This window comes from Metopolophium dirhodum, chromosome 8 (genome assembly GCF_019925205.1).
Source record: "Metopolophium dirhodum isolate CAU chromosome 8, ASM1992520v1, whole genome shotgun sequence".
In the NCBI taxonomy this organism is placed as follows: Eukaryota; Metazoa; Arthropoda; class Insecta; order Hemiptera; family Aphididae; genus Metopolophium; species Metopolophium dirhodum.
The window spans coordinates 29674506-29817719 of NC_083567.1; the positions used below are offsets into that span (position 1 = coordinate 29674506).

General features: G+C 28.3%; 6 protein-coding genes, 1 non-coding gene and 1 pseudogene across 11 annotated transcripts; 3 read left to right on the forward strand and 5 right to left on the reverse strand.

The window, feature by feature from the left end:
* Positions 1-6606: 6606 nt before the first annotated feature.
* On the forward strand, positions 6607-6679 carry Trnar-acg (transfer RNA arginine (anticodon ACG)). Its single transcript has one exon. It is a non-coding gene; the product is annotated as a tRNA-Arg (tRNA).
* A 3202-nt stretch (positions 6680-9881) lies between these two features.
* LOC132950319 (formin-binding protein 1-like) lies at positions 9882-41654 on the reverse strand. Of its 3 annotated transcripts, XM_061021723.1 has the most exons (13): positions 41231-41654; positions 29880-29995; positions 23455-23505; positions 16463-16610; positions 15356-15613; positions 14623-14808; positions 13458-13697; positions 12448-12474; positions 11474-11598; positions 11161-11406; positions 10988-11101; positions 10789-10922; positions 9882-10710 (listed from the first exon to the last, which is right to left on the reverse strand). In XM_061021723.1, exons 1-13 carry the CDS (start codon positions 41252-41254, stop codon positions 10556-10558), a joined length of 1824 nt encoding a protein of 607 aa, XP_060877706.1. In that variant the 5' UTR covers positions 41255-41654; the 3' UTR covers positions 9882-10555. The 3 variants fall into 3 exon arrangements, with proteins under 3 accessions (XP_060877706.1, XP_060877708.1, XP_060877707.1); XM_061021725.1 differs by lacking the exon at positions 12448-12474 and having other exon boundaries at positions 11474-11571; XM_061021724.1 differs by lacking the exon at positions 12448-12474.
* Positions 41655-46136: 4482 nt separating this feature from the next.
* On the reverse strand, positions 46137-52014 carry LOC132950410 (uncharacterized). Of its 2 annotated transcripts, none has more exons than XM_061021847.1 (8): positions 51087-52014; positions 50158-50267; positions 49900-50094; positions 49209-49385; positions 48317-48993; positions 48087-48252; positions 47905-47982; positions 46137-47842 (listed from the first exon to the last, which is right to left on the reverse strand). In XM_061021847.1, exons 1-8 carry the CDS (start codon positions 51640-51642, stop codon positions 47552-47554), a joined length of 2250 nt encoding a protein of 749 aa, XP_060877830.1. In that variant the 5' UTR covers positions 51643-52014; the 3' UTR covers positions 46137-47551. The 2 variants fall into 2 exon arrangements, with proteins under 2 accessions (XP_060877830.1, XP_060877829.1); XM_061021846.1 differs by having other exon boundaries at positions 48087-48255.
* A 130-nt stretch (positions 52015-52144) lies between these two features.
* LOC132950412 (uncharacterized) lies at positions 52145-57254 on the reverse strand (annotated as a pseudogene).
* A 291-nt stretch (positions 57255-57545) lies between these two features.
* Positions 57546-59994, forward strand: LOC132950411 (probable endolytic peptidoglycan transglycosylase RlpA). Of its 2 annotated transcripts, none has more exons than XM_061021849.1 (3): positions 57546-57687; positions 58578-58808; positions 58956-59994. In XM_061021849.1, exons 2-3 carry the CDS (start codon positions 58631-58633, stop codon positions 59339-59341), a joined length of 564 nt encoding a protein of 187 aa, XP_060877832.1. In that variant the 5' UTR covers positions 57546-57687; positions 58578-58630; the 3' UTR covers positions 59342-59994. The 2 variants fall into 2 exon arrangements, with proteins under 2 accessions (XP_060877832.1, XP_060877831.1); XM_061021848.1 differs by lacking the exon at positions 57546-57687 and adding an exon at positions 57810-58024.
* A 3978-nt stretch (positions 59995-63972) lies between these two features.
* On the reverse strand, positions 63973-68098 carry LOC132950613 (uncharacterized). Its single transcript, XM_061022134.1, has 3 exons — positions 67931-68098; positions 64708-64875; positions 63973-64587 (listed from the first exon to the last, which is right to left on the reverse strand). Exons 1-3 carry the CDS (start codon positions 67983-67985, stop codon positions 64223-64225), a joined length of 588 nt encoding a protein of 195 aa, XP_060878117.1. The 5' UTR covers positions 67986-68098; the 3' UTR covers positions 63973-64222.
* A 1698-nt stretch (positions 68099-69796) lies between these two features.
* LOC132951401 (beta-galactosidase-like) lies at positions 69797-73223 on the forward strand. Its single transcript, XM_061023212.1, has 7 exons — positions 69797-69823; positions 71203-71392; positions 71553-71890; positions 71956-72231; positions 72289-72426; positions 72722-72937; positions 73020-73223. The coding sequence occupies exons 1-7, from the start codon at positions 69797-69799 to the stop codon at positions 73221-73223; spliced, it is 1389 nt and encodes a 462-aa protein (XP_060879195.1).
* Positions 73224-82039: 8816 nt separating this feature from the next.
* On the reverse strand, positions 82040-84736 carry LOC132950830 (52 kDa repressor of the inhibitor of the protein kinase-like). The gene is made up of 8 exons (XM_061022419.1): positions 84599-84736; positions 84392-84513; positions 83830-84186; positions 83252-83745; positions 83025-83183; positions 82733-82925; positions 82246-82574; positions 82040-82170 (listed from the first exon to the last, which is right to left on the reverse strand). The coding sequence occupies exons 4-8, from the start codon at positions 83306-83308 to the stop codon at positions 82057-82059; spliced, it is 852 nt and encodes a 283-aa protein (XP_060878402.1). The 5' UTR covers positions 83309-83745; positions 83830-84186; positions 84392-84513; positions 84599-84736; the 3' UTR covers positions 82040-82056.
* Positions 84737-143214: the final 58478 nt, after the last annotated feature.

A 143214-nucleotide genomic window follows, 5' to 3' on the forward strand; every position in this document is an offset into this window, starting at 1 on the left:
GTTGTTCGTTATTCTACACTTGCGGATTTACGGCCGAGATATAAACTAAAATAATATTACATTATTCAAGAATCGCAATCTTTTCAGAGCGCCGCGGGATACATTTTTATACCGATAGAATATTATAACTAAACTGCACGTTTAACAATTTCGTTAAGTACTATTAAATATTAACATTACAGGTGTATGTGAAACGGAAAACCGCGAGCGCACAAAAACCTATCGCTTTGTAATTGGTATTTCCAAAAAAAACCATTTTTCCAATAATTGTCGCAGTCAATTACTCATATTATATTATACACGTAAAATTAAAGATTGGAAATTCGAGCTGATCGTTGCAAGTCGCCTAACAAACTCACATTCTGGACGATTTTCTGCAGCTTGTCATCGGCATTTTTTTGTCGCATAATGAAATAAAAACGACTTTGCAGTGCGTCACAAATGTTTAGACGGACTATATTATTATGCGTATATCTACACGATAATTACTGAACGCATATTCCATGAAATTTATGGAACGACGTCATAGCGTGCATGGTCGTTGATAAGTATATACAATGAGTAAATACAAGAACGTAATTTCATAATTTTGTGTGAAATGCAGTTTACCTCTCAGGTTTAAAAAAACCGTCAAGTAGATAACCGCTATGATGTATTGTAGGTAGGTGTCTAGTGTGTACCTATCGTAACTTATCATCGAGTAGATAAAGGTACTGTAATGCGGATGTGTTAAATTTGAATACGCAATGATAAATCATTTTATACGATGAAAAACGATTCTGAGCCTTGACGCCTTGATGCCGTGGTGACGTATTTTCAAATTGTTTGTGGGGAAAGGGGGGGGGGGGGTCTAAAAAATAAGTAAATGGATAATATTATGAAATACATATGAGTAAAGTTTGGAACTATAATTGTTGCACAAAAATGTACACTATTAAATATATGTAGCAACATTTTTATGTTACTTTCGAAAAATGCATAGTATAAACATATTACAATTTTGGAAATAAAAACTCGTACATATACGCGTATATAACCATACGCGCAAATAGCCCCGATTTGGCAGCCAAGCCTTCACCGTCAATTTTAAGAGCCCTCTGAAATGTTTAAAAAAATTTTTAAGTTTATTGAATATTATATTAGTAGGGCTTCAGCCTCTCCAAATGTTAAATACTTTTTGTGCCTATGTTACCTACTCAATAATAATCTATTTTAAGAAATAAATTTTATGTTATCCAAATATGATATTTCCCGACAATTTTACGAACAAAAATTGCTCAAATATGCACTGTTCCTAAAATATGATGAAATATGCAAAACAATGCAAATTCAAACTTTGTATTTAATTTCGCATTTTTTCTATTAGAAAAAGGGTCTTCAAACACAAGAAAAAACACTTATCTTTTTAGAATGAGATTTTAATAGTTAATAATCAATTATTTTCTTTAATACAAAATATGAAAACAGGTCTGTGTGTAATGTACATAAATAATGCAAACATATTATTAATTTTTGTTTTTATGTAATTTAGTAAAGAGAATTTAAATTTTAAAAATGATAACTATTAAAAAGGTCTTATATAAATCATCAAAATGCACGTTATCAAAAAGTGGTTATATAAAATTCCACAGCAAATCTGTAAAATATATAGAGCTTTCGAGGGATGCAATATGCAAATTTCAAATGCATTATATGTACATATATTCATTTATATCTTTACGGTTTTGTACCCCGCAAATGACGTTATTGTGACTAAACGAGTGACTTTATATGTTACTGTAGTATATATTATGGACAACAGCAACAAGTCGATGTATAAAATATACTATAGTACCTATAGTAGTATACCACGGTTATAAATCGCTCGATCTGATATCAATCCCGCGTTTTGCTTTATTTCTCCCAGGATTATAATATGTAATAATAATAGTAATAAATCGTACAATACATTATTGTGGTTTATAAATTATGTAGTATAGGTACCGCTTATATCGCTTGAGAAAAAAAATACTCAGCAGGTCGCTCTTTTAGATGTACCATGTATACGCACTATACATATAGCTGATATGGAGAAAATATGTTTTTCGATAAAAAGGTCGTATACATAAAAAAAAAATAAGCACGTAGATGCAATGCGATTATCGTATCGAGACGGAGATTTGGAAAAAAGTAAAACGTCCGCTGGGCGCACCAAAACGAGTTATGTATAAATAATTTTCACCGCAATAGAAAAACGAGAACCAATCCGACGCCGACCCGCTGCAACATAATATAATATAATATACCAAGACAAATATTCGTGTTCAACAGTTAATATTACCTTATTTTCAGGTATATTATAATGTCTAAAACAGCTATATTAACATAATATAATAATCCGAGATTCAATCTACGGTGTAAAATATGCGTGATCTGAGTATCTGACATAATATAATATTACCTTTATGTATAGTATGTACCAAGACGCCATACATCGCCGTTTCAAAGGTCTAGCCAGACCCCGAGTTGGAATATAAAATAATATTATATAATATTAGTATATTGTATATTATACTAAGCAGGACTCCCAACCAAGGGTGTCTTTTTAAAATTTTCTGCGGAATGAAAAAAAAAAATTACCAATGTGCAACTATACATATATTATTACTAACTAATAAGATGAAATTGAAAAATAAAAAAAAATGGACGCATGTAAAATCCCGGAAAATAATTGAACGGTCCGTACAATTCCGGAATGATTGTTAAACATAACATAATGTTAGTAATTTATTGTTTCTTCTTTAATACAACTGAAAGAAAATAGGGACACACATAATGCAAAGCGACAATATACTATAATAGGTATAAGTAGTTAATATTAAAATTTTAAGTACTTAAAGGTATGTTTTAATGTTTTATAAATATAACATTATGTATTTATCTAGCCAAAGAGGATTTAAACTAAAAATTTATCACGTTTATCATTAAAAATATCTAAAATTATCAAAATGATATTATTTGTGTTAAAAAAGGTCAATCATTTTCAATGAAAAATCTGTAAAATATAAATAGCAATATGGCCATATGGGATACATATACGAGTATGACTGCAGTATTTTTATAACACACCTTTGCATCCCGAAAATTACGCTACTGGCTACTGCCCCAGGTGTTGGTGACTATCAACTGTATAGTCTTTTGATCAGGCGGGCTAAAGTTTTTAAATATTCCATATTACAATAATTTTCAATATTATTATTACAACCAGCCAACTGCAGGGTACGAAGTAATATAAGTACGTCTTTCGATATGTACTGCATGAGTATACATCATGTTTGTATATACAGTCGAGAACCGATAACTCGAATTTTTTTTTTGTCCCTGGGAAATTATTATACACTCAATGCAATATTTTTAACTAGAAAAATATATAAGTCGAATTAATGTGTATCTCCCTTGACATTCGAGTTATCGAGACTCGACTGTATATACTATATAGTACAATCGGGTAATTATTATCATTGATTATATAATAAATAAATAAATCAATGCTATTATTCTGTAAGACCGGCTACGGGCAACTAGAAAAGTACAATCATACATATTTGTTTAATTCCAATAGCCCCATTATGATAATATAATATCATAGAGATGATGGAATATTTATTGATTTTAAAAATCACCTAAATAGTCTGTACAGATACTATATCTTCACCTTCGCACACATAAGTACATAACAGCCGAATGTATCAAACATCTAAGTCCTGTATAGTTAGACTAATAGGGGTGAGTTACCAAAAAAATAAAGCAAATTTAAAATAAGTCACCCAAAGTGGCAAAAGCCACACACCAGGAGAGTGTTGATGAGTTGATCTAAATGTCTGTCAATAAAAAGAGTGGCTTATAAATCATAATAAATTAATATCGTAGGTAGGTTCGTGGTAATTGATTGGCTCATATTGGTTATGGACATTTTTACATTTTTAGATGGATTACATGAAAAATGGTGCAGCATAATATTAATTGTCTATAGTCCATACTATTACACGACAAAAGACGGACAATTTGTTTCAAGAAAAATGTAGGTAAGCACCTTCCAACGTTTGCAAATCTATATGATATACCTATTCGAAAACGTTCTAGGTGTCTAGGTATAAGTGCCCGGGGTTCAATGATACTAGACCCCCCCCCCCCCTTCCACAAAAAATGTAAGTTCTATTTAAAAGTGACTAAATGTTGCGGTGAACTCTAGTGGATATTTTATTGTAAAAATATTATATATTATGTACTATTTTCACGATCACGGCCGGCTGTGGCAGCTACCGTTAGTGGTGGTCGTCGGATTTTTTATGTTTTTATATCCACACCGCAGGCCGGTAGGAGATAACGAGTTTCGTAATGGTATGTATAATGTACGGAATCGACTTCTTCTTCTTCTCTTCTCCTCCTCCTCGTCATCATTCTTCTTCTCCTTCTCCTCCAGCTCCACGACCTATACGTTGTTATTAACGTCGTTGTTTAATAATATACGTACGGTGGCAGCAGCAGCAGCTGTGTAGTACGGTTCACGAGACGGCTAGGAAATCCAGCGGTGGTTATTACCACTACTACCGAGTTACACCGTTCGGTGGGCGGGGTGTTGAGGTCTTTCTCCGCAGTCGGTTCTCTCCCCGTCCCGCCGCATCCGTTCCGTGGCAGAGAATGCAACCTGAGCGCGAGCTCCGACGGACCGTTCTCGAACGAACGAGTGTGCATACGTCATGTCGCCAACACTCGCACGTCTGCAACGCTGTATACAGGGTGATTATTTTGACACTTATTGAAAGTAAACGCTAATAATCTCGAAAAGTATTTATGTTTTTGAAAATATTTTACAATATTTGAATTCGTTATAAATTACAACATTCTTGATAAAAAGTTATATTTTATCACCATATAATATTCTATTGAGCGTTCACTCTTTTTACCGATAGTACACATTTCTTGGTATCATATTCCAAAGTAAAATATTTTTCTGAGAATTTCGTTGAATAAAAATCGGATTTCGAACGATTATAGTAAGTTGGTAATAACTTATTACCTACTAATATAAGTATTTTAAGTTTAGATAGGCGGAATAGTATACATAATTGTTAAGATTCTTCGGGTTAATCAATTTTTATACATATAAATTTTTATAAAAATATTCTGCTTAGGAGTATTAAATTACTAATGTATTATGTCATTCAAAAAAGTAAAAGACCTAAAAAACAATAAAAAATAGAATTCTTTGTTTTGTTTTATCAAGTAAAAAAAAATATTTTTAAAACCGTATTTTCGATATAATATGTTTACTATTAAAGCATCACTTTTATTTTGTTTATTATTGTATATAATCATAAATCATCAGATTTTACAACAAACTACTTAATTACAGCAAAGGTAACGTGGTTTGACTTTAACACATTTATGGGAAATTAGGACATATAAATGACCGATAGGGTAGGTATTACCAATAATTATTTTATTGCCGCACAACATTGATTAGGTAGGTACCGTTTTTATAACTTATTTCCATTAAACGTTAATAATTATTATCATCGTATTTTATTTATTTAGCGTACCAACTATTTGTGTAGACATAATATAAATATATATTATTAATTATTATATAATGTTATATTATATCTATATAATTTTAGTCTTTAGGACTTAGGTCTTTGGCGTATCTGCAGTGGAGATTAAAACATAATTTTAATACAATTTGAAAAACATTGGGGTTTAAATTATATTATATTCATTTTCAATATACTTTATTCTGACTAACTCTTAATATATTTTGCACGGCCCAATTTTGATTAAAATATAAGAGATTTATAATTTAGTTATTCATATTTTATAAATTATAGAATAGATGGATAACGCCTCGAGGAATAACAGTAGGTACTGTTGCTGTGTGTTACGCTGAGTAACATATTTTATACATTAGAAAATACTAAAATGTAGGAAAATTATTATTTATAAACTATAATCACTACATTAAATAATAGATTGACATTAATTTTAAAATTAGACAAAAACACTAGGTATTTAATACATAATATATTATAAATATAATTTAAAATAAAACAATAAACGTTTCTACGTCGTTCCTTAGCCTATTGAATATTGTATAATTTGTTTTGGTATTTTACCTGTTACATTGTTTACTTAACATAATTAATAGTATTAACTGTAATATTTTTTATATATTATGCATGATACAACCATCAGTTTATTAAACTGTAATATTATTACAAGCCATAAGATATTATGTAATACTGTAATACAGTAAATATTAATACTATAATAGTTGAATGTGAAATATTTTCGAGATCTTGTAAATTATTTCAGGATTCAAAGCACTCAAAGCTCCTTCACATAATATATTTAACAACAAACAAGTGTTAGAATGCTTAATAAAATATGTAATTTAATATGTAATCTAATTATATTTCGTAAGATTCGAAAACACGCGGTTAAATACTTGAACGGACAATCACTGTTATCATGATGCATGCTCTACAATTTGATAACAGCGGAAACTAGGATACCGAAGATACCTGAAACGCGTTTATATGCTCACGTTTTGCCACGTCAACACACCGAGGCCTTGTGGCGCAACGGATAACGCGTCTGACTACGGATCAGAAGATTCCAGGTTCGAATCCTGGCAAGGTCGGGAAAATTTTTGCACTTTTTTCACGCAGTTTTAATAATGAAATTGTATCTTTCCGCAGACTAGTTTTTATAGCACTTTTTTCCCAAACAATGTACACGAACGATTTTTATCGCAATAATAATGTATATTATTTCATTATGTCATTATGATCATGTTTAGTGTTAACCACCAATAATGATTAATGATGTTATTATGTTTAGTTGCCCAATTATTGTTTGTTTGTCATCCGATGAGACCAGTGCTTGAATTGGAAAAAATTAGAGGGGAGTTGCAAATGTGTAGAAGAAATGTGAGTATACAAAAATATTTGGACATTTTGCTGAACAATTGAAAATTTAAAAAAAAAATATCTAATACAAATAACAATAAAAAAATTTGTTTTTTCTAAATTACTAAACACCCGTATTAACCAATATTAATGATTATTAACACCCAAACGTTTGCTTAAATTGTTTATTCTATTGTTTCGACAACCGAATACAGACAGCACCCAAAAACCCAAATAAATTATTCGTGTTTCCTGCTTTCCTGGATAAATTGATATTATAAAAAATTTCAAATGCATTCTCATGCCTGAAATATTTTCCTAAGGTTCTTTCAAAAATACTTGTTTACACCCTTTTGCAAGCTTTTGTGTGGTAAGTAAATCTTAAATAGTTTAATGAAATATGTAAACAATAGTTATTACAAACTTTGAATCCCAATAATGCAGCTGGAAGTTATAATTACATAAAAAAAAAATAATAATTTCAGTACCTATAATATAATAATATAATATAGCATTACAATAATATTATATTTATATTAAATATTTATTATAATTTATTATATTCATACAATATTTATAATTTACATACAAAATAAATGTATACAAATTAAATATACAGAAGTAAATTGTTGAATTGTACAGCTTAATTGTTTATATTAGTAATCCTTTAAAAAAATTGATGAGTTGGTCACATATTCAATATATTTTTCTCAGTCAATTACGATATATTTTTCTACAGCCATCATCATTAACCGACCCAAATGTTCTTTCTTTATGATTGATTGAAGTTTTGTTTTGAAACAACTCTCTTACATGACATTTGTGCGAAAAGCAAAATTAATATAAATTACAAAACAAATTTGATTGAAAATATAACCTTTAAATTATAAAAAAAGCACAATAAATACAATTTCTGAATTTATTACAATCTGGGGTTTTTGGTAATTCATCTTCACTCTCACTATCATCACTTGCATAAACCATTATTTTATTTTTATTTATTTAAACTTTAAACAAGTTTAATTAAGAGCCTCATATAAAAAAATACTGGTCAGCCGCCACTGTCTAATAAAAAATAAAATTTGTGCAAATGGTGAAGCTTCAAAAGTTAGCGCTATCAAAATAACAAACTACTTGATTATAATTTTAAATGACATTTTGTCCTGTTTTCTTTGTTCCACTAACTACTGCTAATAAGGTTAGTACCTACTTTCTATAAGATTCTAGAATCAAGAAATTATTTTTTAAATCAATATTTTCACGAAAGTCTTAAGACATCAAAATATTGAAAGCGCAGCACACTCAGTGGCCAGTCTTCGCAGCGACAAATACACAGTATTACCATTAATTTACAATATTATACTAATAAATACAACATAGTTTATGTGTAGATACTAGGTACCTATATACTGTATAGTACTATTACTATTGTAATATATAAATAAAACTAAAATTATACTGTAACAATTTTATAATATTATCTGAGCATAAGTTATCCACTATTTTAGCTGTCCCTAAATTTTAGTTTTTATCACATAGATGGTATTGGGTCTTGGATAATAATTGTTTCATGCTATATCTATCCAGCAATGTAGTATAGATTAAGAGCTTTGCACTTTTCCCCTAATTGACTGCTCTTCTTGTGGCCTTGTCTAAGCACTCATTAATTAAGTGTCGACTACATAGGCACAATTTGGAGGTCTCCCTCATTTTTAAAACCATAATCAGTACGGCAGTACCAAATAAAAAAATTATCAAATTGAACAAAAAATTAAACTATTGGATTTCTTGGCCAACCCGATAGTCAGTGTACAAGCATGTTGTCTAATAAGTAATAATTAATATTGATTTACAGAATATATAATCAATTGTTGTTATTGTTTGTGATCTGTATTGATTTTATAAATTTAGCCCCCCAAAACAGTTGTCCAAATCGCGCCATGGTCGACTATAGTATTATTAATAATAAAAGACGTTTCACTAGCACACGAAATCGTTATTTAATATTAAATTTTCATGTAGCAGTGCCATTGTGCAATGTTTGTAATAGCCATTCAAAATATAAAAATATTTTGTAAAAAACAAGACCAGCAGTAATTTATGAAAGAATAATATGATCGCATTGTGATCAATTGATCTGTAGTGTTAACACATTTTCACGTAACATTAAGTCAGCTCTTTTTGTCTAAGACACCCAATTATTAGAGTTAAGTGTAATGGAAAAGTAAGTGAACAAATCCTTTTCACTAGCTAATTGGTTGATTGTGTCAATCTTTTGATATACACTAATTATGATGGTTGATATTCATAAAACAACACAATTTAAATATTTTTTTTTATATATTTAGTGTCTAATTTTCTGGATAAAATGATAAAGATTCAATCCTAAGATTGGCTTAAATAGACCAAACACTTTAAAAAAAATAAGGAAACGTATCCATTTTAATTTTTAAACAGTTTAATAAATAACAAATAATAATCTTAGAAATTATTTTCTTTTTACATAATATGGTTAGTAGCGTAAAGTCTAATAATCAATGTATTGAAACAATAAATAGTGATATGTTTTTAAGGCGTTTTAATATATATATATTGTACAAATCAGTTATAGACTATACTGATACACTATAAGCATAGATTTGGGATTAAATGAAAAACGCTGGTTATAAGTATTAGGATTATATAAATATTAATATAATAACAAAAAAAATAAATACAACCGCTCAAAAAATTGTTGTCTGTTTGTTAATTTTGTTCGCATATGTTTTGTAAATATTACTATTTTACTTTATTTCATTCAATAATAACTTAATGGTTTTATTATTATTAATATTATTATTTTTTTAGTACAACTTATATTAAAAAAATATACATAATTAATCTTTAACCATTTTACGATATATAGGTATATATATAATTAACACTCGTCTGGTATTTATAATAAGTTTGAACAAACACAACCTATTTTTTTCAAGTTAAAATATTAGACATCTGTTTTAGAAAAATACACAAATGGATCATTAATTGACAAAATTGTTACTTATGTTATTTAAATATTCAGGTTGAAAGGCAGAAAATCGAGTAAAAAAAAAAAAACAATAAATAAACAGTGTAAAAAAAAAAAAGAATATTTGAAACTAAAGAACTTATGATTAATAAAACAAAATAAAGGTGGACGGAAACTCTTTATAAGTTGAAAACTTATTACATTCTCGTTTTGGCTTTCAACAGGTTAAACGACGGGAAACAATAAGACACAGTGGCGGAAGTAGAAAAATAAAAAGTCAAGCGAGATGAATAATTTGCCACTGGTCCATTTCAATTGCACATTGGTTAAAGAAATTTGATTATCTGAAAGCAATAATAATAGTAATGATAATAATTAAAAACAAAATTCCTAACTTAAAAAAAATCCTACATGACAACTTGAGCTCGGACCGATTAAAATATCATTTTCATTAAAAAATTGGCACTTTTCACAACCTTATACATTAAAAAAAAAAAATTAAGTCTAAAATTATTTATGGATAGGGTGTTTTAGTTTAGTATATACACAATTGATTTTTATGTCATAGGGTGTCGTAAACATTTAAAACAAATGCTTCTGTTCAGCTTGAGTGTATGGAGATGTATGACGTAGGTACAAAACCTTCCTCGACATTGGGAGGTTGTCTTCTAACACGTGTCCAACCGTCTCCTTGATCTTGTTCGATGATTAACAGTTGCTCTCCGTCAAACATTGGTATTGACCCTTCGCTTGTAGCTGTAACATTCAATATTAGTGTAAACATTGTGCTGTAACATAAATTAAATGAATAAATAATCGATAAAATATATTTACCTTCAAATGCATAGAGAGCGGTACAAGTTCCCAGTGGTGGCAAATCGTGAATATCATAATAAGGTGGAGGATCTTCATCATTTGCCAATGAATTGCGCGATGCGCCCAGACTTACAGTCTCACCAGAGTATCGACTATAAATAGAATTGTTGATATTATATTATTATTAGTGAACAAATTTACACATTTAAACCCTTACTTGTTTAATCCAACAGCAGGTATAGAAACACTGGAATCAGATGCCGAACGGCTTAAAGATTCATCTTCTCCAAGAGGAGCTCGTCCATCCGTTAAAGACGTATTTATCCTATTACTAAAAGATACAATACATAATATACATTTCAAATTCACGTGAAATAATTAAAATATTACTTGTGATTGGATAGGTTGTTAGTGCTACCATTTCCGATACCATTATGTTCTGTCAACTCATGTTTGCGTGTACCTGCAGGACTAACATTACATTCGACTTCTTGTAAAAGTCCCTGGTACTTGGCTATATCAGAGTTGAGTTTATCGATACGCTGTGAACATTCATTCAGTTGACCTTCTGTGGACATTGGGTCACCCAGGGCTGGGTTAGATTCGTATACTCCTTTCATTTTCATTAAACCGTCTCTAAATAAATAAAACACACATCACATATAACTCGAAATTTACATACTAAAATGTAAAAAATATCTACTTGGCTGCTACTTCTTGATGTAATTTTGCTTGCATTTCATCTAGTTTTTGAAGGATCTTTTTTCGACGTTGATTTGGCGGTAATTCACTGTAGTCATCCTTGTCACCCGAAGACGAAAGGTTATTCTATAATAAGTAAGTAACTTAAATTAATAAAATAGTAAACCACATTATTTCAAAATAATGTATCATGCTATTATTAAAACTGTTATAAAAACAAACAAAGAAATGATTAACATAAACAAAATAAACATTTAATTATTTTATCCAAGCTTTTCTTTTATTCCACAAGCAAAATAATTGTATAATACATGGGGTTGTTTAAAATTGTCAATAGGAGCATACTCAATTTTTTTTTATATTGAACTATTAAGCCCGGCAACTATGGCCATTAGCTGTTTTAGTTGTTTTTGTAGAGGGAGACGGACAGTTAGAATGGTTGATTGAAACACGTTTTTAGGTTTGTCAGAGTCAATTTGTCAAGTTGGGCACCTGTAGGTTTCTGCCATGAGTCATGACTGGTCAGGGGATGGCGGCCTCACTCTCTATACAGTTGCCTGCCCGTGGTTGAGGTTCAAACCGGCGATGGTGAGCGTTGGAACCAATGCTGTGGTCTACTCAGCCACTCCGACCCCCAATTTGATATTATGTATTATTAGTTGAAATTAGTTTTTGTTAGTAATGTTATAACATAGGAAGTTATAATAGTAGTGATTTAATATTAAATAAAAAAACTTAAGTTAATGTTTATGACGTTTATGTAAATGTTAAATATATATTATCATTAGTGAATATTTAAAAGCCTAATTTGGTTATCTTAATCCCATTATTCTTTGTTATACAAATACCAATAAATGTAACTTATTTGTTATATTTTATTATGTTTCTAATAATCATCCCTTTTCTGATTTTTAGAGGTTAACAGTCAAATACAATATTATTTAATCACACACTTAAAAAAAAATTTTTTAATACCTTTACAGAACTGCATACGTCCATTAGCTTCCAAGTGCATGTAAAACATATAAAGCGAGCGTGATTAGCCATGCAGTTAGTAAATTATAATAAAAATAATAATATATACATTTAAAAATATTATATTATAAAAACATAATGTACATTTTACAATGAACCCTAAAATTATGGGATTAAGTTGATTATTTTAAAATTATAATAATTTCGGTATTTCGGAACTGGATCGTTAATAGAAATTAGTGAAATTACGATTTGATTAATTTCTATGAGTAAACGATGTTTTAATGATTCATGTTGAAAACTTAGAAACCGTGTTAGATTAAAGAAAACAGGATATTATATGTAATTCGTGGTTAAAATATACTATGGCCATTGGCCACAATTCAGAGTAGTAGCGTTTGAATAAAAATATATTAATAATTATTGTGATCGCTATTATAGCTCAAAAACATGAATGCGGTGAAAAACAAATAAGGCGCGTCGGTCACTAAGCTCAGTCTCATCGTTATTATTCGTGTTCCAGAAATACTGACCCGCTCAACGTTTGTATTTTATGAATGAATCGTACTCGAATGACCCGAGATTATACAATAATAACGGTTTCGTAAATTTTGTATGAAATATATTTATAGACATATTATTTGTTAATCTTAATTCGTATTACGGTCAAAATATTATCGCGGTCAGGTGAGTATTTCTGGGGAGTTAGAAAACGGTGACGTTTGACCAATATTACGACGCTAAAATCGTTTTTTTTCCCACGGATATAATGTACTTACAGAAAGAAGAATTGGGGTAGTATTGAAAATTTTTCAAGAAGAGCATATTTTATATTTCATTGCGAAACATTGATCACATTTTCATGCGAAAAAAAAATAAAAATAAAAAATCGTTAAAATACCGACCATTATATATAATCAAATGGAAGGTACATAATAATTTATATTAAATGTTATTATTATTGTCGTCATAAATGTTTGTAAATAATTTCGATGCATAATAATATATACCTTGTTGGAGCTAAATATGGCAAACAGGCCCACACGCTTTTTCAGCTTGCCGGCCGACATGGTGCCCTTGACGGTCATTGATTCGGACCTGTGGGCGCCAACGCCCGATGACACGTAAGTGTTGCCGCTACCGGGCAATATGAGCGGCGTGGATTCACCGCCACGGCTTAAATCGTCGAATGGGAAGTCTCCGGGTGGTTCGAAACCAGACTTGTACCGTTCTATCACTAAAATCGTGTCCTGAAAGTCAAACGAAGAGTAAAACAAATGCATGATGAAACGTGAAAAAATAACAGTAGCCGAAGGTTTATCGCGCAGAACGAAGCGAACCAACCACCGTAATTTATGGTTTCGGTCTACGATTTTTTAAACATATTTTTACAATGACTTTTGAATATGATTTTTATTTTTTGGTATCTGAGGGAAATCGGTTACTAAATACAGGCGGCGGGCGCTAGAAATTAACACAGAATCTCGACTGTAAAATCACAAATAGTTTTATCGAAAACCGCGATCGAGAGAACTTATGGCACTTAAGTCTACTTACGGGAGCGGGAGAGTAAAATTGTTTGGAAAGCGCGTGTTGAGTTTGACATAACAAAATACGCTGCAAACCGTCGCTGTTTAAATTTTATTGGTAAATAAATGTATTTCATTAGCCGCATTTTATATATAACATTTAGTATGCTATATTATTTATGTAAATACATTTTACAGAGTGCCACCAGGTATGCATGCCGCATAAATTATTCCTTTAATAATCAATTTATTAAAATTCTGAATTTTCTTACTTAGATGTTTTTGTGGCAACTTCTTTTATTCAAATGAGTACCTGGTAATTTTTTTTTGTTAAATGTGAAGCAGAAAATTGTAAAAAAAAATATGGTTATTACGACACAGGACACTCCTTAAATGCTAATCTAAATATCTGAGAATAGAATATTATGGTCTTACTAAATAGTAAATAAGCTAACTGCAAACAATTCCAAAAGTCAGAATTTGAATAAGTGCATTATTAAAGGAAAAATGTACGTGGCATGCATGCATGCCTGGTGGCACTTCTGTTTATTGGGGTGAGCATACTAGGCGAATCACTCTGTAAACTGCATAGTACAAACATTTAATATATTATTATCGCGTTGCGCATTTATCGACTTCGACTCACTTGTTTCTCGTTCACTTGATTGGCAGCGTTTATGATGCCGTCCAGACACTTGTTTATGATCGGGAAAACGTTGCGTTCCACGTCCGCCGAATGGGCCATGAAATGCCTGACGTTTCGAATGCGTTTCTCGTCGAGTTCCTGCAGCTGCCTGAACACCTCCGGCATCAGCGCTTTGTAATGTTGGCTCTGAACGGACACATAGCAATTCAGTAAACAGCAAATAAAGTGCATATAAACCACGCACAAACACGCACGCGACTTAACGACGTGCTAGAGTCCCGCAGTGGCTCCATTTAGGAGTTGAACGCGTCCAAGTATATTATTATTGTTGGGCGAGTAGTATAAATATAGTACATATACACCGAGATCACGGAGTCGTATACAGGGCGATCCTTCTAACAGCGAGAACGCCAGTTCGAAAAGTAGGTGAATACCTACACATATTATCTCTTTTGGAAATATGTATATACGAGGAGTGAAGTGACAAATATTATTCTGGTAATATAATATATAGTTAAAAATGTATAAACTATTATAAGTTTCCGCTGGGAAATCAAAAGCTATAACAGTTTGTTTTTATCGTTGGAGCGTAGAGTGAAGAAGAAATGAAAGTATAGTATACAAAGTAATATACTAAAATTACACTACCTATCCAAACATTTCCAAAAAATCTAAAGCTTTTTGAAATAAAGAGTTTAAAGTGATTTCGTATTTTTAATCGGTTTTGGAGTACCTGAAGCTCATTGGTTTTTTGCAGTTGGTTGGCATACTCGTTTTTCGACTCCTCGCAGTGTTGGTTTTTGATGGCCATGTTCATCCTCTGCTTCTCTACTTCGGCTCGGGACAAATTGAGGTCGGCGTCGGCCCGCTGAAAGTTGTCCAAAGCCCTTTCTGCCTCTTTGAACGCCTTCTCGTAATTTTTCCGCGACCTCTCAAGGGAAGCCACCTGGTTGTTGATCATCGCCACATATTTCGCGCTGTCCTGGAGCAACTGTGGCAGAAATGGAAACACACTTTAATAAATATATTGATTATACGGTATCATCATCACGGGAGTTGCCACAACAGCAAGAAATGTGTAGCACACATGCACAATAAGGTGGTGGGGGTCATGATATTTTAACCTAGGGGGAGGGTTCATTGATAGATAACATAACATGTATAATTTTTCCAGTATCCACTCCCGGAAACAGTAAAAATAAATATCCGAAGTTATACATAAAATATAACTCTTATTGTAATAAGGACCCCGAAAAATATTATCGTGTTACAGCTATACTATGCATATATCCATATAGGTACTTATTGATTATTTTATCCAACAATTAAATATTCAATTTTTGTGCCATAAAAATATATTCAAAACTTAATCTAAATTTTTCTTTTTTCTAAACTATCTATTAAACTATAAATAATATTTAAAATTGGGCCAGGTGTGGCTCGGTGGTTGGCCTCAGTTACTAACGTGTTTTGAGATCAAGCATCGGCTGGCGTCATTAGTTCCCGGATAGGTGACCACCCGAGTTTTTACTGAGGAATCTTCGTCCTATATAGTATATACGGGTCATCCGTAACACACCAACAAAATGCAAATTGCCATAGTTGCTTAAGAATTAAGACCAATAAAAAAACCTAACCTAATTTTAATTTTGTTATCAATATTTTATTTGAGCATAATATCTATAAAAAAAATATGTCCCTCTATCACGGAAAGTTCCTGAGCACGCGTTTGGATACGTGAGTGAATAATTATATGAAAAATGTTTTGCAGGTTGTATAATATTTTTTTATTCTTATTTTTAATCCATATACGAGTACAGTAAGAGTATAATAGATGTACCTTCTTTCTCTCTTCTTTGATGTCCTTCACCAGATAATTGATTTCCCTGATAACGTCGGATTGGAGATTTTCAGCGATCACCTCGTGTTGACCTGCCAAATCGTTTACTTCGCACAACATCGCCTTGAACGCTTTACACGTGCTGTACCTAGCATACATATACAAAATGTAATAAAAAAATATTTGAGACGAATAACAATAAATAATCATAATAATAATAAAGCAATCGATTACTAAAGATTATTAACAATAAAACAACAACAATAGGTAATGAATACGAGACTATTTCGTAAAAAGAAAATGTCCTTACTATATATTACATACATATATATGTATGTTTATAGACTCGCTTTTCGTAATATATAGGTCACGTGTGTTGTACTCTAGTATTGGAGAGGCGTTGTTATAATTTTCTATACAGTCATTTTGAGAAAAAAGACATGCTCGAAATTGATAAACAATTGGTAAATTTATGTATAATGGTATACTGCACGGATGTCTAGAAAGTTTGGATACGTTTAATTTGCATTGAAGTAGAAACACTGTACACGACTAATGACTATAGGTTCAAAAAATACATTAAGTCATAACTACATTTATAGCTAATTGTTTTGTAAAATATTTAACGAAAACTTTGAGACAAATTTTAAATATTAGAAAATACCATAAATAGTACATTAATATGTAATACAACTCTTATAATAAACTTTTGTAACAGGTTAGCTTTTATTTTTAACATTTTGTGTTATGTTAGTATAATTTTTATTTAATCGTTCAATTTCAGCAGATACTAAATAAAAAACTATTACATCGTTTAGCGACATTATAGGGACCAAATATGTGAATAATGAAATTGAGGGCCTCAAAGTTTCAGGTAACATTTATTTTCAGGTAACTATCGGTGAAATTAATCAAATGCCCGCATTAACGCCGCTACCACCCTTCTCACTGACAAGACTAAAAAAGTGAAATAATATACCTAAATAATAAGCATCTAAACTAATCTAAATATTTTTTAAGTGTTCGTTACATAATGTCAGAATAAATGATACCATTTAATAAAGCTTGTGAGAACATTTGAAAGAAAATAATTAGATACAACGGGCAAGTTTTATTTTTAACGAATCTGATTGAATAAGGTTTTCTCAGACTTTCGAGACTTAGGTAGTTAGGTATAAGAAAACGTGAGAATATAATATATACAGTGGGTACGACAGTTTGCACTAATTCGCTTGTATAACAAAATAAATTGTGTAAGTATTGCTTTTTGCCATGTAATACAACATTGCACCCATTATATTTTAATACCTACTAACATTACAATCACGTTTTTAAACGAATTTCGGCCAAAAGCCGTCGAATGATTTTTGCATTTTCTTGTTACGAATCATTAGGTGAGTACGAAATCGTTCGTATGAATAATAATAAAAATAATATACAATACGACGCGCCTATCCATGGATATTATTTATCATATAGGTATTCGTAAACGACAACCAAGGACAAACGGATGACCGAATTACGAATAAAAGAACATGGTAATCCGTTTTCATTTTCAATAATCGGCATGCACCACCCTCGTTATCGTACCAGTCGAATTATTATATTAAATAACACCGGGTCGCTTTGACCCTGAAGGATATGAGTACATATATTATAGTAGTAGATATAGGATAATTTTAATTGACCGAACACGGGCAAGGAAGAGTATAGAAGGTCCCCCTTCGGTATCGATCCCCGCGAGTAGTTACGTCATCGTTATAGCCATCGTGACTCACGCGAGCTTTGGTCGTGAAAAAAAAATAAAGATTCCCCCACACGAACAAAACACTACATCGAACGGGAAAAAGATACAAAACTATCAAATCCACTACAAACAGTACAAACCCTTCAAAGCTCCAAAACGAATCCCATCTTGTAGAACCGAGGCAAATAGAAAACATGGGAAATTTGTACTTTTTAACAATAATTTGGAAATTTTTTTCTCGTTTTCATAAATAAAAGATGAAACAAAATATTTAAAATTTGTATATTATAGTTAATTTATAATAATAATTAATACATTAAAAAAGATATAGGTACAGACTGGATAACTTGAACAAAGGGGTGTTTATTGACACTATTTCAAAAACACAACTATCGGAATTTTTTTTATGACCGTGTTCGCCATAATAAGAATACTAGAAGTGTTGACTAAAATAAAAATAATAATATGCACAAAGCGAAAACAATTTTGAAATATAATAGACTTAGTATAATATAGGTACAACTACCAGTACACAGCAGGACGTGAATTCCCTAACAAAAATATACACATTTAACTAATCATAGTTTAAAGTAATAATACATAAGCTGGTTATTTGCGCATAGGTGCCTAACCTACTAGGTATATGATAATGAATTCAAATATTGTCTTCGGGTAACAGTTTATTTCAAGTTTGAATTGTTGAAATAGGTCAACAGGTGTGACCATAAATTTTACACACAATAATGTGATGGGCTTATCATAGCCCTAGACGTGGTGGACATTAGAGTAGATCTGTAGATTTATTATTTATAACTATTTTACCTAATCGCATTTTGCTGTACCGGTTGCACTAAAATGTTTGTTTATAAATGCATAAACGCAATCCGCGATATGATAATAAATGAATAATCAATGATAATATTATAAATATTATGTCTTAAAATTATTTAGAAACTATTAATTTCATGTATTAAATGTTTATTTTATCTGAACAAAATTGTATTCAAACAACACAATTATCATGTAGATAAAAAATGACGACATTTCAGAATTTTTCGAAGTAAAAATCAAAAACATGATTCATCATATCGGCGGAATGCAGGTGTGACGAAAATGTCCGAGGTACAACATTTAATTAAAATACAGTCGTAATTTGAGTCATAGTATCGTGTCGTGACGCCGACGACCGCGATGGTGAATTTTTTATTATTTATTTAGCAATCTGATTATGGTCTCGATGAACTTGCTACGACTAAATACCAGTGAAAATGTGATGGAATCGGTTTAACACCCAGTTGTATATTTGACATGACTTCGGAGGATACAGGTCATAATATATGATATTCTTACCATTTAATTTGATAATAATAATTCACTACCTATTTAAATTTAATATTAAAAATAACAAAGTCAAATGGATTATCTTATCAATTGTTATATGTTATATTGTACGTTTGTAAGACAGAGAAAAAACATTCGGATGTGGCGTCCGTCAACTTAAGCGTTTAATTTTTAGTTTTGATTTAATAATCTCTAAACGATTGGATACCAATATATTATGATATCATTTCTGAGTACCGTATGTCTGCACTCCGTATGCTATATAAAAGTAAGAAGTTATTTAAATGGAGAGATCATATGTTAGTGGTTGGCATTTAGTAGAGTATATTGAACTTTACCAACTATAGTGCTATACACTAAATGCTATCGGCGACGATGGCCAAATTAAATACTGTATTTTTATGATCTAGTCTCAGAACACAAGAAGGCGACATTAAACCTGTATTTTTTTTCATTTTAAACTGATTTATATTTTGTATGAGATGATGATGACCTGTACATAGCTGCGTAACGTTTGTATTAAAAAATTTTAAACAATAAACGGAACTACAAAATCAAGACATTTTGTTTTGGACGATATGATATAAACAATATCGCGACAAGTTGGTTTCACATTATTCATCAGTAGTATTATTCATCACATTTATAAATTGTATAATTAATTGATATTCTAAATTGACGACATGTCAATAATATTATTCACTATTTATAATGATGGTAGGAATAAAAGTCTCGGGGTAAAAGAGTCTGTTTTATAAAGATAATAGCTAATAACGATGTAATTGAATTGTAGTCAATAATATTATTAAAAAATAGTAATAGTACAAATATCACTAACTTAGATGACCTCGCCAAGAATTTTTATGCAGAATAGAAAAAAAAACATTACTTAAATTTGTAATAATTACCTATTATCTATATAAATTATTATTTTGGACTATAGCTATTTTATCTAACCTAACCTAACCTGATATGAAGACATATTTCAATATTTGCTTGTTCTTTCATGTTGAATTCAATTTTTCAGCGAACACCAAATTTTCATTAGGCAATCACAACGGTTGCGAATTAATTTTGACTATAAAAATTAAATCCAAACTGGTAGTAAAATTAGCAAATCATTTAAATGACTATGCTTTAGAACACTTCCATTGAACATGATTCTCGCAGGTTTTTTTTCAAGTGTAAAAAACCTTTATATGCAATTTTAATGTTGCCTTTATTGGATTTTAAAATTTCTACTTTTTGAAAAATGTAAACTGTTTAAAACCTATAACTAGGTATTTAAAATCACTGTCTATCTACGTCTGTCATACCTACTGCACTATATTGTAATATTGTATACTAAACCTTTTGTCTAGCCCTGTACAATACGCTATAGATACGATTGAAAAATATAGCTGGTATATAATAGTTCCTTTATCATAATTTTATTTACGGTATTCCACACAAAACTAACTTATATTAGCTGATATAATATGTGAATAGTAGATTTTATCTTTATATCAACGTATTTTTCACACAAAACTAACTAATTATACAGAGTGATTACCTATAAGTTTTATTTAAAATGTTCTAAATTGTATATTTCATAAGTTTTATGAACCTTTTTTGCCCTGAGACTTGTTTTGCGTTTCCTATTTATAATATACTTAAAAATAATTTTAATATTTTAATAGTATCATTAACCGTAGTTTATTGACGCATAAAATATCAAAAAATCTATTGTTCATAAGGTAGTCCCATGAATTTTCCTAAAATTGGATGAACCAGGAATAAAAATCAAATATTAATCTGATATTTTTTTTTCATGAAATTTAATTGACAATTTGTAGTCTTATGATCAGATTATAGTTATTACATTTTTGTCAATTGGATTTTTGGACCAATGATCGTTATACTTTTCTTGTAAATATTGAAGTTCGTCATGATTATATTGACAAAACATGCTTGTGTCGATGGTAAAATATTAGAAGATTGTTAATATTAAAGTTACGCAAGTTATTATAATGCACAAAAAAATCTATGAAAAATGCAAATTTTCCGCTTTCAAGTTATTTAACATTTAAAAATTAAGATAAATTATTTTTATTAAACAAAATAAAAAAAATGTTCTTAGTAAATCTCTGTAAATATTACATTGGTTGTTAATCATTAGGCCCAGTTTTATTATTTATAACTTTGTTTTTGTACTGACGACGCCGGAGGAACTAGTTTCTTATTGCTTCTCCAACGGTTATTTATAAATTATAACCTATACTTTTTTACGTATAAACTTTTGAAGGCAACAATCAAAACTATTACCCACGTAATTTTATAGAATTTTTTATTCATCTATCGACAAGCACTATAATAATAATAATTATTATCATAAATGACAAAAACACTCTAAAAATAACTCGTCTTTGAAAATAAAAGTAAAAATCTTATCGCCCAGGGCTATTTTTATTTATACACAAACGCGGATATTAATAATAATTTTACTTTTGTTCCCCGAGCAAATTATTTTTAGATTGTCGTTGTCGGTAAAATTATTAGTGATTGTAGATGAATAACAATTCCGATTAACCTTACCTAAGAGGGCGCATATTCACGCATACACCCGCATGCATTCTTTCTGTCGTACAAACGCATAACATAGCAAAATGCTCAGCAGCTCACTTTTAGCTCTGTTAGTTTAAAAACTAGATCGAATTGACTTCTTATACAATTTAAAGGTTATTATCTAGTAAATCTCATAGGTTTTTTTTTTAGATTTTAACTTTAAAGCAAGTTAAAAGTATTTTAAAATGCACAAACAATTTACAATTTTAAAATACATATAACCTTGCTGTACAATTAACAGATAAAATAACCCTTATGAGGTTCACTAGATAATATTCTTACTTCTAAATTTTATAAGAGGTTATAAGAGGTAAATTCACTCTAATTTTTAAATGAACAGTGCTAAACTTGATCTGCTGAGCGTACAATTTGTCATGTTATGCATTTATAAGACAGATAGAACGCAGAGTATACTCTAGATTTGATCATAAATAAAATGTATATAATATTATACAGAAGTACTCACTACAAAGTACAAACTCCATACTATTTAATTTAAGTGATAATGTGATTATAAATACTAATGTAACTACAAACTAATGAGTAAAAATACATGAGTACGGATTAAAATAAGCAATTATCAATATTAATAACCAAGCAATAATTTTTGAAATAACAATATTATAGATTTATTTATACCATAGATTTTTAATGAGAATTTAGAAGTGACTTAGAATTTTCTATTTAGGCGAAGAAGGGTTTATTTTTACTAGAATCAGTAGAATCTAATTGCATATATTTTATTATAAAGCTGGTGTTAAGCCTTGTTTATGATCACAATAATAACTCGGACGAAAAAAAAATATTCACAAGATATGTGATTAAAACGTAGACGCTTTTTTGTTTAATCAACCAGCATTTTATTATACTTAGTTCTAAGTTTTTGAAACGTTTGTTATTGTTACATTTAGTAAAACACAAAAGATCCTATTTTTCAATGAGCCACGTACAAGAATAACGTCCTCCTTTCAATGGCTTCTCAGACGTTGGAAATGCGAAGAGGGCATATTTTTGTAAACAATATCAGATACATCCGATAGCGTAAGTATATAATATTATGGTCTATATCAGGGGTGGCCAAAAAACGCGGCTCGCGTCGTTCACTTTTTTACTAATATAATATAGGTATTATTTTTCATTATAAATGAATCGCAACTCTCATCTTGCTAGCTATCCCTATTCTCTGGTCTTTAAATAGAAAGGTCCCGTTCATTCGGAAACCAATAATCTTTACGAATTACATCCAATATCAATTGTTCGTTTATTTAGTCTGAACTAGACGATAAAGGCGACAACTTACTGATATTCTTCTTCTTCCTTTTTTTTGGGTTGATAATTTTTAACCAATCGCCTGAAAAAAAAACGAGATTACATTAAAAAATTATGGTCATTTAAATTTTATGAAATATAAACATTAATATGTAAAATAATAACTCGTTTTATTTGGTTATTATCGAGTAAACAGATTGGGATGATATAAACCAGGGGTATCCCGGATCCTTAAACCTTTAGGGTCACATTCTGTGAATAGAAGTTTTTTTGTGGCGTATTTTCTATACAATTTGCATAAGTGGAAAAGCCAAAAATGCTCCTTTTATAATATAAGTTTTATTAATTACAAGGAGAAAAATACTGCAATAAAACAAAAAAAAGGTGGGTAAGTGGATGTCGCTCTGCTGTACAGTAGGTTACAAGAGGGTCACTGTAATGGATGGTGTTAAATTTGAATTCAATCATATAATATTATTGTATAAGAAAAACGATTCTGAGCGAAAACGGTCAGTCAGCCTATGATATTACCAAGTGCCTACAATATTATGGTGAATAAAGTAATTTATATATAACCTATTTACGTGAAGCCTTGTTTTAAATTTTCAATCCTTAGCTATAAAAGTTGAACATTTTATAAATTTTTACCTACAAAATAATTATTAAATTATAAATTTGATAAATTTTGTCAAAATTTGAACTTTAATGCTTATAAAAAAAATTGTGCCTATGTTTTTTTAATATTTTTCAACTGCTATTAGAACGATATATCAGGAGCATTATATTAAATATTCACGCTTTTTTACCCAACAAATAAAATTTTATTGATATTTATAGAAAAAAAAAACTAAAAAAATTAAAAACTGACAATAATACAAACATTCAGTGAAATTTTCAAGTATCTACAGTCATTCGTTTTTTAATTACAATAAAATAAGAAAATTGTTACATGAGAAATCGAGTAAATATCAAATGTTGTAAAAATATAAATTTCAGACGCTCATAAAAATTTAATTTAAGTTTCTTCTAGACATTTTTTTTTTTGATAAAGGTAGACAAACTTATGAGTAATCTTATATTACATTTTCAAATCTTAGATTTAAAAAGAAAAATTTTTATGAATTCTCATCAAAATAATTTGCTATTTTTCGTGATTTTTCCGTATTTTGTCAAAATTTGAATTTTAAATGCTTATAATTAAAAACTGTGACTAAGGATTTTTAATTTTTTTCATCTGCCTTTGAAACAATAACCTAGGAGCCTTCTATTAAATTTTCAAGCTTTTTTACTCAACAGATAAAATTTTATTGATATTTATAGAAAAAAAAAACTAAAAAAATTGAAAACTGACAATGGCCGTAAACAGCTCAAAAAGAGTCAAAATATTTTGTAAATTTTATGTTGTATAGAAAATGCTAATATAAACATTCAGTCAAAATTTCATGTCCCTACGGTCATTTGTTTTAGAGTTACACCAAAAACCAAAATCGATTTTCTCGAAAACAGATTTTGCGTAAAAATTCCCGTTTTTCCTTAATTTTTCTTTTGTTTTTCACGTCGCTTGTGAAAACTACTGGGAAATTTTTACTTTTGACCCCCCAAAGTACCAACTAGATTCACTTTCCTATCAGAAAAGTTACTATTGAAGAAAATCCAAGCACTAAAACTGTCCTAAAAGGTGATGACAGACACAAAAAAAAACAAAAAAAAAAAACACACATCATTATAAAATCAATACATTCATTGCTTCGCTCAGAATCTAAAATAATGAATCAAAATGATAAAGTCTTATAATTAACGTTGGAGCCGCACTGAAATCTGCTTAGGGCCGCAAGCAGGTTGGACACCCTTGATATTATTATACATATTATACAGATTATTTGAGTATAGCACTAAGATCTGACAATTTTACACACATATCTAATATTCTCATTTGCGTATGACTGATCTTCGTGTACACTCTGTATAAAATACCCGTTTACACACGCCAATTAATTTAATTAACTAAACAAACAGCACGATTTTTAATGTTATAGTCGGGAAAAATATTACTTCGGCACACAAATAAAATACATGATTATAGACGTGTACATATTTAATACATTTAATCGTGTACCTACCTAACTTAGCTTGAGTGTGTATAAATATGATAGCCGGGGTCATTAATATTTATGCCGATAACACAGTTTGTACCTGCATAATATTACAATATCGGCTGCATACAATTGAACGCGGTATGTGCAGCAATGGCTATCCGATTTCTACAAGACGTCGACGGCGAGGTATGTATTGGTACATCGTACCTAAATGCGTTCCATAGCATAATTTCGTACACGAGGTAGCAACGAGTGTTTCAGTATTTTGTTCGGCAATAGGTTAGCTTTTAAACGTGTCCGATTCGATAGACTCGTACGATGTTGTAAACGTTCGACAGCAGTGGTCGTTTGTTAAAATTCGACAAGTGAGTGTGGTAAACCATATAACGAGTAATGACTATATGGGGAAAAAACACAGGACATTGACGATTCAGATTGACAAATTTAACAATTAGTATTGGTCAATTTTTGTGAGCTATTATGTTAAGACGACAAACATCATTAGCAATCGTTCCGAAAATATTTTAGGTTCCCTTTAGTTATAGTTTATTATTAAATAATACATTTTAACATATTTTATTATACCCAACCTAACCTAACACTAATAAACTGTCCATCACCTCATCTACATAGTGTAATATTGTGTTTGAATGGTTATTTTTCGGTTCAATGACAGCGCTGGAAACCGATAAAACGCGGCCCGTTAATACAATGTCATGCCCAATGACCGAGAAAATCCGGAATCGGACGACGGAACTATATTCTTATATACTTCTATAGTGTTTAGAAAAACATTTATTTTCACAGTGTTGGGTTTGACTCGCATTTATCAAAACAATACCTACGACCTAAGAAGATATAAACAGTAACACCGTACAAACACGAAATCGTTACACGAAAATTATTCTGTTTACAAACGACATTTAAACGCAATAATTACATTTAAATATTTAATGTATATTGAACAAAGATAGATAATGAATCGCGATTTAAAAAGCACTGTCCAAATTGTTAACTTTCGGGTTTAACCTCGGAAGAGCGAAACAATTTTTCAACATTGTTTTCAAAAGGGAATAAAACTGAAATCATTTTTAATTTTACATTGGAGAAAACATAATAATATAAAAAACGAGATGTTCTATACTTATATAATACGATTCCTATCCATTTTGGTAATCGAGAAAATCAATAAAATTTATAAATATTGATGTGCATATTTAAACTATAGAAGAAATGAAAGTAAGTTAATATACAAATAATTAATTTTATTCAGATTTAATTTTATGAAAACAAATCGTTGGATTAATGTCGCAGTAAAAAATGTAATTTCTTTATTTTTACTGCCTGAATATTATTATATAATATGTACATTTTACCGTGGGCTAAAATATCACACAATATACAAGTTCTTAGAACGTCATAAACTCATAAATCAATAGAGCACATTGCATACTACATACTTCATAAACTTATCAACTATTATAAAACAATAATTATTTATTAGGTTTATCAGGCCAAACAGAAAACATTTCTTACTCATTGTCAATATTAAGTCATTATTGTTTGTCCAAAGAATGAAATATGTATTATAATAATATTTATCACCAATTCATCGACATAAAATGAACGAACTAAGTATATACGAAGTGTGAAATTTATATGTTATAAAATATATGGTTCAATACACAAACTATAAGAACAAATTACAATAATTAAAATGTAAGTACAATAAATTAATTACGAATACATTTTCAACTATTTATACCTAAAAATATTTTAATATTGCCTAGTGTTTAGTTATTTTAATTAAAAATAAAATATTGAATCAATAAAGATATAAATGAGAATTTTATTTACCGGATATTTAGGCACTTTTTATTTTAAGGGAGTACATTGTTATTTATAGTTGTATTTATTTAGACTAGACTACTAGAGAACTAATAATTTATACAACAATAACGTGAATATTTGTTATAATATTTAAAATCTACCTCACAAATCACAATATTGAGTAAAAATTCTAAACGCCGACCATGTCCCGGACCAAACCTTGCAGGAAAAACGTAGGTACCTTTGCTGTAAATTCCAGCCTAATAATGTGACTTGTGAGTAAGATTTTGGATATTATAATAAATGTCTATGTTATTTAAACTATTTTTTATCTAATCTACAGACTTTAACACATTTTGATAAAAAAAATGCTTGGAATCAATCGAAATCTGATTGTTATTTAAAACTGAAATAGGACAATTTTAAGGAATAAGATATAATTAATAATTATATCATAATATGATCATTTAATTAATATTAATCAGTTAATAGGTCAATGACATTTAAAATAAATGTTAAGATAGGGTTTAAACTTTAAACGATTATGGGTTTTAATTACCCACATTACCTTCATTAACCTTCCATAGGTTTCAATATTCATAATTAATGAATTTATGCAAATTAACAAATCAACATTGATAGAAAAAAAATGTAAAAACTTATAGAGAACCTAAGTACTTTGAATCAAATTATAATTATTATAACCTAAAATTAATTTGGGATAACAGGGCTCAGGAGCTGTTATGCGTTAAAATATTCGGCATTCGCTCTGTATATTTTATTAATTCACATACTTGGATAGATAAATAAATTTGTATGATACTTTTTCTACTGTTATTTGTTATCAGAAGTAATAACAAATATACAAGTATAGTTTATATAAATAAAATCAAGTCAATAGTTGCCAGGATGCAAACCGCAAATTACATAAATATTTTTACGACAACATCCGATCAATTCCATGTAAATATTCTATAATATATAATATAGTATTGACTAATTGTTGTCCAAACATCTTTTTCTAATCATAATATTTTAAAAACAAATTTTGAATAATATATATTCTGACATTATATTACTCACAGATATTTAATTTATTTAAAATCGCAGTCGAATCAAAAAAATATTTAATTTGAGTAAAAAATATATGTACTAACTTATACAATACTAATACAAAGGTAAGTATACTACATACTAATAGGTATATTTAAATGTGTATGTATGATATCTAAGAATTAAACTAAAATTAGATATTTTATTTCTATAGTGATACATATTTTAATAACTATCACGTTCCACGCATGTCAAATAGTACATGCAAACATATAATTACCTAGGCAGGTATAGTATTATGATATATTAACCTAAATTGAATTAAATATTTAAACTTATCATTATAAGCACTACAATAAATCGAAAATCTCGACTCAGAATCATTTTTTAAAATGCTATGTTTTACCCTTGTATCTACTACTCAAATTTATTCTACACTACTACTATCCTTCCCTTTGCCTAAACAAAGCAAGTCGAGTATCTAGTTACCGCAGTATTCTATCCTGCTTTTTTCGTTTCTTAATTTTACTCAATATTTAATATTGAAAAAAAACCTCTCTAATTAATAGAGAAGGAAAAAAACACATGACACATGACACAAAAAAAATGTATTATCTTATATCCTAAGTGCCAAGTGGTCTCCTGTCTTTCCAAACAAACATTATTTTGTTTAATTTTATCGTAATAGCATAGACTGTGACTATAAATAATAAGATTTTCTATTTTGTTACATCAGCGTAAGCAACAGTTAAACAAAGAAATTATGATACAACTTCATAACGAAATATTACAATTTTAATTATAATCTGAAATAGTTCTATAACTACTTTTCTACATAATATTCTGAATACATAGTTGATAAGAGGAATTAATACTATCAATATTAGAACAGAAATGTAAAATACATATATAATATATTTTAAATATTGGTGTATTTGCTACGAAATTATATTTCCTTGATAACCGAATACTTGCGAATAGTTGAATAATACACTTTAATATTGTTTCTTAATATTGTCCATAAATAATAATTAATATAAACAATTGGATCCTTTGCAAATGTAAAAAATTTAAACTTAAATGTATAGATTAATCAACTTAATGTAAATAATTAGATCAAACGTAAATCATTTAATGTAAGCCAATAAGTAATAAGTAATAATTATGCAGTTGAAAGAGAATTAATATAATAACGACATGCACTATGCAAAATATACTAAAAATATTTAAAAAATAAATAATTTTAACATAAATCCTAATAAAACATTGTACCTATAAAAAAGCCTGTTAATATTGGAAAATGTAATATTTATAATAATATCACGAAGGTCAAACGCAGCAATTACCTGCGATATAAATATAAATTATAAGTGCATATTATGCATAAATCAGTGTATTCTTCCTCTTTATCCTTTTAAGTTTTATTAGCCGTTAAACGAAATTATATTTTCATAATGTTTACATAATATTTACATACCTGAGTTTGCCGGCGTATTCCATTTCAATGAGGCATCTGTCGCGGATGAAGTGCCCATATCTTTCAAGAAAATCGATGCCTTTTTGAGTGTGGAACGATAAATTATCGTACTGGTCCTAAAATATAATAAAAACATGCCGTTATATTTTGGGTTAAAATCAAGGTCAGTAGAATAGCGTAGAATGTAGATACATTAGGTACATATGATATATCATATTTATAAATATAATATAGGTATGTGTTGCGCATTTAGAATAATAAACAATAATAATAATAAACATTTTTATTTGACTGTATGCCAATACTAAAATATTAGCAAAATAAATTGAATTTAAAAACAGTTTATTCAAGCTGGTTTAATTATTTCAAACTCATCCATCGTACATACCTGAATGGCACGTGCACGCATACCGAAAGGAGAGGAATCGTTGTATACTGTACACAGTGAACGGAAAAAAATGAGGAAGTTAAAATGATTATAGATAATGGTATAGATATATACTATTTTACTACAGCAATAAATATACCAACATACATGATACATTGTTTCCGTTCTATAAACGATTTTTCCATTAATTAACTAACACAAACGTTCGAATAACGGACTCCAGAGTTCTTACAGTACCTACATATTTACGCTTTCACTGGGCATAGACTATAATAGGAGATCTGTAGTTGTTTCAAGAATGCAAAAATAAAAGGCTTAACGTAACCAAACAAACATGTCATATATTATACCAACCAATAAAATAATCAAAAGCAAAATTTGATTAAATGTTTTAGATTCATCGCTCCGGATGAATGTATAAATTTTACAATGTTTTTTACTTTTTGTGTCTGGGTACACGATAAGTAGTCGAAATAATGCTTCGATTTTCAACTTCAGTATCTTGTTCGATCGGAAAATGAACCTAGTTGATGCACGAGGGGATACAAGCTCCTCATATATTGTTACGATAGCAATTGAAAAATACGTAGGCACACATTTTTTTTATAAGCATTTAAAGTTCAAATGTTGACAAAATTAAAAAATGATTTTGTAGTTCAAAATTTATAAAATGTTCAACTTTTATAGTTAAGGATTGAGAATTTAAAACAAGGTACCACGTAAATAAGTTAATAAATTACTTTATTCATAATAATATCATCAAATATAATTATAGTAATATAATACCAGCTGAATGACATAGGCTGAATGACCGTCTTCGCTCAGAATGGTTTTTCGTATACAATGATATTATATCATTGAATTAAAATTGAACACCATCCATTACAGTGACCCACTTGTAACCTTCTGTACAGCAGATCGACACCCACTTTTTTTTAAAAAATGTGTCTTTCATTTTAAAATGTACCCAGTTAAAACATTTATAAAATCACGATAGGATATAATTAAAAATTATCTTAACTCTTATAATGTGAAAATAAAATACGTCTACACAAATAATACTTGTCATAGCCCATAGGTATTAATTCTACTAACATAAATATAAATTATCAATTTTAAAATTTTAAAATGTAAATTTGTTTTAAACTTCTAAATATGAATGAAGTTGAGATGAAATCATTTAGTATTTGAAAGAAACGCGTGAATGTATGTGGAAAATATCCAGTATTTGTGCGGTTTTTTTTGGTCATGACGATGTCAAGGTTACCAACACTACTTTTTAAACTATAAAGAAGTCGTACCGACGAACTTTCTAGTTGTTTAAGATGACTTGTTATCTTCTATATTTATATTTATGTTTGTATTATTAAATATCACTATTAAAAGATAGGGGCAATACATTTTATTTAGATATTACATTATAATGTAAACATAATATACTTTAGAGAAAGGATATTGATTATATTGATAAAAATAGAAAACAAATATACATACATAGAAGTATATTGTACATACATCAAATTGATTATCCCGGAAACGATAAATTAAAAGTTTAAAATACTTAATGGGTAATACTCATAATGCTTTAATGAATTATTAAATAATGGTTTTAATTATTATTTGATCAATTCAGGATTTCACAAAATAATTGTAGAGTTGAAAAAAAACTATGAACTATTAATGAATAAGACTAAGCTTGCACTTATTAACAAGAAGCTTTAACGTTCATTGTTCATAAAAATCTGTGTACAAATTACCAGTCTCGACAATATTATTGCCGAAGAATATAAATTATAAAGGTTTGATATTCTAAACACGGAACAAGGATGCTTCGAGTTTGAAAGAATGGTCAGATGTATAAATAGTTAAGTCTATAAACAAACTCCGGTTTATTGAGAAAAAAAATGATTTCTGATTTTGCCTGGAATAATCAGCAGGGATAGAATCACGTCGATCGTTGCAATTAATTCAGACAAGATTCGTACAAGAAAAACCTGTTGTTCTACTTTCTCCAGACAAACCACCATAGACACTAATAATAATAACTCCCGGTGTAGTTTACGGACCAAAATGCTGTTTCTAATATAGGAGATTTTCTTTAAGAATGTTTAAACAAATTGTTAACATGGCAAGGATATTTAATACATAAATATAAATAAAGTGTATTAGATAACTGATTTATAGTAAAACAAATACAAAAGTACATACTATGTACCTACTGTTAAACAACATTTATTATGTAAAAACTAAGAAAAGTACCTACCAACAATTGATGTAAACTTTATCGTTTATCAAATTTAAATCAATGACAATTTACAAATAACATAACTAACATAGTACATTTGATAACTTAATTATATATGGTATGAAACATAACATCTCATTTTTAGGTAAATATATCTTTACGCCTGCTATATTAATGGGCTTGGCAGGACCCCAGATTGCAATTCCATAAAACGAAACAGCCCTTATAATGGCCCATACACGATCCATACCATTTTCCGTTTTACTTGAACAGTCATTTTTCATATAGGTAAGTCCTGTCGTGTGTGGCTGAAAACTGGAAGACCGTTCACTTAAAACACGGAATGCAATTATCATATTTTATCAAAACGGTTTTGAATTTTTTAGTTAAATGCGGTGACTTTCATGACGGATTATCGTTAAAAATGACCGTAGCGGTCTTCATTTTTCAGTTGTTGATTAATACGTAATCGATTATCGATGACCTGAGAAATGCAACACAACTTAATTATTACGACAAGTTAGTAAGCGTGTACATACCGTTCGGTATAATATGCACATTCTTCAGTTCCATTTTACTTTTACGAGTTTAATTTCCGGTAAAACACAGAGCTAAACGGATCGTTACGAGGCTTATAATTGTATAGTAAATTAGAAGTTTGGTATGAACTATCAAGTGGTATTTTGGAACTTAGGGAGAGGATGGTGGAGATGTTACATCTTACAATTTACATGGTACTAGCTGATTTTTTTCTTTCTTAAACGACGTTAATTTAATACCGGAATACTAAATTTCAGTTCAGACAGGGACAGAAGTGTAGTTCATTATTATATGAAGACCTTCTCGAGGCAATATTTTTAAATTCGCTATGACTTCCACAGATTTGTCCGTATTAATTTTGATTCGCCATTAATCCCATTGGTCAATTTTAGTCGCGTGATCTTTGAGTATTTTTTAATACTAACCCAATTGGGATTTTGACTTGTGACGATAAAAGCGGTGTCAATGGCGAATCTCCTACAAAGAGTACGAGCACATTTTTTAAGTCGGACAAAAAGTTCTAAAATATATAGGTATATCTCGGTATTTAATAGATCTAGATAATATGATATATATATATATAGGTATTGCCGTATTGGTATACATTTAACTCATTGAAGTCGTTAATTAGGGACGTGGATTATAAATCGAATTTCATTTTTTTTAAATATTAATTATGTGAATTGAATAACTAATTTGTATTTTTGGTCTATTTGTTCAACTCGAAAAATTTGCTTAAACTTTTTGACCAATTACCGTCAATTATAATAAAAAAAATTTCTATTTAAAATTAAATTTTAACTTTAGATAACCGAATGAAAAACGAAGTTATAAGGGTTACATTGATTATTAATACGGGTTTCACTAGATAATATAATATAATTATAGTGAGGGGAATAATCAAATAAATTCGATTATTTTAAAAATCATTAGAATAATAAAATAGTTGAATGATAAAAATTAGAAGTAAAAATCACGACAAAATAAACATGTCATGGTAAAAATCACGGTCTTAGACTTAAAATAATCGAATAGATTCTCAGTTATTAGGTAAATAATAAGTAATAATAAATACGCTTCAACTGAATGTTACCTAATTATATTATTCGTATATACTATACACTATACAGTATACCAATGACTGTACTTATAAAACCAATGACTATTAAGTAGACAGTAGTGTACGGTCAATGGGATAAAAAAGCATTAAATTATTTTATCATTCTAGTAAAAAATTCATTCGACTATAAAATATATCGATTATTAAAATCATTCGATTATTCCCACCAATAATATTATACAGGAAACAGGATATGCGACCTACGTAGAATTTATTGTTATTGATAAGTGATAACTAATTACGTATAATGTGTCAACGTGATATAGGAGTATTGCACTGTGCAGACTCTAATCGCAGATGCAGCATAAAATTTGAAGCGGCCCAAATTCGTTATGGCCAGATAAATATTATTTTTGAACAATATTATTGATAATATGAGATATATAATATATCCAAGGCTTCCCTTCCCACCAAACTGAAACCTATAATTAAAATAATAATTGTATAAGTTCTAACTTCTAAGGAATCTAATAGTATTTTTTTCAAATATATTTTAATGTGTTGTAAATTTGTTATTTCCACAGTTGGTTTACACATTACCATAAACCATAAAAAATATTAAAATTTACATATAAACAATTACGTAAAAATTAGAAAATTAAAAAAGGTTATTATTGTTATATAAGTAAATTCATTAAAAGTGCTATTAATAACTTATTATTACACCACAGAAATAAGCATGTATTTATTAAAGATTAGCAGTTATTTAAAAAGTACTTACCACTAGTAAAATTAAGAAATAAAGTAAATAAGGGATCTATATAAATAAAAATACATTTTTTAAACATTTCGTTGGGTAAGTAGTACTTAAACAATTTCCTTATTTACTATGATAATTTTATAAATAAATGTATTATTAACAAAGAAGTTCTTTACTAATATCAAATGACTAATTTATTAAACGTCATAAATAATATTAAAAAATATAATTAATTTTAATCCGGTACCTAAATGCACTAATTTAAAAAATAATGAATACATAGTACCTAAGTTTCTAGGTAAAGTTGTAGTATTTAAAATTGAAGGAAAAGGTATTTATTTAAGAGATTAGTAAGTAGTAAGACACAAAAGTTTAGTAAATGTTGATGAATGATGAGACTTCAATGAAAAAGTTTTGAAAATTGGAGGCCCCTCTTAAGTATATTGCTAAGATCTAACAGTATCTTTTATTTAGAGGCACTTCACAAGAGGGTGCTACACACACATGCGTTCTCTGTCTTACAAATGCATAACATAGCAAATTGTATTCTCAGCAGCTCACGTTTAGCTCTGTTAGTTTAAAAACTAGATTGAATTGACTTCTTATAAATTCAAAGTTAAGATTATAGTAAATTCTAGTAAATTTCATAGGTTTTTTTTTAGTTTTTTACTTTAAAGCAAGTTATAATTATTTTAAAATGCACAAAAAATTTACAATTAAAAGATAAAAAAAACCCTGAGATCACTAGATAATATTCTTACCTCTAAATTGTATAAGAAGTCAATCACTCTAATTTTTGAACTAACAGAGCTAAACGTGATCTGCTATGTTATGTGTTTGTAAGACAGAGAGAATGCATACGGGTGTAGCACCCTCTTAAGAAAAGTGGCTTTAAATAGTAGATACTGTTAGATCTTAGCATTATACTTATAATATATCGAGCTCCAGTGGTTAAACTCAAAACAAAGGAATTAACTGTTTTAAGAGGTAATTATGTTAAAATAATACACAACATAAATAAAGAAATACAATAAATATTAGTGGGTAGTATGTATTAAATGTTATTACTTATTAGATAAATACTATTGTATTTGGTAGGTATTTACCATATTATTTATATGCTAAACAAGTCTATTACTGGTATTTTACTGCAACAATAAATAACAATTTTATTTTAGTATGGTATAAGAGGATTTCTTATACCACTACAGTAAAATATTTTCTAAAAAATGTAAAATGTAAATGTAAATCTAGCAAATATAAAGTAAAAATTTAAGATTTACCATGCAAACAGATAATGATAACTATGACTTATGATCAAAGTTCTCTTTTTAAGTAATAATTTAAAAATATATATACATTAAACACATAAAAGATTATCACAATACAAATATACTGCTTGTTCCAGTGGTCATACAATGTTTGTTCCTGTTAAATAAGTTCCTTTACCCAAATATAGTTCACTTTTAAAAATTCTATTAAGATTTATCATAATTCAGTAAATGTACACATTCTCAACATTTTAAACTATAAAATATCAGTGGCACAGCCGCATAGGTAGTACAAAAAGAGCAGGTTTAATTATTAATAAGTACCAATAAACATTTAAAGTAATGTAATATTATGTGTTAAGATTTTGAGAATCTTAAATAACATTTATAAATTTAAATACAATTATAAGTAGGTACATCACGTATAAACCATCACTTTCTGTTATCTGTCATCATCTAAAAAAAGACAAATGCAACATAGGTCTTACTTCTCTGTAAAATATGGAACATTGCCGCTGAATAAGCTAGAGCCTCAAAGAAACTAAAGAAGATGACGGATTATTTTGTTTAGCATGTACTTTTGTATGAAAATATGTACACATCGTAAAATATATACTTTTATGGTTAATCTTCTGTTAACCGTATATTCAGTTTACCGTCATAGTCCTGGTCTCGACAGTGATAGTTAATAGAGTTTCTACTGAACCTATTTAAAATATGATATTGTGATTCTCAACCAACAACAAAACTACACTTTAATGTCTTGTTTACTAAATAGGAAATAGTTATTGTTAATTATTGATTACAGTTTACAAACAGCACATAATCATAACAAAATTACTTACCTATTCTAATTTGTAAATAATTAAAACTAGGATTAAAACTATCAAAGTCTATAATATAAGCTTTTGACTAAATATGTCAAGATATGTAGGTATACAGTGGAACGTCTAAATACCGGACACACTCTTGATCACTGAAATTTTGTTCGCTATTCAGAGGGTTCAATTTGTAGAAAGTTTGTAGTTTGTTTTCAAAAAAACATCTACAATTTGGGGATGTCTGTTAAGGGAGGTTTTACCTTGATTTTCATTGTATAAGCAAAGTTAAGAAAGACTTAACATTTTTTGAACATATGGTAGAAGAACAGTTTTACTATTTATTCATAATTATTACAAACTACACAACAGGAATTAGGATTCCAATTTCTAACTTAATTAAAATTACATAAGAAAGTTATAAGCTGGGGAATTTTTCTTGTTTAATCTAACAAAAATACCTAACATTTAAAGTTAAACTAGAATAATTTTTACTTTAAATAAATTCATAATAAAACAATTACTGAAAATAGATTATTAGGAACCTACCTATTATGTGAATGGAAATTATGACGTATGGATTAGGTACAAATTAAATGCAATTATGAATAAATAAGTTATTCTAGGTATTCATATAATTTATTGGGTAATTTATTAATCATAAAATTTAATAAGTGTGTAACAGTGGCATGGCGAACTTCATAAACTTATGAGGCACAATAATTTATGAATACTTATTTAAGTAATTATGTATTTACGTAAATAGTAACTGAGAAAGATTGGCTTAGTATTAGTACACACTTAATAAATTATTATAATATGTGAAATGCCTCTAGTCTCCAGGACACCCACCACCCTTTAAACTGAGGCGTGTGTCTCAAATAAAGTCCTTCGTCATGCCACTGGTGTGTAATGTGTAAAATATTCAGTTGAACAAATTAATCGACACAATTTTTGATACCAAATGAACATTTAAAATTATTGTATTATGCTAGTAAAACTATAGTTAAATATTTATTAAGGTATAATTAGCACTTGTAATAGTTATATCATAGGCGTAGATAAGAGATTGTTTGGGATAGATGTTTATTAAAATATAACATTTTAGAACATTAAGATAAAATATATAAAAACCAATTTATAATAAAAACAAAAACTGAAATATCGGGGGACAGGGGTGTTGGAACATGCAAACTATCACCCATTGCTCATATGTTATATAAATAAACTACTACCTATGTTATTTTCCACGTTATTTTTAGTGTTACTTTAAAAGTAAAATTTCATTTTTTAGAATTAAAAAAAAAGATGATTTTAAGATACATGTTTTCAGCAGTCTATCCACTATCCACTATTCTGATAAATATTTTTTAAAGTAAATTCTTTGATTTTAAATAAAATTGTTATCATGAATAATTTGTAGGTATATCTTTTAAGTAAAAACTAATTAAATTAATTTTTTTTAGAACTAAAAACTTAATAAATAATTATATACAAATAATAACTTTTAAATTATTACTTAAATTAATTTTCAATTATTTATCTAGCTTACAAAAAAATAAATCATATCTGGCCTTACTTAAAATTAATATAAGTTTGTACCTAGGTAATAAGTAATAACCAATAGGTAATAAGCTAATATGTGAGGTAATATCTATTTAACGCCCACCTATACATATTAGGTAGGTAGGTTTATAAAAACAATTTAATTAATTAAGTAGGAACTCATGAACTAAAACCTCAACTAAAACTAATAAAATGTATAAGCGAGCTACTGAATTTTATCAATATTTTTACTTTTAAAATAATGTTAGGTACCTACACTTAGGTACTTTACTTTAATTGATTAATTTTCTTTGCATACATATACTTATTTGCTCGTTGAAATAGAAAAGTAAATTCTATATTGAATACCATCAGACTAAAACTTGGTATATGTAGTTTATTTCTACCATTACCATTCTATTATTAGTTACTGCATTTTAAACTCTATTTAAATGATTAGCTAGGTACTTAGATTCCATATACTAGTTAATAGACCATAGTAGCAATTTAAAAGTATTATGTAGGTACCTAACCTTTCTAGTAAGTTTAAAAAAAAAATAATTCTGAAAATAATTAAAAAACTTCAACCTTATATAATAGTCAAAGCTTGGGTTAAAAAAAAATTTTATTTTTTAAATTAAAACGCAGTATTTTATGAAATATTGAAAATACAAATTAGTATTTGTGGCTGTGCAAGTCAGTGTACAAATATTTTAAGACTATGTGGAAGTCCTAGAAGTTAAGCGGAAATCTTTGAAGGTAATTGGGAGTATTGGAAGTTTAGGAAGTCTGTAAAAAATCTTGGAAGTTAAGTTAGTATGAAGTTGGGTGTGCGTAAGGGTGGTTGTGTTTGTTTAAGATTAGACAATTCAAGAATAAATGAATAAAAAAATACTACCATAGAATACCTTATGTTTACAACAATAATTAAGGACTATCATAATCAATTATTGTTATCAACAAGTTATCAATAACTATAGTCAGTATTGAAAACAACAAGTTATACCCACAGATATATATAATAACTAGATAGCCGACTCCATAATCCATATACAACAACATTTTTGGATTATAATACCCAACACCATTTTGTCACTTGGGTAATGTTTACAAATTCTAATCGTTTTGATTGGAAACGGGCTTGTTCGATATGAAATGTTGTTGTTTATTATCATATTACCTTTCTAACAATTAGTAAGCATTGCCAGTAAGTTGTACATGGCTACCAGCGTCATTGATAAGAAGAAGTCGGCCATCTAGTTATTAAATATATCTGTAGTTATACCAAGTGTCAATTTTATTAATATGGTATTAAACATGATTTAAAATCAACAATATAAAAGAAGTATCAAGAAAAGTATAAGCTACTTACAATTTAAAAAAAACAAAAACCCCACTGCCCCTCTCAATAAAATGGTTTCAACTACCTTTTTCACCATAAGTGTATTGTCCATTTGTCCCAGTCTAAACGTCATCTGGTCAAATTTAAACTCATGGTTAAAAAAAACAATTTTTGGAAATATTAGTTTTATCCTTAATTTTATTTTGTAGGTACTAGTTAGATAGACATTTTTAAAATGATCAGTACCTATTATCTTAAATTTCTAATTGTCACATAATGTCACGTGTTCTGTTCTGATCGGGAATGACCAAAACGAAGATAGATTTGCAAAGGTCTAAAGTTTAATAGGTAGGTACATGCTGATATATTATTTTTTTTTTTAACAATGGACTTGGGTCAAAGGTGAAAAATTAACAGAAATTTTCTTAATAATTAGGATTAACTGTTAGAATTAAACCAACAAAAACCAAAGGAAAAAAAGGAATATTTACAATACATCAGTTTTTAACAAAATTGATTTTTAGTTTATACCTACCTTATCTTTGGGAATTAATAACTTAATTTGTTTGTTTTAAAACCACTTATTATACCTATATGATTAATATGTTTTTTGTTTGCATCATATATCTTGTATTTAATAACCTAAATTTCCTATTTGTTTTATTTTACATGCGATTAACATAAGTAATAATTTTTAATACATACTCTCTTTGGTAGGTACCTATCTGATTATACAAATACAATAGTACCTATGACAGTATGACACTTATTTATTAATTAATGAAGTAGTTATCTACTGTTGCATTTATTATGTTTCTCTAATTTTCTTTGTGAAGTTATAAAGTACGTAAACATTACTCTGATATTCTCAATATTAATCGACTACCTATAAGTGTTATAAAATAAAACTAATTTTTCTTAAATATTGGATTAACAATAGCAACAGTTAGTGATTTAACAGTTTCATATAGATTATGGGTAGATATTACAGGAAATGTACCTATTTTTATCATTTAAATTCATAAAATATAGGTAGGTTAACATAGGTATTAAATATTTTTACATAATATTATATATTTTATCTAGGTGGATAGAAATTATGAATAAAACAAAAGAAATTTAACAGCATCTTTACACTGTATGTCTTGGCTAGACAATGTTTTTTTTTAACGAGTTAAGCAACACCGCGACAGTGTACGGTGACAAATGACTATTGTTCAGAGAAACAAAATACTCCAAGGGGCAAGCATTTTTTCAGGGTGGAATTTTTTGTTGCGAAAACATACCACTGGACACCAGCATTGAAATTTGCAACCGCCTACGCATTACCCTGAAGATCTGATCTAGGTGTAACACTCATAACAAACAGGTGCAGTACTCACCCATAATTCCGTTCCCCAACTCATCGTTCGCTGTTTTTCCACATCAAACCACCAAACAGGTGCCACAGACTCCAATCCACGTCGTTATTAGGGACGGGTTTTTATTTATCCTTTTCACTTCGACCCGGTTTAGGAGTAAAACAAGATATCCGAACGGAGAACGGACGCACTACGAAGGTGATACCGAATCCTTCACTGCAATCGACGGCAGCGGCAGCATACGACAAGAGGAGAATACGACATATTTTAATTGAATGAATTAAATTACAATCTCGTCAGTCGTTGATGCACAAAAAAAAATAGAAAATTAACCGCATAAACCGAACGGCGAAAGAGGAAACTGGTACACTGCCGAAAATCTAAACAAACAAACAACGAAGACGAGTGCGCGAAACGGGTGCGACGAACAAACTGATAAAAGCGTAAAAAAAGAAAAAGAAAATGTTAAAAACGTACGACGACAACTTTACAGTGGCGGCGAAACGACGACGACGTCTGGCGGTGTCAGTGTTGCACCGTTTGTTTTGTTTCCATACCACAGCTACCGCCGTTATTTTTTTCTATTCCATGAACCAAATTGACTCGTCGCTTATCATCAATTCGTCGGTCGGTCGGTCGTCCATAGAATAATAATATCAGGAATTAAATTAAAATTTTTAATTCGTTGAATAATATATTACCTGGTTTAAGGTATATCTTTAACCGTGATATTACCCTATGCGATAGTCCCATGGGTCGCTATTGTAACAATATATCAGGAGCCTTGTATTAAATGTTCACAATTCTTGGCTAAACAAATACAATTTTATTGATATTTATAGAAAAAAAAACTGAAAATTTTATGGTGTATAAAAAATTAAAATATAAACATTGAGTTAAATGTTCATATATTTAGTTATTCGTTTTTGTATTACAACAAAATAAGAAAGTCGATACATGAGAAATCAAGTTAATATCCAATGTTGTAAAAATATGAACTTCAAACGCTCATAAGTCATAACAATTTAATTTGACGTTCTTGTAAACATTTTTTTTTTTGATAAAGTTAGAAAAACATATGAGGAATCTTATATTACATTTTAAAATCTTAAATTTAAAAAGAAAAAAATTTATGAATTTCTAACTCAAAATAATTTGCAAATTTTTATCGTTTTTACGTATTTTGTCAAGATTTGAACTTTAAATGCTTATAAAAAAAATTGTGACTGAATTTTTAATATTTTTCAAATATCATTATAACAATATATTAGGACTCTTGTATTAAGTTGTCAAGCTCTTTTACTCAACAAATACAATTTTATTGACATTCATAGAAATAAAAACTAAAAATTTGTAACTGAAAATGTTCGTAAACAGTTCAAACCAAATCAAATTTTTTTGAAAATTTTTTCGTATATAGAAAATCTTAATATAAGCAACCGGTGAAAATGTTATGTATCTACGGTCATTTTTTTTAGAGTTACACCAAAAACCAATATCAATTTTGCTTAAAAATTCCCGTTTTCCCTTCATTTTTCATTTTTCCCTGCGCTGTCGAAAACTAGGAATTTTTTATTTTTGACCCCCAATTCCCAACTAGATTCACTTTCCTATCAGATATATTTGAAGACAATCTTAACATTTTTACTGTCCTAAAAAGTAAAAAGTAATGACAGAGTGACAGACACTTAAAAAAAAAAAACACACACCATTGTAAAATCAATACCTATCTACATTCTTTGCTCCGCTCAGAATTCAAAATGTTTTAGATATGATGGAATACTAAATGATGGATTAAAGATTAAACTCATATTGCTTTTATTAAATATTGGTATAATACATTTTTTTTGTATTGCCTTGTTTTCTGTAGAAGTTAAGTTAATACATGTACTTAGATAATAGGTATTATTATTGCAATAATAATACCTATTATCTAAGTATATCTAACTATCTAAGCAATAACATTTCAATTTTATACCTATGTAAAAATATAATAAGTTGTAACTACATCTTAATAATTGTATAAAATCATTTTTTCTTAATCATTATTTTATTATTTAACCTTAGTTAATTATGAACAATTGGTTAGTGGACAATACTATTTGCCATTTTACTCCTGAGACCTGAGTAAAAGGGATTTTCTCTGTGGGCTCTCCAATATGTTTATATCAGCGGACTCCTTGGTTATAGATACGTCTTTTTATGTTCACATAATTCACCATACTGCAATAAATTCATATGCATGTATGATTAAAATTTAAAACTATTAATTACTGTTATTTTTACAATTATGTGATAACGCCATGACTAGTTAACAATATGCTTGTGGTCTATAATATATCAATATAAAATTACGGCGATACAAAACGCAAACTTGTCGGAAAAGATTGGGTATTTTAAATATTATAATAAAAAATACTTGTATATATTTTTACAACATGAATTATTGTTGTATTTTTGCTATCCATATTTTCAAAATTAAAATATATATAAAATCAAATTTAAGGACTACCTACTATCAGACTATCTATTTTGTCACAAGACCTTTTATAAAGTTTTATGCTCATGTTTATACTCCATTGAGAAAGAATTGATCAGAATTGACTCCGGCAGTATGATAAAATAATTAATGAAGTGGCTTTATAAAGTATATTGTTTAAAAAAATTATTATCGTATTAAACTGATTGTAATAAAACGAAAATGATTGCGAGTAGGTATGTACACCCGCATTTGTTGTCTCCGTCTAACAAGTGCGTAATAGCCCTAGGACAATTTATTCTCAACCGTTAACGTTTGACTTCATTAGTTTAAAATTAGAGTGACTCAACCATTATGAAATCATGTTATGACGTTATCTGTGTTTTTATTTCGATATTTTACGAGAATTAAATTTTTTAGCGAGTACCTATTGCGTACACAAAATAGAACAAATAAAATGATCACTACTCGCTTAAAAACTGAATTATCGTAAAATAATTATAGACATAAGAACACAGATAATGTTCGAATCATCAAGTTTCATTATAGGTTGATTCACTCTAATGTTTAAACTAACGAAGCTAAAGTGCTAAACGTTTACTGTTGAGCTTAAATTTACTGTGTTAAAATTCTGGTGTGGCGTCCTTTAAAAATTATTTGTAAGCATAGGCGCCAGGTTTTGTAAAAGTCAAAGGGGGCCGAACTTACTACTTTTTAGCCTTAACTTTTGCCCATCAAAATAATTTAAATATGTGATTAAAGAGTAGAGAGGCGCAAGAAAGGACTAATTATAACACAAAATAAATTAAAAATATTCATTTACTTTTAATTTAATTTTAATAATATCACATTAATTTAAAGAAAATGTATTCTCACTATTCTGTCTAACTTTTGATGTATTAATAAATTGGTTAGCAATAATTGAAAGATCGATGTCATCATCCTTATGAATATGGATCATAGAAATGTCATATAAACGTGATTGTCCCATGGTCGATCGTAAAAAATGGTTTTAGTCTTCGAAGTGCGGAAAAAAACATTTCAGCTGTACAACGTACAAGATACTGGGATAATTAGCGTATAATTCTTACCAGTTTTATTTAATTCTGGTAATAGGTCACAAAGTGGTTTATCATTTTTTAAAAGTTTAATAACATCTTGAGAATTATTATGAATTTTTCTAGACTGAGCTATAACCACGGTTTAAGATAACTAAGAACATATCTCTATGTGATTTTAATTTATTTTTGTCAAAATCTGTTCCATAAAAATCAATAATATTTGTATTTTGTATCTATGTTTTAACCAACTATATATTTTTCTAAGAATGAAAGATGTTCTTCAATAACATTTTTCTGAAATCGCTTATTTAATGAAAATAAAGTAACATCAATAATCTCATAAAAAGGTCCTATATAGATCTTTGTAGTTGGACAAGACGTGTATGATTAAACTCCTTCTGTGTAACATTTTGGTGTTTTTTACTCTTAGTATGTTGGGCTCTTTCAAACTCAGCTCATTTTACTTCGAAATTGATTTATTCCAGATATAATCAAAGCCAGAATTTCGCTATTCTTGTATAGACTATATAAAATTATTCATTTTGTGTTGAGCTTCTTAAAAGCTGAAAGCACAATGAAACTTTTTAAAGTTCTGCGTTAAGAATTTCTATTCTGTTAAAAATACTGATCATAATATTTAACAAAAATAAAAATCTAATTTCATTATTTGTTTAAAAATGTCGCTTAAAAATTTAATCAAAACTGCATAATTTGTTAATACAGTTTTCAATGAAACAATGCGCAAACACCAACAAGTAGGACAAAATGTATAAAAAGATCTAGAAGTTAATCCATGTTCAACTTGAAGTGAGTTAAATATGGCTTGTCTTTTAGGTGAGTAGCGCAGCCACTGCCACAATACTCATATCATTATCATTATAATTTCATTATTAACAATGTTCTTGAATTTCAGATATATTATTCCATAACCAGGTTTGGCAAACTCAATCTTTTCAATGGGGGCTGCAGCCCCTGAGCACCTATGTAGATGGCGCCTATGTTTGTAAGTACTTATGATTTCAATACATAGTTTGTAATAATGGTGTATGAGGAAATAAAGTTATTATATTAAACATGTAATGCGGTCAAAGTGATAACATTTTTTTTCAGTTTGGTGGGCCCTTAAAAATATTACCTTTCCACTACTGATTATATGCCTTACACCTATGTCAATATAACAATATCTTATACTATATTTAATCAGAAAATAAGAATATAATAATTTAGTAATTAATAATTAGTATAATAGTAATTAGTAGGTATATAGGATTTTAGAATAATTTTTATCTTAGAAGTATTCAAATCTTAAGTTTGAATTTAATCATAATATGTATAGCCTATGGGAATACCAGTTTAGACTTGTTTATTGACAGAACTTTAAGCAAAATGGTTATGAGAATATAGACATTTATTAGTTACAAAAATAATAAATTTTAAAGTACAATAAATGTATGAATATACAAATAGACAATTAAAATATATATTAATAGAAAATGAAACAAAAAAAAACACTATAATTTACATAAAAATATTTTTTTACAATTCAATGCCAACATTTTAAACACTACTAAATCATAAAATTTATTAATTTTAGTTTAGTCAGATATTAATACATGTCTAAAATGTAATTTATTTTAAACACTATTTATTTGACTTGTTACCTCATTTTTTGGTTGCCCAACTATTAAGGTTTTAGGTTACAGTAAAACTGGTTGAATGTAAAGTTGTAAATGACAAGACATTTTTATTCTAGTTTTCTTATTACCTCATTACAAAACTAACTGACATTATAGTGAAGCTGTAAGAAATAACTAATATATAATAAAATTAAAAATATAAAACCTATATAATATACTCTACTCCAAATAAGATCAGGCTTCTGCGGCCGAGTTGTGTGGCTTTGTTCCCGTGGCAGCGCCTGATCTACCGCAGTAGTGAGGACGGCATCTGACCGTCCCGGAACGAAAACAGGTTGCCGCCAAAGCCTGATCTTCTTTGGAATAGAGTAGTCATACCAAACTTGATGTTTCACCTTTAACATGTACATGAGCGTGCTCAGAATTTCTGGCAGGGTAATCATACACAAGTACATAACAAATTAACACACACACATATTACGTATATATATTCATATTCACACCTAAGTTAAAAAAATTAATTTGGATGGGGTAACCTCATTTAACTACTTTTACCATAGTAAAAAGTATTTTATGATTGACTATTAATTATTATCATAATAATAATATTGAATATTGAAAGGGGGGGGGGGGGGAGTGAGTTCGCAGAGTAATTAAGTGCCTACCATGACTACCCCGTGCGCGCGCACGCTTATGCATGTATATGTTTTTAGGACGGATAAATATTTTTTTCTAAACGATTTTGGTATCATGGTTACTTATTACTAAGACATGCATAAAATTCATAGTTTTTCCTTGTAGAGGAAATATATTGAGTAGCGTGCTATGGTTTTTTTTTTTATTTAACAATTAATAATACAGTAGTCAAAAATAAGAAAAATTGCTTTAAGAAAGATTTTACTATTAAACTAAATAATATTAATTTAATACTATTTAAAAGAAAAAGAAAACAGATATAAAAATAGACAACCCTAAACACATTGACTTCATTAGAATGTTTTATGATAAGAAGATATAAAAACATTTTAATGTGAAGAAGTAATAATTTTCAAAGAAATAAAGATTAGTTTTTAAAATAAACACACAAAAAAAAATTGTATTTAGAACACACGAAAATTATTTTAGGTCATAATTATTCAGGTATTTTTAATTATTAGGTCACTAATTACTCATTAGTATTAACTATCATATATTGATTTTTATTTAGCAATGTCCCTTGGGTTACGCAATCCAAAATCCATTTTTCATGAATATTATCATTCATTTGTGGTGTATAACCAACTACTACATTGGCCTTAGTCTCAGTGCTTGTACAATGGCCACCACATGCACGCACCAGTCGTCTTAAGAGTTTAGCTTGGGGTTCACAGGTATTTGATATGTATATCCTACCAACGTTATCAAATATATTAAATGTCATTAATGACCCAAATGTATGACGACGTAATTGAAATTCCTTTAAAATAAAAAAGACATGTTTAAAAATCAACAAAATACAAGTGAATTTAGAATTTATACTTTAACACGTTCAGATAAATCTGAAATCAAATATTGATGATGAGATAACCATCTTCCAATTTTGTGTGATTTGTGTACCTTAATAATAAAACAACATTAAGTTTTCTCAATTATATTTTATACAACAATTTAATGTCACAAAATGAATTAAGTTATTGAACTAGTTTTGTGAAATGTCTTACCCAATCTTCAGAAACAATGTAACATCCATAAGCCATCGCAAATACAATATTTAATGTTCGTTTTGGTTGTGATTTGGTAATTAAATAAGTGGTCGAAGGTTCCATCTTAGGATGAAAAATAAATGTTCCTAAGTCTTGTATACATGACTTTAAAATGTTTGTTTCACTGCTTAAACAAAAATGTTATAATAAAATATTATGTTTTATATAATTTTGTTTTACCATTTTACCTTTTCGTCATTCCACTACATGTAATTGATTGCAATATTACAGGGCTAGCTAAAGAGGCTTTTGGTGTCTGGAAAATTGAAGAAGAATTCCTGGACATTAAACTAGAAACCGTGTCTTTGGTTTGAGTTATTTTCACACTTTTTACTTTTTGAACAGTGATTTTTTTAGTTTTTTTTGGACGTAGATCTGAAGGTATTTCCCACTTTAAGGAATTCATTTTACCATTTTTTTGTTGTGGTGTTATTTTATTACTATTTAAGTTTTTGGTATTGGGTAACAATTTATTATCAACCATATTTTTCCGTTTTTTTGTACTAATTAATCTTGATGGAGCACTGATTCTCAATTTTTCAGGTGACGGAGATGGGAAATCACTGACATTGCTCATGTTATTTAAATTCTTATCGGAAGGAAATAATAGCTTACGAAATCGTTGTCTAGCTTGGGTATTTAAATTTAATCGATCTTCAATTTTAGCTAGTTCACTATCTAGTTCTGTACAAGTTGTATTCTCCTTTCCATTAGGTGTGAGATATTTTCTTAATACTTTAAGTGACATTGGTATATATATCTCATCAATTTGATCATCTGGTACTGGACTATTAATTTTGTTCAACACTTTACATAGTTTATCAGATAACATATTGACAATATCATTTGTTTCATAAGGACCATCCTATAAATACAAAAAATAATATGATGATTATTATATAGGTTTTGGTCATTTTTTAATTTAAATTTTGGATGAATCCTCTACAATATTCCAAAATATACTAAAACTCTGAAAATATAATATGGACTTGGTAGTATTTGCCACTTAGCATCTATCTAGTTGCACCAATAAATATAATATAGTTTAGGTAGATACAATGAGGTAGACTAAAGACTTACCAGTTTATTTACAGTTGTTTTTTTGGTGGTCTCAACAATCAAACAGTCTTCATTTTCATTATTCTGGTTCACATTTAAGTTGTTAAATCTTTCCATAATTTGATCACATCTGGATTTAAATATCTGGTCACGTTCAATATTACTTGGTCTTAAAAATTTTTTATATGTATGGCTTACCTGAAAATATAATATAATGTATATATTTTTATATAAATTAATATTTATTTATTTAAACTATCTTCAAGAAGACAGGTCATTTGAAGAGTTCATACTGAGCTTTTGGGGCCCATGAGTTCACAATTTTGAATACAATATTTATAATATTTAAAAAGTATGAATTAAATAAAAACTTAATACCTGAAAGTACCTACAATCAAAATTTTAAAAACTAATTCGATTATACAATGTCCAGAACTAAAAATTATCAACATTAAGTTTATTTTAAATTGTATAAATCGATTAAATATCTAATACAAAATAAAGCTAATATAACTAAAATTATCAATTAACAACTATTATTAAAACCTTGTCTGATGAATATTTGCAACAGCAAACAAAATATAATATTATAAATTAAATCCGATTAAATCCTACATAATATATAATATTATAGACATTTATAATAACAAAATTTAATTCAAACATGAGCAGTGAATATTAAAGTTTAATTTAAATATTGAAATTTACTTACTGGAATATTAATATTTTTTACTGGTGTTTTTTTTGTGTAGTTTTCCAAACCAACAGGTGGATAGTCTTCTGGTTTCAACATCTTATTAGCTAATTTACTGTACTCCATCCACCTTGCTGACACTAGTGGGATGTTACGTTTGATTGCTTTATTATATGTACTACGGTAGCCATCACAAAACATGACATGGGTAACCTAAAAACATAAATAAGACATATTAAAAAAAATTGTTAAAAGATTAATACCTGATTAAATTACTTTTTGATTGAATGTTTTTTCAACCTTGGCACCCATCTCAATGAGGCATTGAATAATGCTTGAAGGACTGCGATCGTTGTCAATTTTGTAATCAACAAATGCTACAATTCCTAAATCATAAACACATACATTTTATTGAGTATAAAAATCAAAATAAAAAAATTTGTAATAGGCATACATTAACAACAAATATAAAAAGTCACTATTTTTATGTATTCTTTCGGGGTAAAAAAATCCAAACTTAAACTAAACTGGGTTGAAAATTTAATATTTTCATGTAAGAATAACAAGAACAATTTTCAATGTTTTAAATTATTAAAAACATATAGAACTTCCAAAAATACAATTATTTTTATATTGTTATTTATAATTAATACAAATAACTAGTAAGAGTTAATAATTTATAGAATTTTTTAAGTAAAAAAAAATAAAAACAGGTGAGTTTGAAATTGGAGAATTTTTGTTGTAATTTTTCCATACACATGCAAAAACATGAGAAAAATAGAAAATCAGGTTATCTTTTGAGTACAATCTAGAAATATTTAGTTAATTGGATCACTCATTCTAAATTTCTACTCTAGAAAATTGATCACATGTAGGTATAAAGAAAAAAAAACCAATGTAAAATCAATACATCCCTCACTTTGTTCAGAATTAAATAAAATGTTTACAACTGTGATAGAAATTGAAAAAGTTTACATGATCTATATTCTAAAAGTAAATTACATGCTGAACTGGAGGGTTTAATTGAATTAACCATGTTTAAGACAAAGTCAATGTAAATATAATTTAAATATTTTACCATAATAGTAATTTATAATACACTATAGATATTTTAACATCAAAAACTAACAAGAAGTTTATTGGACAAGGATATATTTTATAAGTATAAAATAACATATTATAGGTGCATATTAATGAAAATTTACCTTCGAGAATTCGTCGAGATTCATCATCACTATCATTATTCTTTGAATTTGTTTTAGACTCATTTCTTATACTTTTTATAGGACTATCTTCTAAATTTTGTATTCCACTGACATTAAGAGCATCACTTGTTACAACTGAAATGTCACTTGAACTCTTATTTACACCCATTAAAGCATACAATTCTGTTTGCGCCTCCTTCATTAATTTCATGAATTTTGGGGTAGGAATAAACACCCTTTTTGGTCTCATTATTGGACTATCAATTTCTTCATCGGATTGTTTCTTTTTTTTTGATACTGTTGTCTTTTTATTTGATTTATTTTTAGCTTCTGCATTACTGACAAACTCATCTTGCGGTATAAGTTCACCAAACAAGTCTCTATGCCCCTTCAACGATGTTTGGGAATCTTCGATCACTTTTAACTCAGAATCTATTAACAAATCTAAATTACGATCTAATGCTATTTCATCAGAATCGTCAATAGCTAGTTTTCTTTTTTTACGGTCACTGACTCGTTGCAATACTTGACGAGGATACATAATTTGACACGACATAATCGTAACTATACACGATTCTGTATTGGCTAAATAATAATAATAATGATTGAATTAAGTCACGTTAAGTTAATGTAACTTTTATGCTTGCCGAATGAACTCCAAATTCAAAAGTACAAAAATTTGTAATTCGTACCTATGAACTCAGAGTTCGGAGATTGAATGTTTGTCGTACGTCCAACTAAATACAAAAATCAGTCAGCTTCCATTCATCCAAAAGTAATCTATTACTGCATTAATTGTAGCAGCAACAGTAAGTTTAAGTCACAGCAACTGCAAGTTGTATTGTCGTACTGTAAGTTGTCCGTTATAGAGTACAGACTTGTACTTAGTAGTCGTCACTGATTCTAAGTAATCATATCGTGAGATAAACTGATAAAGAAATGTCCGTTACAAAAACGATTGAGTTGATTGTTAATTTTATCACTGTTAATAGTTTTTATTCCATGATATCTGAACCCGGTTTGCTTTAAATTACCAACAATAGTAAACAATACTATAGTATTAATCACAGATTTATATAATATTATAGTACAGTTATTATATTATAAATTATAATATAGTGCAGTGGAGACGTGGCGTCATTTGGGGAGGGGCAACTGGGGCATTTGCCCCAGTCTAGTATTTACATAAACCTTAAATCGGCACATTTACCACCCCTCCCCACCCTCCACCTTAACCACTATCGCACTATGCTAAGAGAATCTCAGTAAAAAAAATGTTGAGTCGGAAAAGCAGTGAAAAGGTGCCCTAATCTAATAAAAACTGAAATGATGCCATTGATATAATGTAGAAAAGACAGGTATATACAAAAAAAAAAGAATTTCGTGATTGGTGGGGGGGAGAGGGGGAGGTTTGAATATGTTATATTATATAATAAAATATGAAGTTATAAAAATATTATTTAAATTATGAACATCCATTATTCAGTGGCGTAGCCAGGATTTTTTTTTCGGCGGAGGCTGATCAACTTTTACACTTTTACACATTAAATACGTACTAGGACAGATAGATAGCTGAAAAGTGTTAATACTCATGGTACATTTTTAAATATTTTAAATACAATTTAAGACTTTTTGAGCGACTATCATAGACCATTGAAATAACTTTTAAATTTTCTCAGCATTTCTGTGGGGGGGGGATGCAGCCTCCTCAGCCCCACCCCTGGCTACGCCACTGCCATTATTTTTAAATTTTGGTAACTTATTATAATGGTGTGTGAGCATATCATTACAACAGTATCTTATTTTTATAATTTACTATACTTAAGTATACAAGTTAAATACATGTATATATATTATATATATATCAAAAAAATAAAAAATATATAACGTACTATAAATTATAATTCTACTATACTATTATAGTTTAATTTTCCTTGAAATATTTGAACATCTTTTAATAACTTCTTCAGTGTCAATTTCCGTATCTCTGTGCACACTCTTAACTCTTAAGGGCTAGTCCTACTAATCTTTCTTGCCCGGTTCTATTTCTCAAAAAAGTTTTGAGGCGTTTTAAAGTTGAAAACGTCCTTTCAGGTGTGAATGTTGATACTGGCAAAGTACACATTTAATAAACTAATACTAACATTTACAAATAACCGTTACTAACTTATTGCACTGGCCTTCAACTTCCACGTGATTGTTAGAACTTGAAATTTCTAAGCTGTCAATTTTTCGTTTTTTTTGATTTTGGCTCAGTAGGAATCCAAGATGATAAATTGGATGGTGAAGACTTATTCATTTTTAATAATAATTAACGTTCTACGTGCGAAGGTATTAAAATAAAAAATGCACGAACTTTTAATGCGAAAAACAAATTAAGCAACGCCGTGTACTCGTGTAGTCGTATGTATGATTGAAAGCGCTCTGTTATTACTGCAGACAATAGGGCGTAAGCAAAATTCATTATACTGCTCTACTGGCCATCGATTACCAAAAAAATTAAGATTAGATACCGTATAGGTATTATGTGAGCTATACATTTGGTTAGGTAAAGTACATTAAGATTAGGTATCGCTTATCCAATATATAAATATAAAATATACCATTTTATTTACTTGTATCTTATAATCGCAGTGACACATGTACGATTACATTTCAAATGTAATAGACATTTAAACCCATTCAATTATATTTTAAGAAAACATTTTCGGGGAGTGGGTAAGACCCCCCCTGGTTACGGCCTTGAATACATAATAGCTAACTGAAAATGCTGACCAATTCGTCCCATTTTCTTAAGGGGGTGAAGAGGAGTAGAATTACAATAATAATTAATATGCTAGCGGCACCATTATAATTTATACTTAATACCACTTTTAATGGGGCAGTGATTATTAGGTACAGCTACAAATCATTCTTTAGAATTAGTATTATATAGTATTTACTTTGGTTTATGCTGAATGCTGATTTCTGACAATAATTTTATATATGCGAACGTATAGATTGCTAACTGTCATCTGCCAAGATAGAATTAGCAATGGAAATATTTTGAGCTAAAAAAAATATAAAAATATAACAATATAACAATATAAAAACAATAGCTTAGGAGTTCCAAAAGCATCAACTGTACCTCATAGAACTATGAATGTACCATACGTTACTGGTAGTCATAGTTTTTGATAAAGCATTAATTACACTAACCAAAAATATTTTGAAACCTTTTTCTGGAACCCATCCTCAAAAATCTAATAACTAATATTTTATTACTTCCAATTAGATATTATGGGAGACTAGTGGAAAATATTTTTAGAGTTCATTCTTCAATATTTCGTATTTTACATAAACCATTATAATTAGAGCTCGAAATAGCTGAAATCATTGTGATGGCTGTAGTTTATTTGAACTGAAGTACTTTTTAATAATAAGTGTATTACCTAAATATCAATTTAAAATTTAAATCTTAACCAGTGTCCAGTTCCTATCGCTTTTTAGGACTTTGGCCTTTTCTCTTCCATAAAACTGGTTTAATTCATACTCATATCAGACATATATGTTTCAATTCGACGGAAGCTTTATTGATCCATCCCATAATAAAAGTTGGATGTGTAAAGACTGGTAACAAAACATACCGCACGCAAAATTTAATAGATTAAAATACGTCCTAACGGAGCAGTAAAGCAATTATATCTTTGAGCAATAAAATTACAATATTTTAGCGATTTACCGTCTGCCGACAACTACAATCGGTTCGCGTTCGTCGTGCGTTGCAAACAATCGCGAGTGCTCAAAATCCCGTCCAAATGATGGGAAAAATTACAGATAATTTTAGGAAAATTGGTATGCAAATACAATGTTTTTTCAAAAATGAATTCATTCTGGTAAGACGTATATGAAATTTAAGTTTTAAATTTGGTAAATTTTATCGAAATTTGAACTTATTTAAATGCTTATAAAAAAAATTATGACTGTATTTTTTATATTTTTCAACTGATATTGTAACAATATATCAGAAGCCTTGCATTCAATTTTCACCCTTTTTTACCCAACAAAAAAAATTGTATCGATAGAAAAAAAAACTAAAAAAATTTAAAACTGACAATGTTCGTTAACAGCTCAAAAAGAGTCAAATTATTTTCAAATTGTTATAGTGTATAGAAAATGCTAATATAAACTAATATAAAAGGACTCAATGGCCTGTATAGTACTAAAAAAAATAGAGTAGGTATAAATTAAAAAAATTAATGTACGAAAATAATCGATGACTAACTTTAACAAATTTTCGTTCTGAGAGAAACCTTAAATTAAATTAATCAGAATTATGATGCAACTCAAAACTGGTAATGCATATAAAATCATTTTTAGTACAGTACTACGATGTATCACTTTTTCGATTTTACATGGCACAGATTGATCATTTTTAGTTTGTAACATCAGAGCAGGTTCATTGGATAAGTCTAAAAGTGATCCAATTGTTCTTGGAATGCGATAATTTACTGTGATGACTATCGGTCCTTCTGTCGTGTGACACTTTTATTAATGTATATGGAGGCAAACTATTGTGGGCTGCATTTACCATGTCAAATTGATTATTCAGATAATCAATTTCACTTTCATCAGTCTGTATGTGGAATTTGCAGATTCCTTTTTGATCTAGTTATAAATAAAGAAATTCAACTTTTTATACAGTTATTGTATAGTCAATTAAAATAGATCAAATGCATTAAAAATGTAAATAGGTACCTGTTGGGTTTGAATCAGAATAAAATTTCGATGTTTGTGGCTTACAAGCACCGTTAAATTATTTGAACGATTTAAAACAATATTGGGAACAACAATCTTCGTCATTATAGCATATGTCATTTACATTTTTACACAATAAAGTTTCTAAGGCATCGCAGGTTATACCTACAATTGATAACAACAAATTTAATAATATTTTATACTATAATACATTTTGACGAAATATTTAAATGATTCTCCTCTATGCACACTACACTTCACCGAAACCGTCTGCGACCTCTCGCACTTACTCTTTGACTATCCCTCATTGTAATGATATCCCCCCAAAACCTCTTCTCTATTCTCAATATAAAATCTGAAGTGATTATCAAAAAAATAAATTTTTCATATTGGAAGTTGATTTTGTTGTATAATATATTTTGTATTAATTTTGTTATTTTCATAATTGTTGTACTATTTAAAATAACCGTCGTGCTATCATTGTCAGTGACTAACAACTTTTCCAATCAAAAAATATATAATACTATAGTGTATAGTGAAAAGTAATAATGTTTGTTATCGGACCATTAGGATAGGCGATTTCCCCACATACGTATTTTCCAAAGAAATATTATGATACCAAGGTCATAAGTCATAACTCAAAGGTGATGACTGATGAGTTTGTAGCGATTTTACCGATTTACTTTTACTTTTTAGTGTGGTAAACTATATTTTCTTACTCCAATAAATTAATAAAAGTTTAATTAGTGGAAGATCAAACTAGATAACACAAAATATTACAAATAACTTTTGTTTACAATACACGATGTCAATATCACTATAGAGTATATAATAATATAATGTACAAATATAAATTAGTGGCGTAAACAACAATTTCCAATGGAGGGGGAGGCTCAATTATCTGTGTACACCACTGAAACTCATAGCACCGATGAAATCAATTTTAAATTATATTTCCATTCCTAAATCTCAATTCCTAGAGATATTTAAGTGACTTTAAGTGACTTCAATAAAACTTATATAATAGTGCTAAGGTGTCTCAACTGTGGAATTTCCTATTCACTATTCACTTATCTCAACAATGTTAGAAAAAACTTATTAATTGTACCATATTGTTATTATGTAAAGATTCTAGTTATTCAATAAAAACATTTTAATTTCAGAAACACTCATTCCTTTAACAATCACAACAACATATTTATGAGAAATTTATATTTCATAAAATATAAAACTCAAATTACGACCAACAGTCCTCGTCCCACGTCTCTCATTATACTACAAATTTTGTGGATAAAAATGTATTTACCTGAAATATTGATGATTAAAATTAACGCAAGCAAAGGTTTCTTCATTTTTTTTGCTTACGAATTTCATCTATGTGTTTTTCATTAATATTTTGTCAAATTGTCAACCTGTTTGGATGTGAATCGAACAATGAATATGCGTACGTAATAATATTATTTTCTGTTTGATGTTTTATCTGAAGTGAGATTAAATAATAAATTACTATTTCATTATACTAAGGATATATTTATAAATATAATTTAATGTTGTATTTAATGTGCAATTTGTATGATAGAAGCAACGAGTGATAATAAGGCGAGAAATATGTTAATATTCATTGAAGTCATCAGTCCGGCTCACGCACAGTTTATATAGAGTGAAGGTAAAATGTAATTCAAACTTTGATTGTTATACATACATTTTGTTTTATAAATAGCTATTTAAAATTTTAATTGCTGTGTTTTTTTTTTCAAAAACAATATATTATTGATTATTGGTTCTTTGAATTAATGTTTTGTTATTTAGGATATGCATATAAGAAATCATATAATATATTCCGAGTATTGGTAACTCAGAAACTGTGAGTATATTAAAAAGCACAACGTGTCATAAGAATTTTTTATTATTGGTTACATCAAGTCATTAAATATTATGTTATTATTCGGTCGGCGATAAGAGTGGGCTTTATCAGAGTTCAAATTTATTAATAATTGTAGTAATGTATAATTAAAACGAAGCCATTTAAAATTCTTTTCGTCCATTTTTGTTGCGTATTCATTTCACTGCATTATAGTGTTTTTAATGACATATTATACAGTTTAAATTGATAAAACTATTTGAAAGCTGAAGATTTGAAGCAAAAATGAAGGAAACTACTGTTGTTTGGGCCAAGCTATTTCTAATCGTCATAATTTCAGGTGAGTTTGCAGGCACTTTTTTTCAAAAAAAGTAGTAGATTTTTCTTAAAAAAATATATTGTAGAAGCGTTTAAACTATATAGAAGAAACTATCTGTTTAGGTATGTCCATATCAGAGTTTCTAATCTTTATAGGTATAGATAATAAAAACTAGTCGTACCTCGTAATTTATTGATTCCATATAATAATGCGGAACTTTCGAATGATAACACGGAATTAGGTTCACATTACAATAGTTTCGAGCCGGTCAAACAGAATTCGTAATTTCAGTATTGAATACTTTACCTATTTGCATTAAGTTAAGTATAATATTTGCATAAGCAAAAATTGAGTTTTTAATTTGGTGTGGGGGGGGGGGGGGGGGCAGTAATTTTTACTAAGTAAATATATTTTTTAAACTGTATTCTAAAAAAACTAATCATATTTTCAACATGTAGTTTATTAACGATTAATAACAATGTACAGTAAATAAAATTACTTTATTCCACTATATTGTTGATTAAGCTGCGGAGCTACTATACTACTATAATATTATGTTCTTTTTTTTCTACAGCTAAACCTCTCGGTCTTAAAGCCGTCAACGAATGCAAGCGCCTAGGAAATAATATGTGTCTAAGCCACAATGAATGTTGTTCCGGTTATTGTTTTATGGAACCTGGTTGGGCATTTGGGGTGTGTAAAAAATTGAAGAGTCCAAAAAAATCAGACCAACCGAATAACGGAAAAAACAGCGTAAACAACAACGAACAAAACAACGAAGTACATGACAAATTAGATGACGTTTGTAATTATCCCTAAATACTATTTTAAATTATTGTAATAATATATGCTATTTGGCTTTTATGTAATTTATAATTTTATATAATATATTACATGTGGTAAATACTAAATGTGATATTATTTATCGTCGTTTTTTCTGCAATTTATATAGTCGAAACAGGCGTTTGTGCGTATTACAAAGGAGAGCATATAACTGCAAATGGTGAAGTATTCAATGAAGACGAAATGACCGCCGCTCACCGGACGTTGCCGTTCAACACGATGGTCAAAGTGGAGACCATGGGTACCAGTGTGGTGGTCAAGATCAACGACCGCAAAACTTCGTCGGACGGAAAAGTAATGCTTTTATCTCATGCGGCGGCCAAGAGCCTTAACATCTACGAGGACACAGGCCCGGCACAGTGTCGATTAAAAATTGTGACCGATTTGGGCTGCACTACAAATTATGGAAACACGTGTGTGCAGCATCACGAATGTTGTTCCCAAAACTGTTTCAGAGAAATGTTTTCAACGGAAGGGTTTTGCACACCGCAATAATTAAACGCGGAAGTCGAGTTGCAGTCCGGCGTAGCGACGTAGATTATAATTTATAGCCGGTGGAAATGAAACAGAATTATAATTCGCGACTAATCGGTTCAATTTCCACCGTTGAATAATAAACCACGATATAGTAAAATCATAATTTAACCGTTAATTATTATTTTAGAAATAAATATTTGTTCGGAAATCATCGAGAACCTATTTTAATTTAATGTAAATATTAAAATATGTTATCATTTCGTTAAAAATAAAAACTAGGTATATTCTGCTCCAGGAGTGTTGCCAGTATCACATCTTTAACATGTTACACTTTCTTCCTTCATAATATATCATTTAAGCTTATTGTACAAAATATGTATAGATAGTTTAATTTAAAATAAAAGTGTAAAAAACAAAGTTATATTCTACGGCAATAATAAATTATTACGATTCGCGATTTATGTATAACGAATGTCGAATGTTGATAATAATAACACAATTCGTCTGAAACCAGTGGGTACGTATACATTTTTTTTTTTAATGCTTATATTAATGTTTGGTTTTTAAATCATGTAAGTAAAACGTATAGGTATCAAGTCTTGTATAACAATCCAATTATTTGTAGGACTCCAATCATTATTGGGTGCAATATATTACATTTTGTTTGCCTATCTGTAGTTTATCTATACAAATCCTTTTCATATCATATTATATTATATCATATCATATTATAATAATACCAAGGGTGGCCTCAGTGATGGCCTGAGTTTCTGGACTCGGGAAGTAATCATTGCCAAACTACCCTGCACCACCCACTAAATTTACAAGGACAACAGCTCTTTTTTTCTATTTCTACGCTTTATAGGCCAAATTGTCCATGTATCATCTATATAATATTATAATGATATTAAATTTAATTAACCACCCGTATTAAGTACACGCTTGCCCCATTTTATACTAGGAGCGGTTGGTTTTGATTATCTTACAAACAAGCTACCCCTGAGTGGCAAGTTTTAAAAATTGACACTCCATTATAGAATGAGAAATATATATACTACCTAAAAATAGGTTCTCGAACGTCGAGTGTTTGGGAAAAATACATTACACATAAATACATGATTGAACACATCGTGATTATAGATTAGAATCTAATATTTGAACCATTTTTATTATAGATATTATACCTATCAAAATATCTAATAAAATGTAAAGCAAAATAATTTCATCATGCGATGATATCAGATTGTGTTATTATAATATTAAGAAATACTATTGTTTTTATTATTATAAACAATATAATAATAAGTAGTTCATACTGTAACCAACTGTAAAAAATTATTTATGGGTGCTAGAAACTTCTTAAGTATATTATTATATACAAATAACGTTAATTCAACTTGCCAGCTACCGTATTAATAATAATAATATACAGATAATGAAATTAAAATGTGAACTAAATATAAAAAAACACTTAAAGTTCTCAAAACGTCGTAATAAGTTTAATAAATAATATCCATGTTCCATAGAATTGTTTTCAAATGCAATCGTTTATATTTCATTATTGCTCTAAAATTTAGAGTGCTTCACTATTTGAAGTTCATTCAGGGAAGACAAGCTAGTGTTATGCGTTGAACGGCGTACTTTATAGGCAATATAGGTACATAGATACTGTTTTTAATACTTTAATATTAAATTGTTGTTGTTATTATTGCAAATTGCGATATTGTTAGTATACCTATAATATTTTATTTTACACCATTTAATAATCTTTTATCGATATTAGGTAGGTAAGTATGCACTTAACCATTAAGCTGTAAACAATTATTTTAGATTCTGAGCGGACGATAATGTGTGTTTTTTTCTTAAATTTTTAAATTTTTTTTGCTGTGTCTGTCATCACCTTTTAGGGCAGTAAATGTTCTTAGGTTTTCTTCCACAGTATCTTTTCTGATATTAAGTGAATCAAGTTGGTACTTTGGGGGGGTCAAAAGTAAAAATTCCCAGTAGTTTACAAAAGTGCCGTTAAAAACAAAAGAAAAATTAAGAAAAAATGCGAATTTTTACGCCAAATCGATTTTTTTTCTGTGTAACTAAAACAAATTACTGTAGATAGATGAAATTTTGATTGAATGTTTATATAAACATTTTCTATACACCATAACATTTTAAAAATATTTTAACTTCTTTTGAGCTGTTTACGGACATTTTCAGTTTCCAATTTTTTTAGTTTTTTATTCTACAAATATAATCAATAAAATGTTATTCGTTGCGTAAAAAAGCTCAAAAATTTAATAGAAGGCTCCTAATAGATTGTTTCAAAGATAGACATCGACGAAAATTCACCATTTTTTTAAATTTCTAAAACTGGCCTATATTACGCACTTTTTTATTACCGCTTGGCAGTAATGAAATTGTTACTATTATAGCAGTAATATGTACGTACATCGAAACTGTAACATTGTAACGCTATAGCTACGACTAATATATTGTTCTGTGATTACTCAATGCATTATCATACATTACGTTTACGTACTGCAAATCAGCTTATCGGTGTTGCTAAAATAAATGACAAATGAACGAATAGACCAAACATCTTAAAGTAGAACATTTATTATTAATTGATATAGTTTTCCTTGAAATATAATATATTATCATATACAAATAAATAATAATATTAATTCAACTTACCGACTACTTATTAATAATAATAATATAAAATATGCTTGGCTGACAAACCGTCATGGCCGGGTTGGTTAGGCGAGCTACCGAGAAAATCTCGGTGGGCCGCTTAAAGTTTGGGCCGGTCGTATGAGTGATTGAGTGAAAATAAATTCATGTTTAAAATACGATTGGCCGCCTATATAATAACTAATAATAATTTTAGATGTAATTTTAAGCCAGTGAATATGTAAATGGGCCGTTTAGAAGTGAAAATCTCGATGGGCCGACACATACCAATCCGGCCCTGCAAACCGTATCCGCTCAGAATCGTTTTTCGTATTCTGCAAATTGCAATGATATTAATATACCATTGAATTCAAATTTAACGCCATCCATTACAGTGACCCACTTGTAACCTACTGCGCAGCAGAGTGACATCCACTTATTCGTTTTTTTGATTTGAAATCACTTTTATTTTACTTGAGAAAACTATTGCTGATATAGTGATATTCATGTTCCTTTAAACGAAATCGCTGTCAATGATATATCACTATTATCAGCTCCATTTCCAGCTGAATTTTTTATTAAAGATCCAGCACCAGATCCATTAAAATGTCTATAAATACATGAGTACCAAGCTTTCTCCAATAAATTAGCCTCGGTGATTTGATACAGTGCCATAATAAATAGACATACTGTAGAGATGTTATTTTTTTTACCAGTATCAAACATTATACATTTTTAATTTTTTATAAATACCTACTATTATGTGTAATTGTTGATAGATTAAAAAATTACACATAGCTAGTATTATAGTATTATACAGTGTTTAATAATCGTATAATCAAGGAAAATCTTCAAACATGGAAAAAATTTCAGGGGGTCTAACATTATAAAATTTATCTTATCATTTTCACATTCAAAATATAAAACTCATCTTTTACTTTCAAAAACTATGAGGAGCAGGACTCCTGGACTCCATACCCAGTTACAGCCTTGCGTATAACAAAAGGTATAAAATGGTATAATAAAAAATCAGTATTTTTACAGCACTACCTGTCTACCTACTTCTATAGGTATAATGTTTTGTATTTTGTGATTGTGAATTATGATGTACTAACATATTTCAAAGGGCAAGGCCGTTTTCGATCAACATTTTACCTTTTCAGCCAATTCACTTGTCATCAAACTAAAAATTTTAATATCTACTTTATGTTATAAATATCGTATTATAGTTATTAAAAATATAAGTTGTGATGTATATAGGTAATATTATATAAATTAATAATAATAATATAGAATTATCATCAATAGTTATTTGAACAATACCTTCTACAGTTATTATAATCATGTTCATAGTTTGTCCGCATGTATAGGGTAAGTACTTTATTTTATAAATAATTTGAAAATTATTAAGTTATTGCCTATAGAAAATGTATCTAATTATTATCAATCAAATAATCAATTAATAATCAACAACAACAATTATATAGGTTTTAATACATTTCTAAATGTACAAAATAGAGTATTGGCCTTTTTGGCTTGGCCGAAAAGTAAATCGGCCCAAACGGGAAGGTTGCGATTTTGGTCGAAAAGGGTCTCGCCTATTTCAAATTATGATATCAATTAGGGTACCTAGCAAATTAATGCAGCTTTACAAATATTAATAACTGTAAATTATTTTAATAGCCAGACAGCTCAGCATATTATGGGTAATTAAAATCAGTTATTATGTTAAAGATATTAAATATAATCTGAAATGAACGTTACTTAAATCAATTATTATTTATATGACATTATGACAATGAAAGTCTTTAAACAGTTTTAACATAATGTTATCTAACTTAGAACCCACCATTAGGTCAGGATCTTGGTGCTTATTTATTCGATAATCTACCTATGTATTAAGCACTAAGTATTAAAATGTATTCTTTATTATATATTTTGAAGCTGGTCCTTATTGATTTGAACAATTAAACAAATACCAATTTGATAATTTTGTTTTTATATTCATACAAACAATTACCCATGTTAATATATTTAAATTTTATAAAATATTAATTAATGATAAGGGGTTACATAAATACTTAATTCAAAATAAGGTTAAGTTTTTAGATAGAATACAATAATATGTTAACTTTTACAATGTTTGCGCTTAAAATTTAAAGTCTGCATCAATTTAATATTAATTTGTTCCAATAAAAAGTAAATTTAAATTTTTTAAATAAAATGTTTTGGTTACAATAGTAACCTAAATAAGAACGTAAATAAAGTAATGTAAGGTAAAACATATTTAAGATATTTGTAATACGGATTATTCTCCAATTGTGGTACAATAACTAATTCGCAAGGTACTTTTTCACCGTTTGCAACATTTAATGTCTTAGCTGTTTCTTTGGAAAACTCTAGAATTACGTCGTTATTTTTTGAAGGTTGATTATTTATTGTGACGACTAACTTTTTATTGTTCAACTTCACTTCGACTTTTGTGCCTGTTGGTAATACGGCGTGGCCTGCATTTAAACCGTATAATAAGTACAGTCCTTCATTAACTGCCTTATTATCCGGAGTGTTAGTATAGGAACACATTCCTGTTTGTTCTTCTACATACAGAAAATACAGAAAATACATTTATTATCGTTATTGTTTTACGTCATAAAACTATATTACACAATAACATTATACTTATACAAACATATAAATAATAAATATGTATTATATACGTTTAGTTCTGAAGTAGGATGTTATTGAATCGTAGAGGTTAGTATTATCATTACAATAACGACGAAATGTAAACAATGAGAAACTACATTTCTGATAACAACAGTCAGTGTCACTTGAACATTTCTCATTTATACTTATACATGAATCATAGTGATCACAGGTTATTCCTAAAATAAATAAACAAAAACAATTTTACTAAATGTTTAATTCCATACAAGTAATTATTAATAATTAATTCTCAAGTAGAAATGTTGAATGAATAATAAATGTGAACATTTTTTTCGTGATGGTTCCCTTGTTGTAGTCGTAAAAGTAAAAAAGGTGGACAAGTGGGTGTCGCTCTGCTGCACAATGGGTTACTAGTGGGCAGTGTTGAGAATCATCTAGATAAATGTAAAGGTTATCTGTGGTAATTTATCTAGATAAATAATTTAATAATAAGAATATTTTTAAATACTGAAATAGCCAAAAATTTACGAGAACCGAGTAGTGATTCCAAATTCCAATATTATTATAGTTAAAAAAGAAATGTTTACTGAAATATTGTCAGTTTTATTTTGTTATTTTATTTTTATTCAAGTTGTATTAAAAATTTAAATTGTATATTATTTTAGTTGAGAAATGACATTGAGGATTTATTAATTAATAAATATTATCTAATTAGTAATTACTAATAAATTACATTATTTATAATATAATTAAAACAAATTATCTGATTTTTTTATCTAGATAAATGTATGTGTATTTTTATTTTTATCTAGATAAAAAAAAATATGTTATATTTTATCTTATCTAGATAAATTTTGAAAGAATTATCTGTTATCTTATCCAGATGATTTTTGGTTATCTTTTCCCAACACTGCTAGTGGGTCACTGTAATAGATGGTGTTAAATTTAAATTCAATGATATAGTAATATCATTGTATAAGAAAAACGATTCTGAGCGAAGTCGGTCAGACAGCCTATGAAAAAGTACTTTATATAATAATATAACCCATTTACGTGGAACCTTGTTTTAAATTTTCAATTCTTAACAATAAAAGTTGAATATTTTATAAATTTTTAACTACAAAATAAATACTAAATATTAAATGTGATACATTTTGTCAATAATCGAAATTTAAATGCTCATAAAAAAATTGTGCCTATCTATGTATTTTTAATATTTTTAACCTGCTATTGTAACAATATATCAGGAGTCTTGTATACAATTTTCACGCTTTTTGGGCCAACAAATAAAATTTATTTTTATTATTTTATTGATATTTATAGATAAAAAAAAAATTAAAAAATTGAAATTTTAAATTGTCGTAAACGGAAAATGTGTATAGAAAATGATAATATAAACATTCAGTCAAATGTTCATGTATCTACAGTAATTCGTTTTTGAATTACAACAAAATAAGAAAATCGCTACTTGAGAAGTCGAGTGAATATCCAATGTTGTAAAAGTATGAACTTCAATCGCTCATAAAAATTTAAATTGACTTTCCGGTAAGGATTTTCTTTATAAAATTAGAAAAACTAGTAAGAAATTTTATATTAAATTTTCAAATCTTAGATTTAAAAAGAAACATTTTTATGAATTTTTAACTTAAAATAGTTTGCACATTTTGTGATTTTAACGTATTTTGTGAAAATTCGAAGTTTAAATGCTTATAAAAAACGCTTGCCAAGTCAGGGATCGGCATGTAAACTTTCTTGTTTTTTATTTTTTAGAAATTTATTAACTGATATTACACCCAAGCGGTATAACAATTTGAATCCAGAAAAATGTCGGTGTGAACAGCACCACAAGAAATCATTTTAATTTTCATTGAATGAGATAGATTTCCGAAACCAGACAGCGGATTTCGTTGTTTGAGGTCTTGTTAGATTCATATTGGTTAGGAGAACTGCAGTGAAGATTTTCAGAACTTTATCTTTAATAGTTAATTCATTACAGAACATTAAAAAAAAATGAAAACAAATTTTATTGGGAGTTTTTTGATGTTTTTTAGCTTTTCAGCTTTGTAGCTAATTAACGATTGGAGATAAAGTTCTGAAAATCTTCACTGCACTTCTCCTAGCTAATGCGAATCTAACAATACCCTAAACAACAAAATCCATTCTCCAGCTTCCAAATCTATCTCACTAAATGAAAATCTAGCAAAAAATAACTCTTTTTTTATCTGTAAAAAATTAAATAATTAAAAAAAAAAAAATTTAATTCCACATATTTTAGTATTTACTTGATGATCCCTTTTTAATGAATTATCAACCAACTTTCTAGCTATTGTAGTTTAGGAGAAAAGTTAATACATAGACATTTTGGGACTGTTCACGCCGACGTTTTTATGGATTCAAGTGGTTATACCGCTTGGGTGTGATATCAAATCCCTCTCATTAATATTTTATATTAAAGCTAGCTAAATTACCCTCCTACTCATCTGAGTTACATTTTTATTATTTTCCTATTTAACACAATTTTTCACAATTTTTTGAAGATTTAAAAATTCAGACTTTTTTCATTTTAATTACCATACTTACTTGATTAAAAATTAAAAAAGTAAAAATTGTTATTATAGATTCTTAATATTTTTCAAATGTCATTGCAACAATATATTAGGAGCCTTGTATAATTTTTTTAAATTTTCAAGCTTTTTACACAACAAATAAAATTTTATGACATTCATAGAAAAAAAAACTAATAGAATTGCGGAAACCGAAAATATCTGTTAACAGTACAAAATATTTTGAAAATTTCATCGTTTTTAAAAAATGCTAATGTAAACAACCAGTAAAAATGTCATGTTTCTACGGTCATTTGTTGTAGAGTTACACCAAAAACCAAAATCGATTTTGTCGAAAACTAATTTTCGATAGAAATTCCCGTTTTTTCTTAATTTTTTTTTTGTTTTCCAGGCGCTTTTGAAAATTACTGAGAATTTTAAATTTTGTCTTCCCCAAGCACCAATTATATTCACTTTCCCATCGAACAACATATTAAAGTTGAAAACCGAATCATTATTTTGACTACTTATTGTGTACACAGACACAAAAAAAAAAAAAAATAAAATGAAAAAAAAAACACACGTCGTTGTAAAATCAATACGTTTATCGCTCCGCTTAGAATCAAAATAAAAATGGAAGGACTAGCACTAAAAATAATAATCTAATTTTATTATTTTATTTAAAAAAATTAATATTTCCCTTAAGGATTTAAAGATTAAAAGTATTTACCTGAAATTGTGAATAATAAATATAATGCAATGAAAACACCTGCAGGTTTCTTCATTTTTGTTTTAACTTTAAAATTATATATGAAAAGTAATTATATATTATATTATATCTTAACGTGTTAACTGGTTTTCACACTAGCTGTGAATAAAACAATGAATATGTTGTCATCTGATTTATGTGATAGTCGAATTGCATTTAAATGAAAATTAACCACATAATTATAACTCTATAACGAGAGCAATTATTACGTGTGATAATAGCTGATATTTTGTATATAGTTTTAAATATGTTCCTAATATTATTGATTGTATGTTAATATTATCTTAGTTAATATGTTTAGTTACTGTGGCATCATAGTCCATAGATAGTATAAATCACATATAATAATTAGCTGATCCCGTGCACTTCGTTACCCGTTAAATGTACAAATTGTATATGACTCAAACTTTGTTCAATGCGTTATTTAATATTCAGTGTATGATGTTCTAGATTTATCTTAACTTTTCTGTTGCCCGGAATAAAAATTCTGATTCGCAACAGTATATTATCAGGTAGGCAATCTACCTGCGGTAGATCGCGGACCCCGTGCTGTTTGTATACATAAGTGTATTATTTAACTCTTAAGTATCAAAGTTATACCAAGTTTGTCGTTTTTACTTAATTCCACCTACGGTGGATTAATATAATCAATTAATACAAAATCCTAACCTAACCTAACCGTACTAAAATAGTAAAATCCGATGAATAAAAAAACCAAATTTAATCCTTTTTAAATTAGCCTATTTTCTTCCCAGAGGTCTAATCTACGCGCAAACATTCATTTATATATATATATATATTGACAAAAAATAATAATACAAATCAACAAACATGCTCGATTAACTAATAGCAACCAATAAATAATACACTATTATTATTTTTATTTTTATAAATTCCGTAGTCAACAATTTGGGTCTATGTGTAGTAGATTCGTGTGATCAGTTCACATGTGACGAATTAACAAAATTCAGTATTAACATTTAACAGCGATGGTGAAATCTTGCATATATTGTAATAATCGTATATAATATTACATTTTATAGGCACCACGTGTTATCAACTATACTAACAATTACCAATTAGCATTTTACTGAGTATCTATATTGTATTCATTTTTATATAAAATAAAGTACCTAGTCATATTAAATCGAAATATATATAGTACAACACTACTATATAGTAGGTACTGAAGAACTGAACTTAATCTATATAAAATAAAAGTGCCCGTTTCAATTTGTTTATTATAACATATTATTTTGTACACTTACATTACAAAAAAAAAAAATTCAAAATCAAAATAATTGCAGAGTTAGTTAGTTATTGAAGTTTTATATATAAAAAAAATTTTAAAAATGGTGGTATATTAAAAAACACTACGTATCATAACAATTAATATATAATAGGTCTCATTAAGTCATTAAGTATACATATTATTGTTCAGTTCGGCGATTAGAGTGGGTTTTATCTGAGTTCAAATGTATTAATAATTAATGTAATAATAATTATTGTAGAAATAATATATTATAAAATTAATAACAAAGCTGAAAACCGTATAAGATTGTTTTCATCTTCGTTTCACGACGTGTTAATTCCACAGTACTATACCAAGAGGCGTGCTTTAAGTGAATTTTAGTAGGTGCGCGGGGGGGGGGGTTGGTTTGACATTTTTTTTCAAACAAAATATTTTTAAATTTAAAGGTATAAATCAAGTTTAACCCACACGAATTTTTTTTTCGAAAACCTATGTATATTACTGTTACGATTATCGTCATCGACATTGTACATTACTCCCTACGTTGAGCACGGCTAATATGCTGAATGTTAGTAATGACAAATGTGCAGTGCCGCAACTTGGTACATATTGGTGGGTGTGCGACCAAATATATAGGGCCCATGTATAGAGTTTTACAGGGGAGGGGAGAGGGGGGCTATAGCCCCCACCCCCCAACTACGATTCAGACCCCTCCAAAAAAGAAGAAATTAAAGAATTAAACATTTCATTCAGTAAAATACAACAAAGTGATTTTGTCAAATAACAATATACATACTTATATACTCATATACAATGGTAATATAATGTAATTACCTAGCTACTACCATCCATGTGTAAGGAGGAACATTTAAGTAAACCGAAAAACAAAGATTTTTAAAAACACCAAGCACTGCGCATCCAATAGTCTTTATTGTGCCAGTATGACCGTTTTACAGCACACTGACAGGGGATTTGATTTTGCGTAAAAGGGAGAGGGGTACACATTTTTTTATGGAGGGTTCAAATGGGTACAAATCGGGTACAAAAAAATGAGATATGTTAGGGAGGGTTTTGACGATTTACGGGTGCCAGGACGACGCACCTTCTCCAGCACCACCCATTCAAAAATTTTACAATTTTTTTTTACAGGAAATTAGCATGTAATTAGCATGAATTTGCATGACTATCGCCAAAATTTGCATGACAAAATATACAACTCTATGACAAAAAATGATGTGCGGTGCAATTCTAGCCGAATTTTTTAAACATTTTTAGTACTGTAACTTTAGTTGAATATTTTGTATTGACTTGAAAATTGATAATTTGGTGCCCCATGAATAATCATTCTTTAATGAACTAAATATTTTGAATAGTTTTTTCTGTTTAAGTTTCGGGACATTTTAGTTTGAACTTCGTAATAATTTTCAAATTTTATAGAATTGAGGAAAATTTGAAAAACCGGTACTGGTTCCGTTAAGGTATAATTAAATTAATCTAACTGTGATATTTAAATTAATGTTAAAGATATATTTAAGGTATTAGTGTTTTAAAACAGTCAGTACTCATCACTTTAGTCACAATATGGTAAATCCTAGTTTTTGCACTTTTCGGAACGTTATTGACTTGGTGACAAAATAGTGATAAAAGTTGAAAGTAAGCAGTACTAAGCAGTTTTAATAAGCAAAGTTAATAACTTGAATCATAATATGATGTTGCAGATCAAAATTATATTTTAATACTACATTAAAAACCGAACAGGAATTTAACAAGTAATAACTAATAACGAGTAAGTAGGTATATATAATCATTTTTGTTTTTGTATTTTCACAATTCCACATTTATTTGTTCTTATACAGTGTTAGAAATTTTTTCAGAAATTATTTTTTTAATATTTTGGGAATTTTTTTCTGATTGCCTCGTAGATATCTTTGATGTTCTATTGTCAATCAAGGATGAAAAAAATATATATAAATTTCATTAGGTAGAAAATGAGTATGGAAGTTTTTATGCCTTCGATTCTGGGTATAAATTATGGATACGTGATTTATTTAGGAGTTATATAGAAAATAAGGCTGCGCTTTTTACAATTGATGGATGTGGTCAGTCATACTTTGACTGTGGCGTTATTCCAGAAGTATACGCAACTGTAGATTTTGGAATTTCATCAAACGGTTAGTATTACAAAAAGTCAAAGTAGATTATTTGGTGTGTGAAAAAATTTAAAAATATCATCAAAACACTGAAAGACGTGCCAATTTATAAAATTGAATTAATAAATATTAAATTTATTGCAGATTTGAATTATAGTATATTTTTATATGTTTGTTTTAGCTTCTCAATGTTTTGACTTCATGAGAAAGGTTCAAAAAGGAGGTCCACTAGTGAACTCAGAGTTCTATCCCGGTTGGTTAACTCATTGGCAAGAATCAGTATCTATAGTCAACCCCATCGATGTTGTAAAACAAATGAAAGTAATGTTGGCAATTAATGCTTCGTTTAAAATTTTCGGTACAAATTTTGGATTCACATCGGGAGCGAATACAAATGACACCAAAGAAAGTATTGGATACTTACCACAGTTGACCTCATACGATTATAATGCTCCATTGGATGAAGCTGTAGACCCTACAGAAAAGTATTTCAAAATTAAACAGACACTTGAAGAAGCCGTGAGTTTTAATAACAGTTAACTATCCAATATACATATACAGTTTATTAATTAATTATTTTTAAGAAATATGCTGTGACAAACGAGATATCACCAAATCCCGCACCCAAAGGTGCCTATGGAAAATTCTATTTAAGACCTTTGGTTAGCATATTTGAAAAGGTTGCTCAACGTATTAAACCAGTGATCAGTGATGTTCCTTTACCGTTTGAGGACTTAGATATTAACACTGGTTTTGTATTGTATGAAACAACATTAACAGATGATCAAAAAAATGTTGAAAATCCAGTAAACCTAACTGTGAACACGGTTAGAGATCGAGCAATCATTTACCTGGATCAAGTAGAGTTACATTGCAGTTATAGTTTTAGAAACATGAGTGTTCAATTTTTTTTTTAGGTACAAGTGGCTACTATGAATCGGTTGAAAGCTAATACTACAATAAGCTTAAACATTAACCGTACTGTTCAAAACCTAAGCATTTTAATTGAGAATCAGGGAAGGATGAATTTTGGAGACTTAATTGAAGATAGGAAGGTAATAATAGCTGACAATAAATTATTTTATTCATGGTCTGAGACTGAAATAGTATAATTTATAATAGTATACTATAGTATTATAGTATCATATAATGCTTACCAGTTACCATAGAAGTTAATATTTGATAAATTATGTACAGACTGGCGAGTGGTTACATTACCTTTTTAGAAACAAAAGTGGTAATATTTACAATCACTGAATTAGATTGTATTATATTTATTTTAACTACCAACTGAGTATAATTACTGAATTAAAATATAGTATGTAAAAAAATACTAATTATATTTTCTAGGGAATTTTTGATCAAGTGATTCTCGGAAATAAAATATTAAGCCCTTGGAAAATGACTGCATATCCTTTGAATGGTACATCATGGATTTCTTCAATCAAATCAGTTGAAAACGTCAACAGTGTTAAATTACCAGCATTTTATAAAACACAGTTTACATTAACAGTTAACTATACAAAATGTTTAGACACTTATTTGGACACTTCAGGCTGGACAAAGGTGTGTTCTTACAAGTTAATACTGTTAAGTCGACTTTTATCCACATATTTACAATTTAAAAAATAATATTCGATATTTACAGGGTGTAGTGTTTTTAAACAATGTAAACCTTGGTCGGTATTGGCCACTTGGTGGACCTCAAGTTACACTTTATGTGCCAGCTCCTTTTTTAAAACCATCACCTTATGCCAATACACTAGTGATATTAGAACTTGAAGGTACATCTCAAGATTTGTTCGTGAAATTTGTGGATAAACCTGTTCTTGATGGTACTATAATGACATAGATAAAATGTATGTTATATAATTGATTAAGAAAAATATATTAAAATTATTAAATGTTTGATTTATTTTATTTTTATCATATAATAATTATCGTGATTTTAAACTCTGTGTGTCATTCTATAAAATCATTCATTGACAAGCAATAATTCACAGTTCATAACATCAACTAGATAGGGCCCAGCTAGGATACCTACATAATTCATATATTGTGTATAGCAATGCAATCTAGGTATCTTGCGACGGAAGTGAGTGGATGCCACAGTATGGTCTTTGCGTTAGAAGCTTCAAATTGAGTACCTAGGTATTTTGTTGTTTTTTAAATTTTTATTTACATAATTTTTTCTAGTGATTCCATCACCACATACCAGATGCCGATACGTCATCTAGTAAAAAGATTGTCCGTGGCAATAAATATATAATTCAAGTTTAAAAAGTACTCTGAACTGAAATTTGAAAGTATCTATTTTATGAAAATAACCTGAACGCACTCAAATGTGCGAGTTCGTGGTATAAACTTATATTTTAATATTATATATTCCTACTGCTTAACAAACTGTCCGTCTATTGTTGGCTCATTTTATTTTTTTTGTTCACCGAAATTATCAAAGAATTGTTAATCGTTTCCGACTAATGTCGATAATTATTGGCGATTATCATAGATGATACAAAATATATTAGGTATATTATGATAAATCCATTAAACTTATATAATACTCAGTACCTTTATGGTCAATTGATAAATTGTGTGTTCTTTTACAGAAATCTTTGTGATCTGCAACGTATGAATAGATACGGTTAAGTTGAATTATTATTATTTGTTTATTGTCATATTTGTATATAATAATATATTTTAGTCGTTTCAATTACCCACGAATAATATTTTTAAAATAGGTATAGCACGAACTACAATCGTTCTTCTTTGTTTAAATATCTGATTTCGTCCAATTTGATTATAAAAATATAAAATAACTAGGTATAAGAAAAACTATTTTTTCTAAAAAAATTTTTTAGATTTTTTGGTTACAGAATAATCTATTTACGTGGAACTTTGTTTTCAAATTTCAAACCTTAGCTACAAAAGTTGAAATATCATTTTTCAATTTTAAAGTTCATAAATTGTGCCTATTTATTTTAAAAAATTTCACCTGTTATTGTAACAATATATCAGGAGCCTTTTATTAAATGTTCATGCTTTTTGACCCCACTACTAAAACTTTATTGACATTTATAGAAAATAAAACTAAAAAAAATGGAAACTGAAAATGCCCGCAAACAGCCAAAACAAGTCAAAATATTTTGGTGGTGTATAGAAAATGCTATTATAAACAATCAGGGGAAATTGCATGTACCTTAGCTATCTACGATCATTTGACTTAAAGTTACACCAAAAACTAAAATTTATTTTGTTAAAACGTGATATTATTGGTATAGGTTAAATTTCTATTTTATAATAGATCAATAGCCAATAGATTACCTATAAATCACATTTTTTTATTTAAATCCCGGTAGTCATTTGGCATGCAAACTATAACTGAAATAGATAACCAGAATAGGTACATTGCTGATCACAAAGTACTTTCTGTAAAAGTACATTCGATTTAATATTTATCAATGGACTGTATAGATACTTAGTATAATATAAAGTTCTATGGATTTATCATAGTAAATAATATATTTTATAATATCTATGGCAATCGTCAATTGTCGACATTCGTCGGCGACGATAAACAATTTTAATAATTTCAGTGAACAAATAAGTAATAAGCCATCGATATAGACCGACAGTTATGAGCCGTATACATTATAATGTAAGTTCTAACACAAACTCACACATTTCGTTATGATCAGGTATTCAGGTTATTTTCATAAAATATTTTGATACTTTTAAGTTTCAGTTCAGAGCGAGATGAAGATGGATAAAGATAGTTTCTTCGGTGACGGCGGCACTCTAGCCAGGTTTCACCGGAAGAGTCGATGCTTACGCGTAAGTTTGTTTTCATATTATTACTATTTTACATTTACTTTTTAGGCTTAAATTAAATATTTATTGCCACGGACAATCTGTTAACTGGGTTACGTAGAAGCATTTATAAGTTTAATCCCAAAAGCGCAATGTATAAAATACGCGAGACCGTCTTCGTTATAGGTTAGTTAAGTTTAATACGCAACTTTTTGCATGTTATACTATACGCCGGGTATCACTTTAGGTTTGCGCGATATATTTAAAACAATATAATATTATTAATCTTTATATTTTATATTTTTATATACATAAATACATTATACACCCCATATATTTTATTAGCATACTTACAGCTTTTTTAGTGTAGTTTATACCCTATAGATGGCTATAGATATAGGTATTAAATGTCTTGCAATTATATATTTTACTATAATTATTAATTTCATTATAATATAATATAACAATACACAAATAATTTTTTCGAAAAATATATGTAACATGTATAGTTCATACAATTATGAATTTATAGTTAATAGAAATGCGGATGTTTTACTTCATAGATATTTTTTTATTGAAATCGTGTAAATAATTTGATTAAACAATCAGGTTGGTAACCTAACCTACTCATCACTAGTATACATTTTTTATATTACGTGTAAAATCACCAACACAAGGTGCAGACTGCATTTAAAAAATTAATAACATAAAATAAAATATAAAATAATGTTGTAGTAGAAGCTGGAAACTTTAGTTTATTCTAATTTATAAGCCAATTAATGTAACCGAGAATGTAACTATTAAATTCATAATTGAATTAAGAGATCACTTTGGGATAAATGCCAAACGTATAAATGTAAATTAAATTAAAAATAATTAAAAAACATTTTGTGAAAAGAACAAGATTACTGCTAATATTTAAGTTTTAATTATTATTAACAAATAAATACAAATAATTTAAAAATTTAAAAAAAATTAAGAACACATCATTATAAAATTAATACAGTCATCGATCCGCTCAGAATCTAAAACTATATACTTAGAATTTCAGAAATCTAGTTGGTATTATGGTATTTGATGAATTTACTGTATACGTTTGGCTTTATGTTAACTCTAAAATCCAGTAATCACATTTTTATTTAATAATTCATAAAATACAATATACTCTTATAAAAAAATTATTGTGCTTCTGATATCTATTCACCACCTTAATCAATAATTAAATTGATAAACTAAAATAATAATTTAAATAATACCTATATCATATTATTATAATTCAAATTCAAAATTATAAACTATTTTGGTTTTATTGTCATATCAAATTTCAATAAACAAATTGGTCCTTAACACGGAACTCTTTGATATAAAAAGTTGCATTATATTATATCCGTGGATTCATCATATTGACGTACCTAGTATAATATCTATATCATTTATTTATTTATCTATGGCAAACCTCCAAGTCGTTGCAGAAGACACAGTCGATTAAAAATTCTAAAATTTCAATAAGCAACGAAAATTTGAGCAAAAAACTTACTGCGTTTCGTATAATTTTATTTTTCATAAATTACAATATTCTAAGTTCCGTAATCTGGAGCGTTTCCTCATGGGTGTCACAGTTCACACACGTCACGGATTCCGCCGAAAGAGTCGATAATTAAAGTAAGTTTGTTTTTATATTCTTTTGGGGCTTAAATTTACTTTTAAGACTTAAAATAAATATTTAATGTCACGAAAAATGTGCTATCCAAGTGTTGTATGCGCATATTTTAGTTAGAAATGTATAAAATACGCGAGATATAAACGTCGTCGTCGTTTTTCCAGTCCCTGTTCGTAGAATAATTATAATTAATAGGAGCTTACCTATATAAGGTACTTAATATATATATGTTTTGGTTTAATTTATAGAAATATATGTTATAGCTTATAACTGATAATAGTCATAAGATACAATTTTAATTAATAACTGATAATTTTTTTTCCAAATACAACGTTATAAGTTATAGGTAACTATTAATTTAGTGTCACATACTTAACTTCTATTGTTCACCTAATATCTATATTCTATATCATAGGGATTAGGGACGTATACATTTATTGGTATAGTATTAAATAAATTAATGAAATAGAACAAACACACCTACTATAATTATTAGTAATAATAATATATCCATGGATAAATTATTAAAATACAAAACGAACAAACGAAAAACGATTCTGAGCAAAGACATGGTTAACTAATAAATAATATTGAGATTAAAGTAATTTATTTTATTATTAGGCATTAGTACATACAATTTAGTAGGATAAAGTCATTTTTGCCTAAAAAATTACATTTGAAAGTGTCATCGTGTATATATATTATAATAATATACTCTAAAAGTTTCATAAATCCGCGAATACCTACTATTTTTAAATTACAACAAAATAACTAAAATCGTTATTCTTGGTTTTAATATGTAATTTCGTCCAAATTTTAACTTATAATATCTGTAAAAAGTAACTGTGTTTATAATAGATTATTTGGTTACAATATGAACCAGGGGTGGACTGAGCCGGCGGGATACTGGGAACTTTCCGGTGGGCCGCTATTCAAAAATGATTTGTTATTGCTATATATTTATAATTATTATTAATATAGAAGATCGGCATAAATCGGTAGAAAATCGGTATAAATATGAATTATAAATATTTTTTATTTTCATACCATGACGCGTGTGTGAAAAATTGTTTATATTAAGTGTTTAAGATGTTCGATTTCGGTACGACTGATTGTCCACCCCCTTAATCTTCAGCATCAATGCATCAGAAATTATTATTTATAATTAGGCCACGGATTTAAATATAAACTGCATTTTCTGAATTTTCTATGACATTGCTTTCCAAGCAAAAAATTCGTTTCATATATTATCAACGAATTGAAAAATAAAATTAGAACATTTATATGGGTTGAAGTCAATTTTATAAAAACTTATTAAAAAAAAATTAAATACAATTAAATAAAGGTAATTTATTTTACTTATATTTCTATTTTTTAGGTACCCATTATGTTCGATACTATAACTATTCAGTTTTCAGCTATAGAAAACAACACTTGCCAATATGGAATTACTGTCGAAGTTTTTTATTTTAAAATATTTCTTAAATTCTTTTTATTATTTTATTTGAAACATTATTTTTAAGTATTGGGATCAATAAAACTATTTTTATTTAATTATTATTTTATATCAATTAGAATTTGTTAATAAACCAAGTAAAAAAACCGTTATCTATATTGTAAATTTGAATTCAATTTACCGCATAGAAACAAATAAATGTTTTTTTGAAGATAATGTAAAAATATCCATCATCCATCGGTTAGGACCATATATATATTTGCTATGATTAGGACGGTGAGGTTATAATTATAAATAATCTATGGCAAATGACAATCGTCTGAGACGAACAGCGATTCCAATACGTACTCACATATTTCGTTCCATTCTGGTTATTAAGCTAGGTGCCTATTTTTATAAATGTCATTAATCTCAATACATCCAGACTGAACTTTTGGATCGGAGATATGCATTTTCCTTGGCGGAGATGCACAGCTCTGACACTAGACAATATTATACACTCGAAGGGAACGCGTTTCGCCGGAATAATAAATAATTACGTAAGTTTTGTTCTTCTACTCTGTTGACGCGGTAGACTTAATGTAAATATTTATTGTCAGACAAACTTATATACTCGCTAGGCGTAGAGTAGTTTTTAAAATCCAGTTGTTATAGGTGTACAAAAATTAAGATATTATGAAAAATACCTTAAATTATAATACTTTGCCTACAACTGTTAATTTATTGTTATAGTAGAATAATTTATAAAATTTGAAATCAATGATTAGGCAATGGTTTTATAAGTAGAAAGGTAGGTTTTTATACCTATACCTAATAAAATAAGAAAATACATAATGATTAATGTTATTTAATATGATTTGTAAGTACATAACAGATTATACCTACCACTTGGTGACGATTATTTTTGTCTTATACGTTCTTCGTAATTCCGTTCCGTCACGATAGTTTTAGTTTTCGTTAAATGTGAAACATACATTTTCGACGCATACGGATACGGGTATTAAACATTTGGGTTTTAAGAGAACACCTCAAACGTACGTTTTATTTTGGGGGTTTTACGGGATATACCTATAGGAAATTTTCTTCAAATTTTCACATTTCACTATTTGATATTATGATATTATTTGTACCTAGGTTAAGTTTCTGTTTTAGAATCGATCGATAGGTTACCTAGGTATATCACATTCTTTAATTTAAATTCTGGTAGTCGAGTATTGGACAAGTACCTACGTAACTTATAATTCGTATCGTAATTTAATTACTAAAGAAATATTATTTCCCCAACAGTGTCTAGGGCCACCGGCAGGATAATGCATTATAGAATGTCTATAAACTTATGGTCTAGTTATGGTTAAAATTGGCATGCGACCAACTGGGAGCTTGTTCTGGAAAATTTAAATGGTCTAATAAGGTTCATCTCATTATTTGAATTAAATTAATTTTTAAGCGATTGTTGTGTTAGTTTATTTTCATATTATTTTGGGGCTTACATTTACTTACTTTTTAGACTTGAATTAAATTTTTATTGTCACGGAAAATCTGTTAACTCAGTAACGTAGAAGCATATACGTTTACTACCTACCAAAGGCGCAATGTATAATAATAATAAATTATTCACCAGTCCGAACAATCCAAACGCTGTCTTACTCGTAGTCGAGTTCTAGTTGATAACTGACTTGTGAATAAATGTAATTTTTGTTAGGTATAAAAATAAAAATTATAAATCCTTGAATACAACATTTAAAAATACAAACTCTGTGTAATAAAAATTAATATTAGGTATTTATTGGTAGGTTTATATAATATCTGTAGACTGTAACGAATAGGTCATTAGAATATTGTTGAACATTTTACTGCATAAGATGCGTGTTATTTCAGAAATGGTATTCGTCAGTGAAAATTTTCAAACTGGGAATAATATTATATCATAAGCAGATTGAAATGTGTGAACGTTTCAGTGCTTCGAAGACTAAGTTCCGTAGCAGTTTTGATTCCGTCACGGGGTATGTATTTTCTTATTTCTCAGTAAGTTTTTTTTTATTATTGTTAATTGATCAAAGGATGTATTGCCCGAAATTTTTCAATATTTGTATTGTAATTATACTGGTATAACACTATACCGGCTATCAATAGAGTCGTGTTAAAAATTAGAAAATTGGCGAGGTATGTTATTTTTTTAAGTAATTATTTCGAGTAGGGAATTCGCTCAATGATATTTAAATATTTTCACCGAGAATCAAGTACGATGACTTGTAGGTAACTAGAGACTGAGTGAATAGGAATTAGGAAGTGTGTGATATGGCGAAGATAAGGAAATGGGTCAACAGGATTTCAGAATGTTTGGTGTATGAAAGGGAAAGATGAAAAAGAAATGTAAGGTTAGGGTAGGTAAGTGGAGTGAGGGTAGCAGATATGAGAATAATAAGTTAGGTGTTAAGGTACAAAAGAGGATAGAATAAGAAATTAATTAATTAAGGGTAGTGTACATATTGTAGTGAAAACAAGAGAGAATAGGTTTAGGTGGTTCGGTCACTGTATGATAAGAGATAGTGAGAGTGGCTATAGAAGTTAATTTAAGGGGGAAATGAGGGGCGAGAAGACTGAAGAAGAGATGGATAGACAGAATACCGATCATATGGAGGAGTGGAATGAGAGTGGCTGAACCTGTATATAGCTGTGAGAGACGGGGGAAGAAAAAGTGTTAAGGTAGAATAGTTATGTTAACAATACGTAGGTAATACGTAACGTAATCAGTTGATAAATATTTTCTTTCATTGTTATGTTTACAATATCGAATACCTTGATGGTTAGTAGGAAAAGATCATCACAAAGCTCACGACCAGTGATGGTAGTCGTCTATCATCACCATAGCTTCAACTAACCATAGGTTTATTTAACTAACCTTCTTATGACTCATTAGGACACTTTGAATAAAAAGATCCCGAGTTGCAGGTTGCCAAACTTAATTGTTTGATTATCAAGTTGATCCTTTGATTGTTGACACCATGGATAGTCCACGCCTATGTTAAATACATTTCAGATCGCGTTCCCGGAGGGGAAGGCAATTGAGGCTCCTTTATATTGATAGTCGATACTCGATATAGGTATACTTTATTTGGCCTCAATTGTTCCCCTCGAAGACCGATGATAAGACCATTATGTCCTATCCATATCTTTATTATCTATGATGGAGCCATACCCAGCTCACTCGTGTAAACTTGTTGCTGGTTGGGATGTCAGCGCACTATTTGTTTTCCATCTTTGACCCACGCGTAGCATACCAAATGTACGATTAAGAAAACACTAAAATGATTGTGCGTGGGTCAGAGAGAGAAATAAATGGTGCGCTAAAAATCTGACATTCTCTTCAGTGGCGTATTTAGGATTTTCTTGAGGGGGGGGGGATATAGAAATTAGAAATACATTTTCAAAGAAACCAGTTATGCAAGACTTTTTTTTTTTTGCTAATCCCTAATTTTTAATCACTAATCAAGTATAGGTATTTTAAAAGACAATATTAATCAATGAATAGCATTTTAAGTTTAACATAATAATCTAATGAATAAAAAATATATTAATAGCTTAATATAGATTTATAATAATCAACACAATGAAATAAATTTATAAAATATTTAGCTAATTAATAATTTGTTCTGTAAAAATGTAAAATATCGTATAATTATATTGATCATTGATATCTATTATCTACATAGGTATATATAACACATAGGCAGATATAGCCATTTATTTGCAGTGATTTTACAAAACAAACTCCAGTCTTCTATTTTTCAGAGACAATTCATCAATGACTTCATCTGGTGTAATCTTTGTTTCTGTATGGCATGCTAATAGAGCCAATCCATTCAGTCTAGTCTATAATAACAATGAAATACACAATTTTATAAATACTTTCAATAATATATCATAATTTAAAATCTGCAAATTTACTTCATTCATACTATTCCTGAGATAAGTTTTAATTCTTTTTAAATTAGAGAATGATCGTTCAGGAGTTGTTGTTGACACTGGAAGCGTACAAAATATTTTTATCAACATGTAAATGTTGGGATAAAATTCTTTATCACAAATTTCTAATGCCTGTAATCCTGAACTAAGAATGATATTATCTGTAAATAGTTTTGTTTTCCACATATTGAATTCGGCTATGCTATTGAATTTATCTACAACGGGTGAATATATGTTCACAAGCTTATTAAATTGTTCTCGGTCATTTATCTCTAGTGGCAATGGCTGGGTTTTAAAAATGCAATCGAACCCTATAACAGTAAATATCAAATAATAAAATACTTTGGCAAATTAGTTATTTATATAGCTATTCAGTATTTGTACTTATATTATAATTTATAATAATATAATGTCAATAGAGATTTTTTTTTGAAAATATAATATAAAATATGTAATAACTAGTTTATACCTTCAAAAAAACTTTTATGATTTATAAAACGCTCAGTAAGTTGTGATATAAAGTAATCAATATATGGTAAAAATACTGTTACACGATAGTATTGTTCGGTAGAATGATTTTGTAAATTTGGATTAGCTCTATGTGTTTGTTTAGAAGAAATTCTTTTCTCTAGCAATTCAATTCCAACATCATCTGCCATTTTCTGTAATATATTAATAAATATTTGGGGGTATATTTATGATGTAGGTACATCATAAATATTATTTTAAATATTAAACAGTATATTAAAGTAAAAGATTACTTTGACATTATTATAGATAATTTTGAATTCTATTTCATTATTTTCTCTGATACATTTTAAAGTAGCTATTACATTTTCTACTATGAGTATTGTCTTTTTCAAATCAATTTGAACTTTTTGCAATTGTTTACACAGCGGAAGTCCATAAGAAAATAATACCTAAAACAAAATTTAAAAATAACACAATATATGTACCTAAATGTATATAAAATAGATATTATCTGAACCTTTATAACAATCAAAGAAATCATAAACTCTGAATCTTTTAACGCTTTCTGAAGCATTTCAGCATCTGTTGATTCTTTCCAATCAGATATAATGTCTAACGCATTGAGAACAAATGAAAATAGTTCAGAAAAATCATTTACAGAATCATAACGTTGAATCCAACGAGTAGCACAAAGCCGTTTGAGTTGTTTTACTTGGGGTGCATTATTTGAATTCTCAATGGTATTTAAAAGAACAGAATTTCTTTTAGGGGTATTGAAAAAATTATAAACTTTTTCGATCACCCCCAAACAATTTCTGATAGGTTTTATGCCACTAGCTGTTGAAACAGCTAAATTCAGCGAATGTGCTGCACAATGTACATATTATATAGCGTTGGGGTATTTAGATTTCACAATAGTCTGTACTCCTTTAAATCGACCAGCCATATTACTGGCCCCATCATAGCCTTGGCCATATAAATAATTGCAATCAATTCCACATCTGTTTAAGCCTACCAACAAAAAAATGTAATTAAATAATATAAATAAATAAAGTGAATAAATAAATAAATCATAAATGTGTTATTTACAATTACCATTTAATATTGAGTTAGCCAAGTCATAACCAGTCAAGCTATCAATTTCAAAAAATCGTAAAAAGTTCTCATGCAACTTATTGTTTTTATCAATATATCAAACATATATACTGAGTTGCTCTTTAGTCGATATGTCGGTTGTTTCATCAGCCAGAACAGAGAAACATTTAGATTTATTAATCACATTAACTAGTTTCCTTAGTAAAATTGTGTTACATGACTGAATTATTTCATTTTGTATAATTGGACTCGTATATTTATTACGTTTCCCTGAACCCTCAAGAACATTACGCAAAAATTCATCTCCTTTTGCTCTGTACTTGAGAATACCACGGAAATGGCCTTGCCTTGAATCATCTAAAAAATAAAAGTTAAAAGTTGCAAACAATAATAACATGTTTTTTACAATAATAATTGTAAATCCATAATTAGCATGACTGGAGCATTATTGTCCAATAGTTATATGACATTGATAATTCAGTTTAATTATACTTAAGTATTATTATTATTAAATGGTAAAAGTTTATACAATTTAGTTTTTAGTTTCTATATTTATGCTTACCATCTACTAAGATATCACCAAAATCTCTATGTCCTCTCAAAGCCAACTCTTCTTTACCACATAGAATTATACACTCAATAATTGGTCCTATTTTCCTTCTATTTTCTTCAATTTGTACCATTCTAAACAAATTCACAGAATCAATGTACTTCAAAAATTTAAACTTTAAAGTAAGGGTTATCATATTATGCATTTAATATTACCTACCTATTATTATCTATGCGTTCTATTATAGACAGTTCCTTTTTTTCTATTATTTTAAAAAGTGTTCAGAGTCTAGAACAGACAATGTATGATATTTCAAACTTCCACGAGCCCGAAAAGTCTAAAAAAAAATGTATTAAATATTTTAGCAAATGTCTCTGGAATAAATCATTTAAATTATCAAACCTCTTTTGCCTTCTTCCAGTTGCTGAAAGCAACAGTAACAAGGCTACCCAAAGGCTGGCTTCCAACACCACCATTTTTTGCAAACAGTACACAGTATTTACAGGATGTCCCATTTTTGACATTTGAATACGCCAGCCAATTAAATTCTTTTAGCCATTTATGCTGAAATCTTAAGCCACGTTTTTCATATTTTGCAAGCAATGGGAATTTATATTCAACATCTGGTACCCATAGATTAGTTAGCACCTTGAATAAATATCATTTTAAATAACAAACTAATTATTTTTAATAAATATTATAAAATTAAATTTAAAATATAGACATTAAATAAAAATAAATATGCATAATTTAAAAAAAATACTAATTCAATAAATATTAATGTGTTAAGTATTGAAATAATTTATCAACTAGTATGTAACTTACAAGCTTTTTATCAGCATCTGTTAAAGATAAACATTCTACAAAATAACCTATGTCATTAGCATTGCCGAGCGTTTGATTATTTTCACAAATAAAATCATCCTTTAATCAATAATTGAAACATATTATTATATTAATGCCACAATAATAACTAGAATATATTAAACAATTTTTAAGCCAAATTATTAAATTGTATTTGTTTCCATATGTCAAGTAAAACATGCTATTTGAAGCTAATAAATATATAATAATATATAATATAAATAATATAATGCCTAAATAATTTAAGAGATCTATTTAAGTGAGTTATAAATTTATAAGCTGTGACCACTGATCATAAAAGCATATAAACCTATATAAGCATAACTAATTTAGTTTTTTTTTAAGAATAACAAAGTAAACAAATTTGAAATTTGAACAATTAACTTTTTATATATTCAATGAAATAATTAATTACTTGCTGTAATCGTGAATTCGATGCCTCACTAAAACTTTCTAAAGAATTTGTGGTACATGCAGACTTGTTTACTTCTGTAATTTTTCTTACTGGTGAGTTCACCTAAATATCACAAAAACTTGAATTTACATTTCAAATTTCACAAAAATTAGCTCTTACTTCAGTCTCGTTATTTTCATTTTCTCTTCGAATTTTTTTATTGCTTGTGAAAAATGATAACAAGGTATTCTTTTTTGATGTCATTGAAAAAAGTAGGTAAATTATATTGAAAAATAAAATACCGTATATAAATAAAAGTAAATTTGACCATAAAATATCACTTTCAATCACGAATTAATATAATATTTCTTAAATAGTTGTTTTAATACTCAATTTATTATCATTTGAGCAATGAAGTATAAACAGAACACCGAATAGTATGCATAGATTAATGATTATCATAAACAATTACTGTGTAATAGAATATTACCTGCTATAGGTTAGGTATATTAGATCATATTATCAAAATATCGTACATTTGTTTATGATCTAATAATAGAATACATGACACTGTGGATACAAATCAGGGACAAACGTTATCATTTGTTCCACTGAGATAAGAGATTGTGTATAATTTTGCCTATATTCACTCCTCATTAATTATAATAATATCAGATTTCATACATCGTTATTCGTTAGTTGTGATTTGTGATTACTGATTACAGGTAATTACAGTTGCGGTTTGCATACTAGTAGGTATATTAAGGTTTATGGGAACAGACTAAAAAAAAAAAAGGCCAAGGGGGATCTATCCCCCATATCCCCCCCCCCCCCCGTAAATACGCCACTGATCCTCTTAAGTGTTATCAAGTTGAAGAAGCAGTTGATTGTTGACAATTTGACATTTAACATTAATTGTGGTAGGTATTATGATTGGACAAAAGTAATTAGCAGGGATGTGAATTTAATGCAATGAAAAAGTGTTAAATATTTGCCTGCATGTATGCACTAAAAACAGGCAAATATATGCACTGAAATATTCAAAAATATTCAAAAAAATACTGAATGAAAACGTTTTTATTTAAATTTTTTTAAATTAATAAATAATAATTCAAATTGGTTTACACAAAAAATTCTTTATTTACACACTTGGTAGGTAGGTATGTAGGTAGGTAACGGATGAACCGAAAATATAAAAACATTTTAAGAAAATAAGCATAAATACGAAGAAATCATGAAAACATGCAATTATTATATTAACTAACCAGAAAAAAACGCATATTGGTAACGGTGTTGTAATAATAGGGATCTCCCCAAAAAAATACGTACTAATAGTTCAAACAAATCATAAAAGCCAACTGTAATAAATATTAATTTATGAAAAAGTATATTAAAAAGCATTATTATTATAAATGAAACAAAACTATCAACTATGGACCGTGACATAATATAGGTATTTTTATATTTTTAGCTCCATAATTTCTGTTAAAATATTAGGAAAATGTATTAAGTACCGTAAAAGTGCTAAATTTGAGTTATTACTTAAAATATTATATTCATAACAAATTATAATAGAAGGTTAGGTACTGTTATTCCGCATACTTATTATAGTTTAATTTAACTACAACATTCTAGTAGAGTCTGATAAAATTTGGTTCCACGACTTTGATCATACAAACTTTAAATACTAAACTATGGGTCTGAAATTTAGTTTATATAGATCTAAATAATCCAAAATATATATTGCTTCAAAATATAAAAATAAAGTGTCTTGTATTGTAGTAGGTAGGTAACTATCAAAAAAAAAATTTAAAAAAATCATACTTGAAATCTATGTATAATATACGTATATTGTAATAAATGATCAAATGTTTACTATAGTACATTATAAAAAATTAACTTAAGTTCAATATAATACATTATAACAGGTGTTCAAATAAACATTTCATACCACAAATTTTGTTAATTCACACAGTCTCTCTTCAATTTTAAATTTTTCTTCAAATCATCTACAAAACATAAATGTTTAGTAAATCGGAAGACTTGATTAAGTATTTAATCATTTATCTAAAAGAGATGTGCCGGGTCGCCACATTAGTATATCGAGGGGCCATGGTGCAAGTGTCGTCCATAAATACCATAGTCCATAACATATATTATATTAGAAATACAAACTTAATATTTCACTAATAGTAAATATTATAAAAAAATATTACGAAATGTACTATACTCATATTATATTATGATTGTATTAGTTACAAACTCTTGAATTAAGAGTTATGTTTGAAGATTTAATTAATTTCCTAAAAGGAAATGCCTCAAGATTGCCTCAGTAGGTTAGGTTTACTAATCATTACTAACTATACAAGATACTGAAAATTAATGAAATCACAAATATTAGTACAATAGAGAGACTGTGCATTGATTTACAAATTTGTCTTAAATTTACTTTTTGCATAGAGAATATGAAGGTTGAGATATGAGATTGTAATGAAAATTAAACGCAGGGTGTTTTTGGTTGAATTGTTGTTGCGTTTATTCTCAAAAACTTATTATTTTTCATACAGACACAATTTTAATAATTTGTTGTACAGTATTTATTTTGAATTAATTAATTATACTCTTACGAGTGTACAGATAAAATAGTTTAATAAAGGATCACATAAAACATGGGTGGGGGGGGGGAAGGCGTGAACATAAAACTCACGGTTTTTGGTCGGGTGTTCATTATGACGGGATCAGTAGCACGGTAATATAATTATTACCGGCGTGAACAGCTGGGCGGCTTCAGCAGTGTGACTTGGCTCGGATGTCTGTATGCTGATAAAAAAAAAACGGCAAACGGTGTTGGACCTTTTACAATCTGTTCCGTTGGTGGTCGTACGTTGGTCGGATGGAACTGGCTGACTCGGCTCGGACGGCGGTGCTCAGTAACGGTGGACGCGTAACGACAATACCTCGCGACTCACTGCGGCGGTGGTGGAGGGTATATGCCGGGACAAACTGTAGAATGTCCGTTCGTGGCGGTATTAAAATACCGTCCGGCTCACTATTCGCTTTTTCTCAGTGGGGAGAATGATGATGATACGCTTTGCTTTGCTTTGAAGGTTATGCCGTTAACTATACCAGGGTTTTGCCTCTACTAGTAGGACGAAAGTTGGTGAGGGTGGTTATTTAAAATTGTTGGCCTACACATGATAGTGGGTAGGGTTTGCAATGATGATACGCTTTGCTTTGCTTTGGGAGGGGTGGCTATGCCGTTTACTATTCCAGGCTTGTGCCTCTACTAGTGGATGGATTTTGGGGTTGATTGGTAGGTTCAGTTATGTTAGTCAGTCCAATTTAATGGGTATGGTTTGAGTAAACGTTTGGTGGTTGGAGGGGAGTGGGTTTTACCTAAGAGGCGGATATGATCGTATTCGGAAAAAGAGTTTTTGTAGAACATTGTTTTTGATTGAGAGCAAATGGAATTTTGGATAGATTTGAAGTTGGCTGATTTTAAAAGGGCCGAGTTTCTAACGATAGTGGGCATACCGGTTATCGTGCGTATGCCGATTGATGATACGGCGGTCGGCGGCCTGTATTTATGTAGTACAATGCTTGCCGGTCCCGATTGGAATATCGTGTGACACTTCTCTGTGTTTTGTGATGCAGCTACAGGTTTGAAGTGTTCGATAGTATCCATCTTATAGTTTGAAATGCACTGATTATGAATATGTACTTTTTGTCCTTGTAATTTGTTATTTTCATAAGGAAATCTCAGTTTTTCCCGCGGGTGGAGCGCGTTCGGATAGCGCCATCTGTAGTTACGTGCGGCGGTTGCGTTCCGTCGGGGAATCCGTATTTCTGGGCGGCGGTCGATGGATAGCTGGTAATGATGAAAACTAGAGTGCTCCACTTAAAATTGGGCACTCTGTTTTTTATCATTACAAGATGGATAGAGATTCGTTGATCGCTTTTATGTGCTTCAAATTGTTTACACGAGTGAGCTGGGTATGGCTCCATCATAGATAATAAAGATATAACATAATGGATAGGACATAATAGTCTTATCAGCGGTCTGATCTTCGAGGGGAACAATTGAGGCCAAGTCGAGTATCGACAATCAATATAAAGGAGCCTCAATTGCCTTCCCTCCGGGAACGCGGCCTGAAATGTATTTAAAATAGGCGTGGACTATCCATATCTATGGGCTTCATCCATAGCATGGATTAAGGTGTCAACAAACAAAGGATCAACTTGATAATCAAACACTTAAGTTCGGCAACCTGAAACTCAGGATCTTTTTATTCAAAGTGTCCTAATAAGTCATAAGAAGGTTAGTTAGGTAAACCTATGGTTAGTTGAAGCTATGGTGCGATGATAGACGACTACAATCACTGGTCATTAGCTTTGCGATGATCTTTTCCTACAAACTATAATGGTATTCGATATTATAAACATAACAATGAAAGAAAATATTTAAATATTATTAATTTGGTTATGTTAGGTTAGGTTAGGATAGGACAGTAAATTAGACGTTAACTAATTATCATAGTTTTTAACACGGTCTTAAAGACTGTCAGCTAGAGTTGTACCAGTATAGTTATTAAAAACTTAAATACAGCCAACATTAAATAATGATTTTTTTAACACAACAAATTATAAAAGTATTTTAAAATATAACAAAATATAATTTTATTAGGATTTTATAAGGTTTTCAATGCTTACTTTACCTATTGTAAATAGAAAATGTATAAAATCAATAGTTTTAATTTAATATATAGTTTTGTGTTTTAATATCCTATTTTCAAAGAATTCTCAGGGTTTCCTTTCCACATTTTTTTACATTGTACTAAATCTAATTTTTTTCCGCACATATTTACAAAGACTAAAACTATGTTTTTATTTGCATTTAGACTTTATAGTTTGTAATTTAATATTGACTGTAGACCCAGCCAAACACAATATTATTTTAAATTAAACATTATTTTATGTCCTTCATAAATTACAATCTAATAGTAGAGTCCGTGCAGGACCTTTTTCTCATTTAATTTTTTTGCATCCTTTATAAATTACATTCGTTTTTATACATTTTCTTATACATGTATTACGGTGATACACCTCTGATCATAATAACTGTTCATATTATTATAATGTAAACAATACTTAGTTTTTGGATTGTAGTTAATATGTATTGCAGTATTTAGCTTCCAGCGTATTCTTTTGTTAAGTGTTATTTCACACAGATTTCTCAAACAATTTTTTTTTCAATTCATTGAACTCTAGTAGATTTTTATCTCTAAATATTTTTTAAGATTAACCGGCTATACCTGGGAGTACGCTGAGTACCCGTGTACTCCTAAAGCGTGTTCATAAAGTAAAATTTTTTCCACATTTTTATTTTTTGTTTTCTAAAATTCATTTGCCTGCGGGCACCAACACCTCTCTTCAATTTTTTTTTATGATTTTCATGGTAGCCAAATTTTTTAAACATTTAAAATGTTTTTCAACAATTACATCGGAATGTGTGTTTCTAAAGTAAATTTTTTTCCAATTTTTTTTTTTGTTTTCTAAAATCTATTTGCCTGCGAGCGCCACACCTCCCTTCAATTTTTTTTTTATGATTTTAACTTAAGTCAAATTTTTTAAACATTGACAATCTGGTACCCTTTGAATAATTCTCTAATGAACTAAATATTTTAAATAGTTTTTTCGGTTTAAGTTTCGGGACATTTTAGTTTGAACTTCGTAATGTGTGTATCTACTGTAATTTTTTTTTTTTGATTTCTAAAATCTATTTGCCTGCGGGCGCCCACACCTCCCTTCAATTTTTTTTTTTTTAGTACTGTAACTCTAGTTTGTATTGACTTGAAAATTGATAACTTGGTGCCCCACGATTAATCCTTCTTTAATGAACTAAATATTTTGAATAGTTTTTTCTAAATTTTTTCCAATTTTTCCAATTTCTAAATTCTAAAATCTATTTGCCTGCGAGCGCTAACACTTCCCTTCAATTTTTTTTTTATGGTTTTAACTCAAGCCAAATTTTTTAAACATTGACAATCTGGTACCCTTTGAATAATTCTTTAATGAACTAAATATTTTGAATAGTTTTTTCTGTTTAAGTTTCGGGACATTTTAGTTTGAACTTCATTATGTGTGTTTCTACTGTAAATTTTTTTCCAATTTTTTTTTTTGTTTTCTAAAATCTATTTGCCTGTGGGCGCCCACACCTCCCTTCAATTTTTTTTATTAGTACTGTAACTCTAGTTTGTATTGACTTGAAAATTGTTTAATGAACAAAATATTTTGAATAGTTTTTTCTAAATTTTTTTCCAAATTTTTTTTTTTGTTTTCTAAAATCTATTTGCCTGCGGGCGCCACACCTCCCTTCAATTTTTTTTTTATGATTTTCACTCTACCCAAATTTTTAACATTGACAACCTGGTACCCTTTGAATAATTCTTTAATGAACTAAATATTTTGAAAAGTTTTTTCTGTTTAAGTTTTCGGACATTTTAGTTTGAACTTCGTAATGTGTGTTTCTACTGTAAATTTTTTTCCAATTTTTTTTTTGTTTTCTAAAATCTATTTGTCTGCGGGCACCAACACCTCCCTTCAATTCTTTTTTATGTTTTCTAAAATCTATTTGCCTGCGGGCGCCACACCTCCCTTCAATTTTTTTTTTATGATTTTCACTCTACCCAAATTTTTAACATTGACAATCTGGTACCCTTTGAATAATTCTTTAATGAACTAAATATTTTGAAAAGTTTTTTCTGTTTAAGTTTCGGGACATTTTAGTTTGAATTTCGTAATGTGTGTTTCTACTGTAAATTTTATTCCAATTTTTTTTTATGTTTTCTAAAATCTATTTGCCTGCGGGCGCTAACACCTCCCTTCAATTTTTTTTTTTTGTACTGTAACTCTAGTTTGTATTGACTTGAAAATTGAAAACTTGGTGCCCCACGAATAATCCTTCTTTAATGAACAAAATATTTTGAATAGTTTTTTCTAAATTTTTTTCCAAATTTTTTTTTTTGTTTTCTAAAATCTATTTGCCTGCGGGCACCACACCTCCCTTCAATTTTTTTTTTATGATTTTCACTCTACCCAAATTTTTAACATTGATCATCTGGTACCCTTTGAATAATTCTTTAATGAACTAAATATTTTGAAAAGTTTTTTCTGTTTAAGTTTCGGGACATTTTAGTTTGAACTTCGTAGTGTGTGTTTCTACTGTAAATTTTTTTCCAATTTTTTTTTGTTTTCTAAAATCTATTTGCCTGCGGGCGCCACACCTCCCTTCAATTTTTTTTTTATGATTTTAACTTAAGTCAAATTTTTTAAACATTGACAATCTGGTACCCTTTGAATAATTCTCTAATGAACTAAATATTTTAAATAGTTTTTTCGGTTTAAGTTTCGGGACATTTTAGTTTGAACTTCGTAATGTGTGTATCTACTGTAAATTTTTTTCCAATTTTTTTTTGTTTTCTAAAATCTATTTGCCTGCGGGCGCCACACCTCCCTTCAATTTTTTTTTTATGATTTTAACTTAAGTCAAATTTTTTAAACATTGACAATCTGGTACCCTTTGAATAATTCTCTAATGAACTAAATATTTTAAATAGTTTTTTCGGTTTAAGTTTCGGGACATTTTAGTTTGAACTTCGTAATGTGTGTATCTACTGTAATTTTTTTTTTTTGATTTCTAAAATCTATTTGCCTGCGGGCGCCCACACCTCCCTTCATTTTTTTTTTTTTAGTACTGTAACACTAGTTTGTATTGACTTGAAAATTGATAACTTGGTGCCCCACGGTTAATCCTTCTTTAATGAACTAAATATTTTGAATAGTTTTTTCTAAATTTTTTCCAATTTTTCCAATTTCTAAATTCTAAAATCTATTTGCCTGCGAGCGCCAACACTTCCCTTCAATTTTTTTTTTATGGTTTTAACTCAAGCCAAATTTTTTAAACATTGACAATCTGGTACCCTTTGAATAATTCTTTAATGAACTAAATATTTTGAATAGTTTTTTCTGTTTAAGTTTCGGGACATTTTAGTTTGAACTTCATTATGTGTGTTTCTACTGTAAATTTTTTTCCAATTTTTTTTTTTGTTTTCTAAAATCTATTTGCCTGTGGGCGCCCACACCTCCCTTCAATTTTTTTTATTAGTACTGTAACTCTAGTTTGTATTGACTTGAAAATTGTTTAATGAACAAAATATTTTGAATAGTTTTTTCTAAATTTTTTTCCAAATTTTTTTTTTTGTTTTCTAAAATCTATTTGCCTGCGGGCGCCACACCTCCCTTCAATTTTTTTTTTATGATTTTCACTCTCCCCAAATTTTTAACATTGACAACCTGGTACCCTTTGAATAATTCTTTAATGAACTAAATATTTTGAAAAGTTTTTTCTGTTTAAGTTTTCGGACATTTTAGTTTGAACTTCGTAATGTGTGTTTCTACTGTAAATTTTTTTCCAATTTTTTTTTTGTTTTCTAAAATCTATTTGTCTGCGGGCACCAACACCACCCTTCAATTCTTTTTTATGTTTTCTAAAATCTATTTGCCTGCGGGCGCCACACCTCCCTTCAATTTTTTTTTTATGATTTTCACTCTACCCAAATTTTTAACATTGACAATCTGGTACCCTTTGAATAATTCTTTAATGAACTAAATATTTTGAAAAGTTTTTTCTGTTTAAGTTTCGGGACATTTTAGTTTGAACTTCGTAGTGTGTGTTTCTACTGTAAATTTTTTTCCAATTTTTTTTTTGTTTTCTAAAATCTATTTGCCTGCGGGCGCCACACCTCCCTTCAATTTTTTTTTTATGATTTTAACTTAAGTCAAATTTTTTAAACATTGACAATCTGGTACCCTTTGAATAATTCTCTAATGAACTAAATATTTTAAATAGTTTTTTCGGTTTAAGTTTCGGGACATTTTAGTTTGAACTTCGTAATGTGTGTATCTACTGTAATTTTTTTTTTTTGATTTCTAAAATCTATTTGCCTGCGGGCGCCCACACCTCCCTTCAATTTTTTTTTTTTAGTACTGTAACACTAGTTTGTATTGACTTGAAAATTGATAACTTGGTGCCCCACGGTTAATCCTTCTTTAATGAACTAAATATTTTGAATAGTTTTTTCTAAATTTTTTTCCAATTTTTCCAATTTCTAAATTCTAAAATCTATTTGCCTGCGAGCGCCAACACCTCCCTTCAATTTTTTTTTTATGGTTTTAACTCAAGCCAAATTTTTTAAACATTGACAATCTGGTACCCTTTGAATAATTCTTTAATGAACTAAATATTTTGAATAGTTTTTTCTGTTTAAGTTTCGGGACATTTTAGTTTGAACTTCATTATGTGTGTTTCTACTGTAAATTTTTTTCCAATTTTTTTTTTTGTTTTCCTAAATCTATGTGCCTGTGGGCGCCCACACTTCCCTTTAATTTTTTTTATTAGTACTGTAACTCTAGTTTGTATTGACTTGAAAATTGTTTAATGAACAAAATATTTTGAATAGTTTTTTCTAAATTTTTTTCCAAATTTTTTTTTTTGTTTTCTAAAATCTATTTGCCTGCGGGCGCCACACCTCCCTTCAATTTTTTTTTTATGATTTTCACTCTACCCAAATTTTTAACATTGACAATCTGGTACCCTTTGAATAATTCTTTAATGAACTAAATATTTTGAAAAGTTTTTTCTGTTTAAGTTTCGGGACATTTTAGTTTGAACTTCGTAATGTGTGTTTCTACTGTAAATTTTTTTCCAATTTTTTTTTTGTTTTCTAAAATCTATTTGCCTGCGGGCACCAACACCTCCCTTCAATTTTTTTTTTATGATTTTAGCTTAAGTCAAATTTTTTAAACATTGACAATCTGGTACCCTTTGAATAATTCTCTAATGAACTAAATATTTTAAATAGTTTTTTCGGTTTAAGTTTCGGGACATTTTAGTTTGAACTTCGTAATGTGTGTATCTACTGTAATTTTTTTTTTTTGATTTCTAAAATCTATTTGCCTGCGCCCACACCTCCCTTCAATTTTTTTTTTTTTAGTACTGTAACTCTAGTTTGTATTGACTTGAAAATTGATAACTTGGTGCCCCACGATTAATCCTTCTTTAATGAACTAAATATTTTGAATAGTTTTTTCTAAATTTTTTTCCAATTTTTCCAATTTCTAAATTCTAAAATCTATTTGCCTGCGAGCGCCAACACTTCCCTTCAATTTTTTTTTTATGGTTTTAACTCAAGCCAAATTTTTTAAACATTGACAATCTGGTACTCTTTGAATAATTCTTTAATGAACTAAATATTTTGAATAGTTTTTTCTGTTTAAGTTTCGGGACATTTTAGTTTGAACTTCGTTATGTGTGTTTCTACTGTAAATTTTTTTCCAATTTTTTTTTTTGTTTTCCAAAATCTATTTGCCTGTGGGCGCCAACACCTCCCTTCAATTTTTTTTTTTTTAGTACTGTAACTCTAGTTTGTATTGACTTGAAAATTGATAACTTGGTGCCCCACGATTAATCCTTCTTTAATGAACTAAATATTTTGAATAGTTTTTTCTGTTTAAGTTTCGGGACATTTTAGTTTGAACTTCATTATGTGTGTTTCTACTGTAAATTTTTTTCCAATTTTTTTTTTTGTTTTCTAAAATCTATTTGCCTGTGGGCGCCCACACCTCCCTTCAATTTTTTTTATTAGTACTGTAACTCTAGTTTGTATTGACTTGAAAATTGTTTAATGAACAAAATATTTTGAATAGTTTTTTCTAAATTTTTTTCCAAATTTTTTTTTTTGTTTTCTAAAATCTATTTGCCTGCGGGCGCCACACCTCCCTTCAATTTTTTTTTTATGATTTTCACTCTACCCAAATTTTTAACATTGACAACCTGGTACCCTTTGAATAATTCTTTAATGAACTAAATATTTTGAAAAGTTTTTTCTGTTTAAGTTTTCGGACATTTTAGTTTGAACTTCGTAATGTGTGTTTCTACTGTAAATTTTTTTCCAATTTTTTTTTTGTTTTCTAAAATCTATTTGTCTGCGGGCACCAACACCTCCCTTCAATTCTTTTTTATGTTTTCTAAAATCTATTTGCCTGCGGGCGCCACACCTCCCTTCAATTTTTTTTTTATGATTTTCACTCTACCCAAATTTTTAACATTGACAATCTGGTACCCTTTGAATAATTCTTTAATGAACTAAATATTTTGAAAAGTTTTTTCTGTTTAAGTTTCGGGACATTTTAGTTTGAATTTCGTAATGTGTGTTTCTACTGTAAATTTTATTCCAATTTTTTTTTATGTTTTCTAAAATCTATTAGCCTGCAGGCGCTAACACCTCCCTTCAATTTTTTTTTTTTAGTACTGTAACTCTAGTTTGTATTGACTTGAAAATTGAAAACTTGGTGCCCCACGAATAATCCTTCTTTAATGAACAAAATATTTTGAATAGTTTTTTCTAAATTTTTTTCCAAATTTTTTTTTTTGTTTTCTAAAATCTATTTGCCTGCGGGCACCACACCTCCCTTCAATTTTTTTTTTATGATTTTCACTCTACCCAAATTTTTAACATTGATCATCTGGTACACTTTGAATAATTCTTTAATGAACTAAATATTTTGAAAAGTTTTTTCTGTTTAAGTTTCGGGACATTTTAGTTTGAACTTCGTAGTGTGTGTTTCTACTGTAAATTTTTTTCCAATTTTTTTTTTGTTTTCTAAAATCTATTTGCCTGCGGGCGCCACACCTCCCTTCAATTTTTTTTTTATGATTTTAACTTAAGTCAAATTTTTTAAACATTGACAATCTGGTACCCTTTGAATAATTCTCTAATGAACTAAATATTTTAAATAGTTTTTTCGGTTTAAGTTTCGGGACATTTTAGTTTGAACTTCGTAATGTGTGTATCTACTGTAATTTTTTTTTTTTGATTTCTAAAATCTATTTGCCTGCGGGCGCCCACACCTCCCTTCATTTTTTTTTTTTTAGTACTGTAACACTAGTTTGTATTGACTTGAAAATTGATAACTTGGTGCCCCACGGTTAATCCTTCTTTAATGAACTAAATATTTTGAATAGTTTTTTCTAAATTTTTTCCAATTTTTCCAATTTCTAAATTCTAAAATCTATTTGCCTGGGAGCGCCAACACTTCCCTTCAATTTTTTTTTTATGGTTTTAACTCAAGCCAAATTTTTTAAACATTGACAATCTGGTACTCTTTGAATAATTCTTTAATGAACTAAATATTTTGAATAGTTTTTTCTGTTTAAGTTTCGGGACATTTTAGTTTGAACTTCATTATGTGTGTTTCTACTGTAAATTTTTTTCCAATTTTTTTTTTTGTTTTCTAAAATCTATTTGCCTGTGGGCGCCCACACCTCCCTTCAATTTTTTTTATTAGTACTGTAACTCTAGTTTGTATTGACTTGAAAATTGTTTAATGAACAAAATATTTTGAATAGTTTTTTCTAAATTTTTTTCCAAATTTTTTTTTTTGTTTTCTAAAATCTATTTGCCTGCGGGCGCCACACCTCCCTTCAATTTTTTTTTTATGATTTTCACTCTCCCCAAATTTTTAACATTGACAACCTGGTACCCTTTGAATAATTCTTTAATGAACTAAATATTTTGAAAAGTTTTTTCTGTTTAAGTTTTCGGACATTTTAGTTTGAACTTCGTAATGTGTGTTTCTACTGTAAATTTTTTTCCAATTTTTTTTTTGTTTTCTAAAATCTATTTGTCTGCGGGCACCAACACCTCCCTTCAATTCTTTTTTATGTTTTCTAAAATCTATTTGCCTGCGGGCGCCACACCTCCCTTCAATTTTTTTTTTTTAGTACTGTAACTCTAGTTTGTATTGACTTGAAAATTGAAAACTTGGTGCCCCACGAATAATCCTTCTTTAATGAACAAAATATTTTGAATAGTTTTTTCTAAATTTTTTTCCAAATTTTTTTTTTTGTTTTCTAAAATCTATTTGCCTGCGGGCACCACACCTCCCTTCAATTTTTTTTTTATGATTTTCACTCTACCCAAATTTTTAACATTGATCATCTGGTACCCTTTGAATAATTCTTTAATGAACTAAATATTTTGAAAAGTTTTTTCTGTTTAAGTTTCGGGACATTTTAGTTTGAACTTCGTAGTGTGTGTTTCTACTGTAAATTTTTTTCCAATTTTTTTTTTGTTTTCTAAAATCTATTTGCCTGCGGGCGCCACACCTCCCTTCAATTTTTTTTTTATGATTTTAACTTAAGTCAAATTTTTTAAACATTGACAATCTGGTACCCTTTGAATAATTCTCTAATGAACTAAATATTTTAAATAGTTTTTTCGGTTTAAGTTTCGGGACATTTTAGTTTGAACTTCGTAATGTGTGTATCTACTGTAATTTTTTTTTTTTGATTTCTAAAATCTATTTGCCTGCGGGCGCCCACACCTCCCTTCATTTTTTTTTTTTTAGTACTGTAACACTAGTTTGTATTGACTTGAAAATTGATAACTTGGTGCCCCACGGTTAATCCTTCTTTAATGAACTAAATATTTTGAATAGTTTTTTCTAAATTTTTTTCCAATTTTTCCAATTTCTAAATTCTAAAATCTATTTGCCTGCGAGCGCCAACACCTCCCTTCAATTTTTTTTTATGGTTTTAACTCAAGCCAAATTTTTTAAACATTGACAATCTGGTACCCTTTGAATAATTCTTTAATGAACTAAATATTTTGAATAGTTTTTTTCTGTTTAAGTTTCGGGACATTTTAGTTTGAACTTCATTATGTGTGTTTCTACTGTAAATTTTTTTCCAATTTTTTTTTTTGTTTTCCTAAATCTATTTGCCTGTGGGCGCCCACACTTCCCTTCAATTTTTTTTATTAGTACTGTAACTCTAGTTTGTATTGACTTGAAAATTGTTTAATGAACAAAATATTTTGAATAGTTTTTTCTAAATTTTTTTCCAAATTTTTTTTTTTGTTTTCTAAAATCTATTTGCCTGCGGGCGCCACACCTCCCTTCAATTTTTTTTTTATGATTTTCACTCTACCCAAATTTTTAACATTGACAATCTGGTACCCTTTGAATAATTCTCTAATGAACTAAATATTTTAAATAGTTTTTTCGGTTTAAGTTTCGGGACATTTTAGTTTGAACTTCGTAATGTGTGTATCTACTGTAATTTTTTTTTTTTGATTTCTAAAATCTATTTGCCTGCGGGCGCCCACACCTCCCTTCATTTTTTTTTTTTTAGTACTGTAACACTAGTTTGTATTGACTTGAAAATTGATAACTTGGTGCCCCACGGTTAATCCTTCTTTAATGAACTAAATATTTTGAATAGTTTTTTCTAAATTTTTTTCCAATTTTTCCAATTTCTAAATTCTAAAATCTATTTGCCTGCGAGCGCCAACACCTCCCTTCAATTTTTTTTTTATGGTTTTAACTCAAGCCAAATTTTTTAAACATTGACAATCTGGTACCCTTTGAATAATTCTTTAATGAACTAAATATTTTGAATAGTTTTTTCTGTTTAAGTTTCGGGACATTTTAGTTTGAACTTCATTATGTGTGTTTCTACTGTAAATTTTTTTCCAATTTTTTTTTTTGTTTTCCTAAATCTATTTGCCTGTGGGCGCCCACACTTCCCTTCAATTTTTTTTATTAGTACTGTAACTCTAGTTTGTATTGACTTGAAAATTGTTTAATGAACAAAATATTTTGAATAGTTTTTTCTAAATTTTTTTCCAAATTTTTTTTTTTGTTTTCTAAAATCTATTTGCCTGCGGGCGCCACACCTCCCTTCAATTTTTTTTTTATGATTTTCACTCTACCCAAATTTTTAACATTGACAATCTGGTACCCTTTGAATAATTCTTTAATGAACTAAATATTTTGAAAAGTTTTTTCTGTTTAAGTTTCGGGACATTTTAGTTTGAACTTCGTAATGTGTGTTTCTACTGTAAATTTTTTTCCAATTTTTTTTTTGTTTTCTAAAATCTATTTGCCTGCGGGCACCAACACCTCCCTTCAATTTTTTTTTTATGATTTTAACTTAAGTCAAATTTTTTAAACATTGACAATCTGGTACCCTTTGAATAATTCTCTAATGAACTAAATATTTTAAATAGTTTTTTCGGTTTAAGTTTCGGGACATTTTAGTTTGAACTTCGTAATGTGTGTATCTACTGTAATTTTTTTTTTTTGATTTCTAAAATCTATTTGCCTGCGCCCACACCTCCCTTCAATTTTTTTTTTTTTAGTACTGTAACTCTAGTTTGTATTGACTTGAAAATTGATAACTTGGTGCCCCACGATTAATCCTTCTTTAATGAACTAAATATTTTGAATAGTTTTTTCTAAATTTTTTTCCAATTTTTCCAATTTCTAAATTCTAAAATCTATTTGCCTGCGAGCGCCAACACTTCCCTTCAATTTTTTTTTTATGGTTTTAACTCAAGCCAAATTTTTTAAACATTGACAATCTGGTACTCTTTGAATAATTCTATAATGAACTAAATATTTTGAATAGTTTTTTCTGTTTAAGTTTCGGGACATTTTAGTTTGAACTTCGTTATGTGTGTTTCTACTGTAAATTTTTTTCCAATTTTTTTTTTTGTTTTCCAAAATCTATTTGCCTGTGGGCGCCAACACCTCCCTTCAATTTTTTTTTTTTAGTACTGTAACTCTAGTTTGTATTGACTTGAAAATTGTTTAATGAACAAAATATTTTGAATAGTTTTTTCTAAATTTTTTTCGAAATTTTTTTTTTTGTTTTCTAAAATCTTTTTGCCTGCGGGCGCCACACCTCCCTTCAATTTTTTTTTTATGATTTTCACTCTACCCAAATTTTTAACATTGACAATCTGGTACCCTTTGAATAATTCTTTAATGAACTAAATATTTTGAAAAGTTTTTTCTGTTTAAGTTTCGGGACATTTTAGTTTGAATTTCGTAATGTGTGTTTCTACTGTAAATTTTATTCCAATTTTTTTTTTGTTTTCTAAAATCTATTTGTCTGCGGGCACCAACACCTCCCTTCAATTCTTTTTTATGTTTTCTAAAATCTATTTGCCTGCGGGCGCCACACCTCCCTTCAATTTTTTTTTTATGATTTTCACTCTACCCAAATTTTTAACATTGACAATCTGGTACCCTTTGAATAATTCTTTAATGAACTAAATATTTTGAAAAGTTTTTTCTGTTTAAGTTTCGGGACATTTTAGTTTGAACTTCGTAATGTGTGTTTCTACTGTAAATTTTTTTCCAATTTTTTTTTTGTTTTCTAAAATCTATTTGCCTGCGGGCACCAACACCTCCCTTCAATTTTTTTTTTATGATTTTAACTTAAGTCAAATTTTTTAAACATTGACAATCTGGTACCCTTTGAATAATTCTCTAATGAACTAAATATTTTAAATAGTTTTTTCGGTTTAAGTTTCGGGACATTTTAGTTTGAACTTCGTAATGTGTGTATCTACTGTAATTTTTTTTTTTTGATTTCTAAAATCTATTTGCCTGCGCCCACACCTCCCTTCAATTTTTTTTTTTTTAGTACTGTAACTCTAGTTTGTATTGACTTGAAAATTGATAACTTGGTGCCCCACGATTAATCCTTCTTTAATGAACTAAATATTTTGAATAGTTTTTTCTAAATTTTTTTCCAATTTTTCCAATTTCTAAATTCTAAAATCTATTTGCCTGCGAGCGCCAACACTTCCCTTCAATTTTTTTTTTATGGTTTTAACTCAAGCCAAATTTTTTAAACATTGACAATCTGGTACTCTTTGAATAATTCTATAATGAACTAAATATTTTGAATAGTTTTTTCTGTTTAAGTTTCGGGACATTTTAGTTTGAACTTCGTTATGTGTGTTTCTACTGTAAATTTTTTTCCAATTTTTTTTTTTGTTTTCCAAAATCTATTTGCCTGTGGGCGCCAACACCTCCCTTCAATTTTTTTTTTTTAGTACTGTAACTCTAGTTTGTATTGACTTGAAAATTGTTTAATGAACAAAATATTTTGAATAGTTTTTTCTAAATTTTTTTCGAAATTTTTTTTTTTGTTTTCTAAAATCTTTTTGCCTGCGGGCGCCACACCTCCCTTCAATTTTTTTTTTATGATTTTCACTCTACCCAAATTTTTAACATTGACAATCTGGTACCCTTTGAATAATTCTTTAATGAACTAAATATTTTGAAAAGTTTTTTCTGTTTAAGTTTCGGGACATTTTAGTTTGAATTTCGTAATGTGTGTTTCTACTGTAAATTTTATTCCAATTTTTTTTTATGTTTTCTAAAATCTATTTGCCTGCGGGCGCTAACACCTCCCTTCAATTTTTTTTTTTTAGTACTGTAACTCTAGTTTGTATTGACTTGAAAATTGAAAACTTGGTGCCCCACGAATAATCCTTCTTTAATGAACAAAATATTTTGAATAGTTTTTTCTAAATTTTTTTCCAAATTTTTTTTTTTGTTTTCTAAAATCTATTTGCCTGCGGGCGCCACACCTCCCTTCAATTTTTTTTTTATGATTTTCACTCTACCCAAATTTTTAACATTGATCATCTGGTACCCTTTGAATAATTCTTTAATGAACTAAATATTTTGAAAAGTTTTTTCTGTTTAAGTTTCGGGACATTTTAGTTTGAACTTCGTAATGTGTGTTTCTACTGTAAATTTTTTTCCAATTTTTTTTTGTTTTCTAAAATCTATTTGCCTGCGGGCACCAACACCTCCCTTCAATTTTTTTTTTATGATTTTAACTTAAGTCAAATTTTTTAAACATTGACAATCTGGTACCCTTTGAATAATTCTCTAATGAACTAAATATTTTAAATAGTTTTTTCGGTTTAAGTTTCGGGACATTTTAGTTTGAACTTCGTAATGTGTGTATCTACTGTAATTTTTTTTTTTTGATTTCTAAAATCTATTTGCCTGCGCCCACACCTCCCTTCAATTTTTTTTTTTTTAGTACTGTAACTCTAGTTTGTATTGACTTGAAAATTGATAACTTGGTGCCCCACGATTAATCCTTCTTTAATGAACTAAATATTTTGAATAGTTTTTTCTAAATTTTTTTCCAATTTTTCCAATTTCTAAATTCTAAAATCTATTTGCCTGCGAGCGCCAACACTTCCCTTCAATTTTTTTTTTATGGTTTTAACTCAAGCCAAATTTTTTAAACATTGACAATCTGGTACTCTTTGAATAATTCTTTAATGAACTAAATATTTTGAATAGTTTTTTCTGTTTAAGTTTCGGGACATTTTAGTTTGAACTTCGTTATGTGTGTTTCTACTGTAAATTTTTTTCCAATTTTTTTTTTTGTTTTCCAAAATCTATTTGCCTGTGGGCGCCAACACCTCCCTTCAATTTTTTTTTTTTAGTACTGTAACTCTAGTTTGTATTGACTTGAAAATTGTTTAATGAACAAAATATTTTGAATAGTTTTTTCTAAATTTTTTTCGAAATTTTTTTTTTTGTTTTCTAAAATCTTTTTGCCTGCGGGCGCCACACCTCCCTTCAATTTTTTTTTTATGATTTTCACTCTACCCAAATTTTTAACATTGACAATCTGGTACCCTTTGAATAATTCTTTAATGAACTAAATATTTTGAAAAGTTTTTTCTGTTTAAGTTTCGGGACATTTTAGTTTGAATTTCGTAATGTGTGTTTCTACTGTAAATTTTATTCCAATTTTTTTTTATGTTTTCTAAAATCTATTTGCCTGCGGGCGCTAACACCTCCCTTCAATTTTTTTTTTTTAGTACTGTAACTCTAGTTTGTATTGACTTGAAAATTGTTTAATGAACAAAATATTTTGAATAGTTTTTTCTAAATTTTTTTCGAAATTTTTTTTTTTGTTTTCTAAAATCTTTTTGCCTGCGGGCGCCACACCTCCCTTCAATTTTTTTTTTATGATTTTCACTCTACCCAAATTTTTAACATTGACAATCTGGTACCCTTTGAATAATTCTTTAATGAACTAAATATTTTGAAAAGTTTTTTCTGTTTAAGTTTCGGGACATTTTAGTTTGAATTTCGTAATGTGTGTTTCTACTGTAAATTTTATTCCAATTTTTTTTTATGTTTTCTAAAATCTATTTGCCTGCGGGCGCTAACACCTCCCTTCAATTTTTTTTTTTTAGTACTGTAACTCTAGTTTGTATTGACTTGAAAATTGAAAACTTGGTGCCCCACGAATAATCCTTCTTTAATGAACAAAATATTTTGAATAGTTTTTTCTAAATTTTTTTCCAAATTTTTTTTTTTGTTTTCTAAAATCTATTTGCCTGCGGGCGCCACACCTCCCTTCAATTTTTTTTTTATGATTTTCACTCTACCCAAATTTTTAACATTGATCATCTGGTACCCTTTGAATAATTCTTTAATGAACTAAATATTTTGAAAAGTTTTTTCTGTTTAAGTTTCGGGACATTTTAGTTTGAACTTCGTAATGTGTGTTTCTACTGTAAATTTTTTTCCAATTTTTTTTTTGTTTTCTAAAATCTATTTGCCTGCGGGCACCAACACCTCCCTTCAATTTTTTTTTTATGATTTTAACTTAAGTCAAATTTTTTAAACATTGACAATCTGGTACCCTTTGAATAATTCTCTAATGAACTAAATATTTTAAATAGTTTTTTCGGTTTAAGTTTCGGGACATTTTAGTTTGAACTTCGTAATGTGTGTATCTACTGTAATTTTTTTTTTTTTGATTTCTAAAATCTATTTGCCTGCGCCCACACCTCCCTTCAATTTTTTTTTTTTTAGTACTGTAACTCTAGTTTGTATTGACTTGAAAATTGATAACTTGGTGCCCCACGATTAATCCTTCTTTAATGAACTAAATATTTTGAATAGTTTTTTCTAAATTTTTTTCCAATTTTTCCAATTTCTAAATTCTAAAATCTATTTGCCTGCGAGCGCCAACACTTCCCTTCAATTTTTTTTTTATGGTTTTAACTCAAGCCAAATTTTTTAAACATTGACAATCTGGTACTCTTTGAATAATTCTTTAATGAACTAAATATTTTGAATAGTTTTTTCTGTTTAAGTTTCGGGACATTTTAGTTTGAACTTCGTTATGTGTGTTTCTACTGTAAATTTTTTTCCAATTTTTTTTTTTGTTTTCCAAAATCTATTTGCCTGTGGGCGCCAACACCTCCCTTCAATTTTTTTTTTTTAGTACTGTAACTCTAGTTTGTATTGACTTGAAAATTGTTTAATGAACAAAATATTTTGAATAGTTTTTTCTAAATTTTTTTCGAAATTTTTTTTTTTTGTTTTCTAAAATCTTTTTGCCTGCGGGCGCCACACCTCCCTTCAATTTTTTTTTTATGATTTTCACTCTACCCAAATTTTTAACATTGACAATCTGGTACCCTTTGAATAATTCTTTAATGAACTAAATATTTTGAAAAGTTTTTTCTGTTTAAGTTTCGGGACATTTTAGTTTGAATTTCGTAATGTGTGTTTCTACTGTAAATTTTATTCCAATTTTTTTTTATGTTTTCTAAAATCTATTTGCCTGCGGGCGCTAACACCTCCCTTCAATTTTTTTTTTTTAGTACTGTAACTCTAGTTTGTATTGACTTGAAAATTGAAAACTTGGTGCCCCACGAATAATCCTTCTTTAATGAACAAAATATTTTGAATAGTTTTTTCTAAATTTTTTTCCAAATTTTTTTTTTTGTTTTCTAAAATCTATTTGCCTGCGGGCGCCACACCTCCCTTCAATTTTTTTTTTATGATTTTCACTCTACCCAAATTTTTAACATTGATCATCTTGTACCCTTTGAATAATTCTTTAATGAACTAAATATTTTGAAAAGTTTTTTCTGTTTAAGTTTCGGGACATTTTAGTTTGAACTTCGTAATGTGTGTTTCTACTGTAAATTTTTTTCCAATTTTTTTTTTGTTTTCTAAAATCTATTTGTCTGCGGGCACCAACACCTCCCTTCAATTTTTTTTTTATGATTTTAACTTAAGTCAAATTTTTTAAACATTGACAATCTGGTACCCTTTGAATAATTCTCTAATGAACTAAATATTTTAAATAGTTTTTCGGTTTAAGTTTCGGGACATTTTAGTTTGAACTTCGTAATGTGTGTATCTACTGTAATTTTTTTTTTTTGATTTCTAAAATCTATTTGCCTGCGGGCGCCCACACCTCCCTTCAATTTTTTTTTTTTTAGTACTGTAACTCTAGTTTGTATTGACTTGAAAATTGATAACTTGGTGCCCCACGATTAATCCTTCTTTAATGAACTAAATATTTTGAATAGTTTTTTCTAAATTTTTTTCCAATTTTTCCAATTTCTAAATTCTAAAATCTATTTGCCTGCGAGCGCCAACACTTCCCTTCAATTTTTTTTTTATGGTTTTAACTCAAGCCAAATTTTTTAAACATTGACAATCTGGTACTCTTTGAATAATTCTTTAATGAACTAAATATTTTGAATAGTTTTTTCTGTTTAAGTTTTGGGACATTTTAGTTTGAAATTCGTTATGTGTGTTTCTACTGTAAATTTTTTTCCAATTTTTTTTTTTGTTTTCCAAAATCTATTTGCCTGTGGGCGCCAACACCTCCCTTCAATTTTTTTTTTTTAGTACTGTAACTCTAGTTTGTATTGACTTGAAAATTGAAAACTTGGTGCCCCACGAATAATCCTTCTTTAATGAACTAAATATTTTGAATAGTTTTTTCTAAATTTTTTTCCAATTTTTTTTTTTGTTTTCTAAAATCTATTTGCCTGTGGGCGCCCACACCTCCCTTCAATTTTTTTTATTAGTACTGTAACTCTAGTTTGTATTGACTTGAAAATTGTTTCATGAACAAAATATTTTGAATAGTTTTTTCTAAATTTTATTCCAATTTTTTTTTATGTTTTCTAAAATCTATTTGCCTGCGGGCGCTAACACCTCCCTTCAATTTTTTTTTTTTAGTACTATAACTCTAGTTTGTATTGACTTGAAAATTGAAAACTTGGTGCCCCACGAATAATCCTTCTTTAATGAACAAAATATTTTGAATAGTTTTTTCTAAATTTTTTTCCAAATTTTTTTTTTTGTTTTCTAAAATCTATTTGCCTGCGAGCGCCACACCTCCCTTCAATTTTTTTTTTATGATTTTAACTTAAGTCAAATTTTTTAAACATTGACAATCTGGTACCCTTTGAATAATTCTCTAATGAACTAAATATTTTAAATAGTTTTTTCGGTTTAAGTTTCGGGACATTTTAGTTTGAACTTCGTAATGTGTGTATCTACTGTAATTTTTTTTTTTTGATTTCTAAAATCTATTTGCCTGCGGGCGCCCACACCTCCCTTCATTTTTTTTTTTTTAGTACTGTAACACTAGTTTGTATTGACTTGAAAATTGATAACTTGGTGCCCCACGGTTAATCCTTCTTTAATGAACTAAATATTTTGAATAGTTTTTTCTAAATTTTTTTCCAATTTTTCCAATTTCTAAATTCTAAAATCTATTTGCCTGCGAGCGCCAACACCTCCCTTCAATTTTTTTTTTATGGTTTTAACTCAAGCCAAATTTTTTAAACATTGACAATCTGGTACCCTTTGAATAATTCTTTAATGAACTAAATATTTTGAATAGTTTTTTCTGTTTAAGTTTCGGGACATTTTAGTTTGAACTTCATTATGTGTGTTTCTACTGTAAATTTTTTTCCAATTTTTTTTTTTGTTTTCCTAAATCTATTTGCCTGTGGGCGCCCACACTTCCCTTCAATTTTTTTTATTAGTACTGTAACTCTAGTTTGTATTGACTTGAAAATTGTTTAATGAACAAAATATTTTGAATAGTTTTTTCTAAATTTTTTTCCAAATTTTTTTTTTTGTTTTCTAAAATCTATTTGCCTGCGGGCGCCACACCTCCCTTCAATTTTTTTTTTATGATTTTCACTCTACCCAAATTTTTAACATTGACAATCTGGTACCCTTTGAATAATTCTTTAATGAACTAAATATTTTGAAAAGTTTTTTCTGTTTAAGTTTCGGGACATTTTAGTTTGAACTTCGTAATGTGTGTTTCTACTGTAAATTTTTTTCCAATTTTTTTTTTGTTTTCTAAAATCTATTTGCCTGCGGGCACCAACACCTCCCTTCAATTTTTTTTTTATGATTTTAACTTAAGTCAAATTTTTTAAACATTGACAATCTGGTACCCTTTGAATAATTCTCTAATGAACTAAATATTTTAAATAGTTTTTTCGGTTTAAGTTTCGGGACATTTTAGTTTGAACTTCGTAATGTGTGTATCTACTGTAATTTTTTTTTTTTGATTTCTAAAATCTATTTGCCTGCGGGCGCACACACCTCCCTTCAATTTTTTTTTTTTTAGTACTGTAACTCTAGTTTGTATTGACTTGAAAATTGATAACTTGGTGCCCCACGATTAATCCTTCTTTAATGAACTAAATATTTTGAATAGTTTTTTCTAAATTTTTTTCCAATTTTTCCAATTTCTAAATTCTAAAATCTATTTGCCTGCGAGCGCCAACACTTCCCTTCAATTTTTTTTTTATGGTTTTAACTCAAGCCAAATTTTTTAAACATTGACAATCTGGTACTCTTTGAATAATTCTTTAATGAACTAAATATTTTGAATAGTTTTTTCTGTTTAAGTTTCGGGACATTTTAGTTTGAACTTCGTTATGTGTGTTTCTACTGTAAATTTTTTTCCAATTTTTTTTTTGTTTTCCAAAATCTATTTGCCTGTGGGCGCCAACACCTCCCTTCAATTTTTTTTATTAGTACTGTAACTCTAGTTTGTATTGACTTGAAAATTGTTTAATGAACAAAATATTTTGAATAGTTTTTTCTAAATTTTTTTCCAAATTTTTTTTTTTGTTTTCTAAAATCTATTTGCCTGCGGGCGCCACACCTCCTTTCAATTTTTTTTTTATGATTTTCACTCTACCCAAATTTTTAACATTGACAATCTTGTACCCTTTGAATAATTCTTTAATGAACTAAATATTTTGAAAAGTTTTTTCTGTTTAAGTTTCGGGACATTTTAGTTTGAATTTCGTAATGTGTGTTTCTACTGTAAATTTTATTCCAATTTTTTTTTATGTTTTCTAAAATCTATTTGCCTGCGGGCGCCAACGCCTCCCTTCAATTTTTTTTTTATGATTTTCACTCTACCCAAATTTTTAACATTGATCATCTGGTACCCTTTGAATAATTCTTTAATGAACTAAATATTTTGAAAAGTTTTTTCTGTTTAAGTTTCGGGACATTTTAGTTTGAACTTCGTAATGTGTGTTTCTACTGTTAATTTTTTTCCAATTTTTTTTTTGTTTTCTAAAATCTATTTGTCTGCGGGCACCAACACCTCCCTTCAATTTTTTTTTTATGATTTTAACTTAAGTCAAATTTTTTAAACATTGACAATCTGGTACCCTTTGAATAATTCTCTAATGAACTAAATATTTTAAATAGTTTTTTCGGTTTAAGTTTCGGGACATTTTAGTTTGAACTTCGTAATGTGTGTATCTACTGTAATTTTTTTTTTTTGATTTCTAAAATCTATTTGCCTGCGGGCGCCCACACCTCCCTTCATTTTTTTTTTTTTAGTACTGTAACACTAGTTTGTATTGACTTGAAAATTGATAACTTGGTGCCCCACGGTTAATCCTTCTTTAATGAACTAAATATTTTGAATAGTTTTTTCTAAATTTTTTTCCAATTTTTCCAATTTCTAAATTCTAAAATCTATTTGCCTGCGAGCGCCAACACCTCCCTTCAATTTTTTTTTTATGGTTTTAACTCAAGCCAAATTTTTTAAACATTGACAATCTGGTACCCTTTGAATAATTCTTTAATGAACTAAATATTTTGAATAGTTTTTTCTGTTTAAGTTTCGGGACATTTTAGTTTGAACTTCATTATGTGTGTTTCTACTGTAAATTTTTTTCCAATTTTTTTTTTTGTTTTCCTAAATCTATTTGCCTGTGGGCGCCCACACTTCCCTTCAATTTTTTTTATTAGTACTGTAACTCTAGTTTGTATTGACTTGAAAATTGTTTAATGAACAAAATATTTTGAATAGTTTTTTCTAAATTTTTTTCCAAATTTTTTTTTTTGTTTTCTAAAATCTATTTGCCTGCGGGCGCCACACCTCCCTTCAATTTTTTTTTTATGATTTTCACTCTACCCAAATTTTTAACATTGACAATCTGGTACCCTTTGAATAATTCTTTAATGAACTAAATATTTTGAAAAGTTTTTTCTGTTTAAGTTTCGGGACATTTTAGTTTGAACTTCGTAATGTGTGTTTCTACTGTAAATTTTTTTCCAATTTTTTTTTTGTTTTCTAAAATCTATTTGCCTGCGGGCACCAACACCTCCCTTCAATTTTTTTTTTATGATTTTAACTTAAGTCAAATTTTTTAAACATTGACAATCTGGTACCCTTTGAATAATTCTCTAATGAACTAAATATTTTAAATAGTTTTTTCGGTTTAAGTTTCGGGACATTTTAGTTTGAACTTCGTAATGTGTGTATCTACTGTAATTTTTTTTTTTTGATTTCTAAAATCTATTTGCCTGCGGGCGCACACACCTCCCTTCAATTTTTTTTTTTTTAGTACTGTAACTCTAGTTTGTATTGACTTGAAAATTGATAACTTGGTGCCCCACGATTAATCCTTCTTTAATGAACTAAATATTTTGAATAGTTTTTTCTAAATTTTTTTCCAATTTTTCCAATTTCTAAATTCTAAAATCTATTTGCCTGCGAGCGCCAACACTTCCCTTCAATTTTTTTTTTATGGTTTTAACTCAAGCCAAATTTTTTAAACATTGACAATCTGGTACTCTTTGAATAATTCTTTAATGAACTAAATATTTTGAATAGTTTTTTCTGTTTAAGTTTCGGGACATTTTAGTTTGAACTTCGTTATGTGTGTTTCTACTGTAAATTTTTTTCCAATTTTTTTTTTGTTTTCCAAAATCTATTTGCCTGTGGGCGCCAACACCTCCCTTCAATTTTTTTTATTAGTACTGTAACTCTAGTTTGTATTGACTTGAAAATTGTTTAATGAACAAAATATTTTGAATAGTTTTTTCTAAATTTTTTTCCAAATTTTTTTTTTTGTTTTCTAAAATCTATTTGCCTGCGGGCGCCACACCTCCTTTCAATTTTTTTTTTATGATTTTCACTCTACCCAAATTTTTAACATTGACAATCTTGTACCCTTTGAATAATTCTTTAATGAACTAAATATTTTGAAAAGTTTTTTCTGTTTAAGTTTCGGGACATTTTAGTTTGAATTTCGTAATGTGTGTTTCTACTGTAAATTTTATTCCAATTTTTTTTTATGTTTTCTAAAATCTATTTGCCTGCGGGCGCCAACGCCTCCCTTCAATTTTTTTTTTATGATTTTCACTCTACCCAAATTTTTAACATTGATCATCTGGTACCCTTTGAATAATTCTTTAATGAACTAAATATTTTGAAAAGTTTTTTCTGTTTAAGTTTCGGGACATTTTAGTTTGAACTTCGTAATGTGTGTTTCTACTGTTAATTTTTTTCCAATTTTTTTTTTGTTTTCTAAAATCTATTTGTCTGCGGGCACCAACACCTCCCTTCAATTTTTTTTTTATGATTTTAACTTAAGTCAAATTTTTTAAACATTGACAATCTGGTACCCTTTGAATAATTCTCTAATGAACTAAATATTTTAAATAGTTTTTTCGGTTTAAGTTTCGGGACATTTTAGTTTGAACTTCGTAATGTGTGTATCTACTGTAATTTTTTTTTTTTGATTTCTAAAATCTATTTGCCTGCGGGCGCCCACATCTCCCTTCAATTTTTTTTTTTTTAGTACTGTAACTCTAGTTTGTATTGACTTGAAAATTGATAACTTGGTGCCCCACGATTAATCCTTCTTTAATGAACTAAATATTTTGAATAGTTTTTTCTAAATTTTTTTCCAATTTTTCCAATTTCTAAATTCTAAAATCTATTTGCCTGCGGGGGCCAACACTTCCCTTCAATTTTTTTTTTATGGTTTTAACTCAAGCCAAATTTTTTAAACATTGACAATCTGGTACTCTTTGAATAATTCTTTAATGAACTAAATATTTTGAATAGTTTTTTCTGTTTAAGTTTTGGGACATTTTAGTTTGAACTTCGTTATGTGTGTTTCTACTGTAAATTTTTTTCCAATTTTTTTTTTTGATTTCTAAAATCTATTTGCCTGCGGGCGCCCACACCTCCCTTCAATTTTTTTTTTTTTAGTACTGTAACTCTAGTTTGTATTGACTTGAAAATTGATAACTTGGTGCCCCACGAATAATCCTTCTTTAATGAACTAAATATTTTGAATAGTTTTTTCTAAATTTTTTTCCAATTTTTTTTTTTGTTTTCTAAAATCTATTTGCCTGTGGGCGCCCACACCTCCCTTTAATTTTTTTTTTATGATTTTAACTTAAGTCAAATTTTTTAAACATTGACAATCTGGTACCCTTTGAATAATTCTCTAATGAACTAAATATTTTAAATAGTTTTTTCGGTTTAAGTTTCGGGACATTTTAGTTTGAACTTCGTAATGTGTGTATCTACTGTAATTTTTTTTTTTTGATTTCTAAAATCTATTTGCCTGCGCCCACACCTCCCTTCAATTTTTTTTTTTTTAGTACTGTAACTCTAGTTTGTATTGACTTGAAAATTGATAACTTGGTGCCCCACGATTAATCCTTCTTTAATGAACTAAATATTTTGAATAGTTTTTTCTAAATTTTTTTCCAATTTTTCCAATTTCTAAATTCTAAAATCTATTTGCCTGCGAGCGCCAACACTTCCCTTCAATTTTTTTTTTATGGTTTTAACTCAAGCCAAATTTTTTAAACATTGACAATCTGGTACTCTTTGAATAATTCTTTAATGAACTAAATATTTTGAATAGTTTTTTCTGTTTAAGTTTCGGGACATTTTAGTTTGAACTTCGTTATGTGTGTTTCTACTGTAAATTTTTTCCAATTTTTTTTTTTGTTTTCCAAAATCTATTTGCCTGTGGGCGCCAACACCTCCCTTCAATTTTTTTTTTTTAGTACTGTAACTCTAGTTTGTATTGACTTGAAAATTGTTTAATGAACAAAATATTTTGAATAGTTTTTTCTAAATTTTTTTCGAAATTTTTTTTTTTGTTTTCTAAAATCTTTTTGCCTGCGGGCGCCACACCTCCCTTCAATTTTTTTTTTATGATTTTCACTCTACCCAAATTTTTAACATTGACAATCTGGTACCCTTTGAATAATTCTTTAATGAACTAAATATTTTGAAAAGTTTTTTCTGTTTAAGTTTCGGGACATTTTAGTTTGAATTTCGTAATGTGTGTTTCTACTGTAAATTTTATTCCAATTTTTTTTTATGTTTTCTAAAATCTATTTGCCTGCGGGCGCTAACACCTCCCTTCAATTTTTTTTTTTTAGTACTGTAACTCTAGTTTGTATTGACTTGAAAATTGAAAACTTGGTGCCCCACGAATAATCCTTCTTTAATGAACAAAATATTTTGAATAGTTTTTTCTAAATTTTTTTCCAAATTTTTTTTTTTGTTTTCTAAAATCTATTTGCCTGCGGGCGCCACACCTCCCTTCAATTTTTTTTTTATGATTTTCACTCTACCCAAATTTTTAACATTGATCATCTGGTACCCTTTGAATAATTCTTTAATGAACTAAATATTTTGAAAAGTTTTTTCTGTTTAAGTTTCGGGACATTTTAGTTTGAACTTCGTAGTGTGTGTTTCTACTGTAAATTTTTTTCCAATTTTTTTTTTGTTTTCTAAAATCTATTTGCCTGCGGGCGCCACACCTCCCTTCAATTTTTTTTTTATGATTTTAACTTAAGTCAAATTTTTTAAACATTGACAATCTGGTACCCTTTGAATAATTCTCTAATGAACTAAATATTTTAAATAGTTTTTTCGGTTTAAGTTTCGGGACATTTTAGTTTGAACTTCGTAATGTGTGTATCTACTGTAATTTTTTTTTTTTGATTTCTAAAATCTATTTGCCTGCGGGCGCCCACACCTCCCTTCATTTTTTTTTTTTTAGTACTGTAATACTAGTTTGTATTGACTTGAAAATTGATAACTTGGTGCCCCACGGTTAATCCTTCTTTAATGAACTAAATATTTTGAATAGTTTTTTCTAAATTTTTTTCCAATTTTTCCAATTTCTAAATTCTAAAATCTATTTGCCTGCGAGCGCCAACACCTCCCTTCAATTTTTTTTTTTATGGTTTTAACTCAAGCCAAATTTTTTAAACATTGACAATCTGGTACCCTTTGAATAATTCTTTAATGAACTAAATATTTTGAATAGTTTTTTCTGTTTAAGTTTCGGGACATTTTAGTTTGAACTTCATTATGTGTGTTTCTACTGTAAATTTTTTTCCAATTTTTTTTTTTGTTTTCCTAAATCTATTTGCCTGTGGGCGCCCACACTTCCCTTCAATTTTTTTTATTAGTACTGTAACTCTAGTTTGTATTGACTTGAAAATTGTTTAATGAACAAAATATTTTGAATAGTTTTTTCTAAATTTTTTTCCAATTTTTTTTTTTGTTTTCTAAAATCTATTTGCCTGTGGGCGCCCACACCTCCCTTCAATTTTTTTTTTATGATTTTAACTTAAGTCAAATTTTTTAAACATTGACAATCTGGTACCCTTTGAATAATTCTCTAATGAACTAAATATTTTAAATAGTTTTTTCGGTTTAAGTTTCGGGACATTTTAGTTTGAACTTCGTAATGTGTGTATCTACTATAATTTTTTTTTTTTGATTTCTAAAATCTATTTGCCTGCGGGCGCCCACACCTCCCTTCAATTTTTTTTATTAGTACTGTAACTCTAGTTTGTATTGACTTGAAAATTGTTTAATGAACAAAATATTTTGAATAGTTTTTTCTAAATTTTTTTCCAAATTTTTTTTTTTGTTTTCTAAAATCTTTTTGCCTGCGGGCGCCACACCTCCCTTCAATTTTTTTTTTATGATTTTCACTCTACCCAAATTTTTAACATTGACAATCTGGTACCCTTTGAATAATTCTCTAATGAACTAAATATTTTAAATAGTTTTTTCGGTTTAAGTTTCGGGACATTTTAGTTTGAACTTCGTAATGTGTGTATCTACTGTAATTTTTTTTTTTTGATTTCTAAAATCTATTTGCCTGCGGGCGCCCACACCTCCCTTCAATTTTTTTTTTTTTAGTACTGTAACTCTAGTTTGTATTGACTTGAAAATTGATAACTTGGTGCCCCACGATTAATCCTTCTTTAATGAACTAAATATTTTGAATAGTTTTTTCTGTTTAAGTTTTCGGACATTTTAGTTTGAATTTCGTAATGTGTGTTTCTACTGTAAATTTTTTTCCAATTCTTTTTTATGTTTTCTAAAATCTATTTGCCTGCGGGCGCCCACACCTCCCTTCAATTTTTTTTATTAGTACTGTAACTCTAGTTTGTATTGACTTGAAAATTGTTTAATGAACAAAATATTTTGAATAGTTTTTTCTAAATTTTTTTCCAAATTTTTTTTTTTGTTTTCTAAAATCTATTTGCCTGCGGGCGCCACACCTCCTTTCAATTTTTTTTTTATGATTTTCACTCTACCCAAATTTTTAACATTGACAATCTTGTACCCTTTGAATAATTCTTTAATGAACTAAATATTTTGAAAAGTTTTTTCTGTTTAAGTTTCGGGACATTTTAGTTTGAATTTCGTAATGTGTGTTTCTACTGTAAATTTTATTCCAATTTTTTTTTATGTTTTCTAAAATCTATTTGCCTGCGGGCGCCAACGCCTCCCTTCAATTTTTTTTTTATGATTTTCACTCTACCCAAATTTTTAACATTGATCATCTGGTACCCTTTGAATAATTCTTTAATGAACTAAATATTTTGAAAAGTTTTTTCTGTTTAAGTTTCGGGACATTTTAGTTTGAACTTCGTAATGTGTGTTTCTACTGTTAATTTTTTTCCAATTTTTTTTTTGTTTTCTAAAATCTATTTGTCTGCGGGCACCAACACCTCCCTTCAATTTTTTTTTTATGATTTTAACTTAAGTCAAATTTTTTAAACATTGACAATCTGGTACCCTTTGAATAATTCTCTAATGAACTAAATATTTTAAATAGTTTTTTCGGTTTAAGTTTCGGGACATTTTAGTTTGAACTTCGTAATGTGTGTATCTACTGTAATTTTTTTTTTTTGATTTCTAAAATCTATTTGCCTGCGGGCGCCCACACCTCCCTTCAATTTTTTTTTTTTTAGTACTGTAACTCTAGTTTGTATTGACTTGAAAATTGATAACTTGGTGCCCCACGATTAATCCTTCTTTAATGAACTAAATATTTTGAATAGTTTTTTCTAAATTTTTTTCCAATTTTTCCAATTTCTAAATTCTAAAATCTATTTGCCTGCGGGGGCCAACACTTCCCTTCAATTTTTTTTTTATGGTTTTAACTCAAGCCAAATTTTTTAAACATTGACAATCTGGTACTCTTTGAATAATTCTTTAATGAACTAAATATTTTGAATAGTTTTTTCTGTTTAAGTTTTGGGACATTTTAGTTTGAACTTCGTTATGTGTGTTTCTACTGTAAATTTTTTTCCAATTTTTTTTTTTGATTTCTAAAATCTATTTGCCTGCGGGCGCCCACACCTCCCTTCAATTTTTTTTTTTTTAGTACTGTAACTCTAGTTTGTATTGACTTGAAAATTGATAACTTGGTGCCCCACGAATAATCCTTCTTTAATGAACTAAATATTTTGAATAGTTTTTTCTAAATTTTTTTCCAATTTTTTTTTTTGTTTTCTAAAATCTATTTGCCTGTGGGCGCCCACACCTCCCTTCAATTTTTTTTTTATGATTTTAACTTAAGTCAAATTTTTTAAACATTGACAATCTGGTACCCTTTGAATAATTCTCTAATGAACTAAATATTTTAAATAGTTTTTTCGGTTTAAGTTTCGGGACATTTTAGTTTGAACTTCGTAATGTGTGTATCTACTATAATTTTTTTTTTTTGATTTCTAAAATCTATTTGCCTGCGGGCGCCCACACCTCCCTTCAATTTTTTTTATTAGTACTGTAACTCTAGTTTGTATTGACTTGAAAATTGTTTAATGAACAAAATATTTTGAATAGTTTTTTCTAAATTTTTTTCCAAATTTTTTTTTTTGTTTTCTAAAATCTTTTTGCCTGCGGGCGCCACACCTCCCTTCAATTTTTTTTTTATGATTTTCACTCTACCCAAATTTTTAACATTGACAATCTGGTACCCTTTGAATAATTCTCTAATGAACTAAATATTTTAAATAGTTTTTTCGGTTTAAGTTTCGGGACATTTTAGTTTGAACTTCGTAATGTGTGTATCTACTGTAATTTTTTTTTTTTGATTTCTAAAATCTATTTGCCTGCGGGCGCCCACACCTCCCTTCAATTTTTTTTTTTTTAGTACTGTAACTCTAGTTTGTATTGACTTGAAAATTGATAACTTGGTGCCCCACGATTAATCCTTCTTTAATGAACTAAATATTTTGAATAGTTTTTTCTGTTTAAGTTTTCGGACATTTTAGTTTGAATTTCGTAATGTGTGTTTCTACTGTAAATTTTTTTCCAATTCTTTTTTATGTTTTCTAAAATCTATTTGCCTGCGGGCGCCCACACCTCCCTTCAATTTTTTTTATTAGTACTGTAACTCTAGTTTGTATTGACTTGAAAATTGTTTAATGAACAAAATATTTTGAATAGTTTTTTCTAAATTTTTTTCGAAATTTTTTTTTTTGTTTTCTAAAATCTTTTTGCCTGCGGGCGCCACACCTCCCTTCAATTTTTTTTTTATGATTTTCACTCTACCCAAATTTTTAACATTGACAATATGGTACCCTTTGAATAATTCTTTAATGAACTAAATATTTTGAAAAGTTTTTTCTGTTTAAGTTTCGGGACATTTTAGTTTGAATTTCGTAATGTGTGATTCTACTGTAAATTTTATTCCAATTTTTTTTTATGTTTTCTAAAATCTATTTGCCTGCGGGCACTAACACCTCCCTTCAATTTTTTTTTTTTTAGTACTATAACTCTAGTTTTTATTGACTTGAAAATTGAAAACTTGGTGCCCCACGAATAATCCTTCTTTAATGAACAAAATATTTTGAATAGTTTTTTCTAAATTTTTTTCCAAATTTTTTTTTTTGTTTTCTAAAATCTATTTGCCTGCGGGCGCCACACCTCCCTTCAATTTTTTTTTTATGATTTTCACTCTACCCAAATTTTTAACATTGACAATCTGGTACCCTTTGAATAATTCTTTAATGAACTAAATATTTTGAAAAGTTTTTTCTGTTTAAGTTTCGGGACATTTTAGTTTGAACTTCGTAATGTGTGTTTCTACAATAAATTTTTTTCCAATTTTTTTTTTGTTTTCTAAAATCTATTTGCCTGCGGGCACCAACACCTCCCTTCAATTTTTTTTTTATGATTTTAACTTAAGTCAAATTTTTTAAACATTGACAATCTGGTACCCTTTGAATAATTCTCTAATGAACTAAATATTTTAAATAGTTTTTTCGGTTTAAGTTTCGGGACATTTTAGTTTGAACTTCGTAATGTGTGTATCTATTGTAATTTTTTTTTTTTTGATTTCTAAAATCTATTTGCCTGCGGGCGCCCATACGTCCCTTCAATTTTTTTTTTTTTAGTACTGTAACTCTAGTTTGTATTGACTTGAAAATTGATAACTTGGTGCCCCACGATTAATCCTTCTTTAATGAACTAAATATTTTGAATAGTTTTTTCTAAATTTTTTTCCAATTTTTCCAATTTCTAAATTCTAAAATCTATTTGCCTGCAAGCGCCAACACTTCCCTTCAATTTTTTTTTTATGGTTTTAACTCAAGCCAAATTTTTTAAACATTGACAATCTGGTACTCTTTGAATAATTCTTTAATGAACTAAATATTTTGAATAGTTTTTTCTGTTTAAGTTTCGGGACATTTTAGTTTGAACTTCGTTATGTGTGTTTCAACTGTAAATTTTTTTCCAATTTTTTTTTTTGTTTTCCAAAATCTATTTGCCTGTGGGCGCCCACACCTCCCTTCAATTTTTTTTATTAGTACTGTAACTCTAGTTTGTATTGACTTGAAAATTGTTTCATGAACAAAATATTTTGAATAGTTTTTTCTAAATATTTTTCCAAATTTTTTTTTTTGTTTTCTAAAATCTATTTGCCTGCAGGCGCCACACCTCCCTTCAATTTTTTTTTTATGATTTTCACTCTACCCAAATTTTTAACATTGACAATCTGGTACCCTTTGAATAATTCTTTAATGAACTAAATATTTTGAAAAGTTTTTTCTGTTTAAGTTTCGGGACATTTTAGTTTGAACTTCGTAATGTGTGTTTCTACTGTAAATTTTTTTCCAATTTTTTTTTTGTTTTCTAAAATCTATTTGCCTGCGGGCGCCAACTCCTCCCTTCAATTTTTTTTTTATGATTTTAACTTAAGTCAATTTTTTTAAACATTGACAATCTGGTACCCTTTGAATAATTCTCTAATGAACTAAATATTTTAAATAGTTTTTTCGGTTTAAGTTTCGGGACATTTTAGTTTGAACTTCGTAATGTGTGTATCTACTGTAATTTTTTTTTTTTGATTTCTAAAATCTATTTGCCTGCGGGCGCCCACACCTCCCTTCAATTTTTTTTATTAGTACTGTAACTCTAGTTTGTATTGACTTGAAAATTGTTTAATGATCAAAATATTTTGAATAGTTTTTTCTAAATTTTTTTCCAAATTTTTTTTTTTGTTTTCTAAAATCTTTTTGCCTGCGGGCGCCACACCTCCCTTCAATTTTTTTTTATGATTTTCACTCTACCCAAATTTTTAACATTGACAATCTGGTACCCTTTGAATAATTCTCTAATGAACTAAATATTTTAAATAGTTTTTTCGGTTTAAGTTTCGGGACATTTTAGTTTGAACTTCGTAATGTGTGTATCTACTGTAATTTTTTTTTTTTGATTTCTAAAATCTATTTGCCTGCGGGCGCCCACACCTCCCTTCAATTTTTTTTTTTTTAGTACTGTAACTCTAGTTTGTATTGACTTGAAAATTGATAACTTGGTGCCCCACGATTAATCCTTCTTTAATGAACTAAATATTTTGAATAGTTTTTTCTAAATTTTTTTCCAATTTTTCCAATTTCTAAATTCTAAAATCTATTTGCCTGCGAGCGCCAACACCTCCCTTCAATTTTTTTTTTATGGTTTTAACTCAAGCCAAATTTTTTAAACATTGACAATCTGGTACTCTTTGAATAATTCTTTAATGAACTAAATATTTTGAATAGTTTTTTCTGTTTAAGTTTCGGGACATTTTAGTTTGAACTTCGTTATGTGTGTTTCTACTGTAAATGTTTTTCCAATTTTTTTTTTTGTTTTCTAAAATCTATTTGCCTGTGGGCGCCCACACCTCCCTTCAATTTTTTTTATTAGTACTGTAACTCTAGTTTGTATTGACTTGAAAATTGTTTAATGAACAAAATATTTTGAATAGTTTTTTCTAAATTTTTTTCCAAATTTTTTTTTTTGTTTTCTAAAATCTTTTTGCCTGCGGGCGCCACACCTCCCTTCAATTTTTTTTTTATGATTTTCACTCTACCCAAATTTTTAACATTGACAATCTGGTACCCTTTGAATAATTCTCTAATGAACTAAATATTTTAAATAGTTTTTTCGGTTTAAGTTTCGGGACATTTTAGTTTGAACTTCGTAATGTGTGTATCTACTGTAATTTTTTTTTTTTTGATTTCTAAAATCTATTTGCCTGCGGGCGCCCACACCTCCCTTCATTTTTTTTTTTTTAGTACTGTAACTCTAGTTTGTATTGACTTGAAAATTGATAACTTGGTGCCCCACGGTTAATCCTTCTTTAATGAACTAAATATTTTGAATAGTTTTTTCTAAATTTTTTTCCAATTTTTCCAATTTCTAAATTCTAAAATCTATTTGCCTGCGAGCGCCAACACCTTCCTTCAATTTTTTTTTTTATGGTTTTAACTCAAGCCAAATTTTTTAAACATTGACAATCTGGTACCCTTTGAATAATTCTTTAATGAACTAAATATTTTGAATAGTTTTTTCTGTTTAAGTTTCGGGACATTTTAGTTTGAACTTCATTATGTGTGTTTCTACTGTAAATTTTTTTCCAATTTTTTTTTTTGTTTTCTAAAATCTATTTGCCTGTGGGCGCCCACACCTCCCTTCAATTTTTTTTATTAGTACTGTAACTCTAGTTTGTATTGACTTGAAAATTGTTTAATGAACAAAATATTTTGAATAGTTTTTTCTAAATTTTTTTCGAAATTTTTTTTTTTGATTTCTAAAATCTATTTGCCTGCTGGCGCCAACACCTCCCTTCAATTTTTTTTTTTTAGTACTGTAACTCTAGTTTGTATTGACTTGAAAATTGATAACTTGGTGCCCCACGATTAATCCTTCTTTAATGAACTAAATATTTTGAATAGTTTTTTCTAAATTTTTTTCCAAATTTTTTTTTTGTTTTCTAAAATCTATATGCCTGCAGGTTAGCAAATTTTTTTTTTATGATTTTCATTGTAGCCAAATTTGTTCAACATTTAAAAATTTAAAATTTAAATCATCATTTAAAATTTTTTGTCAACTTTTACCTCATAATGTGTGTTTCTACTGTAAATTTTTTTCTAAATTTTTTTTTTTGGTTTTCTAAATTGCATTTTCTTGCGGGCGCCATCACCTCCCTTCTATTTTTTTTTATGATTTTAACTCAAGCCAAATTTTTTGAACATTGACAATCTGGTACCCTTTGAATAATTCTTAAATGCATTTGCCTTCAGGTTCCAACTGCTTCCTTCAATTTTTTTTTTTTAGTTATATAACTCTAGTTGAATATTTTATTATTTTGTATTGACTTTAAAATTGATAACTTGGTGGTGCCCCATGAATAATCATTCTTTAATGAACAAAATATTTTGAAGCGTTTTTTCTAAATTTTTTTCCACATTTTTTTTTTGTTTTCTAAAATCTATATGTCTATGGGCGCCAACACCTCCCTTCAATTTTTTTTTTGTGATTTTAACTCTAGCCAAATTTATTAAACATTGACTGTCTGGTACCCTTTGATTAATTCTTTAATGAACTATATATTTTGAATAATTTTTCTGTTTAAGATTTTGGAGATTTTAGATTGATGTTTATAATGTGTGTTCCCATAATATAATTTATATAAATTTAGCCTTACCTGGTGCCATACGAATAATCCTTCTTTAATGAACTAAATATTTTGAATAGTTTTTTTTGTTTAAGATTCTAGGCTTTTAGTTTGTACTTTGTAATGTGTATTCTTACAGTTAAATTTTTTCTAAAATTTTTTTGGTTTTCTAAAATTCATTTGCCTTCAGTTTCCAATTGCTTCCTTCAATTTTTTTTTTTTTTTAGTTTTATAACTCTAGTTGAATATTTTAATAATTTGTATTGACTTTAAAATTGATAACTTGGTGGTGCTCCATGAATAATCATTCTTTAATGAACAAATTATTTTGAATAGTTTTTTCTAAATTTTTTTCCAAATTTTTTTTTTGTTTTCTTAAATCTATATGCTTGCGGGCGCCAACACCCCCCATCAAATTTTTTTTTGTGATTTTAACTCTAGCCAAATTTTTTTAAACATTGACTGTCTGATACCCTTTGAATATTTCTTTAATGAACTAAATATTTTTAAAAAGTTTTTTCTGTTTAAGTTTCGGGACATTTTAGTTTGAATTTCGTAATGTGTGTTTCTACTGTAAATTTTTTTCCAATTCTTTTTTATGTTTTCTAAAATCTATTTGCCTGCGGGCGCCAACGCCTCCTTTCAATTTTTTTTTTTTAGTACTGTAACTCTAGTTTGTATTGACTTGAAAATTCTTTAATGAACAAAATATTTTGAAGTTTTTTCTAAATTTTTTTCCAAATTTTTTTTTTTGTTTTCTAAAATCTATATGCCTGCAGGTTAGTCAACTTTTTTTTTTATGATTTTCATTGTAGCCAATTTTTTTCAACATTTAAAAATTAAAAATTTAAATCATCATTTAAAATTTTTTTCAACATTTACCTTGTAATGTGTGTTTCTACTGTAAATTTTTTTCTAAATTTTTTTTTGGTTTTCTAAATTTTATTTGCCTGCGGGCGCCAACAACTCCCTTCAATTTTTTCTTATGATTAAACTCTAGCCGAATTTTTTAAACATTGATAACTTAGTGTCATACGAATATACATTCTTTAATGAACTAAATATTTTGAATAATTTTTTCTGTTTAAGATTTTGGAGATTTTAGATCGATGTTTGTAATGTGTGTTCCCACAATATAATTAATATAAATTTTTGTTTTCTAAAATCTATATGCCTGCGGGCGCCAACACCTCCCTTCAATTTTTTTTTTATGATTTTAACTTAAGCCTAATTTTTTAAACATTGACAATCTGGTACCCTTTGAATAATTCTCTAATGAACTAAATATTTTGAATAATTTTTCTGTTTAAGATTTTGGAGATTTTAGATTTATTTTTATAATGTGTGTTCCCACAATATAATTAATATAAATTTTTGTTTTCTAAAATCTATATGCATGCGGGCGCCAACCCCTCCCTTCAATTTTTTTTTTGTGATTTTAACTCTAGCCAAATTTTTTAAACATTGACTGTCTGGTACCCTTTGAATAATTCTCTAATGAACTAAATATTTTGAATAGTTTTTTTTGTTTAAGATTCTGGGCATTTTAGTTTGTACTTTGTAATGTGTATTCTTACGGTTAAATTTTTTCTAAATGTTTTTTTAGTTTTCTAAAATTCATTCGCCTGCGGGCGCCAACACCTCCCTTCAATTTTTTTTTATTAAATCATAAAATTAAATTTATATAAATTTTTGTTTTCTAAAATCTATATGCCTGCGGGCGCCAACACCTCCCTTCAATTTTTTTTATTAGTACTGTAACTCTAGTTTGTATTGACTTGAAAATTTTTTTCCAATTTTTTTTTTTGTTTTCTAAAAATCTATTTGCCTGTGGGCGCCCACACCTCCCTTCAATTTTTTTTATTAGTACTGTAACTCTAGTTTGTATTGACTTGAAAATTGTTTCATGAACAAAATATTTTGAATAATTTTTTCTAAATTTTTTTCCAAATTTTTTTTTTTGTTTTCTAAAATCTATTTGCCTGCAGGCGCCACACCTCCCTTCAATTTTTTTTTTATGATTTTCACTCTACCCAAATTTTTAACATTGACAATCTGGTACCCTTTAAATAATTCTTTAATGAACTAAATATTTTGAAAAGTTTTTTCTGTTTAAGTTTCGGGACATTTTAGTTTGAACTTCGTAATGTGTGTTTCTACTGTAAATTTTTTTCCAATTTTTTTTTTGTTTTCTAAAATCTATTTGCCTGCGGGCGACAACACCTACCTTCAATTTTTTTTTTATGATTTTAACTTAAGTCAAATTTTTTAAACATTGACAATCTGGTACCCTTTGAATAATTCTCTAATGAACTAAATATTTTAAATAGTTTTTTCGGTTTAAGTTTCGGGACATTTTAGTTTGAACTTCGTAATGTGTGTATCTACTGTAATTTTTTTTTTTTGATTTCTAAAATCTATTTGCCTGCGGGCGCCCACACCTCCCTTCAATTTTTTTTATTAGTACTGTAACTCTAGTTTGTATTGACTTGAAAATTGTTTAATGATCAAAATATTTTGAATAGTTTTTTCTAAATTTTTTTCCAAATTTTTTTTTTTGTTTTCTAAAATCTTTTTGCCTGCGGGCGCCACACCTTTCTTCAATTTTTTTTTATGATTTTCACTCTACCCAAATTTTTAACATTGACAATCTGGTACCCTTTGAATAATTCTCTAATGAACTAAATATTTTAAATAGTTTTTTCGGTTTAAGTTTCGGGACATTTTAGTTTGAACTTCGTAATGTGTGTATCTACTGTAATTTTTTTTTTTTGATTTCTAAAATCTATTTGCCTGCGGGCGCCCACACCTCCCTTCAATTTTTTTTTTTTTAGTACTGTAACTCTAGTTTGTATTGACTTGAAAATTGATAACTTGGTGCCCCACGATTAATCCTTCTTTAATGAACTAAATATTTTGAATAGTTTTTTCTAAATTTTTTTCCAATTTTTCCAATTTCTAAATTCTAAAATCTATTTGCCTGCGAGCGCAAACACCTCCCTTCAGTTTTTTTTTTATGGTTTTAACTCAAGCCAAATTTTTTAAACATTGACAATCTGGTACTCTTTGAATAATTCTTTAATGAACTAAATATTTTGAATAGTTTTTTCTGTTTAAGTTTCGGGACATTTTAGTTTGAACTTCGTTATGTATGTTTCTACTGTAAATTTTTTTCCAATTTTTTTTTTTGTTTTCTAAAATCTATTTGCCTGTGGGCGCCCACACCTCCCTTCAATTTTTTTTATTAGTACTGTAACTCTAGTTTGTATTGACTTGAAAATTGTTTAATGAACAAAATATTTTGAATAGTTTTTTCTAAATTTTTTTCCAAATTTTTTTTTTTGTTTTCTAAAATCTATTTGCCTGCAGGCGCCACACCTCCCTTCAATTTTTTTTTTATGATTTTCACTCTACCCAAATTTTTAACATTGACAATCTGGTACCCTTTAAATAATTCTTTAATGAACTAAATATTTTGAAAAGTTTTTTCTGTTTAAGTTTCGGGACATTTTAGTTTGAACTTCGTAATGTGTGTTTCTACTGTAAATTTTTTTCCAATTTTTTTTTTGTTTTCTAAAATCTATTTGCCTGCGGGCGACAACACCTCCCTTCAATTTTTTTTTATGATTTTAACTTAAGTCAAATTTTTTAAACATTGACAATCTGGTACCCTTTGAATAATTCTCTAATGAACTAAATATTTTAAATAGTTTTTTCGGTTTAAGTTTCGGGACATTTTAGTTTGAACTTCGTAATGTGTGTATCTACTGTAATTTTTTTTTTTTGATTTCTAAAATCTATTTGCCTGCGGGCGCCCACACCTCCCTTCAATTTTTTTTATTAGTACTGTAACTCTAGTTTGTATTGACTTGAAAATTGTTTAATGATCAAAATATTTTGAATAGTTTTTTCTAAATTTTTTTCCAAATTTTTTTTTTTGTTTTCTAAAATCTTTTTGCCTGCGGGCGCCACACCTCCCTTCAATTTTTTTTTATGATTTTCACTCTACCCAAATTTTTAACATTGACAATCTGGTACCCTTTGAATAATTCTCTAATGAACTAAATATTTTAAATAGTTTTTTCGGTTTAAGTTTCGGGACATTTTAGTTTGAACTTCGTAATGTGTGTATCTACTGTAATTTTTTTTTTTTGATTTCTAAAATCTATTTGCCTGCGGGCGCCCACACCTCCCTTCAATTTTTTTTTTTTTAGTACTGTAACTCTAGTTTGTATTGACTTGAAAATTGATAACTTGGTGCCCCACGATTAATCCTTCTTTAATGAACTAAATATTTTGAATAGTTTTTTCTAAATTTTTTTCCAATTTTTCCAATTTCTAAATTCTAAAATCTATTTGCCTGCGAGCGCCAACACCTCCCTTCAATTTTTTTTTTATGGTTTTAACTCAAGCCAAATTTTTTAAACATTGACAATCTGGTACTCTTTGAATAATTCTTTAATGAACTAAATATTTTGAATAGTTTTTTCTGTTTAAGTTTCGGGACATTTTAGTTTGAACTTCGTTATGTATGTTTCTACTGTAAATTTTTTTCCAATTTTTTTTTTTGTTTTCTAAAATCTATTTGCCTGTGGGCGCCCACACCTCCCTTCAATTTTTTTTATTAGTACTGTAACTCTAGTTTGTATTGACTTGAAAATTGTTTAATGAACAAAATATTTTGAATAGTTTTTTCTAAATTTTTTTCCAAATTTTTTTTTTTGTTTTCTAAAATCTATTTGCCTGCAGGCGCCACACCTCCCTTCAATTTTTTTTTTATGATTTTCACTCTACCCAAATTTTTAACATTGACAATCTGGTACCCTTTAAATAATTCTTTAATGAACTAAATATTTTGAAAAGTTTTTTCTGTTTAAGTTTCGGGACATTTTAGTTTGAACTTCGTAATGTGTGTTTCTACTGTAAATTTTTTTCCAATTTTTTTTTTGTTTTCTAAAATCTATTTGCCTGCGGGCGACAACACCTCCCTTCAATTTTTTTTTTATGATTTTAACTTAAGTCAAATTTTTTAAACATTGACAATCTGGTACCCTTTGAATAATTCTCTAATGAACTAAATATTTTAAATAGTTTTTTCGGTTTAAGTTTCGGGACATTTTAGTTTGAACTTCGTAATGTGTGTATCTACTGTAATTTTTTTTTTTTGATTTCTAAAATCTATTTGCCTGCGGGCGCCCACACCTCCCTTCAATTTTTTTTATTAGTACTGTAACTCTAGTTTGTATTGACTTGAAAATTGTTTAATGATCAAAATATTTTGAATAGTTTTTTCTAAATTTTTTTCCAAATTTTTTTTTTTGTTTTCTAAAATCTTTTTGCCTGCGGGCGCCACACCTCCCTTCAATTTTTTTTTATGATTTTCACTCTACCCAAATTTTTAACATTGACAATCTGGTACCCTTTGAATAATTCTCTAATGAACTAAATATTTTAAATAGTTTTTTCGGTTTAAGTTTCGGGACATTTTAGTTTGAACTTCGTAATGTGTGTATCTACTGTAATTTTTTTTTTTTGATTTCTAAAATCTATTTGCCTGCGGGCGCCCACACCTCCCTTCAATTTTTTTTTTTTTAGTACTGTAACTCTAGTTTGTATTGACTTGAAAATTGATAACTTGGTGCCCCACGATTAATCCTTCTTTAATGAACTAAATATTTTGAATAGTTTTTTCTAAATTTTTTTCCAATTTTTCCAATTTCTAAATTCTAAAATCTATTTGCCTGCGAGCGCCAACACCTCCCTTCAATTTTTTTTTTATGGTTTTAACTCACGCCAAATTTTTTAAACATTGACAATCTGGTACTCTTTGAATAATTCTTTAATGAACTAAATATTTTGAATAGTTTTTTCTGTTTAAGTTTCGGGACATTTTAGTTTGAACTTCGTTATGTGTGTTTCTACTGTAAATTTTTTTCCAATTTTTTTTTTTGTTTTCTAAAATCTATTTGCCTGTGGGCGCCCACACCTCCCTTCAATTTTTTTTATTAGTACTGTAACTCTAGTTTGTATTGACTTGAAAATTGTTTAATGAACAAAATATTTTGAATAGTTTTTTCTAAATTTTTTTCCAAATTTTTTTTTTTGTTTTCTAAAATCTTTTTGCCTGCGGGCGCCACACCTCCCTTCAATTTTTTTTTTATGATTTTCACTCTACCCAAATTTTTAACATTGACAATCTGGTACCCTTTGAATAATTCTCTAATGAACTAAATATTTTAAATAGTTTTTTCGGTTTAAGTTTCGGGACATTTTAGTTTGAACTTCGTAATGTGTGTATCTACTGTAATTTTTTTTTTTTTGATTTCTAAAATCTATTTGCCTGCGGGCGCCTACACCTCCCTTCATTTTTTTTTTTTTTAGTACTGTAACTCTAGTTTGTATTGACTTGAAAATTGATAACTTGGTGCCCCACGGTTAATCCTTCTTTAATGAACTAAATATTTTGAATAGTTTTTTCTAAATTTTTTTCCAATTTTTCCAATTTCTAAATTCTAAAATCTATTTGCCTGCGAGCACCAACACCTTCCTTCAATTTTTTTTTTATGGTTTTAACTCAAGCCAAATTTTTTAAACATTGACAATCTGGTACCCTTTGAATAATTCTTTAATGAACTAAATATTTTGAATAGTTTTTTCTGTTTAAGTTTCGGGACATTTTAGTTTGAACTTCATTATGTGTGTTTCTACTGTAAATTTTTTTCCAATTTTTTTTTTTGTTTTCTAAAATCTATTTGCCTGTGGGCGCCCACACCTCCCTTCAATTTTTTTTATTAGTACTGTAACTCTAGTTTGTATTGACTTGAAAATTGTTTAATGAACAAAATATTTTGAATAGTTTTTTCTAAATTTTTTTCCAAATTTTTTTTTTTGTTTTCTAAAATCTATTTGCCTGCGGGCGCCACACCTCCCTTCAATTTTTTTTTTATGATTTTCACTCTACCCAAATTTTTAACATTGACAATCTGGTACCCTTTGAATAATTCTTTAATGAACTAAATATTTTGAAAAGTTTTTTCTGTTTAAGTTTTCGGACATTTTAGTTTGAATTTCGTAATGTGTGTTTCTACTGTAAATTTTTTTCCAATTCTTTTTTATGTTTTCTAAAATCTATTTGCCTGCGGGCGCCCACACCTCCCTTCAATTTTTTTTATTCGTACTGTTACTCTAGTTTGTATTGACTTGAAAATTGTTTAATGAACAAAATATTTTGAATAGTTTTTTCTAAATTTTTTTCGAAATTTTTTTTTTTGATTTCTAAAATCTATTTGCCTGCTGGCGCCAACACCTCCCTTCAATTTTTTTTTTTTAGTACTGTAACTCTAGTTTGTATTGACTTGAAAATTGATAACTTGGTGCCCCACGATTAATCCTTCTTTAATGAACTAAATATTTTGAATAGTTTTTTCTAAATTTTTTTCCAAATTTTTTTTTTGTTTTCTAAAATCTATATGCCTGCAGGTTAGCAAATTTTTTTTTTATGATTTTCATTGTAGCCAAATTTGTTCAACATTTAAAAATTTAAAATTTAAATCATCATTTAAAATTTTTTGTCAACATTTACCTCATAATGTGTGTTTCTACTGTAAATTTTTTTCTAAATTTTTTTTTTTGGTTTTCTAAATTGCATTTTCTTGCGGGCGCCATCACCTCCCTTCTATTTTTTTTTATGATTTTAACTCAAGCCAAATTTTTTGAACATTGACAATCTGGTACCCTTTGAATAATTCTTAAATGCATTTGCCTTCAGGTTCCAACTGCTTCCTTCAATTTTTTTTTTTTAGTTATATAACTCTAGTTGAATATTTTATTATTTTGTATTGACTTTAAAATTGATAACTTGGTGGTGCCCCATGAATAATCATTCTTTAATGAACAAAATATTTTGAAGCGTTTTTTCTAAATTTTTTTCCACATTTTTTTTTTGTTTTCTAAAATCTATATGTCTATGGGCGCCAACACCTCCCTTCAATTTTTTTTTTGTGATTTTAACTCTAGCCAAATTTATTAAACATTGACTGTCTGGTACCCTTTGATTAATTCTTTAATGAACTATATATTTTGAATAATTTTTCTGTTTAAGATTTTGGAGATTTTAGATTGATGTTTATAATGTGTGTTCCCACAATATAATTTATATAAATTTAGCCTTACCTGGTGCCATACGAATAATCCTTCTTTAATGAACTAAATATTTTGAATAGTTTTTTTTGTTTAAGATTCTAGGCTTTTAGTTTGTACTTTGTAATGTGTATTCTTACAGTTAAATTTTTTCTAAAATTTTTTTGGTTTTCTAAAATTCATTTGCCTTCAGTTTCCAATTGCTTCCTTCAATTTTTTTTTTTTTTTAGTTTTATAACTCTAGTTGAATATTTTAATAATTTGTATTGACTTTAAAATTGATAACTTGGTGGTGCTCCATGAATAATCATTCTTTAATGAACAAATTATTTTGAATAGTTTTTTCTAAATTTTTTTCCAAATTTTTTTTTTGTTTTCTTAAATCTATATGCTTGCGGGCGCCAACACCCCCCATCAAATTTTTTTTTGTGATTTTAACTCTAGCCAAATTTTTTTAAACATTGACTGTCTGATACCCTTTGAATATTTCTTTAATGAACTAAATATTTTTAAAAAGTTTTTTCTGTTTAAGTTTCGGGACATTTTAGTTTGAATTTCGTAATGTGTGTTTCTACTGTAAATTTTTTTCCAATTCTTTTTTATGTTTTCTAAAATCTATTTGCCTGCGGGCGCCAACGCCTCCTTTCAATTTTTTTTTTTTAGTACTGTAACTCTAGTTTGTATTGACTTGAAAATTCTTTAATGAACAAAATATTTTGAAGTTTTTTCTAAATTTTTTTCCAAATTTTTTTTTTTGTTTTCTAAAATCTATATGCCTGCAGGTTAGTCAACTTTTTTTTTTATGATTTTCATTGTAGCCAATTTTTTTCAACATTTAAAAATTAAAAATTTAAATCATCATTTAAAATTTTTTTCAACATTTACCTTGTAATGTGTGTTTCTACTGTAAATTTTTTTCTAAATTTTTTTTTGGTTTTCTAAATTTTATTTGCCTGCGTGCGCCAACAACTCCCTTCAATTTTTTCTTATGATTAAACTCTAGCCGAATTTTTTAAACATTGATAACTTAGTGTCATACGAATATACATTCTTTAATGAACTAAATATTTTGAATAATTTTTTCTGTTTAAGATTTTGGAGATTTTAGATCGATGTTTGTAATGTGTGTTCCCACAATATAATTAATATAAATTTTTGTTTTCTAAAATCTATATGCCTGCGGGCGCCAACACCTCCCTTCAATTTTTTTTTATTAAATCATAAAATTAAATTTATATAAATTTTTGTTTTCTAAAATCTATATGCCTGCGGGCGCCAACACCTCCCTTCAATTTTTTTTATTAGTACTGTAACTCTAGTTTGTATTGACTTGAAAATTTTTTTCCAATTTTTTTTTTTGTTTTCTAAAAATCTATTTGCCTGTGGGCGCCCACACCTCCCTTCAATTTTTTTTATTAGTACTGTAACTCTAGTTTGTATTGACTTGAAAATTGTTTCATGAACAAAATATTTTGAATAGTTTTTTCTAAATTTTTTTCCAAATTTTTTTTTTTGTTTTCTAAAATCTATTTGCCTGCAGGCGCCACACCTCCCTTCAATTTTTTTTTTATGATTTTCACTCTACCCAAATTTTTAACATTGACAATCTGGTACCCTTTGAATAATTCTTTAATGAACTAAATATTTTGAAAAGTTTTTTCTGTTTAAGTTTCGGGACATTTTAGTTTGAACTTCGTAATGTGTGTTTCTACTGTAAATTTTTTTCCAATTTTTTTTTTGTTTTCTAAAATCTATTTGCCTGCGGGCGACAACACCTCCCTTCAATTTTTTTTTTATGATTTTAACTTAAGTCAAATTTTTTAAACATTGACAATCTGGTACCCTTTGAATAATTCTCTAATGAACTAAATATTTTAAATAGTTTTTTCGGTTTAAGTTTCGGGACATTTTAGTTTGAACTTCGTAATGTGTGTATCTACTGTAATTTTTTTTTTTTGATTTCTAAAATCTATTTGCCTGCGGGCGCCCACACCTCCCTTCAATTTTTTTTATTAGTACTGTAACTCTAGTTTGTATTGACTTGAAAATTGTTTAATGATCAAAATATTTTGAATAGTTTTTTCTAAATTTTTTTCCAAATTTTTTTTTTTGTTTTCTAAAATCTTTTTGCCTGCGGGCGCCACACCTCCCTTCAATTTTTTTTTATGATTTTCACTCTACCCAAATTTTTAACATTGACAATCTGGTACCCTTTGAATAATTCTCTAATGAACTAAATATTTTAAATAGTTTTTTCGGTTTAAGTTTCGGGACATTTTAGTTTGAACTTCGTAATGTGTGTATCTACTGTAATTTTTTTTTTTTGATTTCTAAAATCTATTTGCCTGCGGGCGCCCACACCTCCCTTCAATTTTTTTTTTTTTAGTACTGTAACTCTAGTTTGTATTGACTTGAAAATTGATAACTTGGTGCCCCACGATTAATCCTTCTTTAATGAACTAAATATTTTGAATAGTTTTTTCTAAATTTTTTTCCAATTTTTCCAATTTCTAAATTCTAAAATCTATTTGCCTGCGAGCGCCAACACCTCCCTTCAATTTTTTTTTTATGGTTTTAACTCAAGCCAAATTTTTTAAACATTGACAATCTGGTACTCTTTGAATAATTCTTTAATGAACTAAATATTTTGAATAGTTTTTTCTGTTTAAGTTTCGGGACATTTTAGTTTGAACTTCGTTATGTGTGTTTCTACTGTAAATTTTTTTCCAATTTTTTTTTTTGTTTTCTAAAATCTATTTGCCTGTGGGCGCCCACACCTCCCTTCAATTTTTTTTATTAGTACTGTAACTCTAGTTTGTATTGACTTGAAAATTGTTTAATGAACAAAATATTTTGAATAGTTTTTTCTAAATTTTTTTCCAAATTTTTTTTTTTGTTTTCTAAAATCTTTTTGCCTGCGGGCGTCACACCTCCCTTCAATTTTTTTTTTATGATTTTCACTCTACCCAAATTTTTAACATTGACAATCTGGTACCCTTTGAATAATTCTTTAATGAACTAAATATTTTGAAAAGTTTTTTCTGTTTAAGTTTCGGGACATTTTAGTTTGAACTTCGTAATGTGTGTTTCTACTGTAAATTTTTTTCCAATTTTTTTTTTGTTTTCTAAAATCTATTTGCCTGCGGGCGACAACACCTCCCTTCAATTTTTTTTTTATGATTTTAACTTAAGTCAAATTTTTTAAACATTGACAATCTGGTACCCTTTGAATAATTCTCTAATGAACTAAATATTTTAAATAGTTTTTTCGGTTTAAGTTTCGGGACATTTTAGTTTGAACTTCGTAATGTGTGTATCTACTGTAATTTTTTTTTTTTGATTTCTAAAATCTATTTGCCTGCGGGCGCCCACACCTCCCTTCAATTTTTTTTATTAGTACTGTAACTCTAGTTTGTATTGACTTGAAAATTGTTTAATGATCAAAATATTTTGAATAGTTTTTTCTAAATTTTTTTCCAAATTTTTTTTTTTGTTTTCTAAAATCTTTTTGCCTGCGGGCGCCACACCTCCCTTCAATTTTTTTTTTATGATTTTCACTCTACCCAAATTTTTAACATTGACAATCTGGTACCCTTTGAATAATTCTCTAATGAACTAAATATTTTAAATAGTTTTTTCGGTTTAAGTTTCGGGACATTTTAGTTTGAACTTCGTAATGTGTGTATCTACTGTAATTTTTTTTTTTTTGATTTCTAAAATCTATTTGCCTGCGGGCGCCCACACCTCCCTTCATTTTTTTTTTTTTAGTACTGTAACTCTAGTTTGTATTGACTTGAAAATTGATAACTTGGTGCCCCACGGTTAATCCTTCTTTAATGAACTAAATATTTTGAATAGTTTTTTCTAAATTTTTTTCCAATTTTTCCAATTTCTAAATTCTAAAATCTATTTGCCTGCGAGCGCCAACACCTTCCTTCAATTTTTTTTTTATGGTTTTAACTCAAGCCAAATTTTTTAAACATTGACAATCTGGTACCCTTTGAATAATTCTTTAATGAACTAAATATTTTGAATAGTTTTTTCTGTTTAAGTTTCGGGACATTTTAGTTTGAACTTCATTATGTGTGTTTCTACTGTAAATTTTTTTCCAATTTTTTTTTTTGTTTTCTAAAATCTATTTGCCTGTGGGCGCCCACACCTCCCTTCAATTTTTTTTATTAGTACTGTAACTCTAGTTTGTATTGACTTGAAAATTGTTTAATGAACAAAATATTTTGAATAGTTTTTTCTAAATTTTTTTCCAAATTTTTTTTTTTTGTTTTCTAAAATCTATTTGCCTGCGGGCGCCACACCTCCCTTCAATTTTTTTTTTATGATTTTCACTCTACCCAAATTTTTAACATTGACAATCTGGTACCCTTTGAATAATTCTTTAATGAACTAAATATTTTGAAAAGTTTTTTCTGTTTAAGTTTTCGGACATTTTAGTTTGAATTTCGTAATGTGTGTTTCTACTGTAAATTTTTTTCCAATTCTTTTTTATGTTTTCTAAAATCTATTTGCCTGCGGGCGCCCACACCTCCCTTCAATTTTTTTTATTCGTACTGTTACTCTAGTTTGTATTGACTTGAAAATTGTTTAATGAACAAAATATTTTGAATAGTTTTTTCTAAATTTTTTTCGAAATTTTTTTTTTTGATTTCTAAAATCTATTTGCCTGCTGGCGCCAACACCTCCCTTCAATTTTTTTTTTTTAGTACTGTAACTCTAGTTTGTATTGACTTGAAAATTGATAACTTGGTGCCCCACGATTAATCCTTCTTTAATGAACTAAATATTTTGAATAGTTTTTTCTAAATTTTTTTCCAAATTTTTTTTTTGTTTTCTAAAATCTATATGCCTGCAGGTTAGCAAATTTTTTTTTTATGATTTTCATTGTAGCCAAATTTGTTCAACATTTAAAAATTTAAAATTTAAATCATCATTTAAAATTTTTTGTCAACATTTACCTCATAATGTGTGTTTCTACTGTAAATTTTTTTCTAAATTTTTTTTTTTGGTTTTCTAAATTGCATTTTCTTGCGGGCGCCATCACCTCCCTTCTATTTTTTTTTATGATTTTAACTCAAGCCAAATTTTTTGAACATTGACAATCTGGTACCCTTTGAATAATTCTTAAATGCATTTGCCTTCAGGTTCCAACTGCTTCCTTCAATTTTTTTTTTTTAGTTATATAACTCTAGTTGAATATTTTATTATTTTGTATTGACTTTAAAATTGATAACTTGGTGGTGCCCCATGAATAATCATTCTTTAATGAACAAAATATTTTGAAGCGTTTTTTCTAAATTTTTTTCAACATTTTTTTTTTGTTTTCTAAAATCTATATGTCTATGGGCGCCAACACCTCCCTTCAATTTTTTTTTTGTGATTTTAACTCTAGCCAAATTTATTAAACATTGACTGTCTGGTACCCTTTGATTAATTCTTTAATGAACTATATATTTTGAATAATTTTTCTGTTTAAGATTTTGGAGATTTTAGATTGATGTTTATAATGTGTGTTCCCACAATATAATTTATATAAATTTAGCCTTACCTGGTGCCATACGAATAATCCTTCTTTAATGAACTAAATATTTTGAATAGTTTTTTTTGTTTAAGATTCTAGGCTTTTAGTTTGTACTTTGTAATGTGTATTCTTACAGTTAAATTTTTTCTAAAATTTTTTTGGTTTTCTAAAATTCATTTGCCTTCAGTTTCCAATTGCTTCCTTCAATTTTTTTTTTTTTTTAGTTTTATAACTCTAGTTGAATATTTTAATAATTTGTATTGACTTTAAAATTGATAACTTGGTGGTGCTCCATGAATAATCATTCTTTAATGAACAAATTATTTTGAATAGTTTTTTCTAAATTTTTTTCCAAATTTTTTTTTTGTTTTCTTAAATCTATATGCTTGCGGGCGCCAACACCCCCCATCAAATTTTTTTTTGTGATTTTAACTCTAGCCAAATTTTTTTAAACATTGACTGTCTGATACCCTTTGAATATTTCTTTAATGAACTAAATATTTTTAAAAAGTTTTTTCTGTTTAAGTTTCGGGACATTTTAGTTTGAATTTCGTAATGTGTGTTTCTACTGTAAATTTTTTTCCAATTCTTTTTTATGTTTTCTAAAATCTATTTGCCTGCGGGCGCCAACGCCTCCTTTCAATTTTTTTTTTTTAGTACTGTAACTCTAGTTTGTATTGACTTGAAAATTCTTTAATGAACAAAATATTTTGAAGTTTTTTCTAAATTTTTTTCCAAATTTTTTTTTTTGTTTTCTAAAATCTATATGCCTGCAGGTTAGTCAACTTTTTTTTTTATGATTTTCATTGTAGCCAATTTTTTTCAACATTTAAAAATTAAAAATTTAAATCATCATTTAAAATTTTTTTCAACATTTACCTTGTAATGTGTGTTTCTACTGTAAATTTTTTTCTAAATTTTTTTTTGGTTTTCTAAATTTTATTTGCCTGCGGGCGCCAACAACTCCCTTCAATTTTTTCTTATGATTAAACTCTAGCCGAATTTTTTAAACATTGATAACTTAGTGTCATACGAATATACATTCTTTAATGAACTAAATATTTTGAATAATTTTTTCTGTTTAAGATTTTGGAGATTTTAGATCGATGTTTGTAATGTGTGTTCCCACAATATAATTAATATAAATTTTTGTTTTCTAAAATCTATATGCCTGCGGGCGCCAACACCTCCCTTCAATTTTTTTTTATTAAATCATAAAATTAAATTTATATAAATTTTTGTTTTCTAAAATCTATATGCCTGCGGGCGCCAACACCTCCCTTCAATTTTTTTTATTAGTACTGTAACTCTAGTTTGTATTGACTTGAAAATTTTTTTCCAATTTTTTTTTTTGTTTTCTAAAAATCTATTTGCCTGTGGGCGCCCACACCTCCCTTCAATTTTTTTTATTAGTACTGTAACTCTAGTTTGTATTGACTTGAAAATTGTTTCATGAACAAAATATTTTGAATAGTTTTTTCTAAATTTTTTTCCAAATTTTTTTTTTTGTTTTCTAAAATCTATTTGCCTGCAGGCGCCACACCTCCCTTCAATTTTTTTTTTATGATTTTAACTTAAGCCTAATTTTTTAAACATTGACAATCTGGTACCCTTTGAATAATTCTCTAATGAACTAAATATTTTGAATAATTTTTCTGTTTAAGATTTTGGAGATTTTAGATTTATTTTTATAATGTGTGTTCCCACAATATAATTAATATAAATTTTTGTTTTCTAAAATCTATATGCATGCGGGCGCCAACCCCTCCCTTCAATTTTTTTTTTGTGATTTTAACTCTAGCCAAATTTTTTAAACATTGACTGTCTGGTACCCTTTGAATAATTCTCTAATGAACTAAATATTTTGAATAGTTTTTTTTGTTTAAGATTCTGGGCATTTTAGTTTGTACTTTGTAATGTGTATTCTTACGGTTAAATTTTTTCTAAATGTTTTTTTAGTTTTCTAAAATTCATTCGCCTGCGGGCGCCAACACCTCCCTTCAATTTTTTTTTTATGATTTTAACTCTAGCCAAATTTTTTAAACATTGAAAATCTGGTACCTTTTGAATAATTCTCTAATTAACTAAATATGTTAAATAGTTTTTTCTGTTTAATTTTCGGGACATTTTAGTTTGAACTTCGTAATGTGTGTATCTACTGTAATTTTTTTTTTTTGATTTCTAAAATCAATTTGCCTGCGGGCGCCAACACCTCCCTTCAATTTTTTTTATGATTTTAACTCTAGCCAAATTTTTAAACATTGACAATCTGGTACCCTTTGAATAATTCTTTAATGAACTAAATATTTTGAATAATTTTTTCTGTTTAAGATTTTGGAGATTTTAGATTGATGTTTGTAATGTGTGTTCCCACAATATAATTTATAAATATTTTTGTTTTCTAAAATCTATATTCCTGCGGGTGCCAACACCTCCCTTCAATTTTTTTTTTTATGATTTTAACTCTAGCTAAATTTTTTAAACATTGACAATCTGGTACCCTTTGAATAATTCTCTAATTAACTAAATATGTTAAATAGTTTTTTCTGTTTAATTTTCGGGACATTTTAGTTTGTACTTCGTAATGTGTGTATCTACTGTAATTTTTTTTTTTTGATTTCTAAAATCTATTTGCCTGCGGGCGCCAACACCTCTCTATAATTTTTTTTTTTGTGATTTTATTTCTAGCCAAATTATTTAAACATTGACAATCTGATACCCTTTGAATAATTTATTAATGAACTAAATATTTTGAATAGTTTTTTCTGTTTAAGTTTCGGGGCATTTTAGTTTGAACTTCGTAATGTGTGTTTCTACTGTGAATTTTTTTGAAATTGAAAACTTGGTGCCCCACGAATAATCCTTCATTAATGAACTAAAGATTTTGAATGGTTTTTTCTAAATTTTTTTCCAAATTTTTTTTTTGTTTTCTAAAATCGATATGCCTGCAGGCGCCAACACCTCTCTTTAATTTTTTTTTAATGATTTTAACTCTAGCCAAAGTATTTAAACATTCTGGTACCCTTTGAATAATTCTTTAATGAACTAAATAGTTGGAATAATTTTTTCTGTTTAAAATTTTGGAGATTTTAGATTGATGTTTGTAATGTGTTTTCCCACAATATAATTTATATAAATTTAGCCTAACCTGGTGCCATACGAATATTCCTTCTTTAATGAACTAAATATTTTGAATAGTTTTTTTTGTTTAAGATTCTGGCATTTTAGTTTGTACTTTGTAATGTGTATTCTTACAGTTACATTTTTTCTAAATTTTTTTTTGGTTTTCTAAATTGCATTTGCCTGCATTTACCTAACCTAACCTAACCTAACCTAACTGTATGATAACACATTACAAAGTACAATCTAAAATACCCAGAATATTAAACACAAAAAACTATTTAAAATATTTATTTCATTAAACAAGGATTATTCAAAGGGTACCAGATTGTCAATGTATAAAAAATTTTGCTAGAGGTTAAATCGTAAAAAAAAATTAAAGGAGGGTGTTGGCGCCAACAGGCAAATGCATTTTTAAAAAGAAAAAAAAATTAAATAAATTATATAGTGGGAATACACATTACAAAGTACAAACTTAAATGCCCAGAATCTTAAACAGACGAAACTATTCAAAATATTTAGTTCATTAAAGAATGATTATTCATAGAGCACCAAGTTATCAATTTTCAAGTTCAATAAAAACTATTCAACTAGAGTTGCATTCCAAAAAAAAAAATTGAAGGAGGGTGTTGGCACCCGCAGGCAAATAAACTTTGGGAAACCAAAAAAAAATTTTGAATAAATTTTACTGTATGATCACATATTACAAAGTACAAACTAAAATGCCCAGATTCTTAAACAGAAAAAACTATTTAAAATATTTATTTCATTCAACAAGGATTATTAAAAGGGTACCAGATTGTCAATGTATAAAAAATTTGGCTAGAGATTAAATCATAAAAAAAAAATTGAAGGAGGGTGTTGGCGCCTGCAGGCAAATGCATTTTTAAAAAGAAAAAAAAAATTAAATAAATTATATTGTGGGAATACACATTACAAACTTCCAACTAAAATGCCAAGAATCATAAACAGAAAAAAATATTCAAAATATTTAGTTCATTCAAGAATAATTATTCACAGGGCACCAAGTTATCAATTTTCAAGTCAATACAAATTATTCAACTAGCGTTGCATAACTAAAAAAAAAAATTGAAGGAGGGTGTTGGCGCCCGCAGGCAAATGCATTTTAGGAAACCAAAAAAATTATTGAATAAATTTAACTGTATGATTACAATTTACAAAATACAATCTAAATTACCCAGAATATTAAACAGAAAAAACAAATTTAAAATATTTATTTCATTATACAAGGATTATTCAAGAGGTACCAGATTTTCAATGTTTAAAAATTTGGCTAGAGGTTAAATCATAAATAAAAATATTGAAGGAGGGTGTTGGCACTTGCAGGCAATTGCATTTTAGGAAACCAAAAAAAAATTGAACGGTAGGAATACACATTACAAAGTACAAACTAAAATGCCCAGAATCTTAAACAGAAAAAACTATTTAAAATATTTAGTTCATTAAAGATAAGGATTATTTAAAGGTACCAGATCGTCAATCTTTAAAAAATTTGGCTAGAGGTTAAATCATAAAAAAAAAATTGAAGGAGGGTGTTGGCGCCCGCAGGCAAATGCATTTTTAAAAAGAAAAAAAAAATTAAATAAATTATATTGTGGGAATACACATTACAAAGTACAAATTAAAATGCCCAGAATCGTAAACAGAAAAAAATATTCGAAATATTTAGTTCATTCAAGAATGATTATTCACAGGGCACCAAGTTATCAATTTTAAAGTCAATACAAAATATTCAACTAGCGTTGCATTACTAAAAAAAAAAATTGAAAGAGTGTGTTGGCGCCCGCAGGCAAATGCATTTTAGGAAACCAAAAAAAATTTGAATTAATTTTACTGTATGATCACTCATTACAAAGTACAAAAACTAAAATCCCCAGCTTCTTAAACAGAAAAAACTATTTAAAATATTTATTTCATTAAACAAGGATTATTCAAAGGGTACCAGATTGTCAATGTATAAAAAATTTTGCTAGATGTTAAATCGTAAAAAAAAAAATGAAGGAGGGTGTTGGCGCCAACAGGCAAATGCATTTTAGGAAACCAAAAAAAAATTTTGAAAAATTTAACTCTAGGAATACACATTACAAAGTACAAACTTAAATGCCCATAATCTTAAACAGAAAAAACTATTTAAAATATTTATTTTATTAAAAAAGGATTATTCGAAGGGTACCAGATTGTCAATGTTTCCAAAATTTGGCTAGAGGTTTAATCATTAAAAAAAAATTGAAGGAGGGTGTTGGCGCCCGCAGGCAAATGCATTTTAGGAAACCAAAAAAAATTTTGAATTAATTTTACTGTATGATCAAACATTACAAAGTACAAACTAAAATGCCCGGCTTCTTAAACAGAAAAAACTATTTAAAATATTTATTTCATTAAACAAGGATTATTCACTGGCCCCCAAGTTATCAATTTTAAAGTCAATACAAAATATTCAACTAGCGTTGCATTACTAAAAAAAAAAATTGAAGGAGGGTGTTTGCGCCCGCAGGCAAATGCATTTTAGGTAACCAAAAACAAATTTGAATTAATTTTACTGTATGATCACACATTACAAAGTACAAACTAAAATCCCCAGCTTCCTAAACAGAAAAAACTATTTAAAATATTTATTTCATTAAACAAGGATTATTCAAAGGGTACCAGATTGTCAATGTATAACAAATTTGGCTAGAGGTTAAATCATAAAAAAAAAAATTGAAGGAGGGTGTTGGCGCCCGCAGGCAAATGCATTTTAGGAAACCGAAAAAAAATTTTGAAAAATTTAACTTTAGGAATACACATTACAAAGTACAAACTAAAATGCCTAGCTTCTTAAACAAAAAAACTATTTAAAATATTTAGTTCATTAAAGATAAGGATTATTTAAAGGTACCAGATCGTCAATGTTTAAAAAATTTGGCTAGAGGTTAAATCATAAAAAAAAAATTGAAGGAGGGTGTTGGCGCCCGCAGGCAAATGCATTTTTAAAAAGAAAAAAAAAATTAAATAAATTATATTGTGGGAATACACATTACAAATTACAAATTAAAATGCCCAGAATCGTAAACAGAAAAAAATATTCGAAATATTTAGTTCATTAAAGAATGATTATTCATAGGGCACCAAGTTATCAATTTTCAAGTTCAATACAAAATATTCAACTAGAGTTACATAACTAAAAAGAAAAAATTGAAGGAGGGTGTTGGCGCCCGCAGGTAAATGCATTTTAGGAAACCCAAAAAAAATTTGAATTAAATTTACTGTATGATCACACATTACAAAGTACAAACTTAAATGCCCAGAATCTTAAACAGAAGAAACTATTCAAAATATTTAGTTCATTAAAGATAAGGATTATATAAAGGTACCAGATTGTCAATGTTTAAAAAATTTGGCTAGAGGTTTAATCATTAAAAAAAAATTGAAGGAGGGTGTTGGCGCCCGCAGGCAAATGCATTTTATGTAACCAAAAAAAAATTTGAATTAATTTTAC

Bases quoted from the DNA above. Each gene is read 5' to 3' on its own strand.
- LOC132950319 (XM_061021723.1), bottom strand. From the start codon at position 41,254: ATGAGTTGGGGAACGGAATTATGG. The intron at 13,698-14,622 runs GTGAGTCGAAGT...TTTGACTTTCAG, and splicing joins ATCAAGTGAACGAGAAACAA to GACACGATTTTAGTGATAGA. The intron at 11,599-12,447 runs GTATTAAAAAAT...TACTTATTATAG, and splicing joins ACGTATGCAGTTCTGTAAAG to AATAACCTTTCGTCTTCGGG.
- LOC132950410 (XM_061021846.1), bottom strand. From the start codon at position 51,642: ATGTCGTGTCAAATTATGTATCCTCGTCAAGTATTGCAACGAGTCAGT. The intron at 50,268-51,086 runs GTAAATTTTCAT...TTTATGATTTAG, and splicing joins ATCTCGACGAATTCTCGAAG to GAATTGTAGCATTTGTTGAT. The intron at 47,843-47,904 runs GTATAAATTCTA...TTTATTTTAAAG, and splicing joins ATTTATCTGAACGTGTTAAA to GAATTTCAATTACGTCGTCA.
- LOC132950411 (XM_061021848.1), top strand. From the start codon at position 57,970: ATGAAGGAAACTACTGTTGTTTGGGCCAAGCTATTTCTAATCGTCATA. The intron at 58,025-58,577 runs GTGAGTTTGCAG...TTTTTTCTACAG, and splicing joins TCTAATCGTCATAATTTCAG to CTAAACCTCTCGGTCTTAAA. The intron at 58,809-58,955 runs GTAATTATCCCT...CAATTTATATAG, and splicing joins TGACAAATTAGATGACGTTT to TCGAAACAGGCGTTTGTGCG.
- LOC132950613 (XM_061022134.1), bottom strand. From the start codon at position 67,985: ATGAAGAAACCTGCAGGTGTTTTCATTGCATTATATTTATTATTCACA. The intron at 64,876-67,930 runs GTAAATACTTTT...TATTTATTTTAG, and splicing joins TTTATTATTCACAATTTCAG to GAATAACCTGTGATCACTAT. The intron at 64,588-64,707 runs GTATATAATACA...TTCTGTATGTAG, and splicing joins ATCCTACTTCAGAACTAAAC to AAGAACAAACAGGAATGTGT.
- LOC132951401 (XM_061023212.1), top strand. From the start codon at position 69,797: ATGACAAATGTGCAGTGCCGCAACTTG. The intron at 69,824-71,202 runs GTACATATTGGT...AAATTTCATTAG, and splicing joins ATGTGCAGTGCCGCAACTTG to GTAGAAAATGAGTATGGAAG. The intron at 72,427-72,721 runs GTAATAATAGCT...TATATTTTCTAG, and splicing joins ACTTAATTGAAGATAGGAAG to GGAATTTTTGATCAAGTGAT.
- LOC132950830 (XM_061022419.1), bottom strand. From the start codon at position 83,308: ATGCTTCAGAAAGCGTTAAAAGATTCAGAGTTTATGATTTCTTTGATT. The intron at 83,184-83,251 runs GTTCAGATAATA...ATTTTGTTTTAG, and splicing joins TTTCTTTGATTGTTATAAAG to GTATTATTTTCTTATGGACT. The intron at 82,575-82,732 runs GTATAAACTAGT...TTACTGTTATAG, and splicing joins TCATAAAAGTTTTTTTGAAG to GGTTCGATTGCATTTTTAAA.